At 35.0% G+C, this 144,179-nt stretch overlaps 5 protein-coding genes and 1 long non-coding RNA gene across 10 annotated transcripts in view; 3 read left to right on the plus strand and 3 right to left on the minus strand.

The window, feature by feature from the left end:
- Positions 1–13,123: 13,123 nt before the first annotated feature.
- Positions 13,124–28,365, minus strand: LOC123542349 (uncharacterized). The gene is made up of 6 exons (XM_045328157.2): positions 28,164–28,365; positions 19,526–19,970; positions 19,190–19,261; positions 18,549–18,888; positions 17,308–17,391; positions 13,124–16,733 (listed from the first exon to the last, which is right to left on the minus strand). The coding sequence occupies exons 2-6, from the start codon at positions 19,913–19,915 to the stop codon at positions 14,134–14,136; spliced, it is 3,486 nt and encodes a 1,161-aa protein (XP_045184092.2). The 5' UTR covers positions 19,916–19,970; positions 28,164–28,365; the 3' UTR covers positions 13,124–14,133.
- Positions 28,366–55,892: 27,527 nt separating this feature from the next.
- Positions 55,893–66,714, minus strand: LOC128557370 (uncharacterized). Its single transcript, XM_053544688.1, has 4 exons — positions 66,579–66,714; positions 57,034–57,180; positions 56,651–56,754; positions 55,893–55,956 (listed from the first exon to the last, which is right to left on the minus strand). The coding sequence occupies exons 1-4, from the start codon at positions 66,585–66,587 to the stop codon at positions 55,893–55,895; spliced, it is 324 nt and encodes a 107-aa protein (XP_053400663.1). The 5' UTR covers positions 66,588–66,714.
- A 2,572-nt stretch (positions 66,715–69,286) lies between these two features.
- Positions 69,287–96,423, plus strand: LOC123541809 (mRNA export factor-like). 5 transcript variants are annotated; one of them, XM_053543981.1, is made up of 2 exons: positions 69,287–69,382; positions 93,939–96,423. In XM_053543981.1, exon 2 carries the CDS (start codon positions 94,006–94,008, stop codon positions 95,128–95,130), a length of 1,125 nt encoding a protein of 374 aa, XP_053399956.1. In that variant the 5' UTR covers positions 69,287–69,382; positions 93,939–94,005; the 3' UTR covers positions 95,131–96,423. The 5 variants fall into 5 exon arrangements, with proteins under 5 accessions (XP_053399956.1, XP_053399957.1, XP_053399960.1 ...); XM_053543982.1 differs by having other exon boundaries at positions 69,372–69,508; XM_053543985.1 differs by lacking the exon at positions 69,287–69,382 and adding an exon at positions 69,827–69,843.
- Positions 86,490–91,006, minus strand: LOC123552060 (uncharacterized). The gene is made up of 3 exons (XR_008371065.1): positions 90,557–91,006; positions 88,910–89,014; positions 86,490–88,317 (listed from the first exon to the last, which is right to left on the minus strand). It is a non-coding gene; the product is annotated as an uncharacterized LOC123552060 (long non-coding RNA).
- An 11,609-nt stretch (positions 96,424–108,032) lies between the features above and the next one.
- On the plus strand, positions 108,033–120,667 carry LOC123543168 (signal peptidase complex subunit 3-like). Its single transcript, XM_045329260.2, has 5 exons — positions 108,033–108,213; positions 110,177–110,250; positions 111,872–111,948; positions 114,083–114,198; positions 115,091–120,667. Exons 1-5 carry the CDS (start codon positions 108,071–108,073, stop codon positions 115,221–115,223), a joined length of 543 nt encoding a protein of 180 aa, XP_045185195.1. The 5' UTR covers positions 108,033–108,070; the 3' UTR covers positions 115,224–120,667.
- Positions 120,668–125,954: 5,287 nt separating this feature from the next.
- The window catches only part of LOC123543787 (heat shock 70 kDa protein 12A-like), a 21,010-nt gene continuing 2,785 nt past the window's right edge, over positions 125,955–144,179 (plus strand). Inside the window, exons 1-5 of the mRNA XM_053543987.1 lie at positions 125,955–126,104; positions 127,280–127,594; positions 128,355–128,573; positions 129,756–129,891; positions 135,073–144,179. The exon at positions 135,073–144,179 is cut by the window's right edge and continues 2,785 nt beyond it. Of these exons, the coding sequence (XP_053399962.1) occupies positions 127,289–127,594; positions 128,355–128,573; positions 129,756–129,891; positions 135,073–136,124 (1,713 nt within the window). The 5' untranslated portion in view covers positions 125,955–126,104; positions 127,280–127,288 and the 3' untranslated portion in view covers positions 136,125–144,179. The remainder of the gene's footprint in view (positions 126,105–127,279; positions 127,595–128,354; positions 128,574–129,755; positions 129,892–135,072) is intronic.

Raw genomic sequence — 144,179 nt, forward strand, 5'->3', positions numbered from 1 at the left:
TGATAACACAATGAACAGAGCATTAGATATGGGAGGTAATGAAATAATCAACCTAGAAAATCCAGATAAATCCGGTGATGTAGTTCCAAGACGGTTTGTGTTTAAAAAAAATCAAAGTGTAATAGAAGACTATAATCTTGAAGATAACAAAAGCTTTAAAAAGACACTAGAAGAAAAAGTAAAGAATATTGAAGAATTAGAAAAAGATTTTAAAAACAATTCATTATTAATAGTTCAATTACAAGGTAAACTTGAAGAAGAAATGAAAGCTATGGTTGATTCTATTAAAGAACTTGAAGAGAAATCTGATTTGACAGATAGTCAGATAAAAGAAGTATTCAGAACCCATTTTGAAAGCTTATACAATCAAGTTCAGGAAATAAATAATACTATGATTAAACATGAAGAACTAAGAGACAAGATTATTGAAGCCGAGAAAAAGTTACAAAATATATGTATCAGTTAGAAGTCAGAACAGAAATAAATAAACTAAATACTGACTTTACAAAAAAGCATCAAGATTTGTTGGATACATTTTCAAATAAATTTGCAGAATATAAATCTGAACTGGAAAAGGCAGCTTCACAAAGAGGTGACGACCATGACACAGCATTAGATAACCTTAAAAAAGAGATTAATTCTAAAATAGAAAATTTAAAGAAACAACTTATGATCTTGATTAGTACTGTTGACACACGTCACAATTTAAAGTACGCGGAATTAAGTACACTTACAGAAATAATACAAAAAGAAATTAACGAATTTAATGCTAAAATTGAAAAAAATAAAACTGTACTGGACTTTGTAGTTGAAAAATCAGTTAAACAAGGAGAATCAATTACTGCTAATACTGAAGCAATTTCCACTAATGCCGAAGAAATTACAAAAGTAAAAAATGTTGTTTTTTTTTAAAACAAGAAACACGATTAGCTAGAAGAAAAATACTGTTGACAATTTGTCTGCTTCTGAAGTTGCTACAACAAAACGAGTTGATGATTTAGCTGAAGTAATTCTTAAACTTAATGAAAATTATAAAACAATAGAAGAAGAACAAGAAAAAGTAAGACGTGAAGTGTTTCTTTTTGCACATTACAGTAGCAAACAACAATATATTATTCAAGATAAACAGTTACAACAGTCATTACATACCCATGATTTATTTGCATTATTTGGAATACGAGTTAATAAGATTACAGATTATAAAAGTTTTATTGAAAAAGATAAAAATGGATATAAATTTGAAATACAACAAGATGGGGATTATACAATTGAAATAAATATTATCATTGATCACTCGGATCACTCTGATGAAGTAGATCGTTTTATTTTTGAGTGGGAAAATGATCACACAGGCGGACATGAGATTATATCACCTGAGGCTAAAAATACAACACTGGTTTTTAAGAAAAAAATTGAAATCAATTTTAGCAAAGGAGTTACGTTTAGAATTTATCCGGGATCGTTACCATCTAATTTTAATAATCAATTTACTATAGAACCAGGAAGTTATGTCAGATTCATTCTAGTTAATTAATTACTGTGTTTTTTATATAATGGGAATATTTAATAATATAAATGAAAAAGTAAATAAAATAAAACGGCAAATTATAAGAAAACCTCCATTGTTTTTAACATCTGCAACAACAGATGATGCTGGATTATTTCAATGGAAAGTTTTAAATGCTAGTCCTGGTTTAGTTCAAAATGGTAATAATGTAACAATCAAACAAAATTGCATTTTAATTATTCTTATAGATGCAATTAAATTAGATAAAGGAGAATCTAAATTGGGATTAAAAAACAAAGAAAATAAAGCTCTTCAAAGATATTATGCAAAAAATAACAGAAAAAATAAATCTATTTCTATTAATTATGCTAATAAATTTAAAATGAATGATGTAATTTATATAGATGGATTAAACGTTATGAATATTGAATTAACAATTTATGGTTCTGTAATTTAATGATAAGCTAATGTATCAATACCATTATCAAGAATATATCTTTTATCATCATAACATGATAAAGACGTTTTATTTATAACATAACTGGAAAAATTATGCTTTTCAGAACGAATAGCTTTAAAGGTGTGATTACTTTGAGTTGAATTAAATAAGGTATCTTTGTAATTTTTATGAACTATTGTTTTCTTTACAACATGTTTTTTAATTCCTTTACATTTTTTAATATTATTTTCGTTTTCTAATAAATATGAATACATTTTACTTCTTAATCCAAATTCAACAATGGGAATGCCGACAGCTTCATCTTTGAATTTTCCAATTACTTTTTTGTTGTAATCAAAATCAAACTTTGAATTTGGGTTGTAATCACTATTATCAAACAGTTCTGAATCTTTATAAAAATCCTTATATGTATCTTTGGTTTTTATTTCATAACATAATGAATCTGAGTCAGTGAATAAAAGCTTTGCCGAACCTTTATACTTTTCCTTAATGTAATTATAATGAAAATCATACATTAAATATTTTGATAAATCTAAAATACACATTCCAACATAACAAGGTCTATTTAATAATAAACTTTCTTTTATTTTATGAATACCAAACAAATTCTTATTAAACATTGTTTAACTAACAAATGAAGGTTTTGCTATATATTTTAATAAACGATTTTCATCATGTGTTAAATTAATATTGATTCTTTTGCGTTAATTCTCCATCGTCTTACCGAATACACTGTTGTTTATGTGTTTAAAAAAGTCTTTTTCAAATGAATTTTTTGCTTTAGATCTTAATTGAGTATTAAAATCAATATATTCTTTTAACCAAGGACTTTCGTCAAAAGTTAAAAATCTATGTATTTTTGTTACTTTTAATCCTAATTGTGCATAAAGTTCAAGGTTTTTAAAATGGACAACATAGTTTTGTTTTTTCATTAATGTTGGAACTTATTTTTTTACATTACTTTTTCCTATTTCAAATTTTGTTTTAATATTTTTATTATAATTTGAAAGCCATTGATCTGGTATTTTAATTTTCTCAGGAGCTAAGGGATAATCATTGTGAAGATCATGTAATTCTTTTGGATATTCAAGATCACATTGAATTGTAAAGTTAGTTTTATCTTTTGCAATTAATTTCTTATATTGTTTTTCGGTGACCCATTTAAAATGTCCAGAGGGTACAGGTCGACACATAGCCAAACCGTAGAGGTTATTAGCATCTAAGTACATCATATATTTATTGTTTGCTTTGCTGTAACGATTAGCTATATAACTTATTCCTCCTCTCAGTCCCTTTTCAATAAAAAGATACATATCAATATCTGTTATTAAATGCAGATTTATTCCAGTCATTTTTAACATTGCATCCTAAGCTAAACCAGGACTACGAAAATAATGACAAGGGTCAAGATTATAATATTCCAAACATAGTTTTCTAAAATTTTCAAAAACATCAGCTTAAAGTAATACGTCAGTTTTTAAATATAAATCATGATATTCTCCCATTGTTTTTATTTTAAATTTATTCCAAACATTTTTAACATGCTCATATTCATTGTCAGATATATGGGTTTCGTTTAAAATTGAATAAAACTCCTTTTTAGGAGGTTATTCTGTTTCTTTGAATTTTTCAAATGAATCCATGTAATCATATGGATAAATACCTTTTGTTTTTAATAATTCAACGTTATCACTATCAAATTCTTGAGATGTGTACTTAAATTCTGGAAAATTTTTTACTAAGTTATCCAATGATTGAGACATAAAGTGAAAACTATCTATGAAAATCAAATCACTTACCGTAAATGCCATATATCTTTCCATATTGTTAGGAATTACATTAATTTCTTTTTTGAATTTTCCTATTTGTTGCATAATAAAATGACCATCATAACCTCTTAAATTATGGAAAATAACAAGAATTTTGTGTGTTAGTCTAAAATTAATATTACAGTCTTGATGAGCACTTCCTCTAAATTTTCCTGTTATATGGCAATGGTCTCGTACTGGAATGTCAGTTTTCTTATATTCTTTTCCACAAATATGACAAAACTTTTGTTTTTTAAATAAAGCTTCATCTTTTTTTAGACATTATTAATTCTTTGTTAAAGTTTTCATTAAATATTTTCTTACAATACTCTTCTTCCTCAAGCATTTTTTCAATAAATTTATAAACTGCATTAGGATCTCTGTAAACTTGTGTTGGTGTAGTATATTTATTATCATAACAAACAACTTTATAACCGTAACCACAATCTATATGTTTTTAGCTCACCATGAGACAAGTGACTACAGTTGTATTTTTCTGATCAAATCGCATTCGCGTACTGTCGCCGTCGTACTTGTAACTGTCTTACTGTCGTCCTGGCCTGTCTAACTTAGCTTGAAGCGATAGAGGCTGTATTTTTCAATTGACTTCATGAATTTTGGTCAGAATGATTGCCTTGATGAAATTAGGCGAGTTTTGAAATGGTCATTCGGGTCAAAAACTAGGTCACTAGTCAAATCAAAGAAACCTTGTGTATGCGAAAGAGGCGTATTTTTCAATTGATTTCATAATTTTGGTCGAATGATTTCCTTGATGAAATCAGGCCGAGTTGAAATGGGTCATCTCGAGTCAAAATAGGTCACTAGTCAAATCAAAACAAAACTTGTGTATGCGATAGAGGCGAGTATTTTTCAAGTGATCTTTATGAATTTTGTGTCAAATGATAACCTTGATGAATCTCTACCGATTAATGAAAAATGGTTCATTTGGGTCAAATAACAGGTCACTAGTCATTCACTTAAAACTTGGTATCTCAATAGTGTATTTTTCAATTGAACTCTATAGATTTTGGTCAGAATGATTACCTTGATGGAATTAGAACCAAGTTTCTGAAAATTTATTAATCCTTCCATCTGGGTCAAAAACTAGTCACTAGTCAAAATCATGTAAAAACTTGTGTATGCAATAAGCTGTTTTTCAACTGACTCTCATGAAGTTAGCCAGAATGATTACCTTGATAAAATCTAGGCCGATTCAAAAATGGTCATCTGGGTGTCAAAAACTAGTCACTAGGTCAAATCGAAGAAAAACATTGTGTATGCAATAGAGGATGTATTTTTCAATTGATCTTCATGAAATTTGGTCAGAGTGATTGCCTTGATGAAATCTAGGTCGATTTTGAATATGGGTTTATCTGAGGTCAAAAACTAGGTCACTAGGTCAAATCAAAGAAAAACCTTGTGTATGCGATAGAGGCTGTATTTTTCAATTGATCTTCATGAATTTTGGTCAGAATGATTTCCTTGATGAAATCTAGGCCGAGTTTGAAAATGGGTCATCTCGGGTCAAAAACTAGGGCACTAGGTCAAATCAAAGAAAAACCTTGTGTATGCGATAGAGGCGGTATTTTTCAATTGATCTTTAATGAATTTTGGTCAGAATGATTACCTTGATGAAATCTAGGCCGAGTTCGAAAATGGGTCATCTGGGATCAAAAACTAGTCACTAGGTCATATCACGTAAAAACCTTGTGTATGCAATAGAGGCTGTATTTTTCAATTGATCTTCATGAATTTTGGTCAGAATGATTACCTTGATGAAATTTAGACCAAGTTCGAAAATGGGTCATCTGGGGTCAAAAACTAGGTCACTAGGTCGAATCAAAGAAAAACCTTGTGTATGCAATAGAGGCTGTATTTTTCAACTGATCTTCATGAAATTTAGCCAGAATGATTACCTTGATAAAATCTAGGCCGAGTTCAAAAATGGGTCATCTGGGGTCAAAAACTAGGTCACTAGGTCAAATCGAAGAAAAACATTGTGTATGCAATAGAGGATGTATTTTTCAATTGATCTTCATGAAATTTGGTCAGAGTGATTGCCTTGATGAAATCTAGGTCGATTTTGAATATGGGTTATCTGAGGTCAAAAACTAGGTCACTAGGTCAAATTAAAGAAAAATCTTGTATATGCGATAGAGACTGTTTTTTTCAATTGATTTTTATGAAATTTGGTCAGGTTGATTGCCTTAATGAAGTCTAGGTCGAATTTGAATATGGGTCATCTGAGGTCAAAAACTAGGTCACTTGGTCAAATCAAAGAAAAAACTTCTGTATGTGATAGAGGCTGTATTTTTCAGTTGATCTTCATGAATTTTGGTCAGAATGATTGCCTTGATAAAATCTAGGTCGAGTTTGAACAGGGGTCATCTAGGGTCAAAAACTAGGTCATATCTAAGAAAATGCTTGTTTTATCGCAAGAGACCAATTTTTTGGTCCAATCTTAATGAAAATTGGTCAGAATATTTGTTTCCATGAAATCACTAGGTCAAACGTGTTTTACACTGTTATGGAGTGTTTCTTAGGTGAGCGACCTAGGGCCATCTTGGCCCTCTTGTTGATATGGTTCAGTAAATGAAGATTCAGGTGACGGTAAAGCAGTTGATATTTTTTCAGTTATTGATTCAAAATCAGCATAAATTACAAAAGGTACTGCTAAGCCTTTATGATTATTTTTAAAATGTATTTTACTTCCCTCTTTTGGCAATTTTACAGCTTGAACACCATTAATAGCTAAACAATTTGGAATATGTTCATTTTTTTTTTCTTGAGAAAAATTTTGTAAACATGATTTGCAAAAATGTTTTTTATTTTTACATTTTGTTTTTTTTAAACATTAATCTATTAAAGTCTTTAATCCAAACATAATGTGTTATTTTATCATTATTAATTAGCAACATGTCACAGTGTTCTTCATACTGATATTTTGAAATGTACAATGGATAAACATTATTATCTTCATAACCAAATATATTAAATGAAATATCATTTTGAGTTTCTATTTTAGGTATTTGATTTATTGTAACAGGAAACTTTATTCCTTTATAATTGAGTTCTTCTATGTGTTTTTATATTTTGAAACTCTATAAGGGTTTTCTTTAACAGGAAATTTGTAAGCCAAATGGCAACATCTAAAACATTCATTATCATCATTCTTTATATTTATTAATCCTTTCCTCGGATGTTGTAATGGTTTTGGTAATTCTAAATAACTTGAAGCAGCTAATGGATTATATTTATATCTATTTATATAATGAGCATCATCTGACTCTATTCTCCAGCCACTTCCTTCTGAAATCCAATTACCAATCCTGTCTATTATTTCATCAAAAATTTGGCGTAAAGTGTTTTTTATTTCGTTTGTATTAATAGTTTTTAAAGCCCTTAATTGAAAATAAGCTGATTTATATATTGCATCTGTTTTACTCATTTTCACAAAAGTTATTTTTAAAACAACATTTATTTTTTTTATATACCTTTTAAGGTTTTAAGTTCAGATTCAAGAATACCAAATGAGTCTTCTATATTTAAATATAATTGATTTTTTGGATCTTGTCTATATGTAATTTTAATTTCAAATTTCTTAAAATATTGCTTTGTAGACTTCTCAATTTCTCTAACAGCCATCTATATATTATATTTAGAAAAAAAATCGCTAAGTTAAAAAAAAAAGTTTAAGAAGAAATAAAATATTTAAATTTATATCTTTTTCTGTTAATTTTTTGATATTCCACTTTTTACTCTGTTTTTCCCTTCACAGAACATTTTTATTAACCCAGAATTAATATCAAGGTCTTTAAATGCTGCGTAAGTGCTTCTATATATTTTTTCTTCATTAGTATCACAATCGGTTGCAATAACTTTTTTAGGATTGTTTCGATGATTATTTGGTCTGGGGCAATCACATAATCTTACATTATTTTCCTCTTTTAACATTAAACAACCACAATCCCATTCAAATAAATTCTTTTTTAAAAGATAAGGATCTATAATATTTTGTAATTTATCAATCACATGTCTTTTATAATCATCGCTAACTATTTGATCAAGTTTTGATTTAATAACGTTTCTTCTTTTTAGTACTTTTTATATAATTTTTTTATCTTCATTCATTATTTCTCCTAAAGTACTAGATAATTTTGGCATAATCATTCTATCTACCTTACTATTAACTATCTATATAATATACTTATAGAAAAAAAAATCTTTAAAAAAACGCACGTAAAGAAATAAATTCAGCAATCTAAATTTAATACAACTATTCTTCTTTTTTATTTTTATATCCGTTAAGCTTAAATTCCTTCATATGCATTTCAAGAGGCATTGAATAGTCTTTTTCTTTCTGCATTTCTAACAGTATTATAAAAATATCTTCAATAACTTTATTCTCATCTTTACTTACTTTTCCAATCCGTGCTTTTGTTATTAGTTGTTTTATCTTTTTATGATGTGACTTTAAAATATCTTTCTTGTCTTCAACCTTTAAACCTTTAATAAATATTGTAATTACTGCTGGAACAGCGCCAGCAAATGCCACAAATATAGGAATAGCAGGAACAAGTACTACTGCAGTCGAGCAACCAAAAATACCTGCTGTAATTTGTAATCCTGTATTTACTCTTCCACAAAATTTATAACTTTTTCTATAAGCAGCAGCAAGTTTAGTTAAGTGATCTATTAATTGATCTATTGTTTCTATTCCATTAGAAATTAGATTTTTATTACTCATTTATATAATATACTTTTTAAATTAAATTTCTTCCAATTCACTAAATGGTAGCCAGCTATTAAATTTTTCATTATAACCTTTCCATTTTACTAAAGCTTGTTTTTTCTTATAGTCTCGTCTAATAACTTTTTCTATTCTAAAAACCTCTTGTTTAGTAGGTAAAATTTCTTGCTCATAAAATGAACCCTGAATTATTTCATTATTCACATCTTTAATAGTGTATGTTCTGGGATTTGTGTTATTACTTCCATAAATTATAAATATTTCCTCTGTCCAGTTTGGTGTATATCCTTTTTCAAAATGTCGTTTAAGTTTGCTTAAGCGAACTCGGTCACTAATTTTAAACTTTGGTTTACTCTTTGGTATCTTTAAATTACCATATAAATTAAAGTAGACAGTACCTTTATTTAAGTTTTTACTGGCTTCAGTCAGTGTCATTTTTATACTATAATGTTTTCTTTTGTTATATTTGTCAACCATATCCTGCAAATTATCTAAATAAGTGTAAGTATTATTTGCTGTAAAATATTTCCACATTATTCTTTTTAAACTTCTATTAAATCTTTCAGTTACTACAGCTTTTCCTTCATTAAATGTATGATACATGTTAATCTTATTTTTATTCAAAAATGATTCAAACTGTTTATTATAAAATTCTTTTCCTTCATCTACCCATAAATTTGTAGGTGTTCTACCTTCAGATATTATTTTTTCAAGTGCTTCAGTAACAGATTCTCCAGTTTTATTCTTTAATGGAATAACCCAAGCATATTTGCTGAATATATCAATAACGGTTAACAAGTACTTTGCACCTTTATTATATTTTGAAAAAGCTTGCGTATCAACTAAATCAGCAGACCAAGTATCATCAATATCATTAACTATCACTCTTCGTTTCATAAATTTTCGTTTAATTGGTTTATATAATTCTTCTGCTAATTCATCACTCCGTGTTATTTCGGGGGTCTTTTTGAGTGAGCTTTTAGCTCCCAAGGACTTACGTCCAAGTAAATACTCTACCCCCTTTTCCCGTTTTTTGACTTTTTTCCAAGTGAGCTTCCAGCTCCCGGGGACTTACGTCCAAGCTCAAGTTTGTATTTCGTTTTAATTGCTGGTTTTACAACAAAATGTTTTGCAATCTTTTCTCCAAATGTACCTTTTTTTACACCACTGTCGTAGCAAAAGTCATGTGTCTTGCATACTGCGTCCAGTTCATTAACAGGAGGTCCATTATCTAAAGAATTTCCTTGCCCACAATAGTTATATCCTGGGAGTGTTAAACCTTTCTTACGTAATAAAGGTAACATTGCTTTATGAATATCTAAATTACCCCCTGTACTTTTAACAAATTTTGATTTCATTCTTCCACAAGATGAACAGGTAGCCATTATCATGTTTTTTTGCTGTAACATAATGAGGATTTATATTATCAGTAAATTTTCTTTCTTTCAAACAGTAAATTTTATTCTGTAAACTCATCTATATCATATGTATTTAAAACGTTTTATTTTTTTACCGGGTTCAAAACCTGCTGGTTTTTTAATTGGTCAGATTGGTCAGCATTGGTCACTTTGAACCAAGGGTGAGGGTCAAAATGGGGTCAAACTGTTTTAATAGCCTTAAACCTCTAACTACTGATATCCAGACATGAATTAAGATCATCAATAAATGAATTTAGATATCTCAAATACTGAATAAATAGTGATATGGCAACACATAGATATTTTTTAATAATGATTTTAGGATGTCATAAAATACCTTTAGTGATATCTTAATATCTTATTATATTTAGTGACATCATTTAAATACACTATATTTTAAGATACATATATGTGCTCGCAGAGTATTTTTTATGTTTTCCTGCCGAAAAAGTAAATGGTTTTAAATGTTTTCGATCTGGCTCGTTTCAATGATTCTTAAAGTCTATTAGTGCTTCATGCTGGTACCAAACGCAAGATAAAACTGATGGTTGTAAAATGATCCCTTCTTCGAAGTTTTGATGTTCGCTTTTTATCTTTGGTACAATTAACTCTGTTGTCTTCTAAGAATTACTAAAACAAATGTCTTACATACTGTTTCTTTTCTTAGAGGGTTAAATTCTTTATGTTAGTTACATATTGATTCTTGTAATACATGTTCTTCTTATTTTATCACATGGCTTGACTTTGGCTAAGATTTAGAACATATTTAAAGACATCACAACATGCTTCAATATTACTACAAAATGCATCTAATGTCAAAAAATGAATGTAGGATATTACAAACTAGTAAAAAAAAAGCAAAACAGCAGCCCATGTAGAAGAATTTTATGACCTTTAGAATAGCATTTTTTCTGATATTCGAGCCAACTGAATTTGATAATTTCATGGTAACAAGGCTGATCAGATTTGCATCCCTTTAACCAAAAATTGTCGCCATAAGGTTTCAGCAAGAGGAAACGTGTTTCGTTTCCTATTATAGTATAAGCGATTTCGATGGCCCCAATGCTTAATACTGCACTGCTGATATAGAACATGAAACCTGTATCATTTTCCAGCTAAAACATTGGTAAATTAATGTATGCAGACGTTGAACTAGAAGATGCTTTTGCAGAAAAGCGTAGTAATAAGTAAGAAGACAATTGGGAACAGAAGAAAAAGTCTTAAGAGACACCGATGTTAGCTGAAATAGGGGTCACTTACTTTCCCAAGAAGTTTCAACATTCTGTACCTAGTGGTTCTCAAGTTATTGATTGGAAACGGGTTCCCATGTTCTGCCCCCTTGACCTTATGTCGAGTGACCCCAAAAGAAATAAAGGTCATCTACTTTGCATGTCCAATCATCCTATGAAGTTTCAACATTCTGGGCCAACCGGTTCTCAAGTTATTGATCGGAAAGTGTTTTCTATGTTTAGGCCACTGTGACCTTGACCTTCGCTCAAGTGACCCCAAAATCAAAAGTAGTCATCTACTCTGTAAGTCCTATCACCCTATGAAGTTTGAAGATTCTTGGTCAAATGGTTCTCAAGTTACTGATCGGAAACTGTTTTAAATTTCAACTCCAGGCCCCTTGATCGAGTGACCCAAAAAATCATTAGAGGCATCTAATCTACATTTCCAATCATCCTATGAAGTTTGAACATTCAGGGTCAAGTGGTTCACAAGTTATTGATCAGAAACGATTTATCATGTTCAGGCCCCTGTGACCTTGACCTTTGATCGAGTAGGAACCTCTCCCTCCCCCCCCCCCCTAAAAAACAAAATAGGGATCCCCTATTACCCAATAAAGTTTGATGGTTCTAGGTCAAACGGTTCTTCAGTTATTGATCGAAAATGAAGAGTGACGGGTAGATGGCCCCTGTGACCTTGACCTTTGATGAATTGACCACAAAAATAATACGGTCGTCTGCTCTGTAAGTCCTATCATCATTTTAAGTTTGAAGGTTTCTGGGTCAAATGGTTCTCAAGTTATTGATCGGAAATTGATTTCCGTGTTAAGGCCCCTATGACCGTGACCGTTGATGGAGTGACCCCAAAAAACAATAGGGGTCGTCTACTCTACAAGCCCTGCTGTCCTATGAATTTTGAAGGTTCTAGGTCAAATGGTTTTCCAGTTATTGATGACGGACTGATGGACAGGGCAAAAATCATGTGTCTCCTCCAGTGTGTGTGGGGGGGAGGGGGGGGGGGGGGGGGATGGGGACATAAAATACATCCCTTTGAAGTGCTCTCAAAGGCATCCTTCTCTTGAAATCTGTGCTCGGCATACTGGTGGTCAATTAAGAAATGGAACTATTTTTCGGTGTTCATGCGAATGAATGACAGAATAGGATCGGCAAATCCATGAATCGCGCTAGCGATTCGTGTTTAGCTTGCCGATCCTGTTCTGTCGTTCCTTTCGCATGAACACCGAAAAAAGTTTCATTTCTTATATTTACAATATATTTCCTTTCCATTGGAAACAAGATAATATCATATATTGCATACATTTTGTTGCATTTAACATTAAAATCAGCTTCCCGGCCATTTTGTTTACCAGACGGAACAACTGCAACGTCATCTAAGGAACGTTCTCCCTGATTACACGCGGATGTCGTCAAAACGGCGGTCGGTTATTACTAAACAGTGATGACGTATCTTTCGCGCCTTTCCTTTTGCTGTTCATATTAAATGAACGTCAAAATTTTCAGTCGAAAAGAATAGGGCGAATGTAAATTATTCTGACTTTAAAATCGCCGCAGATGTTTACTTTTTTATTAATTCTTTTTAAAGTATACACTTATTCGAATCCCACGAGTATTTTAGTTTCTTGCGTTCCATATCAACGGGATTTTTAACCTGTTTGACCAGTCAATATATAATTTTTCAAACGTAAGTGTAAAATTCTGAACGTCTTCAGGTATTTTGATACAAAGAATTACATATTGAAAAGGCTGCTGCGTTACAATTTCAGCAGCCTGGCGAAGTTTTAATACAAATGTCACTTTGAACCTTTTTATTATTTCCCTCTCAGGGTTCAAATTTAGACAAGCATACAAGCTAAATGCTAGTGGAATTTTGAAATAGCTAGTGGGTTTGAAATGTACTAGCTAATTTCAGCTAGTCAATAATATAACAAGCAAATGTCTTCAGAGCTTTAATAAAGTTTGTTTTGAAGGTACACATTTTTCTTCATGAAAGGAATGTATCATTTATGTTTATATGTTATTGTTCAACAAAAATGGCACAAGCTATTTTAAGCTAATAGAAAATATTTTTGTTTGTGACTGGCTACTAACAGAGATCAATCAGTAAGTTTTGGCCAGTAAAATATTAATAAAGTAATTAAATATTATTAACTTTAGCCGGTAGCTTTTCATTTTAGCTAGTGATCAAAATGGGCACTAGCTAATTTCAGCTAGTACAAACTATTGTTAAATTTGACCCCTGCCTCTACTTCATATGACGCTGACTGTGCTACTGAAATCATTTACGCTAACAGCTATATCTTGTTTTAGACTTTACCAATCTACCTTGGTTGCGTAACCAACGTAGCTTGGTAACGACTTTGGAATTAGGTTGTTACCAGTCTACCTTGGTTGCGTAACTAAGGTAGATTGGTAACAACCTAATTCTAAATTCTTAAACAAGATTGGTAACAACCTAATTCTAAAGTCTAAAACAAAATATAGCTGTTAGCGTAAAAGATTTCAGTAGCACACTCAGCGTCATATGAAGTAGAAAACATTAATTTTGTTTAAATTGAAAGAAATAAAAAGTATTCTTAAGAGGAGATACACATTCTTTCAAATGAATGGCAATAAAAACAAGAATATATATTTGTTAATTAAACCACCAAAGGAATGTATGAAAACAGATGATGAAATTGAACTGAGATGTATTTCAGCATGAACCGTATGGTCAATAAATAAATGATGATTTGGATGCAAGAATAATTTTGTCATATTATCTTGGTAATAATTATAATCTTCGAAATGTCATTCTGAAAACACAGGCCTGTTAATATCGCCTGGACCTTTAATCAGTGTACTTTGCCAACCCCGCTAGGTTTAGTTTTAATGAATGCATTTATAAACTACACTATCAGTCCGAGTCCATTCATTTTGAGTAAATTGTTGTACTCGACATTCAACTTAAGTTGTCTGAAACGCAAACCCGTACTGGTTGAACTGATTGATGTGATCAAACGTGACTACGAAATTCTCTGATGTTTTTATATATCTTTTAACGTCTTCAAATTCTGTTTCCGGTGTTATATTACAACCTCGCATATCTACTGCCACTGACTGTGGAAGTTTTTCCACGATCTTAACTAGATTACGTAATGATGAACCAGACAGTGTTACCTCACGCAAGTAAACATCTTCGATATTAACCATTTCAGGTGACAGTAACAGTGACCTTTCACCTAGGTTGATATTCCAGAAATAAACGCGCTTCACTTGAACTAACAATGGTAATATCTGCAACATTGTTTCAATGTCAACGGGAGAATCTAGATAACCACATTCAAATCTGTGAAGTTTACTTGCTGTTGGCAGCTCTCTCAGGAATGACGTCACCAGACCGGGTTGAGATAATAGTTCTAAACCACATTCCTCTAAAGACGACACATTCACTTTTAATTGTGACACAGGTATAGTGCCCAATGCTAACGCCCTTAGATCGGAATGCTGGGAAAAGTCCAAGTTAATATCTCCGCAGGAAACATGGTGGGTGACACAGGATAAGTTGTACAATCTAATCTCCACCATTGATTTTCTGTTTATTATATAATTTAAAAACTCCTTCAGCACATCGTGGTCCATCTTGAAATAAGCGATATAAATTGCTCGTAAATGAGAAATACTTTGAAATGTTTTAGGTAGTTCGCTAGAACAAGAACTAAGTTCGTCAATAAAGTTAATACCTTGCCATGTACCTGATAAAACAGTTACACATTCTGCAGTCGTGCTAGTCAACAACCGGGTAATTTCCGCTTCTTTATATTCCCCTTCATAGTATATTTTCTTGATGTTGACGACGTCATTGAGGCTGAACCCGTCAGTCACTTCACGTAAACTAGGAACACCTGTTCTGATATATATTGACGCGAAATTGATTTTATTGTGTTTTGCCAACCGTTCTAAATATGAAAAGTGATTTTCTTGTTGAGAATCCTCGTCAATGATGAAATCCTGGAGACAAAGAGAAGTACTGCCCGTGTTTTCTTTCAGACATGAAATGTACATGTTTTGTATGTCTTTCAGAGGATCAACGTACCTATTATCGTAATCTGTCATGGATCTATATCTTCGCGTTATTTGATCTTTGCTGATTACAGACATCAACTCGCGTGATATTGAAGACATGATTTCTGCATTCATTCCGCTTATAAAAACAAACACTTTCGACATATCAAGAATATTTTGTACACCGTTGAATCTTTGTAACACGAATTGTTTGAGATCATTTTCATTTTGGCAGCTAATGTACAGTGCACAGAAATATTCCTGCATTGTTTTGTGGGAAAACGAAACTTTAAAACTTTGTTTGGTTAACCTTTCTTGTTTACTTTGTGTTAATATTCCTGAGAGAAGACACAATTTCAAATAATCTGTCTTTAAATACCGTTTAGCCGTTGACTCACTAAACACCAGCGTGATTTCACGTTTATCACTGAATAATGTTTCAAATGCCAATTGTCCTAAAGCTTTTAGAAGTGTATAGTATTTCTTACAATGTACATGTTTACTGAAGCATTGTGGGATATCATTTTGGTGAGGTTCGCTCGCCTGTTGCATGACTGGATATTTTTTAAACGTTCGTTTCAGGAGCAGTTCAACTATTTGACAGTATAGCTTACATTTAGATCTTCCTAGATCTATTCCATCGCACCATAAACACAAAAGATACATCAGTAGGAGCGGAACAGTTTCCAAATCTGAAATACCTTTATGTTCTACAGCGGAATTGAAGTCCTGAATGTGTTTTTCTTTGTCTGTTTCGCCACTCAGACGTGAGATCACATTTTCCTTTAACTCTTTAGCAGACGTTTTGTTAAGTCCTACAAGTTCCAGCCTTTGCTCTATTTGACTTGAACTGAGACTGATAACACTCAACTTCCACGGTCTAGTTGTTGTGAGGATTGTGCATTCCCTAGCTTTCCTGTGTGGAATGTCACTATGTCCTTTCTTACAGGCAGACGTTGTGTGTATCCACTCGTCTAAACCGTCCAGAATTACTAAGCATGTTTCCTTAGAAAGAATAGTTTCTATGTTGCTTACAGTTACAGAAGTGTGTGCCAGCCGTGGAATTAATTGTTTCACGATCATCTCATCAATGTCGCATTCCTCAGAACAATCGCGTAATGACAACAAGAACACAAATGTGAACTCTGACATTGCTTGAATATCTTCCTCTTTAAAGTATTTTTGTTCACTTTTGATATGCTTTTTGGCTTGGCACCACGTCAAAACAAGTCGCTTACTAAATGCAGTTTTCCCGATCCCAGCATCTGCAGTAAGGTAAATTTCACGACACTTTTTGTTTTTCTTGTAGAACACATCACGCAAAGAGATGACATCTGACTTGATTTCGTTGCCACCTCCAAACGAACGCTGGATTTCCACTGAATTTATGTCTGGCATGACATAAAACTTAAGTAGAGGCGTGTCTTGTTCTTCTATCAAAGGTGATAGAGGCAAGGTATGGTTCTGCTGTCTGTAGAGAACTATCAAATCTTCTCTCAGGTCTAAAATATATATATAAAAACATCCTTCAAAATACTACCACATGTGTTTCAAATTATTTCATTCTCGTAACGGCATATTTGTTTTCTAGAAGAGCAAATTTAAAGAGTGAAACACCTGATGAAGTATATATGGACTGCAGTGTTTACTTTATAAAGTTATGCAACATTCACACTTCTTAACAAGAAGCTCATTATCGTTTATTTGAGAAATAATATATAGAAAAACCGTGTGTTAATGTTATTAAAATACGAAAAGAGGAAAACGCCTGAGTGAATTATTCTGCCGATGCAAAACATAATTTAAGTATTTTTCTATATATTATTTCGTTTCTAATGTGTCCTTTATCTAAAACAATAGAAAAATAGAGTAGCACTCTTTCATCGCAACAAAAACATTGACCTCATCGCACGTTAACGTGACGTCATTTAAGCGTAAGCGTGTTTTAGCATATTAGAATAGATTGTATAATAATATCAACTTCAAAGAAAGAACAAGAAATTGTAAAATCATGAACAAAGGTCGAGTATGTCAGGTCAGCATCTATGGTGACTAACTAGACAAATGTTACATTACCTTTCTTTATTCGGGGCATACGTATCTTCGTGTATAATGTTTGAAATATGCTCGGCTGATCCTTTGCTACACCGTCTGATTCATCTGAAAGAATGTTATTCGACTTATCTATCTTAAAATGTTACGCATTTACGCATAGAAATCATATAATACAAACCGAAATTCTTGATACTAGTAATTTCCAGGCGAGTACCGATTATATGTATATGACTTGCTGTTTTGAGATTTCAAAGATGATTTAAATTTAGATATAGTATAACACCGTTTAATAAAATTAATTCCAGTATGATCCTTTTTAATGAAACTAAGACAAATATTGATATATTTTCAGTGGAAATCATGACAACAAGAGAGCCATGATTGATCCTTACTGTTTGATCTTGAATATGTATTCGTAGAAGGTATTAATTGTGCTAGAAGAGGGAAATGTTTCCAGTTGCAACTGATTTCATTGTAACTTACGATAACACAGTTTGATTTCTACACACTTCTCCACAAGATGTTTTATACTGTAAGATGCAGCAATTCTTTGAAACGCGCACCTCCACGTATAATTTGTGAGTGTTGATTACTAAGTGTTAAATTAGGATTTAATAATATGACACGATTTTACGGAAAATGCTTCTTTGCTGTTTGATACAAACTTAAACGTTAAACATGTCAGCAACCAAGTTTGACAATATCTCTTCTACATTCTTACGGTACGCAGTAGTGCCTAATCATGTTTCTGAACGACACATTACGAAACTTTCTACAAAGATAGGAGGAATAAAACAATTACGAACGATATGATCATTCTTAGTTTATATGTAGAATTATGTCAACTATAACAAACGAAAAAGAAGGTTTTGATCCGCCACGTGTAGCATGTTAACGATTATATATGACTCTAGCAGTTTCTGTACAAATTCGAAAACGTCATAGCAATGTTAACAAAAGATAATAGGTAAGGGTAGATTTCTCGGAAGCAAAGGGCACCAAAAACACAGCCTCAGAGTCACGCATTTGCAAAGTAGGCCCACAACAAAAAGAAGCTGTAATGGAAAAATATTTAAGACGGGTTGCTTCAAAAATCTAACAATTACATATAAATTTATGCCAAATATAGATAGAGGGGGTGGAAGTGGTAAGGGGTAAAAAAGGGGGTAGGGTGGGGGAGGAAGTTGAAGGGGAAAGAAGAACAAGGATGAATATACAAAGGGAAGCCAACATTTAAGAAAAGCTAATGGTAAATTACCCACCTGTTTTCCTTTGCCTTTTCGATTCTTCTTTGATTTTTTTATGTGCAGCTGCAATATCTCCCTTAAGTACTTCAATACTGTCCTTAACTTCTTCAACATTTCCTTTAACTTCTTCAACATTTCCCTTAACTTCTTCAACATTTCCCTTAACATATTCAATCTCTTTCTTTACAATCTGCACTTCCATTTCTAGGTTTTTCTCCATTAGTTGCAACTTCTCTATTTCTTCTTTTAGTTTTTCTTCAGCCTCTGGATCTAAAGGGTTGTTTTTATACTCGTCAAGCTTTTGTTGAAGATTATGAATTGGATTCGGAACAGAGGCATTGAGTCTGAGAAGTACCTGTGGGATGCAATTGATACATGTTTTAGCATTCAACCACCTATACGACTGCATTCATTTTAATTCTCCGGTATCCTTATAAAAGTAATCATAAGGATCAGACATGAATTTCTCAGTACTCTTTCACAGTAGACATTTCTTTAAAAATACACCAGACCGGAGCATTGACATGCAGAATGAGACTTCGCTAATATTTGTAAAACAGGAAATTGTCAGTTACTACACAGTATAAATAAACAATGCAACCCTACCCTGTTTCATTTAAAGTTCGCAATAAGGCCGATCCAAAAAGTATAGATACCTGTTCGACTGCATTCCATTTGTTCTGAAATGTTGCCTGGGTTATTCCTGTAGTGCACGCTATATGCGCTATCTAAAAACAAAACATGCATTTTTAATTATTATATAAATTACTGTACGATTTCACTTGCTAAACATTTTATCATAGGCATGTATAGTTATATGCTATGTGTCATAATTGTATCGTCTAAACAAAAATTAAAAAGAAATGTATGCACAGTTTACACTTTAAATTGATATTCAGCATGTTTAAAGTTACCTTTCAATGTAAGATTTGAAAAAAAGTATTGAAACCATTTGCTATTAGAACTGGGTTAATATAGTGTACTAGACCTACCTCATTTCGTGTATTTCTAAGTCGGCATAAATCTGCCTCAAGGGAAGAGTCAGTTTGCTGTGGTGTTGCACTCCAGTTATATTTAGTGTTTAGCCCGAAACTTTTCAGGCTCCTCAGCAGGCATGTCGCAAGAGTTAAGTCAATGTCAGAGATAGCAGGAGGACGATTACCACCTTGTGGATACAGCAACTTGTACTGTGCCATCGTTATTATTTTCCTGGCCCTCAGAGTGTTTACTGAGGTCTTCTCCTGACTTAGAAACACATTAAACGGAACATTTGAGCTCTTCTGGTCAATTATATTCCTTACGACTGCAGTGCCTCCATCTATGATAAGAGTTTGAAGGCGAAAAAGATGAACCCGGTTTTGTGATGGCTGTGCTGTTGCCATATTTGGCACTTGCTTAAATTGTTTCTTTGTGGATGTCGCAACTAGTGATTCAAATCTGTCAAGGTAAGAACAAGGTAGTTAAAGAAGTTTTAATGAGTCAAATGCACGTAATTTATTTATTTATTTTGTTTGTTGGGTTTAACGTCGCACCGACACAATTATAGGTCATATGGCGACTTTTCAGCTTTGATGGTGGAGGAAGACCCTAGGCGCCCCTCCGTGCATTATTTCACCTTCCGTAAGCCAGCTGGATGGCGTACGTATATTAACATATGGCTACAATTGCCCAGCTTTGATAACACTACAACAAATATAAAACGTGATAGAGTGAGATGGATATGGATAAAATATTAGAAACTATTCATCTTGCATATAGTCAGTGCGAGACATGATGACGTCATTTTACTGCTACTTATTTTAATAATATATTTCTTATTTTATTAACAGACCGACGTCATCAAAAATAAACGGATAGAAATTGTTTATCAGACCACATCTAACAATCTGCCTTGAACTTTTCGAATATGATTCTTGTAATTAAATGTATCCCACCTAACTAGTTGCTACGTTACTAATTGTAGGCTTTCTGTACTTAGCAAAAGTAGTGTCTCTATTAGGTACTACACGTTTTTACAACACGTTTTTTCATCGGAAATGGTAATACACTGTAATTATTACTAGCATTGGATAACAATTAAACGGGAAATATTACTGCATTCATATATGATATGAACAATTTGACAAGCGTTGATTATGAATTCATTCTTAGCCCTTACCCTGCTAAATTTCTAAAATGGACTGGTCCATCATTCAATTTTGGCAGTACCATTTAATACATTTATTATTCAAAGGGGTGTTCACTGAAAATTTACTGACTGAATAGCGAACAGTGCAGACCATGATCAGACTGCACGGATGTGCAGGCTGACCTTGGTCTGCACTGGTCACAAAGGCAAAACCAATTGCCACCAGCAGGCTAAAGGTTAACAATGGCCGAAGATCAAGCTTAATTTGGAGGGAAAATATAAGCGTCAATAATAAAACCAGTAAACCAGTGACTGCCAAGAGAGAGCAATTGCAGGAACTGTCTGTTTACAGTTTGAGAGTTAGAAATACCATATAGTGCTTTCGATGCCATTTCTATAGATGGCAAGGTCTAACAAAACAATTGTTTGTTTCCGGTAATATGCTTAAAAAATAGGGTAGGTAGGTCGATATATTTTGGATTTTTTTTATTAAATTGGGACTTTTCGGAAATTAGTTTTATGTCAAAAATGAATACAAATAAGGGTTTTATGCCATTAGAGCATCAGTAAGTTGATTTCTAACATCACTGACCATGTTTAAAGCATAAAAAGTGCACTTTGCAACTTTTTTGTTTAAAAGTTGAAAAAAAAATTATCCATGGCCATAAAAACATTTAGGGTAGGCCAAAAATTTAGGTAGGTCGAGATACCGGAAACAAACAATTTTGTTAGGCTTTTTTCGTAACAATAGTGAAACTGGTATGAAAGATAATGAATAATAATTATTCATGCTGAAAATAGTGGCCAAATTCAACCAGCTATCGTGTCCGCTATATAAATAGATAAAATGTTTTTTCTTGCGCGTATGGTACTATAACAAGCATAATAAATTAAGGCGTCAATCTAGTAATTCATTTTCGGACTTTGGACAATCGCGGCCATATTTTGACCAATATAGATAATGTGAACTTTCTTTGGAGAGAGTTACGTAAGCAACATTTCTACGAGTTGTTTTCAAATTAGGATCTATGTTTAACTTAGATATACTGGGTTTTTTTTTCTATTCCCAGCTCAGATGCTATATTTTTGACGAATCGTAATCATTTTAACAAAAGTAAAGGGTTACACAAGAAAAATTCGTACGAAAGTAATTAAAATCAGGCAGACAGTTTCCAACAAAAAGGAAATTTAGTTCCACTAAATACAAATAGTGACTGGTGACCACGCACTCTGGAAACCATATGTTTGACAAATCATGATAATATGAACACTTTTAGCAGAAAATCGACAAACAACAGTCTTTTTCTGACAAAAAAAAAACAACAACAACACATTTTTGAAGTTTTCGCTGAACATATAGGGAAGTGACCACGCCCTCTTGCAGCCACGTTTTAACGGATCGGACAGACTTAAACACTCTTGTTGAAAGGACACCAAAGGGACATATGTGTGAGATTATTTTCAAACCGGGCCAGCTCAAGATATTTATTTGATCAAATCACTTATTCCAAATAGGATGTGAATGGCTTGTGGATGAATTCAAAGGAGAAACTTCCGAGAGCTATTGTTTGAATAATTGACCTACCACTTGCCTCCTTGAGAATGTTTATTGATTATTAGAATAGGTTTAAGAACGTATTTGTAAGAACCAGATCAAATGCATGATTCAAATGTGTGAGTAAGACCACCTCCGAAAAAGGTCACGAGTATAAAACCTGCAAAAGGCCACTGTATATGGCCTCTACCCGTTTAAATATAAGAAGTGATCACCAGTAAACAAAAGACACGTTTTCCCCGATGATGGCCATAATAAACGAACTGGACTGCATACAGTAAACGATTTGATTAAAAACTTAAAACCATCCACTGCAACACACGTGCGAATTATCATTCTAACACTTCTAAAGTTTTATATAAACAAAGAAGGATTTTACCGTGTATTGTCTTGTAGATTAAAACGCGTTTCGCACAATGACATACTTTTGGCTATTCCGGTTTACTTCCTAGTATTTAAAACGCATTTTATCAATGGGGAAGTTCACATGAAAGCTCTAGAGAAGGGTAGGCTGTTGTGTAAATTATACCTACTCCCACCAGTAAAGTGACCGACCAATCAAAAGTTGGGCCCTGGAAATATGTAAAACTTATTTTTCCCTGCACATTGAGCGCTGTGATGAAAAGCAAGGAACCACTAAACCCTACCACGCCGTGGTGTTTGCAGAGTTCAGCTCTTCATCAGGGAAGGTATGATTGATGTACTAACTTATACCGTTCAAATGGGTTATCGAGTATAGAGTCGGTCTCTACTCTACCCTAGAGCTTCCATGTGAACTAACCCAATGAAATCACGGGAAGTAAATACTGTAGCAATTACGTCGTCTGCATTGATGTGTATCGAAAATGAATAAATCACGAAACAGTTTTTTTATTCAAAGACGGAACGTATTTTTTTTTTCTTTTTTGCACATTCGTTATTATGAGGGGTGGAACGAAAAAGCCAAAAGAACACGTTGCGTAGCGCCAAGGGAAGTAATGCAACTATTTACGCCTAAAATGGATTCCAGATCTCCCATCCTGATGTTATTCGAACGTGTTAGTTAGTTTTGCGTGCTTTGTTGGCAAAAAAACACACGTTTTTTCCCGTTTATATGCGTCGTAATCAATCACTCAGGCCTTCCGCTTGAGTTCTTGAGTTTGTTACTGAACAGAACCTGAATAAACTGCATGTGTAATCTAGTTTGATCGCCTTCACTCATATATGCTAAGCATAAAAAAAAATATGAAAAATTAAAATTATTGAAAAAAAAAACAACAGAAGTCTACTGCTGTTTTTCCTTGGAAATTGAACTTTTATATAAATGCGCGAGCATGTGTGTGTGTATGTTTGTAGTTCATAGGCGGAAGTTTTAGCTACTTAATTATTTATAGCATCCTGTTTGTTTAAAATCACTCTCCGAAAAGGATATAAAATTCAGTTCCGTTCAAAATATTTATTACGGTCAAGTCACTTAATCGGAAGGTTATAATGTGAAGGTCATGATATTGACCGTTTAAAAGAGTAACATATCATGGACGGAAAATTTAATAGCGAACTTCCGAGAGCTTCCGAATGCTTTTGTTAAAATCGTTATTGGTCTTCTTTTCTTTTTGAGAATTGTTATTATAATAAATGATTGAAGAAAATTTTTATTAGCTTCAAATGAAAATAGGTGTGTATACATCAAAGATTTACGTACATAATGAAACAGTTAATAGCAATATACGTATGAAAGGTTCATCAGGCTATAGATAATTCAGACTAAGAATGATTCTAAGATTCCCTGACTAAATGACTTTTATTCCCTCATTCGTGCCATTTGTACCGACAATTGTTAAATAGTCATTCCGGATGTGGGTCTATACTGTATAGATCGGAAACAATAGCTATGTGCAAAGTTTTGTAAGCCTTAGTATTAAAGTATGGTGGCTGATTTCTGCCATTTCGTGTGTTCGTGTCGGCGAGGCGAAATGTCGAAGTAACGAAAACACAAAAGGTCGAAATAATGCTTATTTGTCGTGTGTTCGCCTTTCGAGTTTCGAGGCGAATACACGAAGTAACGAAACATTGAAGACGAAATAACAAAATTTCAGAGGCGAACAAACGAACTTTTGTATTAATCACTTTTTCGTATCGGCGGGTATTAAAACTTCGTCATTTCGCCTTCAATGTTTCGTTACTTCGTGTATTCGCCTCGGAAGGCGAAAGGCGAACACACTAAAATTGAGCTGTTTTCGACCTTTCGTTACTTCGACCCGCCGACACGAACACGTGTAGGGTCTGCTTTAATACACTATAATAATGGCGCAAAATGCGGCGTAATGTATATATTAATTTAATACTAGAACTGAAATACTTGAAGAGTGACATATTTTATTGCATATGAAACATTTTCTATCATAAATTGAGAAGATTTTTGTATAAATGGTAAAACACATTATCTAGATAGCATTCAAAGTTCAAGTCGGCGTAATGATATGCCCCGTAAGACTGACAGAAGCTTAATGTATGTACAAATTTAATACTAGTGATAAAATATCTACACAATGACATCGTTTATGGAATATAAATCATTTTCTTTCGTTTTAGGACAAATATTATTTTATAAATTGTAAAACACATTATTTAGATAGCATATTCATATGTGTAATTGTTATGCGCATGCCTACCGGTAGGCGAATACACGAAAGGACTAAATTGCACATTTGTCGTGTGTTCGTGAGGCGGGTCGAAGTAACGAAAGGTCGAAAACTGCTTATTTCTCGTGTGTTCGCCTCGAATATCGAAAGGCGAACACACGATAAATAACCGTTTTCGACCTTTCGTGTTTTCGTGTCTTCGACATTTCGACCCGCCGACACGAACATATATGCATTATTTCGACCTTTCGTGTTTTCGATACTTCGACATTTCGCCTCGCCGACACGAACACACGGAATGGCAGAAATCAGCCACCATATTAAAGAAACATCTCATTAACATTTAACTTCACAAGCCAGTCTTTCATACGTTAGTTTCTTTTTTCATGGGAGACGGTATATCACTCGCTATACCTCATGTAGTGCTTATGCCCTGCATTTACTGTTATACATGTCTGCTACGCTCAATTAAAGATCGCTGCAGTGCATTCGAAGTTAAGAGTCAATAAAAAAAAAAGAACATGACATATACAACTTAAAATGTGTGTTATGTTATGCCTCATTTATACTTGTTATGGCATGTTTTACTTCAATAGGAGACAATTCCATAGAATTAAATGTATAAACGTACCAAATGTTTTAATTTGTGTTAACAAAATTGAACAGAGAATAATTAAAATGCCGTTTTTCTAGCATTATGCTGCTGCAAATAAAATTCAGTATTTTAATGGTGAAAATAAAGTTATAACAATAAATAAATTAAACTTTGATAGCACATGATATAGTGTTTCCGCATTGAAGTTTGATTCTAGTGTTTCCGAATTGAAGTTTGATTTCTTAAATATAAATGTTGTAGTAGGAAATGTAAGGTTATGTACATGTTATGTTGGGGTTTATTACACATTCTAATATGCGTGTTTCTGTTAAAACACGCTTACGCTAAAATAACGTCACGTTAACGTGCGATGATGTTTTTGTTGCGACCAAGAAAGAGCGCTACTATATTTCATCTACTACTTTAGATTACGGGCAATAAGAATCGAAATAATGTACAGCAAAATCGTGTTTTACTAAATCAATACACTCAAAATCGGTTATACCTCGCCAGAATAATTCATTCGGGCTACGCCATCGTGAAATTATTCCGCGGACTTATAGCTTCTTTCCATGTATTAATAACGTCAAAATACGCATTTCTTAAAAGTCCTTTTATTTAAGAAATAATTTATAGCAAAAGAGTGCTTTAACACTAATTATGCACGATGGGCGGTTATACGTCGGGCGTAATAATTGCACGAGAGCGCAGCCCGAAATTATTTGTACGACGTATTACCGCCCGAGTGTATAAATAGTGTTAAACACTCTTTTGCTATAAATTATTTCGATTCTAATATGCCCTTAATCTAAAACAGTACATAAAATATAGAAGCGCTCTTTTTTGGTCGTAACAAAAACCTTTACGTCACTCACGTTAACGTGACGTCATTCTAGCGTGAGTGTTTTAACAGAGACAAGCATATTAGAATGTACACTAAAATGTCGCAAATCGTTCTTTAATTACGATGCTAATGACGTACACTTGTTATTGTTTTGTGTATAAATGACGGCATAACGACTGTGTGTTTGTTGAAGATCTGCCAACTTAAAAATCGACTAGGCCTACTGTTTAAATTGTAGTGTCATAGCTCATATTTTAACTAAAGTACTGTATGGTATCAAAACACATCTCGCATACTATGATCATACATTTACTATCTACTGTTTTATTGCCTTACTGATTCATATCCATAGAGGCTATAAAACATTAGAAGTTTTTATATAAATGGTACAATTTTATTGTAACGAGCCAAAATTTGCTTCTTCTTCATTGTAGTGTCCAAAACCTTTTGAAATGATCCTCTTCAAAACAAATTTTCTTAACTGCATCACTTAGTCATAACATTCTTATTCAAAAAATAGGATCAATAAAAGTTCATATATAAGCTCAATTCATATATAGGATACATTTTTAATAAATTGAAAGAAACAGATAGGCTAGGTTTCTCACTTGATTCAGATAATATAAAAGGATCGAAAAAACAATATTTAAAATCCTACACTAAGGGTGACTGTATTTAATACCAAGACAATAATTCAGATAAAGCAAATATCTACAATACTCTAAGATAATACCACGACAATCATCCAGACGAAGCAGTGGATCATAAATTGTTTCAAATGGTTTGTGGAAAGAAGCACTAAAAAGGTGTACGATATATGGTTGTCCAAACATCCTCATACATCCCCTCTCCCCTCTCATTTAGCTCAATAGGGAGAGCATAGATCTACGGATTGCGGGGTCGTGAGTTCGATCCTCGGATGAGGCGTATGTTCTTCGTGAGGATTTGATAAAAGACACTGTGTCTGAAATCATTCGACCTTCACCTCTGACTTATGTGGGGAAGTTGGCAGACAGGTTTGTACTGGAACAGAATCCAGGAGTACTGGTTAGGTTAACATCCCCGTTACATAACTGAAATACTGTTGAAAAAACGGCGTGAAACACAAAAAAAAAGAAACAAACACTCCCCTCCCCTTCGTAACACCCGAACCAAAACTTTCCAATTAGGGCACTAATAAAACTTCTTTGTTGCCTGCCACCGGCCTGTCTATTAATTCCGGGATAAAAGAGGGGAATCAAATCGTTTGTATTGCAAAATGATGTCAAATGTGTAAAATTCAGCTATAATTTTGTTGTGTTTAATTGGCTTTTTATTCCTTTAATCACTTTGAATATTGCATATTATAGTAAAGAAATCAGTAAAGCGTTAGATCTTGATAGATCTAGACTAAGTAAGAAGTGTTACTTTCATGACATTAACTGACAAATAATTTGACCACAAAGTATCTAAAACCAGCTCTAAATTTCTTATTTTGCAAATAAACTGCAGAAAATATGAGCCGCGCCATGAGAAAACCAACATAGTGGCTTTGCGACCAGCATGGATCCAGATCCGCGCAGTCTGGTCAGGATCCATGCTGTTCGCTTTCAAAGCCTATTGGAATTAGAGATACTGTTAGCGAACAGCATGGATCCTGACCAGACTGCGCGGATGCGCAGGCTGGTCTGGACCCATGCTGGTCGCAAAGCCACTATGTTGGTTTTCTCATGGCACGGCTCATATGTATTTTGTAGACAAATAAAACCCTCTTGCCAGAAGAGTTTTTTTACTTCATCATGTAACACACATACAAGTAGTCGGCTAAACCCATTTCACAACTGCGTTTACCGAAGCAGTAGATATTAACTTTTGATAAGAAAATGAATACATTAAGTTTAAACTTACGGTTTATATCCGCATTATATAACATGAATCTTTCTCCTCGAATACATTAACTTTACATCTTTTTACTGTCTTAGTTTAATTCCAACAAAATGTATACATTTAAAGTTTTTTTGTAACTTAGCCATTCCTGATGAGTACATTATATATATGTATTATATCTAGATCCATCGACTTAGCCTGTTACACTGTGCAGATCAATTAAAAGTCAATGAATAAATACGGAAGTATACTAATTAAAACATCTGAGCACAGGGGGCTGATATAACATAAAATGAATTAATATGCCAATCAAAATGTAACAATACCAAAAATGTTCAGTTCACAATGATCACATTGCAATCTCTTGCGGACTCTCACGGTCTTCTGAGATGCTCTTGAGTCTCCCACCAAACTAAGAGGCCTGTACTGGTTCTTCCCAGTAAAGATGTCTTCGCGTGTATCGGTGCTATACACAGGGCAAAGGGCTAGGCTAAGTTAGCCGGACAGGCCTGTATCTAAAAAGGGTTTCTGTCTATCTCACTCTGTCCCTCTGATCAGGTCGCTCTGTTTCTGTAAAAGCAGAGGATGAATTTCGCGCCCTGTGTGGTTGCGTTTGCTATATGAAAAGCGCCTCTGAACGTATTTATAATAAAAAGGGCCCTATGAATCGGGTATCATAATAATAGTAATAAAAGCACGTGTTTACTATTATTCAGGTTCGTGTCATGCGGTGACATTAGTGTTGAAAACTTTTAAAAAAAAATGTTTTAAAAATGTTTAAAAATGGTTGTATATGTAAAAACTCGAACTTTGTCAATAATTTTAAAAGAACAAAAAGAATTTACATGCTGTCATTATAAAAATGTTTTATTTCTTACTAAACATTGATAAGATCTTGCAGTGTCAAACTAATTGCTATTATACGTCTGTCAATAGACTTATTGGATTTTATTATATAATCTTAATATCTGTTTATGAGATAATAATCTTTTGACACGCAAGGACAGAGGTCCCTGGTCGCGTGAAATCACGTGAAATCTCACAAGATATCGCGGTATGCGAGATTTGTTGCTAGAGGACATGTATGTTTCCTGCAATATCATTGGTTAATTTTATTGTTGTCATGAAAATCATAAAAAGTCAATGATAACGATGGACAGAAGATTTTTACCTACGAAATAAGAAGGACATACTTCTGTGTTTCATGTCGAGATATCCGACTAGATAATTAGAAAGTTTTGATTACTGTAATTGTGTTCTTAGAAATTATTGTTGTTATGTGGACATCCATATATTGTTGTTGAAAACTGAATAAAAGAAGAAACAGAATCTGGATTTTGCTAATTCCTCAATTAAGCGGACTCGAAACAATAAATAATAAATATTCGAAAAACAGAATTTGAGCTAAAAAATATTCCCCAAAGAAATTTCACGTAACACGCGCAGCGTTACACTTGGTGGAGAATCCGGGTACAAGGAGCTTCTATGTTCACTTGACTTTCTTGGTACCATCATAGAAGCGAGTGCATCTACACGTAAAATATTGGAACTTGTGAATTCACAAAATAGACGGATTTAATTTTATTTGAAAAGATGAATATTTGTGGACGTAAACCGGACTTCCGAGAACAAAACAAATGGATATACTGGAACAACAATGCCAAAAACTGTGTAACTTGTACGCGATGTGGACTTACACACAAATATGAGAAGTGCCGCGCGCTTTCCGCTATGTGTAATAAATGTTTGAAACAAGGACATTTCGCTAGAACCTGCTCGGCAAAAAGAGTGCGAAATGCCATCACAAAATCAGCAAGACAGCAAGTACGAGACAGGCTACGAATGACAGAATTTGTGAACCGAAAACTAATGGAATTGGCATTTCCATTCCATGAGGAAGACGACATGTTCTTCATAAGTTGTATTACGAATACATCCCTGCTTAAACGTAATGGGTCGAGAAAACGACAATGTAATGCTCTGAACGCAAGCATACTTGCTAAACAAACGCAGGAGGAACTGGACAAAGTAAGAAATTCCCTTAACGAGATCAACCGAGAAAAGGAGGTACTCATCACTGAAAATGAAAAGCTGAGGAATGCTGCGACTGAGATGGAGTCCAGTGTAGAAGCGCTGAAATTGGAACTGGCGTCTCAACAAAACGAGTCTCAGAAAGAAGACATCGAGGCGGTCAGACAATCATATAAGAAACAAGATGAGAATTTAGAGACACTCCTTCTCTGGTTACATGAAGATACAGGAAATCGCTTCATAGGATCGGCCAGTGAACAACTTATGCAATACTTTTACAATTATATATCTGCAAGACGGAATCACGAAGAACAGTTGAAGAAATTGACAGAAACTGTATCCGAGTTGGCACAGAATATGAACGGTGTAAATGACCGAAACTGTAATCCAAACAGTGGTAGAAATACTGGCAAACAATGGAATTACAATAAAAGAGGACGTGGTTATTTTAGGAGATAACAAATAGTGATAGTTAGTGCGTCGACTAAAATTACAAAGACAGGAATTTATAGTTCAAATTTATAAAAAAAAAATCTTCCTTTTTGATAGCGGTGTTAAGATAAAAAAAAAAAAGGAAAAAAAAACCCTGACAATTTCTAAAAATATTATGATAAACATACGTATATATTTCATTTCACGGGAGTGAAAAAAATAGACGCGGGGGTGATGTCATGCGGTGACATTAGTGTTGAAAACTTTAAAAAAAAAATGTTTTAAAAATGTTTAAAAATGGTTGTATATGTAAAAACTCGAACTTTGTCAATAATTTTAAAAGAACAAAAAGAATTTACATGCTGTCATTATAAAAATGTTTTATTTCTTACTAAACATTGATAAGATCTTGCAGTGTCAAACTAATTGCTATTATACGTCTGTCAATAGACTTATTGGATTTTATTATATAATCTTAATATCTGTTTATGAGATAATAATCTTTTGACACGCAAGGACAGAGGTCCCTGGTCGCGTGAAATCACGTGAAATCTCACAAGATATCGCGGTATGCGAGATTTGTTGCTAGAGGACATGTATGTTTCCTGCAATATCATTGGTTAATTTTATTGTTGTCATGAAAATCATAAAATGTCAATGATAACGATGGACAGAAGATTTTTACCTACGAAATAAGAAGGACATACTTCTGTGTTTCATGTCGAGATATCCGACTAGATAATTAGAAAGTTTTGATTACTGTAATTGTGTTCTTAGAAATTATTGTTGTTATGTGGACATCCATATATTGTTGTTGAAAACTGAATAAAAGAAGAAACAGAATCTGGATTTTGCTAATTCCTCAATTAAGCGGACTCGAAACAATAAATAATAAATATTCGAAAAACAGAATTTGAGCTAAAAAATATTCCCCAAAGAAATTTCACGTAACACGCGCAGCGTTACACTCGCCCCAACCCAACCGTAAACTTGGCCAATTCTGACTTATTTTTCAAATAAACATGAGGAATACTGTTGACATCGCAATTGTAATGTGTTTGAATTAAGAATAAAGAAGGCACTGTGTTTAATGTGGGGTTTATTTTTAACTAAAACTGATTTAGAAACATTGCTATACTTGAGGAACTACAGTTTAATCTACTAGATCCGTAACAGGGGTTTTCTTGAAATTCGGAAATTATATTGCATGTTATACTTGGGAAATAGATTTTAGTTTTGCATGCTTTGTTGGCAAATAAAACACGGTTCTGAGTTGAGATGCGCCGCATCTGAACGAATACTGATGCAGACCTGACCTAAGCTAAATACAACAATTTATGAATATATCATATAAAGTAGATACAACAATGATTTATTGTCACATTAATAAAGTTTTTATGTTACCACCAGTAAAACCGCACAGCGTCTCAGCAAAGACAAACTTTTCACACGAAATAAATTCCAAAGTAATTTAAAGCTGAAATTAAGTATAATACCCTGTTCGATTAAACAAATATATTCTACAAAAATGCGTGAAACAGTTACAAAAATCAATTTTATCAAACATTCCCAAACCTAGCCCAAATTTAATTTTCTTATCAACATTTAGATATTTATGGAAAACGTAAATTATTTTCCTTGAAGATCAAAACAATTAATACGACCTTATCCTTTGATCAATATCGCTTCGTTTTACAGTCTCAAACAATACAAGTTATATTATCTTTTCTGCTGTTTAGAGCCTTTTTGTTTCTTGGTTAGAAGTGAGAATGAATATATTGTGTTAAATGTTGGTCATTTTAAAATGATTTATCAATTCAACTCATCTGAAGGATGAGAAAAACATATTTCTTTTGCACAGATAATGTATGCTCTTCAATGTGACACATGGGGGTATGCGAAACATTATGAGGCAAATCGCCATGTTGTTAAATTTTGAGACAGCCTGTACATGTGTTGGTAGTCCAGGTAACGAGAAACATATAAACATGTCACTTAAATATAGCTGTATTTTATATTTTTTAAGTTTTCCCTTCACTTTCAGTTTTAAAATTGATAATGTACTTGTTTTTTTTATCATTTTCATCACATGGATATTCTCAGTAATTATAAACATAATGTAATTATTTCTGTTGATATTTTCTACGATTATACTGTGTACAAGAATAACATTGAAAAGGATCCAATTAACAGGACCAGATATGTTCAAGGACGCAGCCTTCTCTACCTGTAGCCTTCTAAATTTCTAAGATGGACTGGTCTATTATTCAATTTGGGCAGTACCATTTATTATTCGAAGGGGTGTTCATTGAAAATTTACTGACCGGATAGCGAACAGTGCAGACCATGATCAGCATGCACTGAAAGGACGCATAGAGCTTACGGCGCATAGAGCTTTGCGTCAAGCCGTGACGCACAGAGATAACATAAGCTCTATGCGTCAAAAAATTGCGAATAGAGCTTTCGTGACACATTAATTGTCTTTTAAATCTAACTTAAGTCTAATTTATTTTGTGGATAGACGAGGGTTGGGATTGTGGTGTTATATCACATTTATATGTGTGGGAATGTATAAGAGTAATTTGTAGATTCTGAACAGTTTGATGATAGTTACTTTAAACACTTCTGTTATTTTCCATAGCTCTATTCGGTTTCAAAAATTGTCAGCTTATTGATAATTTAATTAAATAACTCTAATAGATTTCACTGAGTGGTCTGGGACGTAATACCCCATGTGCGCAACTTCACATGCTGATAAATATTTCTGTAATGTTTCATGACCGAAGATGGTATAGATTTTGCTGAGCATAAATATAGTTTTTTTTTTCAATAAATCAAGGGACACAACTCCGCTTTCATTGAGTGGTCTGGGACGTCATACCTAAAGTGGAATAGTCAAGGGCCATAACTTTTTTCCCTGGGCAGAGCCGGACGAAAAAATGCAGGTGCACAAATTTACATGCTGATGTATATTCCTGTAATGTTGCATGACCGTAGGTGGAATACTCTTTGCTGAGCGCATATCACAAAGTTTCTGGACATACGGACATCCGGACGCACGTACGGGCGGATGGACTGATCGACAAGAGCAAATCTAAGTGTCCCCAAATCGGGGCATAAAAAAAAATCTAAGGCTTTCTCAGGAGAGATACTAGTACCCATTCCAAACCCCACCTAAGCCGGAAGTGGACTACGATGCCAAGTTAACTTCTCCCGAATGTGGATACATTTAAAGGCACAGATTTAGCGTAATCTGAATTATCTTCTAGCTTCACGCCTTAAATTGCCACCATCGCTGTCATATTATTCTTTAGTCATGATCTTGGAGGCATGACTGTGTTACCGTTAGGGTTGGCACAGCATGTATGGCTACTGAATCTCATGGCTTTGAACCTATATCCGCCAGTCCTTTTAGATAAAGACAGGACAGAAAACTCACTAAGACCCTTTATTTATAAAGACATCACTATGACACTATGATCAAACACTGGCACATTTATGTCTATATCTTTTTACTGATCGAACTGACAATTGTCTTCGAGGGGGTCGAAGTCGTGCCCCCTTGAATGAAAGTCCAGTGTTCCACTGCTTTTTATCAGTACGCTGTAACGGTAATATCCTTAGTTATCTTGTATGTAGCAAACGCTGGGTTGACAGTGGGGCAGGGCAATCATGTGCCTAGTCCCTCTTTCCTGCGGGCCTGTAATATTCGCATATACTTGTGTTATCGAAAAGAGCTCTGGACATACAGACGGGCGGACATAGCGATGCTCCCCGATTCCTTTCAATGAGATCATTCATGTCATATTACTCAGGCATAATTTCACATAGCGCATCATCATCCATAAGTAAGCTCTATACGTGACGATCATGCCTTTTCGACGCATAGAGCTTATCTTGCATGTACGCTCTTTGCGTCACGGCTTAACGCATAGAGCTGACATGTAAGCTTTATGCGCTGTGAGCTGTATGCGTCCTAACAATGCGCTAATGTGCAGGCACTGGTCGCTAAGGCAGAATCATTTGCCGGCAGCAGGCTAAAGGTTAATGTAACACGACACGACACTGCAGGTTGCATAGATTAAGATAGTCAGTAGTGTTTGCTATTACACCACAGGTTGCATAAATAAAAAATACAGCAGTTTTTGCTAACACACACAGTTTTATTTACGAGATGAAATACACTGAGACAATAGCCAGGTATATTAAATACATTTAAGCCTCTTAAACAATTACGTCACACGCCACACTTTTAAATTATTTATTCTTATTAGTCAAACGTTGTACATTTATTTCATTAACTTGCAACTTCAACGAACTCCAAACCATCCGTATCTTTCTCTCAAACTCGATATCCTCTATTAATAAAAGTCTTCTACAGTGATCCTCTGCCTCTCTATAAAACATTTTCATTCTTCCCACAAGTCCTTATATTCTGTTAAGGTGATTCTGCACGTTCGATTATTATTTTTTCAACAATTTAGAATTTGATTAAATGCTGAATTTTCCAAGCTTCAGAATATATTCAGAAAATTCGAAAATAAAAAAGATAGAGTCGTGTGCTTGATTATTTGCAAGATTTATTTGAAAAATCTGGATCTCACACAAGTTTTCATAATGGGCGTCGGTGGGAAAATAACAAATCTGATAATATTTTTGCGGATAGAAATTTTTCTACAACGTAGATTTTACTGAAATTTCTTGCATATAAACACATGGTCTCTAATACGCTGAAATAAAATGCATAGGCCAATGTGCTTGATTGTTTTTTTTTTTTTTTTTGAAATATTTGCCTATGATTAAGGAGATCGGTACTTTACATGCTGATTTAAAGACCTAGACATTGTTTGTAACTATTTAACGTGTTACACATTTAAATATTATATTCTTCACTAGAATGATAGTAACGTTGCTGTTTTTATTAATTTTTGGATGCCACTAAATCATAAAACGATTTTCATTTCCGTATATCGGGTCTTGTCTTTATGTTGTCTTGTCTTTATGATACGTTATCTGGATAAATGACGTTACGCCGTTAGTTCCGGTTTATCAAACTTGCAGAACTACCTTAATCTCATCCAGCTCCATTTCTGAACTCCTCACTCTCTCTGGTCTAGAACTCCTTCATTTCGTTCTTCTTGTTCTAACAATTTTTCTGAATATTAATACCATTTTGCAGAAATGCATCACAATAATATATTTAAAGTATTTCAAAATTTGCATTGCAATTTCAAAACTGAATAGTGCGGTGTGTCCGCAAGACACTAATGCCCCCACTTCCTTTGACTAGACAACTATATGTTACTTGTTGATAATCCGAGACTAAATAAACTTTAACATTACCTAGGGTTGGGGTTGTGAGTTACCAGCGGGGGGGGGGGGGGGGGGGGGAGAGAGAGAAGGGTTTGGATACCACAAAACATCCCCAAGAAACACAAGATAAAAGAAACTGAAAGTGTAAGACACTGTTTCATTTCTTTTTAGGGGCGGGATGGGGATAAGATTAAGAAGCCGAAAGTGGGGATGAAGTAAGTCCCAAATAAAACGCAAGATGTGCAACTGCTGAACAAAATTCATGTAAAGTTTCATGGCTCAAAGTCAAATACTTTTTAAGATATATGCGACACAAAATGTTAAACTTTAAATGCATATTTTTGACTACGTCAAAAGCCATAACTATAATTTGGCAGAGTGAAATTCAATTGAAACCCCAAGAACGGAACTTCACATCCTGAATAACAATCCCCTAAGATTACAATGCATCTATGTTAAATACTTCTTGAAATAAACGCGACACAAATGTTCGAGCCATTTATACATATCTTTACCCAGTCAGAAGTCATAATTTAGGTCTGGTTGAGTGAAATCCACCAAAAACAAGCACACATGCACAACTTCACACACTGAATAACAATCCTATGATGTTTCGTGGCTCCAGGTCAAACACTTTTTGAAACTTGAACGGACAGACATCCGTCGGACATCGGACGATCGGAAGGACGTACAGACAAGGGTAATTCTAAATGAGCCTCCACCAAAGAAAGAAAACCAATGGTAGGGCACAAACCTGTCAATCATGTCAACCAAAACATTCATCATGTACACATATAACCATAAACAACAAATAAATGTGCAATCACTATAGTTCGTCACTGATCCTTGAGTCTGACCTTTATACGAGTTTATTTTCAGGGTTTTCATATATTCGGACTGACTTCATCATGAATAGAAGTGTTTACAAAATGCCATATTTATTGAGAGGGCAGATGGTATTTGTAAAATGTCTGCGCAGCACAGCAGGCCAGGTCTCGGATCTACACAAAATAGGTTAGAATCCAGTGCTGAACTTTTTCAGTCAACATTTTCATTTCAATAGTTGCCATTTACATAATTTGCGTTTTTGTTTTCCAGTTGCTTTGATTTATGTGAATTTCTAACAAACTTTTAATTAGATACAGTGCTAAAACAATCTTCAAAATGCTTTTCCTCTCTTCGGTGCAAAATGAATATACATATTTTATCATTTACTACATTTTTATCTCGCAGAAGACACGCCAAACGAATTTATGCCGAGATGACTGTAATACATTTTTTGTTATTTTCTGTAAAAGATCTACTTTGCACGAGGATGATGTACACGGTGAACAGAAAACATACGTAACTCATTTGTTAAAAATATTGTAAAATATACGAGAGTGATTCAAACAACGGACCGATATAGCTAGTGTCCGTCTTGTCTTATTACACCCATGTATTTCAGACGACGTATTTTAACTAATTTCATTTTTATTATACATGTGTAAGACTTCTGACTAATCTAACACAAGGTAGGATGCTCCCCGAAGCAAATATCCAGAAAGGTAATTCAAACATAGGGTCATAGAGTTATGGTTCTTAGTTACTGCACTTCCTCTCGAACACCTTAATGAATGTCTTAAGTATAAAGTCAATCCTATATATAGTTCTCAAGTTATTCTCCAGACAATATTTTATACATAAGGGAGATAATAAAAATAGGGTAATCTAGAGTTATTGTTCACATGTGCTGCGCTCCTCAATGCGTTCTATAGGAAATTAAAATTTGAAGAAGGTATTTCTTATAGTTCAAAAGAGATGCTCCGGCAAAGTTAGTAACACAAAGGGAGATGATTAAAAAAATGAGACCAGCTAGAGTCATGGTTCTTAGTTACTGCACTTCCTCCCACTAACCTCTATAAATGTGTGAAGGATTGAGTCAGTCATTTACATTTTAAGTAAAACACTGTTAAAGTTTTCACAAATAAAGGGAGATAATTAAAAAAAAAACAGGGTAAGCTAAAGCTATTGTTCTTTGACACTGTACTCCCTCTCACTGATTTCTATTAATATGTAAAGTATTAACATAATCCCTCATATAATTTTCAAGTTATGCTCTGGACAATTTTTTTCACATAAGGGGAGATAATTCAAAAATGGGGTCAGCTAGAGTTATGGTTATTCAACATTGCAACTCCTCTAACTGACCTCTATCTATATGTAAAGTATCAAGTCAATCCCTTTTATTGTTTCCGACTTAGGCTTCCTACAAGCTTTTTACATAAAGGAAGATAATTCAAAAAAGGATAGGCTGGAGTTATATGTCCTACCTACTACACTTTCATTCAATGATCTCTATAATTGTGTGAAATATCAAGTCATTCCTCCTTATGCTTTTAAAGTTGTGCTCCGGACAAACTTTTTTCACATAAGGGGAGATAATTCAAAAAATGGGGTCGGCTAGAGTTATGGTTCTTTGACACTGCACTTTCTCTCACTGACCTCTATCAATATAAAGTATCAAGCTAATCCCTTTCATAGTTTTGGACTTAGGCTCCGGACAAGGTCTTTTTTTTTAAAGGGATATAATTCAAAAACGGGTCCATCCAGAGTTATGGTTCCTTATCACTGCACTTCCTCTCAATGAGCTCTATCATTGTGTGAAGTTACAACTTGGTATCTTCATTACATTTTAAGAACTTTACGCGCCGGACAAGACGTGTGGCAGACGGACAGACGGACGGACGGACAAGGTGGCGACTATATGCTCCCCATTTCGGGGTGCATAAAAACATCTATATAACCAAGAAGAGTCGTGGCTCAATACACAGTGACGAACTATATATATGTGTGTAGTAATTCAAACAATTTCAATGATTCTATGAATGTCCACTTTGATTTTCTAACTACTTGCCTTCTTTTACTTAAATATGATTAGGAAAAAGCCATATTGTCAAACGTAGGACACATGACATCTTCACCTCTTTCACTTTTATTCACATAGTGAACCTAAGAAATATGATGCAAATGAGTTTACATACGCACGGATTTTTTTCTTTTTTCTTTTTTTTTTTCTTTTTACATTTTGCAATTTTATTACAAAACGGGTTGCGATGTTCATTTCACATTGTAATTAACACTCCAACCCGTTTTGCAATAATTATTACAATTTGCAACTTTATTACAACACGGGTAACAGCGCTTTGCTGGTATATTGTGATGGTGGTTGGTCCGTATAAATATAGTAATAATAATCTAAAATGCGAACAAGTGTCCTCACGGATCTCAAGTATATAAAAGTAAGCTGTTCTGAATTAACTATATCCCTTAAATGCACAATATTTCTATAAATGCATTGTGTCCTTGTGATCCATTTAATCTTCAGAGAGGGAATATATACAGTAGCTTCTCTTGTCTCAATTTGTTAAGGGGACACTGACTTTTTCAGTACATGAAATGTAAACAGTTTCTACTGTTATAAGTGCACAAACGAATGCTCAATAAAAAGATTAAAAAAAAAAACTCAAATAAGAAAGTTATTGTTGAATTACAAACGATTCATTGTGAACATTCAAAGTCAACAATTAATAGTTTTGTGTGAAAATAATAGAACTTTACCTTGTCCAAACATTTCTCATTATCCTACAGATTCTAATTTAAAGAAAAATGTGAAATAAGTTCACTATCTTTCTTTTCTTTTATCATACCGTAATCTAAAACACAGTATTTAGTTTATATACAAAGTAGTCCATATGAAAAGATATTGTGGTCAAGGAAGGCCACATTCAAAAACTAAAAGAGTATATTCCCCTTAATACAATAAAAGATTATGGTTACAGAAGTCGAGTTGATTGCAATAAGGGCCTATAGAAATGATTCCATTATTAATTTTCAACATGGTATTCACGAAATACAATGCACTTAAATATCAAAACACATTCAACAAAAATTTGAAAATGTATTATCTTTCAGATCTATAAAATGTGGTATGAAATTTGGTTGAGTGGTCAAATCAACGTGCAAAATAACTTTCAAATCACATAATACAAAGCAGGAATGTCAATAGTCAAAACTCGACAAAAATACAATTATCTTCACTTTTATGCCATTTAAAATGTGTCCTTGAATTTTCCACCATACTTTTCATTACTCTGTTTCCACGTGTTGCACGAGACTGCTGTCAGTCACGTAAAACATCGAGATCAGACAAGTTGTAAATGCAATACCATCAAAATGTAATCAATTGATAATGCAGTTCAAGGAAAACTTTATCTCAAAATGTTATGAACAAGTAGAATGTTGTATTAACGACACTTACACTGATCTGAGTAGCAGTCAGTTTATATGTGACTTTATTAATTCATTTTGTATTTGTTATTCTTGTCAAAAACTATAATACCCCCGCTCGTGTTGAAATAATGCACGGAGGCGGAGGGGCACCTGGGGTCTTCCTCCACCATCAAAGCTGGAAAGTCGCCATATGACCTATAATTGTGTCGGTGCGACGTTAAATCAAACAAAATAAAATAAACAAAAACTATAACGGAAGTACCTCACAACTGAAAGCGGAAATGATTTTGTTTCGGAAAAAAGTCCGATGCAAGTAATATTTTTTTGATAAAGGTCCATAGAATTTAATAATGTTCAGATATTGAAGACACATTTTCTGAATAGGATTCATTATTTGATAAGAAATGATAAACATGGAGAGCTTTTTAAAAACAATGTACACGTGCTGACACTTCTGTTGTCTCCCGTTGTATGATTAGAGTTACCGTTCGTCCAGCGCAGTAATACTGTTTGCAGTGTATCGCCGAGAAGTCGTGGGAAAATTAAAAACTATTTAAATAAACTGAAATTAACCACTTTTTCAAGATCAGTTTCAATTGATCGACGTTATGCATTTAACCCACCAGACCAGTGTAGCATCTTATATACCTGTACCAAGGTATTCATTTCGTAGAATGTCATGTTATGCCCATGCAATGCTAATCCCACTCTGATTTGTTTTGTTTACTTTTTTATCATTGAGAAAAATGGCGTCGATTCCGAGTTGAAATGACTGGGCGTTAAATGTTTACCTGTTTAAGCAAACCTGGTACGATAGAAAGGAAAACTCAAAAGTACATACCTGGGCAATATACATACAGAGGGAGTTTCTCTCAGAGGAAGTACTACCTGAGCATCTGTACAGTCAAAGAGAAAATTACCCACACAGGTAGTACTACATGAGTATCTATATATACCTAGGCAATATACAGACAGAGGGAGTTGCTCACACAGAGGAAGTACTACCTGAGCATCTATACAGTCAGAGAGAAAATTACCCACGCAGGTAGTACTACATGAGTATCTATATATACCTAGGCAATATACAGACAGAGGGAGATACTCGCACAGGAAGTACTACCTGGGCACTATACAAGCAATGAGAAATTTATTCACTTAGGTAGTATTTTCTATTAAAACAGTTCGATCTTAGAAATACATGTTGTTGTACACCATAACCCATTTAAGCTTCACTAAACTCAAAACTTTGAAGAAGTGTAGGATAACTGCTGGGAGTTGGTGGTTCAATAACGACATATCTCAGTTGTTCCACACGTGTGTCAGTCAGATTCTTCGTCTTTATAATCTTGTCGTTAACGAGAACCTGAAATAGATGTCAAGAGAGATAAAAACAAACAAATTCAGTGAATTTGTATCCCCTGTCGAACAGCATAAAGGTTTTACCTTTATTAAGACATTACAGAGTTTGAGATTTCAACCTTCGCCTTCCCCTTCAACGTCTCTTGCGAAGTTAACGTATGAAGTTGAAGTTCGATTAAAATTCCTTGAGATTTCAAACTTTAGAATGAACCTTACTTCTTTTAATCCGCCCATTCAATTTATCCGTAATTATGATCGTTTTTTTCGTGCATTTTGATATCAATTGTCCGAAAGGGCAGGACTTTTACAAGAGGTTTTAAAAAAGAAAATTAAATAAAAACATTTCAATTAATATAATCATCGCATGGATATTAGTGCGATTACGATAAAAAAAAACGAAACAATGTGAACAATGTAAAAACTCGTTGGTGTTGCTCGAACATTTAGGTTTTATGTAAAATGATGTCAGTATACAATGCACGATTGTAAATCATACATGAGAGGGAATAAAAATGACAAGAGCTGTCCGTAAGATAACGCGTTCGATTTTTCTCAGTGCTTTTTGCCAGTAAAAAAACTCCAAGTTAGAAAGGGACATAACTCTGTCAAAATTCAAACCAGAGTTATGGGAATTGTGTCTCCTGGTGTAGACTTTGATAGTAAATAACTATTTTGAGTTTCAAGTCAAAAGCTTTAATAGAAACAGAGATATTTGACTTTATCAAAAAATTTAACAAAATATTCTAAGTTAAAAGGGGCATAATTCTGTCAAAATTCAAATCAGAGTTATGGGGATTGTTCCTCCTGGTGTAGACTTTGATAGGTAATAACTATTTTAAGTTTCAAGTCAATAGCTTTGATAGTAACAGAGATACTTGACTTTATCAAAAACTTTAACCAACGCCGACGCCGACGCCGACGCCAACACCGGGGCGAGTGCAATAGCACTACTTTTTCTTCGAAAAGTCGAGCTAATAATCATATTAACGTATTCTATTGTTGATGGTGTTCTTGAAAGATAATACAGTTATTACTAACTTTTACAAATGCATTTCTCGATATACTTTGAAGTTAAGTTAAATATATGCCATAAAGCAAACACAAAAGGCATGACCATAAAATATAAAGGACAGATTCATCCGTCATGCTGTTGACTAGTGTTTCATAGTTTTTCTTAAAGGTTTTTTTTTCACTTTGAACTGGTACTTTGTACATCTAATTCCTTAAAAGACGCGTTTTACTTGTAGACTCTCATAAACAATGTATCTGATGAAAATCTAACCTTTTAAAAGAGTATGTTGATAACATAAGCCAATATACACAATTTATGAATACATTTAACAAGCGAAACAAATGTAAGATACTCTCGTGATATCATACGTTTTGGCATCATCACACTCTTTGACTCTGTATGATGCCAAACTCTCACACAGCACAATATAATCGTGCCAAGTCACCAATTGTCTAGCGAAACAGACAAGAAATGTTTGGTGGAGACGAAAATTGTCGCACAAAATAACATGTGGGCATATACACGTATTTGTTTGAATATACTATTTCATAAGTAAAGCATAAGCAGATCCAGGAATTTTGGTTAGAGGGACACCACACTTAAAGAGGGGGTCACCCATTTAAGAGTGTGTGTGTGTGGGGGTGGGGGGGGGGGGGGTCACACCGAGTTTCAAGACCGATTTTCTTTGTAAAATGTAAGAATCAAAGGGGGGTATTGACCCACAATGCCCCTCTGCCAGGCTCTGGGTCCGTGCATGTAAAGAATTGAGTTATCCCATACGGCTAACAGGAAACTTCTCGCATCATGATATCATAGATCTGAAATTGTCTGATACTTCAGAAGAATTTTCCGTCTTACTAGTACCATTTTATGTTCATAATTAAAACGCAATTGTCGTATTAAGTGTCCGACAGAAACGGATTGATTTTATTTGGAAGTGAAAATAAAATATTCCACCAAATGATAATCGCGCATTATTATTCATTTTTCAAGTAAAATGACTGTCATGCCATGTGCCTCCATCCAGATTTTAGTCTTTGATCCCGAGTATGTGGACAGAGTAGATATAAAAAGACTGAAGTTTTGACTTTCGTGATATCACATCTTCGGCCGTTCAAAACTTCACTTCATACGACAAAAAGGCCCATCTGGTATAATCGATACCGCCTGGGGACACAAATATGCCGTAGAAGTTAAAGTTTAAACAAAATCTCAAAGTTTCTCAAAATCAGTTGATAACTTCATACTTCCAGGTTCAATTCAGTGTATTTAGTTAAAATCATTAGCCATACAAAACTTCATTATTCTTATACTTATTGATAGTGTTTCGCATCAAATTTAGTCTAATTATACATATGGATAATCAAATAACTTAATAAGCAGAAATCCTGAAACTAAGCTTTTTATTTCACATAGTAATAAAGAGAAGTCTTAGGCTTACTTGATGTTACATGGAAAACTTTAGTAGCAACGTCTGATATAAATAAAATACACGCATATCGGTGACGTTTTACCCCAAATATATATGAGAGACGTTGAAGGGGAAGGCGAAGGTCGAAATCTCAAACTCTCTATTCTCTCATCATTTGAATTTTGTGCTCTGAAAGGAAAAACTAAAACCATGGCCTTCATGCAAGATTCCTTAATTCTAAAGTTTGGTGTCAATACCCTTTTCCTTACTTACTGAGCAGAAAAATATCTCAAATTTCAATAAAGCATGGAAATGTTAACTGCTAAAGGGAAATGCGAGACATATTGCTTTAAGGACGAGATTTATGGCCCTTTGTACTTATGTTAAGTGAAGTACGTTATGTTTTTGATCACAAAATTAAACGTGTTTTAGATTTTCATTCATGTTGTTATTGTTTTTCTCTTATTTGGTAGAATAGTTTACACTCTAACATTTAGCATTTACGTGTATATTACAAAAGTCTGGTGATGATGTTATATGAAAAGTTTGCAAGAAAGAGAGTGATAAAAACGTTTCGATTTCTAGCAGATATATCCGAAACATTTTATCTGTCTATGTCTGACAAGCGAAAATTTGAAAAATTTTACATTTTGTAATGCCTTCCTATAAGTTATTTAGCTACTTACCTGAATGGAGTTTTCTTGAGCGACAAACGAGAGCTTACATTCAGTCGATGCGAGAAATCCGTCCTGGTCATAAACATAATCGTCAAACCCACTATAGGTTTCAGCAAAGTACACCTTTACACCGGCGTCTTTAATGCTGAAGTGGTAAAACAAACAAAATCCTTACTATTGCATACATTTAAACTGTTTTACGGGGAAAAGTGGCCTTAATAATGAGATGGTCTTAATTAAGTGGTGGTCATAATCCGGGATTCTACTGTCAAGGCTATGTAAAATAAATGACCAAATGGGCGGGTGGTAGAGGACCACTTTGCTACCTACACTTCAGGGCTTGAGGTTTTAGACAGGAAGATTTTTAAAGTTTTTCTTATGTAAACTCGTGACCTAGGGCTGGCCAATTTTAATCCAGAGGCATGATTATTGAACAAATTTGGTACAGGATAATTTACAAAAATACTTGTAAAATATCTTAGCTTAAAGCTTGAAGTTATCGATAAAATGATGTTTTTTTCTAACGTAAATCTACGAAAAACAAGTAAATAACACGGCGGGGCCAATTTTGACTCCAGAGGCATGATTTGAACAGATCTAGTAGAGGACTACTACACAACGCTAAATGCAATATAACTAATCTCAGGGCATTACAGTCTTAAATATTTTCCTACGTAAGTTCAAGTAAAACAAGTAAACCCTACGGCGGTGTCAAATTTCATTCAATGAACTTGGAATAGGGTCACTGGATAATGCTACATACCAAATATCTAAGCTCTAGGTCTCGTAGTATTTGAGCTACATTTATGACATTTTTCACTGACCCACATTTAAGTCAATGTAACCCATTAGAAAACTTCAATAGAACTATAAAACTTTTATAAAGGAACAGGTAGTAAGCGTAATCCCTAGCAGTGTTAATAGGCTTTATAGAGTATTGACCTTGTCCCATATGACCTACTTTTAAACTACGAAAAAAAATAGACATTCTAACAAGTTTCATTTCGAGACTAAAGCTATTAACCTGATTGGACTTAGGTTTTAGTGTTTACCACACAAATGGCAGCTACCCTGCTCCGAACTTTATAAAAAAAAATGTACAAAGATTGTTGACAAGATTTCATAAACTATAATGATAGAGTGGTCCTTTCTCGCTTGCTTGACACAGATTTAATTATATCCAAAATGATCAAGTGCGGTACACACTATTTAACTCGAAAACATGAGAAAATATTTTCCACTAATTCTGATAACAAAAACAAAACAAAAAAAAAACAAAAAACAAAAAAAAAAAAAAAAAAAATATCTACTGTCAAACCCGTATTAATCAGTCAATCATGGATATATGGATATAAAGCAATTTGGCCGCGATACCTTTCCACATCAGTTATAACAAATTCTGAGTTCTGACAATTCTTACATCAAAATTGGTAATGCACAGCATCCAGTCAACTTTAAGAGTAATCACCCCAAAATCGGACACGATACATTTATGTACTGACAATACATTTCTGTTAATATGAGCCAGATCCCTTGAAAACTGTAGGAGGAGTTTATCCGGACAAGATTTATATTAGCATCGCATAATATACAATATTCTATAAAATATCAATGGGTCATAACTCCTGAACTTGGCATGTACATTCATGTTCACTGTCAGGATACTGGTTATATGACCCAGGGAAGTGCCTACGCCTTTAGTATCTTGAACAATGGTTTGGGTCCAATCGCTAAGGTGACTATGTCTTAGACTAGCTGACAAACGATGTAGAATGTCCTTTGTTAAAACGTAGTGCTGGTGAGACCAAATATCTCATATATAGAATTTTCCTCTGGCTAACTTGCCTAAATGATTCGTGTACCGATGATTCGTAAATGATTTTAATTATGAGCTACACAATTTCAGGGATAAGGCAAATCACTAAATGTTTCAAACTAACGATTTTCAATTAGCTCAAACTCCTATAGACTGGAGACTCTATACTTGACTGGTCTTTTTGTTGAAGTTCCCGTCAGACAATGTCTTTGAATCAACAATATACGAGTCCTATCGCATAGATTGCTCGGCCTCTGTCCTCTCAACTCTATATGAATGCCCTGACTCCTGGATGCTCAGCGCCTATATGCTATCATATGTAGCATTCAACTACCATATAAATATATCCCCGATGCCTTGGCTTTACTTCGCCAGTAACGCTGAACCGTCTATAAGCTGGAACTCTTCTGCTATCTCAGTAGATTACCAAACTCTGGGTCTCTGTCTCAGCTTCCCGATGCTCAGCCTATATATGCTATCGTATATAGCATTCAACTACCCTTAAGGTAAAACTCCTATGCGCTGGCCCTAAAGCTCGAAACCTTATTGAAATTCTGCAACTCTTCTTTAGTCTATAAACTTCCAAAGTCTTCTTTTTAATAATTTATCCGCCCTGACATGGTAACTGCAATAGTCTCCTTATCAAGGTACTTGGATAAATTATTAGTTGAATTCTCGATGTGTCTTCTTCAACCGCTGGATACCGAATGAGCTCTCTGTCATCCATCTACCTATTTATACCTCAGCAGACGTGCTATTTTAGAACTTGTTTCTGATTGGTCCAAATTTAAACATAACATTTTACAACGAGTACTTGCTCTATCAAATATCTGGTTCCCTTTAACTTTTGTATATAACATAATGTGCGAAGCTGGGACCCAGCTATCCATATAATGAACCCAAATAAGCCACAAATGACCCAAATTCTATTATTAACAGCAATTCAACTATAACTATAGCAATGATAGCATGGAAAGGGAGTCAAGCACTATCTGTGCTGAATGTGTTACGTTATCAATATATTAAACATACAAATTATTCTGACAATAGCCCCCTTCTCAAGAAAACACTCAGTTTTTCAAAAACTTAAGGAATAACTGCAATGGTCTCCTTATCAAGGTACTGGGATAAATTATTAGTTGAATCCTCGATGTGTCTTCTTCAACCGCTGGATACCGAATGAGCTCTCTGTCATCCATCTACCTATTTATACCTCAGCAGACGTGGTATTTGATCGCGGCCGATGAGGCCGCGATCATATTGAATAGGACAAGTATTTGCACGCTGGGGAAAATATTTCATGATGGATCTGTCAATTCTTTACTTTATGGGTGAAACAGGTCTCATAAGCGTAAATACGACTAGCTTCTACTGATTATAAAAACATACCGTACGATTTGTTGTGAATTAACTGTTGTTGTACTTTTAGTAGTTCAACCGCCACCCTTGTTTAAGAGCAACATTTAAAAAACACGTTTTCTTCATCCTCAAGTAATAAGTAAGTAGACTCGCCCAGTTTAATCAATCTAGACGCATAATCTAACTATACGAGCGTCTATTTCACCCGATTTACATTCGGAACATTTTCACGCGTTTCGGGCTTTATCGTATGCTTAACATGGGATTTTTGAACCGTCCAAGATGTTGGAAATGTTTGTCTCATTGTTTATTTTTTTTAATAAAACTGTTACTGCTTTCATTGTTTACCACTTTTTTTCCACCCTTGCCCGAAAAAACAGTAATGAGTTTGTACACTGATCAGACAATTGTGCTCTGTTGAAATTTAACCAAACACAAGTTTACCTGCATAAACAGAAAGCATGATATGTCACCATGCGCGGATCCAGAGTGGGGGTACCGGGGGTCCGGACACCCTCTGGAAAATCTTTAAAAAAGGAAAGAAGACAAGAAGGAAAGAAAATGTTTTTTCGAAAAAGGCAACATTAGGACTGCATGTAAAGTATATGCGGCTGCTGCTACATACGACCCCGACATAATTCATATTATTTATCTAAAAGAAACTAAGAATTTTACCTTCAAGAAAGCTTGATTTTATCATTTTCCCAAATTTAACAGGTTAGTCCATAAAACTGTCCCAGAATGCAAAAAATAAACTGCTAAATTTCAAAATGTCCAGGGGGGGTGGGGGGCAAGGGGATCGGCCCCCCCCCCCCCCCCCCTCTGAGAAAATTGGCTGTGTCCGTGCATGGTCACTATACCTGTCCAGTACTGGACATTACGGTAAACGCTTCTTTCCTGCACAAATGACAATTTCGCAACTTCTGTCCGGTTTGTACAAATTTCTAGCCGCGATAAACCATTTGACTTGTTTTAGAACTTGTTTCTGACTGGTCCAAATTTAAACATAACGTTTTACAACGAGTACTTGCTCTATCAAATATCTGGTTCCCTTTAACTTTTGTATATAACATAATGTGCGAAGCTGGGACCCAGCTATCCATATAATGAACCCAAATAAGCCACAAATGACCCAAATTCTATTATTAACAGCAATTCAACTATAACTATAGCAATGATAGCATGGAAAGGGAGTCAAGCACTATCTGTGCTGAATGTGTTACGTTATCAATATATTAAACATACAAATTATTCTGACAATAGCCCCCTTCTCAAGAAAACACTCAGTTTTTCAAAAACTTAAGGAATAATTTGTGTACAAAATCTCCTTTTCTTTTTATTATTTCTCGATTTTTTACAAATCATGTATCACTGCTATCATTAACATACATTCAGTAATATACTGATTGAATTAGTATCAAAGATCAAATATCTCTAAAAGACTCAACATAATATATATGATTTCAAGAATATTATACAACGATCATCTCCTGACTTTTCTTTACTATCATCATGAATGATATTCATTTGTTTCTCTGATCGTCAGAGTATTTGTCTTGTTTTCTGTTGGCATAATAATTGTTATCACCAAAACCTCCTTTTACACGATAACTTCTGTCAGACCTACGTATAAACCCTTCACCGAGATCTTTTCTCATGCCATTTTGTCTCCATGACTTCTTATGCTCAGATTTATTTGGGCCATGGTCTTTATAACCCCTATCATCTCGTCTGTTATGCCAGCGTGATCCACTGTTCATATACTTAATAGATGACCTCTCATGATACCGGTTCAATCCTCTATCATCACAATTGTATGACTCCGGTATGTCATCAGAATGTCTCCAGTTTCTTTCTGTTCTATCATGATACCTATATTCTTGCAAACCATGTCTACCGTTAATATTCTTTGATGCCAGGTCAGTCTTTACTTTCTGGCATACATCACATGCCCGGCAAAACCTTGTTACTTCATTTGTTATACCAGGCCAGTGAAAACTCGTTCGTATTTTATCAAGTGTCTCTTTAGCTGATAAGTGTCCCCTGGCTATTGACTTATGAGCAAATGTCATAACACTTCTCCTGAACTGGGTTGGGACTACTATCTGTTTAACAACTCTTCCGTTTTTCTCCTCGAAGATTCTATATAATACGTTTTTCCTCATTTCATAATGAAACCTGAAACCTCTTTTTGTTTTCAGTTTCGCCTTATCTTTAGCATAAGTCCAAAGTTTCTTTAATGTCTCATCATCTTTCTGAGCGTTTTTCATTTGCTCGGCATTAAAGGTTTGCTCCTTGACTTTGCAAACCTCAAACGGTTCCGTAATTTCTACATTTACTGCATGCTGGGTTTCCGTCATCCCAGTGGCAGCAATATCTTCACAGGATGAAGACTGTCTTTCATCTCGGGCTTTCCAATTTATATCAGGCCTATCTGAAACTCCTTTTATATTACCAATTATCAAATCGCATATCATGTTCGGCACAACCATTGCCTCAATTTCACCTGTAAAATATGATGTATCAACCTGTATCTTTGCTGCAGGAACTGTCCTTGAACGTCCATCGATCGCAACCATAAGATATGTCTTATCCAACATTTGATATTCTGATACGTGATCTTTCCTGACAGCTGCCAATTCACACCCTGTATCTCTCAAAACTTGAACTTCTTTCTTCAATATCAAGTTCCTTTCACCGTTTGTTGAATCAATGGTACAGGTGCTTGCTATAAACGAAATGGACTTTCCATGTGCTAACATAAGTCGTCCATATTCTATGCAGTATTTCAACCATTCGTCATCTAATGATATTGCTATAACTGAGGCTGCAACTTTTCTGTCATCCGACTGTCTGTCTTTCTGCGCTTGGTCTTCCTTTCTCAAGTCTGTGGGTGTAGACGCTTGCATCCCATGCCTATTTCTCTGTCTTTCCTCATAGGATCCCCTACTAGCTAAAGCTGCACCGCTTACTTTCCTCTTGGATAGATCTCTGCATTCTCGTGCTATATGACCTTCCTTGTTACATATGAAACATATGGGCTTCTTAAAAGCTGGCTTTTCTCTTTGTGTAGGCTGAGACACTGGCTGAACCTCGGTCGAAGGCTGTAGCTCCTTGCTGCATGACAAATTACATCTATTCATCCTGTTAGTTGTGATAGAGCCGCCATGAGCTTCAATATATTGTTCTGCCAACTGTGTAATCTCAGCTCTCGACTTTGCAACTCTTTCTTTTAAGAATAAAGCAAGGTCCTTGGAACAAGTTTGGATGAACTGTTCTCTGATCATAAGGTCTTTCAGCATTTCAAACGTATTGTCAACTTCTGCCATCTCTGTCCATCGACTGAAATACCTGTCCAGCCTTGCCATGAACTGAAAAACAGTTTCACCACGCTCTGGCTTGCATTCCCTGAACTTCAATCTAAAACCTTCCTCTGTCAACTGATAACGTTTCAGAACTGCTTTCTTCAATGCAGGATAGTCATTGGCTTGGTCTGGAGGCATGCTTGTATATACGTCCAGGCCTTTTCCTGTAAGTAATGAGCTGAGGCTGACAGCCCATGTCTCTTCTTTCCATCCCTGGCTTTTTGCAAACCGTTCAAATCGATCGAGGTATGCATCCATATCACCTTTACTTTCCTCGAACTTTGGTAGCCTTGGCCGCAATGTTTTACTGCTCAAATGCTCAGTACCTTTATCAGCTCCCAAAGCTCCGGCATCAGCCTTTATTTTAAGCATCTCCAACTCCTGTTCCTTCAAAGCTCGTTCTTCCCTCAAACGTTCAATCTAAAACAATCTTTTCTTCTCAGCCTGTTCTTCCTCATAATGCCGTAACTTCTCGGCCTGCTCAAGCTCAAACAATCGTTTCTTCTCAGCTTCTTGAGCCTCAGACCTCCGCCTGTCTTCATCTCGTTTATGTCTCTCTTCTTCCCGTCTCAACATACGTTCCTCACGTTCAGTATACTCCTTCTCTTTCCTATCCACAAACTCTATGAGCTCTGAACCTGAGAGACCCATACGTTCACCCATCTCAACCCATTTATCGTAGTTCATCTTTAAGCTTTAGCCTGGAACTAACTCTAAAATTCAACTATATGTGACTCAGACTACCTTCAGTCACAGCGCCTTCTGGTACACCAACAAAACGTTAAAACCACTAGTCTCTGTACCTCCTTAGATATAGATCCCGGACGAGCCCCCAAATTGTCAGGATACTGGTTATATGACCCAGGGAAGTGCCTACGCCTTTAGTATCTTGAACAATGGTTTGGGTCCAATCGCTAAGGTGACTATGTCTTAGACTAGCTGACAAACGATGTAGAATGTCCTTTGTTAAAACGTAGAGCTGGTGAGACCAAATATCTCATATATAGATTTTCCTCTGGCTAACTTGCCTAAATGATTCGTGTACCAATGATTCGTAAATGATTTTAATTATGAGCTAGACAATTTCAGGGATCAGGCAAATCACTAAATGTTTCAAACTAACGATTTTCAGTTAGCTCAAACTCCTATAGACTGGAGACTCTATACTTGACTGGTCTTTTTGTTGAAGTTCCCGTCAGACAATGTCTTTGAATCAACAATATACGAGTCCTATCGCATAGATTGCTCGGCCTCTGTCCTCTCAACTCTATATGAATGTCCTGACTCCTGGATGCTCAGCGCCTATATGCTATCATATGTAGCATTCAACTACCATATAGGTATATCCCCGATGCCTTGGCTGTACTTCGCCAATAACGCTGAACCGTCTATCAGCTGGAACTCTCCTACTATCTCAGTAGATTACCAAACTCTGGGTCTCTGTCTCAGCTTCCCGATGCTCAGCCTATATATGCTATCGTATATAGCATTCAACTACCCTTAAGGTAAAACTCCTATGCGCTGGCCCTATAGCTCGAAACCTTATTGAAATTCTGCAACTCTTCTTTAGTCTATAAACTTCCAAAGTCTTCTATTTAATAATTTATCCGCCCTGACATGGTAACTGCAATAGTCTCCTTATCAAGGTACTTGGATAAATTATTAGTTGAATTCTCGATGTGTCTTCTTCAACCGCTGGATACCGAATGAGCTCTCTGTCATCCATCTACCTATTTATACCTCAGCAGACGTGCTATTTTAGAACTTGTTTCTGATTGGTCCAAATTTAAACATAACATTTTACAACGAGTACTTGCTCTATCAAATATCTGGTTCCCTTTAACTTTTGTATATGACATAATGTGCGAAGCTGGGACCCAGCTATCCATATAATGAACCCAAATCAGCCACAAATGACCCAAATTCTATTATTAACAGTAATTCAACAATAATTATAGCAATGATAGCATGGAAAGGGAGTCAAGCACTATCTGTGCTGAATGTGTTACGTTATCAATATATTAAACATACAAATTATTCTGACATTCACTACGATCTGATAAACTTTGTTAATTTGGACCAAATCCCTTGAAAATTGTAAGAGACTATAACTAGGTGAAGATTTCGGAAAGGGCGGGCGGACGAACGGCTGGATGGGCGGGTTGAAGGACCAGCCGAAAAATATATGCTCCCGCACCCATCCTACACCCCGAAGAATTCATGAATGATATCCGAAATAATATTTATTACATTTATGATTCTTAAAAAAACATAGGCAAAGGTGGGAGCGGAGAAACCCCTTAATAAGACTAGTTCACAACTTCGTAATAATTACAAGAGAAGTGAAATAACGACATCCTTTCATAACTAAATGTAAAACGGTTCCAGTCGAATATCTGATTTACCACATGATTGAAAAATTAAAGGCTTATACTGCCTTTGTTTAGACTGGCCGCCACATTTTCCGTTATGAATATGAAACATTAATTCTTGTTAAATCCTATTTCTGATTATTACTTTCTTTAACAATTGTCAAAAGCGTTGAATATAGCTGAGTATACTAGAACGTTTATTTGAATCTATTGTTTTATATTACGTCCCTTTAAGATTCTAAATATAACATTTAATCAGCAATATTAAATCTATTGCTTTTCTAACAATGTAATTACGCATAACATCTATTTGGAAAGCTGTTTAATGTGTTTTAAGAAAAAACTTTAAAGCATTATGGGCCTTTAAGTGCACAGTTAAATATATGTCCTGTCTAAAAATTCTAAACATACATACATTTTAACAATGCATTGACATGGGAGACTTTTAACAAGGAAAAATACATGCATTAAAGGAGGAAGATATTCAGAGTAACGCTTTTAATGCATACTTTCACACACACACACACACACACACACACACACACACACACACACACACACAAAACAACAACAACAACAACAACAACAACAAACAGAAAAATGGTCGCTTTGCCCCAAGAGAACTCAGTCAGTAATTGTATTAGTTCTATTCTGTTAGATTATTAAATGAACAAGCAAATTCGATGAACTGGTATCCCCCGCCGAAAGGGTTTGTGGTCAGGAATGGTAAAAAAAAATATATCCGGCAAAAAGTTAAGGATGTTACTAAGAAGCAAATAATTTCATTTGTCAAAATCAATTTAACAGAAAATGAATGCTATTTTTTGGTGTGGGGGGGGGGGGGGGGGGCAGCGTGGGTGACTGGGTGAGGGTACAAAACATTGATTATTGTCATTGATCATCGATGTTGATTATAAATATTAAAATATTGATGGAAAATGAAAAAAAAATGGGAGGAGGGGGTGATGACTGGGTGGAGGAGTGAGGTTGGGGAACAGTACGACTTTGCATGTTGATAAATATTCATGGAAGGTTTGAAAAAAAAAATAATAAAAAGGAAATACTTTTTTTATTTTTTATTTTTTGGGGGGGGGGGGGGGGGGGGGGGGGGGGAGGGGGTGTGACGAAGGCAAGGTGGTGACCAGGTGTGGGTACACAACTTCACATGTTTATAATAAATGTTCATGGAAAAGAATGAAAGAAGTTTTATGAAATTCTACGAATTGGTTGGTTTGTTATGTACAAATCTGTAGATTTTCAAACAATTAAAGGGCAATAACTCAAAGGAAAATTGACCAATTGAAAAAAAAATGACAGACATCATCGAAGTATGTTGGTTCATATTTATTTTAAGTTTCATGAAATTCTACCAGCTTGTTACTGAGAAATGGCTGCAGACGTGAATTTTTCATTAAATCAAGGGCAATAACTCTAAGGGAAATTGACCAATCCAAAATAAAACTTGATGGGCATCATTGCAGTATGTTGGTTCATATTTATTTCAAGTTTCATGAAATTCTACCTGCTAGTTACTGAGAACGGCTGCGGACAGACATTTTTGGGCATTTTTCATTAAATCAAGGGCAATAACTCTAAGGGAAATTGACCAATCAAAAAACAAATTTGACGGGCATCATTGCAGTATGTTGGTTCATGTTTATTTCAAGTTTCATGAAATTCTACCTGCTAGTTACTGAGAAATGGCTGCGGACGGACGCACGCACGCACGCATGCACGGACGTGACGGACGGACAACGCCATTTCAATACCCTCCTCCCGATTTCATCGGCGGGGTATAATAACAGACGGGTGTACGTATTCAAATTAATTTAACAACATTTTGCCGTCTATGCCTACTTCCTATATCGATTTGAAAATAAAATTGGCAATGGTGGACAAACAATTGAAACTCGATCACTCGAACTAGCTAATCTAAAAATTCCGGCTACTAGTATTTCGGAAACATTTGTAAGTCCCGTCCCATAAACAGGTGCACAAAATATCATATTAAGTCGAAGGAAAACGTTCGATTACTTGGAATTCGGACTACCGAGTTTCAGTTGTATTAAATAAGCCTTAGACTGCTAAATTCCTAAAATGGACTGGTCCATCATTCAATTTGGGCAATACCATTTATTAATTGAATGGGTGTTCAGGGAAAATTTATTGACTGAATAGCGAACAGTGCAGACCATGATTAGCCTGGATGTGCAGGCTAATCTTGGTCTGCACTGGTCGCAAAGGCAAAACAACTCGCCGCCAGGAGGCTAAAGGTTAAATAAGCCTTAGACCTCTTAAACTTCTACAGGTGAAAACACTTACAAATACTTACTATATATAGAACCATGAGGGATAGGCGGTTACGTTTCCCACTGCATCGATTAACTTGATAATCCTACAGTTGAGAGATACAGAAAGATTATAAGTATACGATTATCTGAGCAAGCTACAGAACTGTAGTCTGACTACTTATTCTTGGATTAAAGGTTCGAATATACGTAGCAGCAATATTCTGACCAATTTCATTTGGTCCTTTGCTATGACATGACTCGAATACTGGTTTGATCTTGGTCTGCACTGGTCGCAAAGGCATTATCACTTGCCGCCAGCAAGCTAACGGTTAAGTGTTATCGCTTAATGTGTTAAAATGGTAAACAGATGATAAAATAACGTGGTTAGTGTATAATAATAATGATGCAGGTTACCATTAAAATTTTTATTTAATGTTTCGTTTCCAGCATTATAGCTTTCGATATCTCCAATGAAAAATTAATGACTTTGGCCATTTAATGATTTACTGTCTGAAAATACTGAAACCCTCCACCTCCCGCACACAAAGCGGACGCTCTACCACTAGGCTATACATTTGATCAGATGTTTCTACATTTAAAGATAAAGTTATTACCCAACGATAATAGACTTCAGCGAAAGATGAACGTAGTTTATCTTTCGTAAAACTTGTATTTAAATTTAGAATCAAGCTACTAGTATGTCTTCTTATGATTATTCGTTACGCTGTAGTGTTGCATTTATGTCAATATTAACCCGAAATTCTCCACTCTTCTTTTCTATGTGAGGCAGCATCTTACCCGCTCCATGATTCCTGCGGCCATTTGAGACGCATATCTATTCTTGCTCCTGCATTCATAATGCCAGGGATATACATCACTGCTCTCCCTGTAGCAATTTCAACCTGAAATTATAAATACGCAAATGTATACGCGGGCTCCCAAATAACCTCTTTCGAAAGACCTTATATTTTTTCAAGCACAGGTGGAATATGCCATGCCCCAGACTCATTAGGTATTTCAAGTTGACGGAATAATATCTCAATAAGTTTATTTCGAGAATAATCGCCCTTTTCTACGCGCATTTAGTATAACCCCGAATTTAAAGGTAAATCAATATCTTTGTTTAACGTGAAAATGACAACTTTACATTCTTTATTTAATAAGAAATATGATAAATATACCGGTGGCTGAAAATTTCTTTGTACGTTTATTAGCCTAAAATATCCATAGCCACTTTCCATTTTCTGGTTCCTCAACAAAGACATTGAAAACAAGGGCTCGCAGTCATTTGTCGCATCAGATATACGTCCACCATCAGCATACTCGCTCTAAATACAATAAGTATGTATGATAAGACATACGTGCATCAACATACTCACACTGAATACACTAAGTATACGTCCACCAAAATACTCGCCTTAAATACAATAAGAATGTATGATTAGATATATGTCTACAAACATCCTCACCATGAATTCAATAATTTAGAAAACGTCCATCAACATACTCTTCCTGAATACAATAAGTATGTAAAATAAGACATATGTCTACCAACATACCCTACCTGAATACCATAAATATATACGATTATATATACGTCAACCCACATACCCTGAATACAGTAAGTATGTAAGATTAGACATATGTCTACCAAAATACTCACTCTGAAAACAGTATGTAAGATTAGACATGCGTCCACCAACATACTCGATCTGAATACAATAAGTATGTAAGATTAGACATATGTCTACCAAAATACGAACTCTGAAAACAGTAAGTATGTAAGATTAGATATGCGTCCACCAACATACTCGATCTGAATACAATAAGTATGTAAGACTGGATATACGTCCGCCAACGAACCCACCCTGAATGTAATAAGTTTGTACGAAAAGAAATGCATCTACCAATATACTCTTCCTGAATACAATAAGTATGTAAGATTAGACATATATCTACCAAAATAATCATTCTGAAAACAGTAAGAATATAAGATTAGATATGTAAACATATATACCCACTCTAAATACAATATATATGTAAAATTAAACATTATAATCTACCAAAATACTCGCTCTGTATATAATAAGTATATAAAATTAGACATATGTCTACCAAAATACTCGCCCTGTATACAGTAAGTATTTGAGATTAGACAAACGTCTACCAACAAACTCGCTCTGTATACAATAAGTATGTAAAATTAGACATACGTCTACCAAAATACTCATCCAGAAAAGTCAAGTATTTATTATTAGAATTATGTCCCCTGAGTACCATATGTATTACGACTAGATATGCGTCCACCAACACACTGACCTGAACACAATAAATATGTAACATTAGACATACATTTACCAAAGTATTCACTGTGAAAACAATAAGTATGTAAGACTGGACATACGTCCACAAACATACTCTCCATGAATACAGTAAATATGTACGATTAGATATGCGTCCAACAACATACTCATCCCGTGTACAATAAGTATTTAAGTTAAGATATACGTCCGCCAACATACCCTAAATACAATAAGTATGTAACATTTGACATAATAAAGCATAGCACAAATGCCTACGTCGATCCCATAAGGAATTTTTATCGGCAAAAACGATCAGCAATAACAAAACCATCATAAGTGACAGATTTAGTTACATTTGACATGTTTTATAAAAAAAATGTCGAGAGTGGTGATTAACCTTATATGGTAACAATGGCTGTTGCTCGTGAACACCATGTTTTACATTTTTCGCGAAAGAACGCCATAGTTTACATTTTCACTCGTGGAAACGCCACTCCTGAATATACTGCATACGGTGTTTGCTTAAAAAGTATTTCCAGCTTACATGTAAAACAAACAAATTTTGTTTTTATTTCATGCATTTTCTATGGTTTTAACAAAATTATACCCAATTTACCAATGCAACGTCACGTGCATTGCGTCATGACGGCATAATGCTATTACATCAAAATATCTATGTTGAAGAACAAAGTAAAATAGATATGTGGTGTTTCTAGAATCCTTTTACATTTGAATACCTCCGAGTTGTACTGTATTGAGAAATGAGTAATTCAATAAAACTATTCTACAAGTTTATTTACTAAGGCACTACAAGTGGTCATATCGCATGCATGTATTCAACTAACATATAATGGTATCAGAGGAGGAGCTGCTATCACTTGATTGACATTGTATTTAACAACACTACAATTTCTCCCGGCCAAGATTTGAAATTAGCCAGAATAAAATATTGTTTATACTAAGCAAATTCTCCAACAGCAGTGTCATTGTTTCCAAACATTAACTGAGATTACAAGTGTTTGTCTTCACGGGTGTATGTTTAGATAACGAGAGTTTTATTTGTAGCAATGATATGCTCCTAATTGCTTTATCATCTTATCTCAACGTTAATGTGCAATGGCTGATTTAAAGATTGGTTCCGATAGCAATTACTGTCTACACGTGTTCATAAATTACTTTAATGTTTCTAAGATTGTGAATGAGACTGGCATTTCATTCAAGTAAATAAATTATAAGCCCGATGATACAAAATGAATTTGCAATGAAGGTCAGATATATTATTCTAAAACAATAATGTAAATCCAGTAACAAAACAGTGTAAGCCTATGAATGGTATGTATTATTTCAATGCACCTGTTGCATGTATAATTCATGGTGAATTACATTTTATTGTTAAATCCTTTTACATCTCTTTGGATTTTTTTTTCACAACGTTACATATTTAAATGGAAGATTATTGATTAGCACTTTTAAATTCCAATTTTGAATGCAGCTTTTAAATGATAGATTATTGATTAACACGTTTAAATTCCAATTTCGAATGCAGCTTTTTGAGTCAGCTTTGAATTATAGCGGATTATTATGCCGCTATTTATTACTTTGACACACATAATCTTTTAAGTAATCCGGTGTTTTTTTCTGTCTTTGTGCATGTGGTAATACGGTATCGCCAGAGTCGTTGCCTTGGTGTGATGGGGTTTCGTGCCTGGTTTTCTTCTCGAATTGTGATGATACGGTCGTATCATGGTTAGCGTTGGTTTTCTCGTTGTTTAGCTCATTTTTCGACTTTCCGACACGTTTAAAGAATGAAGAAGTTCGAGTTATTTGTTTGTCCTCGCGTTCGGCGGTTACCATTGACCCTTTTGTCTTGATTACCTTTAGGGTATTGGATCGTACGGGGTCGAAAATTTGTTGTGTTTGTCTTGTTTTACCAACACACTGTCACCAATTTTAATTTCAGTTTTTTCTCGTGTTTCTCCGTGTATCAGCATAGTCTTTCATTTTCTGCTTTGATTGTCTGTCATTTTCTCTTGCGTTTTTGTGTTGTTTCTTTTTTATTTCTTTTGCCTTTGTAAGAATGGAATTTTAATGTTTATGGGTCTTCCATAAAATAGGTCAGAGGGTGTTTCGGATGTCGTTCCGTGCGGTGTCGATCTGTAATTTCTCAGAAAAACATACATATCTTTTTTTCCAATCAGAATGATGGACATGGGAAGCTCTGATTGTTTTGCCTATTGTTTTCATGAAGCGTTCACATTCAGCATTTGCCTGCGGCCACAGCGGAGTTATTTTCTTGTGTTTGAAACCCATATGCTTAGCAAAATCTTTGAACTGGTGTGAATTCATGGGACTTCCGTTGTCTGACTTTAACACTTCTGGAATCCCTGCTTCTGAGAAAATTTTGTCTAGCACAGGAATCACTGTGTTGCCTGTGATTGAATTAAGTACTTCAACGAACGGGAAACGTGAGTATTCATCCATTAACACAAGTCAATACTTTCCATCCGGAAATGGTCCACAAAAGTCCAAGCTAACTACCTGAAACGCGTATTTTGGCATTTCACTCATTTGCAGCGGTTCTTGAGTCTTTTTATTTGTTGCTGCTAGACACGGAATGCAACTTTTGCATTTTGCTTCTACTAATTGATCCATTCCTGGAAAATACACTTTCTCTCTTAATAATTGTTTGGTTTTAACAATTCCCTGATGACCCTCATGAGCTAATGATATCACTTTATCTTGTAATTGCCTAGGGATAACAATCCTGGATTCATGCAGCAGAATTTCACCATTTTGAAGATTTACTACCGACAGCTCGTTTTTGCAGCGTGACAGGGTATCAATGATTTTGTTTTTGCTTGAGTTATTCCAGTTTCCAGATTTGACATATTTAATGGCCATTTGGAGGTCAACGTCCTCGGATGTTGCTTGAATTATTTCATTCATGTTCATGGCTACAGGGACATCATGATATGCCAGGAAATTAACATATTCCTCTGCCAGGCATGTTCTAATCTCTGGCCTGGCCTGGCCCGGCCTGGCCTGGCCTGGCCTGGCCCGATGAGTCCAATTTCCGACTGAGCCGGGCCAGGCCAGGCCAGGCCGGGCCAGGCCGGGCCAGGCCATAGATTTCAATTTCGTGAAAGTGATTTGTATAGCATCTTTAAAATCTGACTTTTGGAATAAGTTTGGATATTTCAGACATTATATAAATACATTTTGAACTCCCACTCTGTAAAATTATACACCTGGGAATAAGCCTGTAGCTAACATAACTATTATGTCTAATTTAAAGGTGATGCCTGATTAATTGTTATGACTATTATCAGGGGATCTCCACCTCAATTGACCCTTGACTGGTGGTTTGGTTTTCCCCAAATTGAATAACCTAACTAATTTTATTATTTTGTCTATTGAGGATTATTTAGTATTGTTCGAAATTATTGAACTAGCACTCAAGAATATATTTTGTATGCTTCCGTAAAAGAAAAAAATTGTGCCCAAACATAAATAAAAATATAAATATTGAAAACCAAATAAAATATAAACATTTCTTTACTGCCAGGTCGTACATGCAGATAAAGCTGTGCTGACAAAACGTTCAGCTACCAATCTCGGGACTGTAAGTTCGAAACACCTGTTTGACCATTTTCATTATCATTTTTTTTAAACTTCCTCTGTAAACTTAGAATGCAGGAAAATTATCACTTATCGTGATTTATTGTTCATTTATTGAAGAAAATACACAAGTATTTGACATTCTTCTACATACAAGTTATTACCATAAAATGTTGTAAGAATAAAACCAGTATCAATAAAATGACATTATATTGATTGAATGAAAACAATCTGAATTGAAATCGAACCCACGGTAACATGTGTGAAAGTCGGAGAACTTATCACTACGCCACTGTGCCATTGGTAAACTTTGCTTGTTATTTTGGTCAATTTAGATATTTTCAGGTTACAAATATGATGTAAAATAAAGAGTGGCACCTGTCAATACTAACGGACAACAACTTTCAATTTCTAAAATAATGCTACCTCCGTTCTAGAACCTGGGATAGTATGGTGCGGGGAAGCGATATATAAATTTTGTAGTTTAGGTTATACACATGCTGAATATTTTTGTAAGATTGTTTTTATATTGATCTAAGTATGTGGGAAAAAAAATCATACAAAGTCTTGTGAAACTGGCTCAAGAGCATCTTTTAGCATGAAATATATCACTTAGAAATAACATAAACACAATGCACCATTATTTTTTTTTGTGCAAGAAAAATATCAGTAATCTAAAATGCCAACACCCTGACAATGAGTTAGAGGTCCCACAATTAATGAATATTATTTTCATTACTCTTCCATAAATTGAACATCAGCTTAACTAAACCAAACACATTAAAAGTTCAACTGAACAGTTAAAAGGTCAGCTAGGGATAGTAGGGACATAACCTGTAATTACAATCCCAAAGAGATGTGTTATGTAAATATTCAGTTATATTGCAGCAGGTAAACTTATCAATGAAATTAGCCATTAATTTTAAAACCAAGTGTTAAAGTTGACTTTAAATAATTTGATTACAGAAAAAATGGGACGTTATCATTTAGTTACACCATTTTCTTCAGTGCAAATCTGTATTTCAAATAAGATGAATGACGGCTAATTAATGATTCTCCAGAGGACTGGTTGACATGCAGCAAGTAAAACAATGCAGGTTAATACTGCCTGCTATTGTAATTGTATATTTAGATTTTATGCCATTCATTTCTCTATGTATAATAAAATCTGGCCTGGCCTGGCCTGGCCTGGCCTGGCCCGGCCCAGTCAAAAATAGAGCTCATCGGGCCAGGCCAGGCTAGGCCAGGCCGGGCCAGGCCAGGCCAGAGATTAGAACATGCCTCTCTGCCACACTTGTTTGTTTGTGTTTATCTGTGTCTGGGTGACTGCTCAAGAAATCCGACATGTTCGAATCTCCACTTTTATGTATGACGTTAAAGTCGTATGATAATAGTCGCATTCTCCAGCGTTCAAGTCTTGCTGATCCAATTTTTGACTTTGGATTATTGTAGATATTTTCAATGAATTTCGCATCAGTGATCACATTAAACTTATGTCCATATAAGTATATATGCCAATGTTCTACACTCCAAACTAGTGCTAAATTCTCTCTTTCTTGCTGAGAATATGAATTTCTTTCAACGTCTGTCAATGATCTGCTTGCATAGCACACAACTTTTCCTTCTTGTAGCATTATTGCGGCTATTCCAACGGGACTTGCATCTGTGATGATTTGTGTTTCCTTATTAGGATCAAAGTAGGTCATGACAGTATCACTGCTGAGAATCGATTTCAGCTTAAGGAATGCTTCTTCTTGTTCATTTTGCCATGTCCATTTTGCGTTTTTCTTTATCAGGCGTCTTAGAGGCTCTGCAATTGTGCTGTAATTTTGAATGAAGCGCGACACATAATTTGTCATAGCTAAAAAGCTTCTCACCTCTGGCACATTCTTGGGTGGTAGTGTGTTCTTGATGGTTTCGACCTTCTTTGGGTCTGCCGACATGCCGTCTTCACCAAATACATATCCAAAGAACTCTAATTTGTTCTGGTTGATTTCACATTTCTTTTTATTTAGCGTAATGTTCATTTGCTGTAGTCACTTTAAGACTGCTTCAAGCCTTCTGTCATGCTCTGTTTGGTTTCTAGCATATACGATTATGTCATCCGAAATATTTTTCACACCACCTAATCCCTCAAATCCCGTACTTAAAGCGTTTTGGAAAATTTCCGCCGCACTATTTATACCAAAGCTTAGGCGTTTGTATCTTCTCAGTCCAGTATGTGTGGTGAATGTCGTAATGTTTCGTGATTGTTCTGATAGTTCCAGCTGGTGATATCCCTGATTCAAGTCTAATTTAGAGTACACTTTAGCACCGCTTAAGTCCACGATCATATCACCAATAGTAGGAATTATATGTCTTGTGCGTTTTATTGCTTGATTAGGCAATTTCATGTCAACACAAATCCTTATTTGGTTTGTTTTGCTTTTGGGCTTCGGAGCCACCACTATCGGTGATACCCAATCTGTCGGACCATCTACTTTCTGAATGATATCTAACTCTTAAGCCTTTGGAGCTCATCTTCAACTTGTTTTCTCAGGTGAAAGGGTATGCGTCTGTGCGGCTGGGTGACAGGTTGAACATTTTTGTCAACATACAACTTTACTTCAGTGTCTTTCATTTTTCCAATACCCTTGAAGACAGATCCATATTTATCGCAAAGTTCATCGACCTTATTCTTTGGTATTTCAGGAATAACCTGGAGATCAACAGATGTCAAATAAGATAACAAGTTGCCACTTTTACCTTTGCCACATATACTGGAGCTGTTGTGATCTTGTGTTTGGTTTCAATTGTAGCCTGGAACTTTCCTATAAGTCCACTTTATTAGCACCATAAGCATATACTTTCGTGTCTACCTTACTGAGAGTCACTTTGTTTTTTAGCTTGCTGTATGTCCTTTCATCAATTACATTTATAGACGACCCTGTGTCTATCAATGCCTTGACAGACTGACCGTTTATTTGGATGGTCAAATTAGGTCTTGATGACTGCAACGAATTCACTGATAATCCAAATATGCTATTTTCATTTTCACTTTCGCTTCTATTTTCACTTTCAGTTTCGCTTTGAGAGCTTTCACCATCCATTCTGTTTACGTTTTTCCTACGATTCCTCTGCTTGGACCTGCACACTTTTTCAAAATGACCTTTCTTTTTGCAGTATGTGCACGTCTTTCCATCCTCCGGACATTTTCCTGATTGATGTGGGTATTCGTATCCACAATATTTGCATGTTGCCTTCTTTCTGGTCGGATAAGAGTTGTGTTTTGTTGATGCTGACTTGTGTTTCGATTTCATGACATTCGCTGCATCTTTCTTTGAATTGTTCTCAATTTCGGACGCTTGTAGATCCGATAGTTCCTGGGCACGTGCTTCCTTTATTAAATTGTCCAACGTGAGATCATCTCGTAAAGCCTTCCTACGTAACCGTGTGGAGGTACAACCTTGAATGATTTGTGATTTAATTTCTTTGTCTGTGTCAGGAAATTCGCAATTCCTGCTTAATGCCCTCAATCGCGTGTGAAAACGGCCTACGTTTTCTCTCGAGTCCTGTTTTGCCTGTCGAAATTTGAAGATTTCGTACTCGGTGCACTTTTTTGGTGCGAAATATTCAGTCAGTTTTGTTTTTGCGGTTTCATAATCGTCCCCGGTGTCTTGCAATGTATCAAATATGTCGTTGACGTCTTCCCCTGCATAGTGAAGAAATAATGCACGTTGTCGCGTTTTGTCTTTGATATTCATTCCAATCATAAGATTTTCAAAACGGTTTGTCCATTTTTTCCACCTTGTGTCTATGCCAGGCTCGTTTACACTAAATGCGGGAAAAACTGGTAATCCTTGTGCCATATTTATTGTCAAAATACCAGTGTTATTGATAAATGACAGTTATTGTAACAAAGGTGTCCAAAAGTGTTCTAAACTTTTAAGTTCCTGCTTATATGTTTTAACATAAATTCCAGCGTTTTTTTAAGTACACTTTTTATTTCAATTTATTGAAAGTCAACTTTTTTTATCCTCGTCGCCATTGTACTGTATTGAGAAATGAGTAATTCAATAAAACTATTCTACAAGTTTATTTACTAAGGCACTACAAGTGGTCATATCGCATGCATGTATTCAACTAACATATAATGGTATCAGAGAGACATCCTTCTGCTAGGGAGCTAGTGGGAGGAGCTGCTATCTCTTGATTGACATTGTATTTAACAACACTACACGAGTGTATATACTTAAATTAGTAGATGTATATCTTTTTGAAGATCTATATTTTGGAAAAAAAATTCTGTTATTCATAATAAGAGGTTTATACACAGGTTGGCTTTGCCTTCTTGTCATAACGGCACAACTAGTGTGATAGTTGCCCGCGAGCCATTATGACACTAAGTGTGCCATTATGGCTAGAAGGCACACACCAGCCGTTTATTGACCTTTTCATTATATACTTTCGCTTCATATTTATCTAGATGTTTTCATTTTACATATTTTCCACAAATTAATAAGCAACATTTATTTTGTTTTTATCATCAACAATACCATCATTATTTGACAATTGATCTGAAAATGATTCAGCACCATTTCACTCACCCTCTCCCCCCACCCCCCACCCCCCCTCCCCACCCCACCCCACAATAATGCTATATGAGTGCGTCAATGACAGTCGTAATTGCCGTTTTCAACGGCTTTTTTATACTATTTTAGTATTCATATTACGGTGTATAATAATTCAGTTTAATATACATTTTATCTTAAAATACCACATAGATCTACCATTTTCATATGCAGGATATATAAGTAATACCGTACCTGACGCATAACCCTTTCTGCACATTGCCTTAACTGGTGGTGCGGACGAAGCACTTTAAAACGTCCATACGTGATGTTGTTCCCAGATGCTAATGGAATTATTTTTGAAAGAAAGATAAAAACTAGTACCAAAACAAGTTCTACATCCATGACTTTATCTTGTATCTCCAGACTTTAAATTGCGACTGAATCAAGACTGTTTACAAAAAGTCGAGTAGCTATGGAGACAATAGACTTACATGTATAATTAAATGGTTTCAATGACTTAAAAGAAAATAGAACCGAACATGAACAATCGTGAAATATCGGGCATTTCCGTATCCTCTGTATAACGATAAAGGCCGAGGTGATCAGGTGGGAAACATACCACGTAGAAGATTAAAAGGAACACTTAAAACAGTTTTGAAGATTTTCTTGAAAGCAAACAAATATCGATTATGAAATACTAACGTCATACGGCTATGCATTTTTCATAATGTATAAGTATGTAACAACGGAAAACATTGATTTTTGTGTTTCCCTGCTAAGATTAAGAAAAGTATATGTCAACGATTCTTCTTCTTGAGTTACATGTTACAAGAAACTTAAACTGAAGATTTTAGATATTGGAAATATGTCGATTGCAAACGCGTACGGGTACGGCTACGTGTAGCAAGAACTTGTTTGTTCTATGTCACCAACTTGGGCATGCCATCCCAAATCTATAAATATTTGCACGTTATTTAAATCAAACTTAGAACTCGGTGAGACCATCATGTTTAATTTTGACGTAGCAGGTGGTTCGCGTGGTGTTTTTGCGTTTAATTTTTAATAAATGGATAGTAGCCTGGTTTGTAAATCCTAAAATAAATTTTGGTCGAACCTTGAAAATTGCACTAGAAACCAAAGGTAACAATTTGGTAAAGAACTATACCAGGTACGGAACAGTCGAATCAGTCCATCATGGCAACCAAGGTAAACTGTTATACATGAAGTAATTTGAATTGATCATGTTCAGCAACGTATAAAAATCTAATCGTCCTTACTAACTTCCTAATAAGTAAGACAATAAAAGTATGTAAAACTTAAAGGTGGCTTTAGTACAGGAAATATTAAAAAAGTTACTTTATGAATACTTTGTCTGTAAAGGGTTAAGTCATCTAAAATCTAAGTACGAGGGTCATTCTCAAATAATAACAATCGTGTACTTCCGTAGAAGTTTGACAGGCAAGAAACTGGCGTTTTAAAAGGATGATACAAAAATGACCCCTTAAAAATCCTGCAAAGTTATATCGAAAACTATCGTGCCGTTTCGGAAATATTTAGTTTTGTATCAGATGTAATACACTAAGCAAAATACATGTAGCTATGCCGAAAAGCGAGAAAAGTCTTAAATTAGAGCGTACATTAAGTTCTTTAGAAATACCTGCAAGGTAGATACTAATTAAGTGAACTGTAAGTCTGCAGTATTAGAAAAAAATACTGTGTAAAGGTGGATACGTAAATTTAAAAATGGTCAGGCAGTCTTTAAAGGCCGGGCTAGTCCTATCAGGCCCGAAACAGCAAAGATATCAAATAACATTTTTGTCTTTGTATTCTGGACATGCTAAAGATTTTACTACCTAAGTGACCTTTATGTAAAGCAAAGAACTATAAAAAATATTTTTATAGCTCTTTATGTAACGTTAGTACTCTGTGTAAGTCTGACAAGTATGTTTATATTCAAACTTATTCATAGACGCTAACAATACCCGACATGGGCGACTCCTCTAGAATGTTGTTAGTGATTTTAGTGGCAGAATAATGCAAGATACAGAAAATACTCCGATTCCAAAAGCTTTCCTGGCCCTTTAGCGTGCGAGGTGGTTTACAATGTTGGTAAAGTTAAGTTAAAGGATCTAGGATCGATCACTAGTTTTGTTATGAAATAGCGTCCCCATTGAGCCACTGGGCCCGTTCTTAAAATATGCAGTTCAATGCGAATCTTTATATGGGAAAAGTTAAGTTTCCATTTTGGGAAATTTTAACTTCAAACAATTTCAATGAAAAAAAAGAAATATAAAACAAGAGCTCCGTAAAGCAGGATAATACACGCCAAAAAAATCTAGATCTGGGGAGGACGAAATAAGATTTAAACCTCGGTGCGTGAGCATTCATCTATTTTCGGAAGTAAAGATTACAATAAACGATTCTTTGGGAAAATAATTATTACTTCGTGAATCAAAACATACAAGTTGAACTAAATTTTGGAACCACCATTTGCGGTAGCCATTGTTGACTGTTAACATCCTGGGTTATTTTTGTCGAATGGGAAAACCGACGAAAATACGTACTATACTTTTAATTTTACGTTCTAAAATAGGTTTCAGCACTCCATGAAAATTATCAAACTGTGCAGGTTGATTGTTGAGCTTTTTCTATCAGATTAATTTAAGCAAATACAGCAATAAGTTAACACGTAGAGGCGTAAAATCTCATTGTGTACTTATTTCATGCGAACTGCAAAACAAAGAGCTATATATAGAAATAAATGTATTTTATACTTCTTTGTCCAAAAGCATAGCTTAAAAATGTGACCCATATGTGTGTGTGTGTGTGTGTGCGTGTGTTATTTTTTAAAAGACAGACTTGAAAGAGTATCGGTCGCAATGAATGTAGTCGATGCTATATGTATCAGAATGCGCAAAGTCCATTTCGCGAAATGGACTCCATTTCGCTCTTATTGTTTACGGAGATTGGCGGAAGGAAGAGAGATAACGCATACGGAAACCGGTGTCTATTTTTAGATTTATTTTGTACTGGACTGGAAAAATTAAAAAAAGAAAGTACGTATGATGACACATACTTTGCTTAATTTTAGATTTAAACTGAGTTATTATTTGAAGTAAGAAGCAGTACAGCATTCGACACTATCGTTTGCATGAAATGTGGTGCATCGCTTTAGGTTAAAGGTCAGTAATTCAAATCCTTCTTTGTTTCATATAAAAAACGACAACTTCAAGTCGTCTTTACGTATCTTTAGAGGACATCACTTTTTCCTACACCTATTTTTCATGAAAGTTCTATCACAAGTTAACGAAAAAATGAAAAGAAAATAGGGGGTTATGTAGTTCCTAGTGAAATGCCAGTCAGTTGTGGTCTGCTACCCTAAAAATGGCGCATATTTACTCTCGTCCGCGCAATAAACACCTACTTCCGGTTTCGATCTGCAAATTTTGCCATGTGGGGTGTATGAACATGAAAACCGTCTCATTTCATGCCGAATGTCTTCTAGTAGTGAAAAACGGTGATTAAAGCACTCGTTCTTCACGAATTTGCGCAAAAAATGGGAAAATTAGGATCTATTTATTATGGACTTCTTTCGACACCACGGAAGCACATTTTCGACCGAATTACTGACCTTATTCCTTTAGTTTATGAAATTGGTTTTTTGACCAGATTTCGCGACCCGAAGTCAAGAAACCAAAAGTAGAATATTCCATTACGATTTGTTTCATTCTAAACTGTTTGATTATGATGATGACAGTTGGGTACATACTTGAAACACTCTCGAGTCAACAGTAACTATAGGTTGTGTTGCATAAGAAGGTAGCGGGGTGGCGAAATCTGATTTTGACTTGATTGTCCGTTTTGTCAATTGCTATTTTTTACTTGTCCGTATGATAGTTTTATAGTACATTCTGGTCAAATTACACTTGTCCATACAAGCTTTAGGACAACTTGGGCAATACGGACAATTGAATTTGCCGCCCCTGAAGAGGCAGGGCTTTTTCTAGGGTTTTTGGAAGGAAGTGTCTAGCCGTCCGGTAACCGTGTTTGTATGCAAATCCGTTGATGTTCTATTTTTAGAAATGATAAACCACTGATCGTCGAATGTCCATGTTATATTGTAAAAAGTGATGTTTTTCTAACGGCCTTAACTAATTCTTAAAAGACAAATCTATATCTCTTTTTTGAAGAATGGAAAGCTTATATAACAAGCAATTCATTAATTAATTTTGATTGTTTAAAAAAAAATTCTAACATGACTCGGTTTGATGTCCAGTTAAACAAAGAAGGAATTCAAGCTCTGTATATTCCAGGGGTTTTTTTTACGACTGGGGGAAGAGGCCCCAGCCTGTCACTGGGGGAAGAAAATAGCGCGCGACGAGCAGTTTTGGGGAATTTTTTCACTCAGGGGGGAATTTACAATTATGCATAATAAACACTTTAAACTATGTTTTTATTACATATTCTTGCAACTTTTAGCAACTATACACACTGTCACTTAGCAATAGATGGACTTGCACTAATGTTCACTTATCATTGTAACAAGGTGGGTGGGGAGAGTTGAAATGCTCAAATCATTGAATATTTAAAGGTCACATGCTTTTATTCACAAAAAATGCTTTAAAATAAGAGTTGCTTTTGCAAGAGTCATCATATTATTATTAAATGCATACTTTTGTTGGCTTTTTATTTCAATTGTACTAGAAAATCTTGTAAGAAAGGATTAAAAAGTCCGAAAATCACGATCGCGAAAACGTGTGACAAATAATGAAAAAACGAAAGCAAACATTAAAAATTCTTGATAAAATACCCGTTTTAAATTTCATCTTTTCACCAGAACTATTCCATACTTATAATATCTGATTACTTAAAACATTTATATTTTATTTGGCTCTAGCAAAATACCTCGGCAAAGATAATAAATTTGCGTAACGGCCGACCGGCTTATTTAATCGAATCAAGCACATAAAATAATTACTTTAAATTAACAACACATATTACACAATACAGCATAAGCTGTTACCGCTAATTAACAAGGGGTACAAACACAATAATCTGACGCTGCATTGTTTATCAATCATCTATATTACCTACTGATGATAACCACGTGTCAGTCGGCGCGTGGCGTGATTGACATCTGTCAGTAGCTAATTAACATACGACGCTCCGCCTACTGTCATACTTACGCTGGTGTCGACAAACAGTATGAAGTTCACTGGGATTTTGATTGACAAGGGGCAGAGCTTTCGAACTCGTTACGCATCAAAGAGTATTACCGCGAGACAAGCAGACGCCCACGGCATATTATGTGCGGGTCAGATACGAGTTTTTATCGATTTTCGCTGGTCAAAACCGGAACCTCGGGTCCACTGAACGCTCTTCAAACATTTTTCTACTATTTCTAAAGGTTTCCACACCCATTGAAAATTGTGAAAGACCGTCTGCAGTTGTGAACGGGTCCGATATTCGGTCGGGAAAATCGCTGGGAGTAATCTCCATTGCTTTGTTTACGATTTTGGAGGGGGGAATTTCGGACGTAGGGGAATTTCGACTGCGGTAGGGGAAATCCTTGGCTGTGGGGGAAATCCTCGGCTGGGGGACGAGGCCGATATTCGGCCTCTGCTATAGAATAAAAAAAACCCCTGTATTCTGCGATAAACAACTGTTGACTTGCGGACTGGTAAGAGAGCATTATGACCTCAAATTTCCGCATGACGTCCAATACAATACTCCTCTGGTAAAAGAAGTCCAGCATAATTTTTATTCAAATATGTCAATGAGCATGTCAGAATGAAAACAATCGTTCAGATGCTTCAGTATTTAACCACTCGGGCTAACGCCCTCGTGGTTCAATTCCTACACATCTGAACTCTGAACCGTGGTAAATCAGACGATAAACCACTCGAAGGCCTTGGTTATAAAATTTGTTAAGTATTATTTCGAAATAAAATGGATTAATTATGAACGCTTAACTACTGTTTTTCTAAAAGTTATGAACATCACACTGCCACTATTGAAATTAAATGCCACTTAAAACAGTTATTCATTGAAAAAATATTTGAATACTAAAATATGAAAATTGTATGTATTTCAAAACTGTTTTAATTTTGAAAATCCAGTGAATAAGTTGTTAAAAGTTAAAAATTCCAATCCCAAGGCCATAAAAGCCACCAGATGAACAGATTTTAATGAGTGGTGTTACTAAGGCAATCTCGCCATTATTGATTTCGGCAAACTTTCGTTTTATCAGCTGAATAATGCCGTGATTTATTGTAAATCTTTAGTATGTATTCACACAAAATTTTGTTTGCAGATAAGTAGACGATATCTTAAATAAATAACATTAAAACTATATAAAATGTTATGGTCCCGTTGTCTGTCCGTCTGTTAGCAATTTCATGTCTGCTCTGTAACTCTTGAATCCCTTGAAGGATTTCATAGAAACTTGACACAAATGTTCACCACACCAAAACGACATGCAGAGCGCATGTTTTGGATGTCTCATTTCAAGATCAAGGTCACACTTAGGGGTCAAAGGTTATATGAGTGTGTTTCGTGTCCGCTCTGTAACCCTTGAACTGCTTGAAGGATTTCAAAGAAACTTGGTACAAATGTTCACCACAGTGAGGCGACGTGCAGCGCATGTTTTGGATGACTTGCTTCAAGGTCAAGGTCACACTTAGGGGTCAAAGGTCATATATGACTTTGCTTTGTGTATATTGCTATGCATTGCAGAGCTTTTGTTTTTATTTGGCAGATCCCTTTTTGTTCTCTCACAATAATTTTTTGGAATAACTTCCCTTTTTTGTTACTATAAATAGCTTATTTTGAAACTTTTTTTATTATTGGCAGTAGGGAAAAACCGAGACCACTTTTCTGTGGTACATCATGATGGCACATCCAATTTTTAGATGTATTTTGACATAACTTTACCTGGTCAGAATTTTGTTGTGGACTTTAAAATTATTTTTTTTTTTGGAATTTCTTCTTTTTGTTGTTCTGCCCTTTGGGCTTCAACAGTCAGGTTCTTCAAATTTTGCTCCCATCCTCTGATGTAGCCCTTTGGGAGTATTTTGCCCCGCTTGGTGGCGCTCTTGTTTTCCATGTTATGTCAGGTCTTAACGCTGAACTGAAATACCGTATAGGACAAAAATCGCTTCAGATTTGAATTTTGATCCGAAGGTTTTTTAACAACTTTCTAGCAAAAATAACTGCACTGGTCCACTGCCTAAATCCAGACACTTCTGGTGGATTTTTGACGATAACTTTGCATTATGAAACCACATGTGCATAAAATTTTAACTGTATAATTTTAGGTTCTTTATAAATCTCTATGCAAAACAACAAAATTGTATATTGCTGATTTCATCATAAAAATGTCATCCGACTTTGGGCCTGTAAAAGCTGTCAAAATCGACCTTCAGAGTGCTTAAATATTCGGACACTATTTGGGTATGAAATGCAACGAATAAGTGCACTCAAAAATAACAATGAACATGACATTGTTTGTAACAAAGCAGTCAATTCCAGTCCTGTAAATACATACAGACATCTCCTTTGGATGGAAGTTTTATTACCTGTTAATCACGTGATCATGTGGACTAGTTTCTAATTTAATATATAACTGCCAAATATAACAATAATATACCGTAATACGCAATAAAATATATCTGAGCGAAAATTAATGTTTACAATTATTCTTACATACATGCAGATTCTGCCGCTGTCGTTAACTATGCAGATCACTATAATGACGCTGCGCCGATTTTATCTAATGAATTGCTTCCCTTGTCTGCAAAATGCTGGCATTAAATTCTTCTCATTTGAATTAATTATGTTATATAACAGAAATCGTTTAAATCTTTTAAATAAATACTGAGGATATTACTATTAGAGAATTCTAAAACATGTTTTTACATCAGTTTCGATCAACTAAGAAAAAAGTAATCTGCAGAAGAATATTTTTCTTATTATATCAGTACATCGTCACACCTCAAATAACTGGCACGTGCTGTATGATTCCATCCCCCACGACACACAATGTTTACTTTTAGCGGTGCAGATATATGAAAGTAATTTTCTATGGAAATACTTACATTCATACACTGTTGTTGAAAACTGGTCATCAAAGCTTTCGTTTGCGTCAATCCTGTTCATTCCAGTAAAAAATCTCGATCGTAAAGCATTTTTTTAATGGTGTCCGAATTATTAAGCAACGTCCGGATTTAGGCACTGGACCAGTAACTTTCACATTGAGTGTGAAGAAAAATCATAAATGTGCATTATGGCAGTAATAAAAAGTAATAGTTTACCTTATTTGTTATTAATTATCTGATAAATAAATCCAGTATGCTGTCCGTTGAAAATTTTGAATAGTGGCACAGTAATAGCCGAAGGTGTTTTAGTACATGTCGATTTGTGGGAATATGAGCCGCCGTGAGAAAAATATTGAGAAATATAGAGACCTATACCACATTGTAGATTGAAGTGAGGGTATCTTAATTTCTCATGTATCTCTTTCCAGACACGAGACTGGAAAAAGTTATGACGTCATAAATATGGCGGCTAAAAAGAAAATAAGAAAGGCAGAAAATGTTTGACTGCTGAATAATTACAGGTGAAAACGTCTTTGAAAACTATGTTATGATTGAAAAAAATGATATATTTAGTGAAGGTTGTTTATTCTAGCAGGTAAAACACTTTTATGAAAAATAAGATGGAATTAATTATGCTTAAAATGAAAAAATATCCATAAATATCAGCAGATGACGAAAATGACTAAATAACGATATTAAGTGAGCAAATTTCTGTTAAATGGCGCGATTAAAAATAGAAATAGTCTGATACTATATCACGTCCATAGTCAAATAACATAATTATATGTACCCTTGTTATCTGTATGAGTGTGTCATATCAGCTTAACGCCCCTACAATGTGGTCAGAACGCAAAATCAATAGAAAAAATCTATTGCATTCATGTGCAATCTTAAAAAGGTTGTTTCTAATGATATAACAGCCATAAAACGTAAATTATTTTATAGTGCAGATTCTCCTATTAAAATTGATAAATCCAATTAATACATACTTCCCCGTAAACCTGAAGGAAAGACATCTACGAAAGGAATCATCAGAAGATTTCTCTTTATACGTTTTAGTCCAGCATACTAGGTGGTCTATGATGTCATCGTCGTTTAACGCCTACAGTATGTTTACGTTTTATATAAGGAAATTTATAGTACTTTAACCTACACCTTGAGTCCTTCTAATTAACAGGATTTGGCCACTAATCACATCCCTGAAGTTTGTATTAATTTTTCAAATTTCGCATAGATGATCAGCAAGATTATGATGGATTTCTTAATTGCATATACAATCACATTAAACTTGTTTCATAAATAATTTAACTTCTTTTACATTTACCAATACTAGTTTATTTTATCGTATAACTTCATGTCTAACTGACATTTTACCCCGCGTGAAACGATATTGCGACAAAGTCTGGAAAAAAAACATTCCTAGAAAAATTAAAATCCAACAATTACAAGGTGTGCTGTTAGTTGTTTCATATAATTTCTTAACTCTTTATACCCATTTACCTAATAATCTAATGAATGACAAAGGAACTGCTTAAATAAACTGCATGTTTTTGTGCATTTAACTTCAGTTTAGCCTTTTCTCTTTTTTAAATTGCTTTTCTTTTCATGTGAGTTTCTGAAGCAGTTTGTTAAATCCTCTCCTTATTGAACAACATTGATGTCTGGTTATGGAATGTTTTTTTTTGAGATGTAATAAGTAATCTGTGAGAACTATTTCTACCTAGCTTGTCACAGATATTTCTCGTATGATTTAGGAAACGTTATACGCAGTTAGGTGTGGTTACTATATCAACCAAAATTACGCATTCTTGATGATGTTTTCAAGTACGGACAATCAGTTGTTGCCCGAATAGTTGACATTTTTATGCCAGGAAGGTGTAGTAATTAAATGTAGACCACCAGACTGCATCGCTTGGTATTGTCATACATATCTCCATATTTAAGATTGATTAAAGTACACTGATTTACTAAAGCTTTTATTCTATGGGGTGGGGAATGTTCCCCATACAATCTTTTGAAATATATCAGACCAGGTAAGTATCTGTTACTAGATGCGTGGTTTGTCGCACAATACAAATGTAGTTGTAGGTCATGTTGTCTGTCGGTTATATGCAATGTTTAATAAATACTTTTTCCTTTACCTTGATTTGATTGTCATATCTTTGCAAGAGCAGCTTTCAAGAATTCAGTGAACATTATCAATATGTCATTTTGCAGATATACCGCTATTAATATCAACTGCGATAATATTCTACTAAATGTCAGTATCGTAATTCAGTGTGTGTGTTTACGTTTAATAGCAATTTAGAACACTTCTTCATTTTTGTTTTTCACATAACGTGCCTTTAGTTTCCCTTTCGTGAATAAGACATTCAGCAGTCAAGGGCTTAATTTTATGTATACTGTTCTATCACATTGGAATACGGTGGGGATATAGGGTGTGAGCATTGTTGCCAAAATACTGTTTTAAGCTTACCAGCGTTGTTTTATAACTGACCGTTCCAAGGGGTTGCCGCACTGCGTTCTTTTCCTTTATTTTACCTTTTTGAGCTTTCTGTCTATATGCTTTACCTTGTTCATGCATTTATCATGTTTTAAACTATACATCCATTGCTACAGTGTTACATATCGGATCTTTTGAGAAATACTTTCAATTGCAAAGAAGGAATGATGAATAAAAAGACAATGAAATGACTACCCCATGCCCCTGATGCCCTTCCCTCTGCAATTAGCTGAACGTAATTGCGGAAAGTCAATACTAAACTCAGAACGTTTTAAATGTAGGGGTAATGAATAATACTGTTTGTAGATAGCTTTGTTATCGCTGGGCTGAAGACGAATTAAGTAGAACACTTTCAGTATTGATGTCAAGTCTTAATGAATATAATTAACCAGTAATTCAGAGTAATTAAGGAGCCTATCATGAATTTAACACTTGCATTAATAAAAAAACCCTGTTAAACTTCTACTGGCATAATAGTCTTGATCATGTTTAAATCTAGTCAAAAATGAACTTGCAAACAATGCATGTAATTTGCACATAACCTTATAAATTGTAGAGCATAGACAACTATTTGTGCTGACATTGATTTGTACTGCATTTCAAATTCCTTTCCTTCTAGGTACTTATTAAAAGCAGATATTGGTAACATATATTCCCTTATTGTATGTTATATTTCTTGTAACGTTCAGAAATAAACTTATTTCAAATTCAACATCATAACAATAGTCAAAAATAGTTAATATCAACAGGTAGAAACGACGTGTAAAAATGCATTGTAAATTAAGTGGGTGTGGTATAAATTAAACAGTTAAAATAAATTGAATATATTATTTCCTGAGAAAGTGTAAATATATATATTATAATTTGAAATGTCCCATTGGCTTGTTTAATGACATGATATTCGATATTATAAGCAATTTTACTGATTTTTTTTCAGAAATTATTCAGCAGTATTATTTTCTTAACTGGCCGCCATATTGATGACATCATTTCCGGACCCAGTCGCGGTCCCTAGAGGCATACAGACACTAAATAGCCTGAGCACCTACGAAAAAATGGTAGTCGCATAATGGCGGATTCAAATAGTTCTCAGTTTTTTTTGCTGTAAGAAGGATTTTTCCTTGAAATCATTGCTATATATTGGTTGAAATCATATTGCATGCCTATACTTGACATACTGGTAGCATTTGCATGTTGAAAAAAGACTCCAAACTGATTTAACATGTGAAATTTATTCATACACCCCTACCCTAAATTGTGATTGTCATTTCAGTGTAAAAATTACGGTGTGTCCGTTTGACCAGAAATATTTTTCTTGCATCAAACATGACCCCTACTTTTCTTTGGATATTTTTACAGTATAAATGTTGCTCTGCAAGAAAATGTAAGTTAAAGAAATTTAAAATGGGTCTAGGTGTGTATTGCAGCATTGTGAAAACTTGTCATTTTATATAGAATATATAGTGGTGGGTATTTAGTGTGTTATAACCTAGAAGAGATACATACATATTGTTTTTTACTTAGACCAAGGAATAATTTGGTATATGTGGCTATATTTCTCAACTACCCGGTACTTTCGAGCGGGATTACAAATGACTATTTCAGATGTTTGCATGTTAGAATCATTTTTAGCTCGACTATTCGAAGAATAAGTAGAGCTATCCTACTCACCACGGCGTCGGCGTCACACCCTGGTTAAGTTTTTCGTACCAGTCCATATTTTGACAAAGTCTTTTGAGATAAAGCTTTGAAACTTTCAACACTTGTTTACCATCACCATGTCCAGTTATAGGCAAGAGTACATAACTCTGTCAAGCATTTTGACTGAATTATGGCCCCTTTTGACTTAGAAATCTTCGTTAAGTTTTTCGTACCAGTTCATATTTTGACAAAGTCTTTTGAGATAAAGCTTTGAAACTTTCAACACTTGTTTACCATCACCATGTTCAGTTGTAGGCAAGAGTACATAACTCCATCAAGCATTTTGGTTGAATTATGGCCCCTTTTTGACTTAGAAATCTTGGTTATGTTTTTCGTACCAGTCCACATTTTGACAAAGTCTTTTGAGATAAAGCTTTGAAACTTTCAACACTTGTTTACCATCACAATGTCCAGTTGTAGGCAAGAATACATAACTCCATCAAGCATTTTGACTGAATTATGGCCCCTTTTGACTTAGAAATCTTGGTTAAGTTTTTCGTACCAGTTTATATTTTGTGTAAAGTGTTTGACATATGGCTTTGAAACTTTTATATCTTGTTCAGTATAATAGTCTCTATCAATAGGCAAGAGTACGTAACTCTCTCATCTTTTTTTGCTGAATTATGGCCCTTTTTGAACTTGGAAATTGGTTCTGTTTTGTAAATGTCCATGTTTTGTCAAGACTATTTGACATATGGCTTTTAAACTTTAAACACTTGTTTATCATTATGATTTCCATCTGTAGGCAAGAGTACATAACTCTGACAATTATTTTGACTGAATTATGGCCCTTTTTGGACTTTGAAATTTGTTCAGTTTTTCTTACAAGTCAGCGTTTTGTCAAAACTGTTTGAACTGTGGCTTTGAAACTTTTAACACTAGTTTATCAACATGATTTCCATCTGTAGACAAGAGTACATAACTCTGTCAACTATTTTGACTGAATTATGGCCCTTTTTGGACTTAGAAATTAGTTAAATTTTTCATATAAGTCCATGTTTTGCCTAACATATAACTTAACATATTTGCTATCATGGTCACACATTGCCATTTAGTGCAAGACTAATCGAAATCCACAAATACAGGAACATTTTTTGTTTAATCCATTTTTTTGTTTAGTCTGAAAATCTATGGAAATATTTTGACCCCATTCTTCAATCAATTCTTCGAATAGTCGAGCGTGCTGTCATCCGACAGCTCTTGTATGAATGAAAGTTACCCTTTTTCTATCTCATACAGAGAAACTACAAAATGTCAATATTTCATTCAATCTACAGATAATTAGACATTTAAAACTTATAAGGATACAAAACGAAAATACACAATTACGGTGAAAATAAATCAAAATTACAATGAAAATATTTGGCGGGAAATACTTTTTCGTCTACCGCCGATCAAATTTAATTTTTACTTTCAATTTAAAAACAAGATGGTGGCATGCCAAATGAAAACATCGATGTCAGGTAAATTAAGCGACATTTCATGGATAATGATGGATTGTAAATTATTTTAACCTTGCAGAATTGAAGCAAAGGTATTTTTATATTCATCTAGGTACAAAGTTTACCGACTTTATAATGTTTTAGAAATCGAATTTATGCAACACTTCCTTCATACTTACCGTTTAGATGTCCAAAAAGGCTTTGATAGTAAAAATGTAGAATGTCAGAATATTAAATGTTGAAAGTCAAATGACAACTTTTTCACGTCTAATTATTTGGACTAAGGCAGTGCCTAGAGAACCAAAATTGGTTCTCTAGACAGCGAACTTATTTGTCCAGAACCGGTTCTGTAGCCAAAGTACCGTGCATAGGCTAGGGAACCAGAATTTTATTTCTATGCATACTGTAAAGTTACCGAAATTCACTTTCTTCCTTTTGGCTTTTTAGCTCACCTAAGCACAAAGTGCTCAAAGGTGAGCTTTTGTGATCGCCCTGTGTCCATCGTCGTCGGTGTCGTCAACAGTTTGACTGTTAACACTCTAGAGGTCACAATTTTGGCCCAATCGTAATGAAACTTGTTCAGAATGTTACTCTCAATAAAATCTTGGACGAGTTTGATATTGGGTTATCTGGGGTCAAAAACTAGGTCACCAGGTCAAATCAAAGGAAAAGCTTGTTAACACTCTAGAGGTCACAATTTTGGCCCAATCTTTATGAAACTTGGTCAGAATGTTACCCTCAATAAAATCTTGGACAATTTTGATATTGGGTCAACTGAGGTCAAAAACTAGGTCACCAGGTCAAATCAAAGGAAAAGCTCCTTAACACTGTAGAGGCCACATTTAAGACTGTATCTTCATGAAACTTTGTCAGAATGTTGATCTTGATGATCTCAAGGTCCAGTCTGAATCTGGTTCATGTAGGATCAAAAACTAGGTCACCAGGTCAAATCAAAGGAAAAAATAGTTAACACTGTAGAGGCCACATTTATGACCATATCATAATGAAACTTGGTCAGAATGTTAATCTTGATGATCTATAGGTCACAATCAAATCTGGGTCAGGTGGGGTCAAAAACTAGGTCACTAGGTCAGATCAAAGGAAAAGCTTGTTAACACTCTAGAGGCCACATTTATGACTATGTCTTCATGAATCTTAGTCAGAATATTAATCTTGTTGATCTTTAGGTCAAGTTCAAATCTGGCTCATGTGGGGTCAAAAACTAGGTCATCGAGTCAAATCAAAGGAAAAGCTAGTTAACACTTTAAAGGCCACATTAATGTCCATATCTTAATGAAACTTGGTCAGAATGTTAATCTTGTTGATCTTTAGGTCAATAGGTCAGGTGAGCGATACCTTCATGGCCCTCTTGTTTCTTTTGGTTAGTATCATGCATGTTATTATCTTAATTAAAGAAACAAAATGGATAATTTACATCTTGAATTTATTTGCAAATGAAATTATTAAATAAGATTTAAGAAATATTCACCAAAATTTTTCACATATACCAGCATTTACTCCATTGTTTACAGGTTTTTTTTCCCTAAGAAAGTGAAGCTGATAGTCGGCATCTTTACCTCGGAAAATTTTTCCACACAAAATCAATTTTCCCCAATCTATCTCCAATTTTTAGCTCACCTGAGCAATGCAATGCTCAATGCTCAGGTGAGTTTTTGTGATCGCTCAATGTCCGGCGTCTGTCGTCTGTCAACATTTAGCTTGTGTATGCGATAGAGGCTGTATTTTTCAACTGATCTTCATGAATTTTTGTCAGAATGATAACCTTGATGAAATCTAGGCCGAGTTCGAAAATGGGTCATCTGGGGTCAAAACCTAGGTCACTAGGTCAAATCAAAGAAAAACCTTGTGTATGCGATAGAGGCTTTATTTTTCAATTTATCTTCATGAATTTTGGTCAGAATAATTACCTTCATGAAATCTAGGGTGAGTTCGAAAATGGGGCATATGGGGTCAAAAACTAGGTCATTAGGTCAAATCAAAGAAAAACCTTGTGTATGGGATAGAGGCTGTATTTTTCAATTTATCTTCATGAATTTTGGTCAGAATGATAACCTTGATGAAATCTAGGCCGAGTTCGAAAATGGGTCATCTGGGGTCAAAAACTAGGTCACTAGGTCAAATCAAAGAAAAACCTTGTGAATGCGATAGAGGCTGTATTTTTCAATTGATCTTCATGAATTTTGGTCAGAATAATTACCTTGATGAAATCTAGGGCGAGTTCGAAAATGGGGCATCTGGGGTCAAAAACTAGGTCAGTAGGTCAAATCAAAGAAAAACCTTGTGTATGCGATAGAGGCTGTATTTTTAGCTCGACTATTCGAAGAATAGTCTAGCTATTCTACTCACCCTGGCGTCGGCGTCGGCGTCACACCTTGGTTAAGTTTTTGCATGCAAGTACATACAGCTATCAATTAAAGGAATATAGCTTTGAAACTTATTTATTCTTTTTCTAGGTCAATTACCAACCTCACTGGGTCAAGTTCCATAACTCTAACATGTATTTTGAGCAAATTATGCCCCCTTTTGGACTTAGAAAATTCTGGTTAAAGTTTTACATGCAAGTTACTATCTCCAAAACTAATGCAGATATTGAATTGAAACTTCACATGTGTCTTCGGGGTTATAAAACTAGTTGATAGCACCAAGTCCCATAACTCTGACTTTCATTTTGGCCAAATTATGCCCCCTTTTGGACTTAGAAAATTTTGGTTAAAGTTTTGCGTGCAAGTACATACAGCTATTACTAAAAGGCATATAGATTTGAAACTTATGTTTTCTTTTTCTAGATCAATTACCTACCTCACTGGGCCAAGTCCCATAACTCTGACATGTATTTTGGCCAAATTATGCCCCCTTTTGGACTTAGAAAATTCTGGTTAAAGTTTTGCGTGCAAGTACATACAGCTATTACTAAAAGGCAAATAGATTTGAAACTTATTTTTTTCTTTTTCTAGATCAATTACCTACCTCACTGGGTCAAGTCCTATAACTCTGACATGTATTTTGAGCAAATTATGCCCCCTTTTGGACTTAGAAAATCCTGGTTAAAGTTTTACATGCAAGTTACTATCTCCAAAACTAATGCAGATATTAAATTGAAACTTCACATGTGTCTTCGGGGTTATAAAACTAGTTGATAGCAGCAAGTCCCATAACTCTGACTTTCATTTTGGCCAAATTATGCCCCCTTTTGGACTTAGAATATTCTGGTTAAAGTTTTGCGTGCAAGTACATACAGCTATTTCTAAAAGGCATATAGATTTGAAACTTATTTTTTCTTTTTCTAGATCAATTACCAACCTCACTGGGTCAAAACCCATAACTCTGACATGTATTTTGAGCAAATTATGCCCCCTTTTAGACTTAGAAAATTTTGGTTGAAGTTTTACATGCAAGTTATTATCTCCAAAACTAATGCAGATATTGAATTGAAACTTCACATGTGTCTTCGGGCTTATAAAACTAGTTGATAGCAGCAAGTCCCATAACTCTGACCTTCATTTTGGCCAAATTATGCCCCCTTTTGGACTTGGAAAATTCTGGTTAAAGTTTTGCGTGCAAGTACATACAGCTATTACTAAAAGGCATATAGATTTGAAACTTATTTTTTCTTTTTCTAGATCAATTACTAACCTCACTGGATCAAGTTCCATAACTCTGGCATGTATTTTGGGCAAATTATGCCCCCTTTTGGACTTTGAAAATTCTGGTTAAATGTTTTACATGCGAGTTTCTATCTCTAAAACTAATGCAGATATTGAATTGAAACTTCACATGTGCCTTAGGGGTGATAAAACTAGTTGATAGCAGCAAGTCCCATAACTGATATGCATTTTGGTCAAATTATTCCCCCTTTTGAACTTAAAACTCTTTTGATATTTAACCTTTTTAGGTAATATTTTCCTGCCTCTGGGACAATATTTCGCATAGTCGAGCTTGGCTGTCTTACGGACAGCTCTTGTTCAATTTATCTTCATGAATTTTAGTCAGAATAATTACCTTGATGAAATCTAGGCCGAGTTCGAAAATGGGTCATCTGGGGTAAAAAACTAGCTCACTAGGTCAAATCAAAGAAAAACCTTGTGTATGCGATAGAGGCTGTATTTTTCAACTGATCTTTACAAATTTTGGTCAGAATGATTGCCTTGATGAAATATAGGTCAAGTCCGAATATGGGTCATCTGGGATCAAAAATTAGGTCACTAGGTCGAATCAAAGAATAACCTTGTGTATGCGATAGATGTTGTATTTTTCAATTGATCTTCATGAAATTTCATCAGAATGATTGCATTGATAAAATCTAGGTCAAGTTTGAATATGAGTCATCTGAGTTCAAAAAGTAGGTCATTAGGTCAAATCAAAGAAAAACCTTGTGTAAGCGATAGAGGCTATATTTTTCAGTTGATTTTCTTGAAATTAACTTATTAAGTCAGAATGATTGCCTTGATGAAATCTAGGTCAAGTTTGAATATGGGTCATCTGGGGTCAAAAAGTAGGTCACTAGGTCAAATCAAAGGAAAACCTTGTGTATGCGATAGAGGCTGTATTTTTCAACTGATCTTCATGAAATTTGGTCAGAATAATTGCCTAGATGAAATCTAGGTCAAGTTTGATTATGGGTCATCTGGGGTCAAAAAGTAGGTCACTAGGTTAAATCAAAGAAAAACCTCGTGTATATGATAGAGGTTGTATTTTTCAACTGATGAAATTTTGTCAGAATGATAGCCTTGATGAAATCTAGGTCAAGTTCGAATATGAGTCATCTGGGTTCAAAAGCTAGGTCACTAGGTCATATTAAGGCAAAACCTTGTGTATGCAATAGGGGCTGCATTTTACACTGAATTTTCATAAAATTTAGTCAGAATGGTTGCCTTGATAAAATCTAGGTCAATTTCGAATATGGGTTGTCTGGGGTCAAAACTAGGTCACTAGGTCAAATCAAAGAAAAACCTTGTGTATGCAATAGAGGCTGTATTTTTCAATTGATCTCATGAAATTTGGTCAGAATGATAGCCTTGATGAAATCTAGGTCAAGTTCGAATATGGGTCATCTGGGGTCAAAAACTAGGTCACTAGGTCAAATCAAAGAAAATGCTTGTTTATACTCAAGGTTTTTGCTCCAATTTTTATGATAATTGGTCAGAATATTTTTTTCCATGAAATCACTAGTCAAACATGTTTACACTGTTATGGTGTGTTATTGTGTGTTTCTCAGGTGAGCGACCTAGGGCCACCTTGGCCCTCTTGTTACGGTTCAGGGATCAAATTTAGCGGTCACTAACTCACGAAATTAGAGTAAGAATAAAAAATGTGAGTAGGAAATCATGGCACTTGAATATTTTCGTGATAACGTTTGAAAATCGTCAAATTCGCCCAAACTGTCCTTTGCTCTTTAAAAGCTCCTTTGGGGTAGTTATGTTACCGATAATCACATGACCGCTTGTAGACCCTTGTCGCTGTTATACAAATGTAATTATTTTGATATCTAAGTAAGTGTCTAGACAATATTTGTTTCTGTTTTGATCAGTGAATGGAGAGGAAAATTACAAGTTTCTTTTGGCGAAAAAGGCCAAAGGAGACCTAAAATGCTAGCGGCACATTACAGACAGTGACCTGAAAGAACTTAAAACTTTCGTGTCAACCCAAAAGTCCAAAGAATCATCGACTTCGAGTACTTTGGTTGGTAACTTCCAAACCCAGAAAGTCAACCATGAAAAACTTGGAAACGGAGCTGAACATTTAACTTTTATATGAAACCAAACAACAGAAAAAATTAATACATTGTTTAGCATGAAAAACAGCCTTTAAATAATTGAAGGTGAAACACACCATGTTGCTAGTGGAAAAAAAGGCACTAGCAAAAAATGGGAAAAAAGTTAAATTTGATCCCTAAAACAGGATTACTTAAAATACAAATTGCTTAAAATAGTCTAATGATTTACGTACAGTATAAAAACAGTATTACATGATGTATATAGTATTGTGAATTTCCCCAAATTGGCCTCTTTCATGTGATTTGACCAGTGCCTGGAGCGTCTTACACATCTACTAGGAAAACCTCTGGTTTACATTTTTTTTCCAAGCAAAAATAGGTGAAGAACACCATGGGGTTTTAAAAAAAACTTATCTCAACAATTTATTGTCATTTTGTTTAAACTATTTTACAAGACTTAGTGCCAGTTCTCAACAATTTATTGTCATTTTGTTCAAACTATTTTACAAGTGCCAGTTGTCATTTTGTTCAAACTATTTTACAAGTGCCAGTTGTCATTTTGTTCAAACTATTTTACAAGTGCCAGTTCTATAGAACTGGCACTTGTAAAATAGTTTGAACAAAATGACAATAAATTGTTGAGATAATTTAAGTCTTTTTAAAACCCCATGTTCCTATCTCAAGGTCAAGGTCACAGTTTGAGGTCAAAGGTCAAATTGAAGCCTGGAGCAGTTTTATTTCATGCATGGTGGGATTTTGATGTAACTTGGCATAAATGTTCACCATTATGAGATGGAGTGTTATGCGCAAGAACCAGCTCCCTAGGTCTAAGGTCAAGGTCACACTTGACAGCTGGCAGCTGGACATTCTTCCCGTGGGCATACTTGTCTATCAATAACTGGAGAACCATTTGACCTAGAACCTGCAAACTTCATGGGGTGATAGGGTTTACAGAGTAGATGACCTCTTATATTTTTGGGGTTACTCGATCAAAGGTCAAGGTCACAGTGGCCTGAACATGGAAAGCTGTTTCTGATCATTAACTTGACAACCACTTGACCCAGAATGTTGAAACTTAATAAGATGATTGGATATGTAGAAGAGATGATCCCTATTGATTTTTGGGCCCCTTGATCAAAGTTTAAGGTCACAGGGGCCAGAAATTAGAAAACTGTTTCTGATCAATAACTTGAAAACCATTTGACCCAGAACCTTCAAACTTTATAGGGTTGTTGAACTTACAGAGTGGATGACCCCTATTTGTTTTGGGATCACTTGAGCAAAGGTCAAGGTCTCAGGTGCCTGAAAATAGAAAACTCTTTCCGATCCATAACTTGAGAACCACTAGGCCCAGAATGTTGAAACTTCTTGGGATGATTGGACATGCCGAGTAGATGATCCCAGTTGCAGCCAACCATCGTTGTCTCTTGGACTTTTGCTCCTGTCCCCTACCCGGGTGAAATAGTTCCAGGGTTTACCATGGAATTCCATGAGAAAAAAAAGCCTGGAGTATTCGGACTAAGTTTCCAGCCTTTTCCAACCTAACCAAATTATCAATGCGGAAAATTTGAAAAAGCCAAGGCAGGAATATGTACCATGATATACCAGCATCCCTGGAAAATATACCATGGTAAAATCTGGAACATCTTCCAGGCTGCCAGGAATAAAATTCCTGTTTTTCCATGAACCTGGAGTATTCGGACAGTTTTTTAACCAAAGTCTGGAAAAGCCTGGAACATTTTCCAGCATAGCCTGGATTAGGCTGGAAAATGTTCCAGGTTTTACCATGGTAAATTTTCCAGGGAATGCTGGAGAATGAGTCTGGTATAACCTGGAAAATATTCCAGCCTAGTTCTATAGGCCCTGAAATAGCAAAAAGTTATACCCCATATGATTATATCCTAAATGAAAATGCTGTGTGCAGCAGGTTGTAGGTTTGATTCACATTCTTGGACAAAGGATGATCACAAATGAGCTCCCCTAAGCAGTGCATGTCCATAGGTGTGGCTAAAATTAAAAACTAAAAATTTCATCTAGGACTTCTTAACTTTATAAAACACACCAATAATCATTAATTTTACAGGTTACACATATAAAACAACAAGGTGCTGAAGTATTGCAAGGCAATACATGGTCCCCTACCGGTTTCTGTGCCACTGATTTTGGATGCAATGTAATTGTAGTTGTATCTACCCGTCAAGATTGTTCACTTGTGAAAGTTTGAAGAAAATCCTTTCAGTAATGTTGCGCCCTCGTGATATAATTCCTTCGCATCTGAACTCCAAATAATGATTTATTCAGTGACAAATCACTGAATGAGATAATATTATTTCTTGAATAATTTTCGCAATTACATCTTCAGTACAGTGTAAAATATGTCATTATTTTCAACTTAATGTCACTGCTGGTCCAGAAATTTTCTGTCAGTGTTTGCCACCACCAATGTAGATTGCCTCAGTTTTTCACTAACCACCACAAAGCCATCATTTGCCACCATTTGCTCCACTGCTATGACCTGTTGAAATAATGAATCACTAGATATTAAACCATTAAAGCAGTTTCTTCATTAGTATTGTCCATAGTTCATAGTTTCAAAACAAAATTAATATCTTACATGGTATTCAAAGTTAGTGCATCTTTATGATACAGGCAACGCTGCAGATTTAAGCAAGTAAAAACATTACTTGTTGCATTTTCACGAAGCTTTATTTCTCAATTTGATTTCAAATGTTGGTAGAATAAGGTTCCAATGAAGGCAGACAGATATTTTCAGTGTTTTTGGGTTAGTGATTAATAGGTTGGACTTATGCATTGCTCTTATTGTATAAATAGTAACAAGTTTTATTTCTACCAGTTACCTGCACTGACATCCCAAGTTGTGTTGACTGCCAAGTGATTACTTAATTTGGTACTTTTTAACCATTATATATAATAATATTGGTCTGGACTTGATACAAGGGGAATAATTATAAAACCTGCTAAGAGTCCTGCGAGAAATCGGTTGATACATTCAGTCATGTTTGGGGAAAATTGTCAATTGACCTAGAACTATGGTAGTGTGTGTACTGGTATATTACTATAGTAATATATAATGCCAGTATACTTACATGTCTTTGAACTGTTGGATGGAGCCTTTGAACACAATACATTGGGTCACATGTCTCAATTCATTCATGTGTGCTGATACTTTATATTCACATATGATGCTTTACCTGAAAAATAGATTTAATTCAACACTTAGATGTCCATAATTTTTTCATAGTTTATTATTGGGTATAATGATCTAAAATTGAAATTGTACATTGTGATGAATAATGAGGCCAAAAAATGTCTCTGATGCATTCATCAGTTGACAGTACTGTTTATACTTTTTTATGCTTCATAGTAGTTGGAGAAGTTATTTATATATTATGTAATTTAGCATGTAACAATACGTAAAAGGTGTTATACAAGTATAAATAACTGCTCATTAAACAAATTTTGCATAAGATTATGTAAAACAATTTTTAAATTTTGCCACACATTTAAAATTACAAATTATGAATAATATATGCATTATTCACTGCACCTCGTAATAAAAAAAAGTTACTTGAAAGTAAATAAAATATGCCTTTGCAAATTTTGTAATAAAAATGATGTGTATATGTATTAGCCTTTTATTCAATGTCATGGAAAGTTTGATATATTTTCCATAAGTTAAAGTATGATAAGCTCAAATAATCTCCCTGAACATTGCAAATATAATATATGTCAATATTCTGTAAGACTCCTAAAGGGAAAACCTAAATCTTTACATTTAACCTTGAACATAGAAATTTTATTTACTTGTACATTCCAGTTTATTTTGTTGAAGTGGGTAAATATTAGACAAAGACTATCATAAGTAGGTGGACTAGACTAGACTAGCCGCAAGACTGATAATAAAGAACTTGTCACAAAATTGAAAAAAATGTGATTTTTAAAAATTTATGTTATTGTGACAAATGCCAGTCTAATTTACAGAATTTAATATTATCATATGATATTGGACCTTAGATAATTATAGACTTGCTCTAATCACAATTCTAAAAATAAAAAGTTATAATAGACTTGGACTTAAGACATGCAATTATTCCCATTATTAAAGATGCTACTTTTTTTTGCTGAAAATTTGAAAAGCATATTGATATTGAAAAGAATTAGACTAAGTGATAAATGTAGTTTTACAATAAAAGTACCTATAAATAACAAAAAGCTGCTTAATATGTGTATTTTTGCTAAATTTTCGATATAATGTTCTGCTGTTTCAATAAAGGGTATAATGATCTATAATAATAACTAAATTATCCATAAACATTTCTTCCTGTTAAAAAATAATTTTCATATAATAACAGGTAAAAAACATTGATTTAAACCAAATATTCCCTGAATATACTCTGTAATATTATAGTCAGCAGTCTGGTAGCATTGTTTACTCAGTAGTGCCACCTGTGGAGATACCTCTACTGGCCTTTTTTTTTTTGCTCCATTTTGATATTTTCATTTAAAAAGAATATCCAATTTTCCTTCTTATAAATTAAAAGCATGATAAATTAGAGATTGCAGCTGCATAATAGTTGCAGTGGAACAAAATGACATGAAGTAAAAATATTTTGTTGCATTACACAGTGAAAACTAAACCACCTGCTTCCTGTTAGAATCCATTGTTCTAGTTTTGACATTGTTAAAGGTAATCTAGATTACTGTTTGAAAATAAAACAAATTTATGAACTCACCTGGTGCATTCTGTTAATTATTGTTAACTTCCAAGATGAAATAAGCTGCACATAGTAAAATATTTAGGGAAACACTCTCCCAAATATTTACTCTATTCTGCTCTCTGTCAAAGAACTTCCTGTGTAGATTTGAAATTTTGATATTCTTGGGCAAATGTGCCATTTACAGTCAGCTAATGAAGGTAATGATACATCTATGATGTTAAAATATTTTTGTACTAGAGGAAGATTTTATTCCATTCAATCACATACTCATAAATTTTGAAGATTACTCTGATATAAAACAGAAAAAACTATGGATTACTTTTTGTGGTACATGTACAGCCCCCAGAAGTAGTTCCCTGACTTTATTTTCATTGGTTGATCTCTTGTTATGAGTTTCTAAATATAAAGCATGTGCCAGATCTTATCAGTCTGCATGAGATAATCTCCTGTAGTGAGACAAGCAATATACATACACTAGTAGATTAATAGACCCAAATGATTTATCACTTATCTAGGAATCCCTTTGCCAGGTAACTTTTAATGAATTGGTGAAAAGAATTGTACTATTTCATGCAATTTCTGTTGCTGCAGCTGTTGTTTTCTAGGAGAAAAAAAGCATGATATTTCAATAAATTTTAATATTAGTTTAAAATTTCAAGGATGTGATTTTTCCTTTTTCAGCTGATTTCCTCTTTCTGGACAGAAAAATTTGAAAAAAAAATTGTCAGATTATATATAACTAACCCCATCCTCTAAAAATGGCAGCTTTGCTACTGAGTAAAAGTTAAGAGAATATCACCTGTATATCATATATTGTTCCATATGACTTATATACTTACATGTACACTTGTACAGTTTTCTCTGTATGATCAATTCAGACATTCTCAACATAAAATGTATAAAAAATTGTTAAAGATATTTTTTTTGTCATATTTTATTGTCTTATTTATATTGTGCATGCTACAGACAAATTGATAGTTTTGGTATTTAGTGTGACATGCCCTTATATAGACATATATAGAAAAAATAAATGTTGATATTTAGATTCTTTGTTTCATGTCATTTAATTTGAATACCAATATGTTAAAATAAAAATAAATCATCATCAAATAATGGTTTTTATAGATTTTTTCAATGTTTCTCAACTTAGAATTTTTTACTGCATCCCACCTTACAACTGGCATGAAATTTTCTAAGTCCAGCTTTAACAGAAAAAGCTTTCGCAAGCTTGCAACTAAAAAAGCTTGCGCAAGCTTGCAAAGCTATCGCAAGCTTGCAGAATTCTGTATGTTAATACACGCACGCTTGCGTAAGCTTTCTGCAAGCTTGCAATAGTCATGATCAGCCTTTACCACCCTGGACTGAAAAAGAAGCATTTTAAATTTATTCCTCAGTTATTTTGATTAAAAAATAACTAAGTTCTTTCCATGGTGGTCTGTAAAATTTCAAAGTTTTTTCCATATTTTTCCAGCCTTAAAAATTACTAAGTTCCACTTTCCATGTTGCCATGTAATCATTTCCAGAGGTTTCCAGCCATTTACCTCTGTTGTCCAGCCTCTTTCCATCATAGTCCAGCCTATGCTGGAAAAGGCTGGAAATAAAATTTCACATTACATGGAAATTATACCACATTTCATGTAACAGAATATGGAAAAGTCATCATTTACCAGGGATTTCCATGGATTACCATGTAATACCAGGTATTTCCAGCATCATTTCCAGGGTGAACCTGGAAAATGTACAGCCGGGTATTGACTTCTTGCCTATTGCTTCTATGCATTGGGGAGACATGTGCTTTTCTACAAAAGCATCTTCTAGTTTAAAGCTGATTAGATATGTTTTTCATGAATTTTGTTGAAAATGCAGGGTTTTTTTCCGGCCGTTTTTATAGCCGTTATTCGGCTATATTCCCAATGCCAAAAAGTATGTATTTTTCCCAAAATGAGTGCAAAAATTCCCAACCTACATTCTGAAAAAAATTTCATCAAAATTGCACAAAAAATGACCAAATTATGGACAATTTTGTAATGGAAGTATGTTAAAGAGGTTCTACAATGTGAAACAAGTGTATGAGAAAGTGCTTAAACACATCCTTACTATATCCTACGGGACTAAATATTTCCCAATTTGGAACATTTACACGTCAAAATTCCCAACTTAAGGGGTATAGGCTATGTTCCCAAAGTAGCCAGAAAAAACCCTGAAATGCATATATTTTTAATTCAGTTAAGTTCATAGATATACAAAATGTTGATCTTGATATTCAAAAGTAACCATGTGCTCTAGGCATAACTTCTTTTCATAGACTTACTTCAATTAAATATTTTATTTTATGCATACTGATATAATAATTCTGTTCAAGTGAGTTACAGTTGCAGGGTTTTCACTAGCCCCAAAAAAGGTGGTAAATTTACCACTTTTCGAGGTCCATGTCCCCCTTTTCTTAGCAAAGGGGGGCATGAGTTTTCCCCAAAAAACAATTTTCCAAATTAATTAAAAGTTAATTTCAATCAATTTAAACTATTAAAAGTCCAAAAGAATATCAAAGTATTCAAGCAAATCCAAACATGTCCCCCAAAATAGTCTCTTTTTTCCAGAAAAATAAATTTGGGGGGACATGATGTCCCTCAAAATAAATTTCCTAGGGAAAACCCTGAGTTGTGAATGAATTTATTCAACTAAAGTACAATAAGAAAACAAATGTCAACCAGTTTATGGTTTATATGCATAATTCACAATTAAAAAAGGAAATATGTATGGGCCTAACAGGAATATTAAGTGTAACTATGTATTTCATCGTATAGTATGGCCCCTTGGTAGATTTATACAGGTATAAGATCATAGTTACACAATTTAAAAGTTCAAATATCGCATTGAATAAGATACGTTTTGTAAGATATTTAAAACTAAGCAAACAATTTCTAAAACTAACATGTGACTTACATTCACATAATATTGAATAACATAGATAAAAAAAGATACGAATAGATAGTTTTTATAAAAGTGATAAAGTTATTTTTATGTTTAGTTCTGCTTCACAAATTATTCTCCGCTGATCTTATACCTAGGATAACCCATGAAAGTAGCTTGGAGAGCACTTATTTCCAATGGGGTCCTCGACTTATTACGGCACGGATTAAGTTATATGTTCAGTTTTCAGCAAAGAACTATAATTTAATTTCATAGCTCTTTGGTTTCAGACAGGACTCCTAGACTTTGGTAGTTATACTACAAGCTTGCCGTTTGTAGCAGAATATAATTATGTATCCCTGGGCTGTGTTAGAAAGTTATTTTTCAGTGTATTAAAGATGTTCTTATTTTGATAATGTCTGAGGTCTATGAAGCTTTATAATAATTGTTCTAATCTGCTAATAAATTGTTCTAATTTTTATTTCAGGCATTCATTGCATCCTAGAGAACAGTTTCAGCAACATACCAGAAGTGCTACAAGTATCTGAGAAAACATGAGTTTCTTTGGTTCAACATCGTCAACGTTTGGAAACACGAGCAGTGGAGCAGGAATGTTTGGGACAACCACTAACACAAATTATAATGCTATGAAGGATATTGAGGTTACCTCTCCACCAGACGACAGTGTGAGCTGCCTAAAGTTCAGCCCAGAGTCTATGATGCAATCGACCTACTTGGTAGCCGGTAGTTGGGATAACAACGTACGTTGTTGGGAGGTGCAGCAATCGGGGACCATTGTCCTGAAGGCCCAACAGACCCACACTGGGCCAGTACTTGATGCTGATTGGAGCGACGACGGTACTAAAGTGTTCACTGCATCCTGCGATAAAACGGCCAAAATGTGGGACTTGAACAGTAATCAGTTTGTACAAATAGCTCAGCATGATGCTCCAGTTAAAACTGTGCATTATGTGAAAGCTCCAAACTATACATGCGTTATGACCGGAAGCTGGGATAAAACTCTCAAGTTTTGGGATACAAGACAACCAACCCCTATCATGAACATAGCGCTGCCGGAAAGATGTTACTGCGCTGATGTGAAATACCCAATGGCGGTTGTCGGCACAGCAGGCAGAGGTCTGATCATATACCAACTGGAGAACCAGCCGCAGGAGTTCAGAAAGTTTGAATCTCCGCTGAAGTACCAGCATCGCTGCGTTAGTATCTTTATGGACAAGAAGACAAACCAGCCAACAGGATTCGCACTTGGCAGTATTGAAGGACGAGTTGCAATACATTATGTAAATCCAACAAATCCGAAAGACAATTTCACTTTTAAATGCCACAGAGCAAATGGTACCACTTCCAACAACATGCAAGATATATATGCTGTGAATGACATCTCTTTTCACCCTGTACATGGTACCCTGGCTACTACGGGCTCTGACGGAAGGTTTAGCTTTTGGGACAAGGATGCCAGAATTAAACTGAAGACCTCTGAGCAATTTGACCAACCACTCACTGCTTGCAACTTTAACCCGCAAGGCAACATCTTTGCATATGCAACCAGTTACGATTGGTCTAAAGGCCACGAGGGTTTCGACCCACAGAAGATGAAGCCACATATTTTCTTGAGGAGGTGCTTTGATGAACTTAAACCTTCTACCAAAAAATCATAAGTGTAACGAAAGGTGTTATATAGGACAAAACGTTTGAGGAGATGCTTTGAAGAACTGAAACCTACAAAAATGATAAACCTAAGAAAAATGTAGTGCTCATAGAACAAAATTCTCAAGGACGTACTTTGACGAACTACTCAAACTTAAAAAATTGTCAGCAGAAGAAAGATGTAACATAGAACAAAACTCATGCAGATGTTCTTTGTCAAAAACATTCTAATAAAATCATAACAGCAAGGAAGATTATATACTAAGTAATAAAGAACAACACAATGAAATAAAAATATAATCTACTAGAAAGGCAACAAAACTACAAAATAAGAAAAACAAGATTTGCAACAAAATTGTGAAGTAAAAAACAAAATAAAGGCAAAATCACTGTGAAATAGGAAACAAATTAAAGGCAAAATTACTGTGAAATCAGAAACAAATTAAAGGCAAAATCACTGTGAATTAAGAAACAAAATAAAGGCAAATTCACTGTGAAATAAGGAACAAAATAAAGGCAAATTCACTGCGAAATTAAGAAACAAAATAAAGGCAAATTCACTGCGAAATTAAGAAACAAAATAAAGGCAAATTCACTGTGAAATAAGAAACACAAGAAAGGCAACAAAACCATGAAATAATGTACAGAAGATTGGCAGGAAATCACTAGAATGCCAACACAACTATGAAATAAGAAATACAAAATAGCAAATAAGTTATGAAATAAGAAACACAAGAATGGCAGAACCACTATGAAACAAAACTTCGGAGTAAGAAACACAAACTTGAAAGAAAGACTTTAAAGAGAATATATAGAACAAGACTATGAACTAGGAAACACCATTATCAGTGAAAAACAGTTACTGTTTGGTAAATCAGCAGATGAATCCTACATAATCTGACTGTCAGAATTTCATAAAATACAACTCCACAGCATGTTAAACATACTGAAGCAGCAAATTAAAAAAAAACAATGAATATTTGGATACTAAGTACTATAATAACATTAAGATGTTTATTAAGAAAACAACAGAAACTTGTGAAATGACTGTCTGTTGTACAAAATGTATATAGTGACCTTAAAAAAAGAGACACTGAGAATTAAAACTTGCCTTTGATAAGCGTATAGAAGCTAAAGGTGTATATAGAAACATATTAACTGTCCATTGAGAATGGTGTGGAAATAAGTTTATAATTTGTTATTCGTTCTGGTGTTATAATGTTGTATTTTCAGTGTTTTGTGCTATGGCTTTTGTACTACCGTCACTAAAGTAATTTGGAATAAATTAGTTTATAGTTTGAGAATTGCCATATTTCTTAAGTGTAACAGTATAGAAGTCATATGGCTTGAGCAATCTTTATGAAACTTGTACAAAATGTTCGTAGCCACAAAATCTCAATTGAGTTTAGTAATGTGCAGGATTGTTTAAGTGAAACCAGTTATTGGCCCTTAATTAGTCAAAATTGTCTGATTTTACATCGTTTAAGTTCATAAATGTTGTAAAATTGTAAGGAAGCTTTTGCAGGGATCACTTTTTGCCGCGATATTCTCGCATTATTTTGGCGAAAATCGCATAAATTTTGCTCAAATGCGCTTAAAAATCGCATCCGCGTGGCCGTAGATCTTTTGCCGAAATTGCAACTTTTCACTGAAATGTGGTCTTGACGTTACTTAATTTTCGTATGACGTTCATTTAGGCGCTTGATTTTCGCTTTTATCTCCATAGAGCGTCCGATGATTATGACTACCAGACAAAAATAATCTGTTTTCGCGATGTTTCAAAATACCATTGAATTTAGGTCAAAGGGAAATAACTAACAGGGCGTTTGATTGGTTGAAAAAGTATATGGTATTCCGAGACAAATATTTAAGATGTAAAGTGGTCTCTCATTGGTGAAATATCTGTTGAATATGTTTGAAAACTGTTTTATTTCTTAAATTGAAGTCCTAAGCCATGATTAATGGAGGAAAAAATATTTGAAGTGTATTTTGTTTGAAAATTTTGCTAGTTTTAGTGATTTGGTATTTTCATGAAATGTAAACAAAAATTCACTGCCGGACTGGGGGTTACTGACTTGCGGGTGAAAAAAGTGCACAAAAATGATGGTCAACATATATATTTCTGGCTGTTTTCTTTTAGGTCTTGAATAGTTCTTTCACCCTGGGTAGGTGGCATCAAAAGTTTAAATGTTAGGAAAGAGCTATAACCCAAAACATTACAATGTAAGTCTATGGGAAAACTGTTACTTCCCTTTGACCTGAAACAGAAATTTAAGCATTTGGAAGGACAAACTTTCTGCCTTCATTCGCGCGGACGAATAGCGATGAGAATAACAAGATGGTGGAGAAACCCCCGCTGAAGTTCCTTCGTAAAAAACGCTGAACGCCCGAATTTCCAAACGAAATGGTTGAGGGTAGGGTCATAAGTAAGTTTGACTTTAACATTGTTTTGACCTAATGGAAGTGTATCAAGTCTAGAAAGATTAAAACATAACTGAACTTCAACTTTGACAAAGCAGCTTTGAAGTAAAATCTTAGGGGAATAATGCATGTGGACCCAAGACTTGGTTACAACTTTCATCAACCTATTCAGCAATTCCTGGCACTGAAGTTTAGAGTTATAAAAGGTGTCTCTGAAAGGATATGTTTTGTTTATTTACAAGATAATTGTTCTTACAAATAAACAGATGTTTGTTTTTCAGTGTAATAAAAGCTGTCTGCCAATGTAAAATCCCATTATAAAAAGAAAAAATCCCATTCATTTTGTCAAAAATCTCATTGATTCAAGGCAAATGGGAATTAATCTCATAATAGTATCTGCCAAAAGTGATCCCTGCTTTTGGTGTGGTCACACTAAACCGGAATCCACCTAAAAACCAGAATACACTGGAATGCACTTTCTATAACTGGAGTATTTTGTTGAAGGAAATACGGTTGTATGTTCATGCAAATTCATTCACAAATGCGCAAAATTTTCGTGCTCTCGTCAAATTTCAATTCCGTATAAAATGTTCTGCACTTATATATTTTAATTTCCTTTAAAGTTTAAATGCACTTTCTCTTTATCTCTGTAATTACTGTATGGATTTGTTAAAAACTTAAAATAGTTATTCATCATCATCACTCACATCATATGGCACACGGGCCATAACTCTCACACCAATATATTATGAATTATCCCCCCTTTTTACTTAAAATTTCAGGTTAAAAGTTTTGATGTACTTTCACTTTATCTCTGTTGTTATTACTATATGGATTTCATTCAAACTTAAAATAGTTGTTCCATCTTATCACCCACATCATATGACTTAAAATCCATAACTCTGGTACCAATATTTCATGAATTATGCCCCTTTATACTTAGAATTTCAGGTTAAAGTTTTGATGCGCTTTCACTCTATCTCAGATATTACTACATGGATTTGATTCAGACTTAAAATAGTTATTCAACATCATCATTCACATCATATGACACAAGGGCCATAACTCTTGCACCAATATTTTATGAATTATCCCCCCTTTTTAGTTAGAATACAGGTTAAAGTTTTGATGCACGTTCACTCTATCTCGGGTATTGCTTAATGGATTTGATTCAAACTTATAATAGTTGTTCCACCTTATCACCCACATCATATGACACAAGGTCCATAACTCTGGTACCAATATTTCATGAATTATTCCCCCCTTTACTTAGAATTTCAGGATAAAGTTTTAATGCACTTTCACTCTATTTTAGTCATTCCTAAATGGATTTGATTCAGACTTAAAATAGTTACTCAACATCATCACTCACATCATATAACACAATGGCCATAACCCTTGCACTAATATTTCATGAATTATCCCCCTTTTTTAGCTCACCTGTCACAAAGTGATAAGGTGAGCTTTTGTGATCGCGCAGCGTCCGTCGTCCGTCCGTGCGTCCGTTAGTGCGTAAACTTTCGCTTGTGACCACTCTAGAGGTCACATTTTTCATGGGATCTTTATGAAAATTGATCAGAATGTTCACCTTGATGATATCTAGGTCAAGTTCGAAACTGGGTCACGTGCGGTCAAAAACTAGGTCAGTAGGTCTAAAAATAGAAAAACCATGTGACCTCTCTAGAGGCCATATATTTCACAAGATCTTCATGAAAATTGGTCAGAATGTTCATCTTGATGATATCTAGGTCAAGTTCGAAACCGGGTCACGTGCCATCAAAAACTAGGTCAGTAGGTCAAATAATAGAAAAACCTTGTGACCTCTCTAGAGGTCATACTTTTCATGGGATCTGTATGAAAGTTGGTCTGAATGTTTATCTTGATGATATATAGGTCAAGTTTGAAACTGGGTCAACTGCGATCAAAAACTAGGTCAGTAGGTCTTAAAATAGAAAAACCTTGTGACCTCTCTAGAGGCCATACTCTTGAATGGATCTTCATGAAAATTGGTCAGAATGTTCATCTTGATGATATCTAGGTCAGGTTTGAAACTGGGTCACGTGCCATCTAAAACTAGGTCAGTAGGTCAAATAATAAAAAAAACCTTGTGACCTCTCTAGAGGCCATACTTTTCATGGGATCTGTATGAAAGTTGGTCTGAATGTTCATTTTGATGATATCTAGTTCAAGTTTGAAACTGGGTCAACTGCATTCAAAAACTAGGTCAGTAGGTCAAATAATAAAAAAGTCTTTTGACCTCTCTAGCGGCCATATTTTTCAATGGATCTTCATGAAAATTGGTCAGAATTTTTATCTTGATGATATCTAGGTCAAGTTCAAAACTAGGTCACATGAGCTCAAAAACTAGGTCACTATGTCAAATAATAGAAAAAACGACGTCAAACCCAAAACTGGGTCATGTGGGAACAGGTGAGCGATTCAGGACCATCATGGTCCTCTTGTACTTAAAATTTCAGGTTTTGATGCATTTTCACAATTTCTCAGTTATTACTAAATGGATTTAATTCAAACTTGAAGTTGTTATTCCACATCATCACCGAATTCATATGATACAAGGTGCAAAAATCACTCTTGTACCAATATTTCATGATTTATCCACCTTTTTGCTTAGAATTATACTTATTTACAGTTTTGATACACTTTATCTTTATCTCTCTTATTACTTAATAGACTTAAGCTTTTGTCCAATAGCTTCATTCTTATTGAAGTCATTAAACACTCCAGTGACAGCTCCAGCTTCCTCAGATGTGCCCAGTTTCACTATCCAGCATCGAAATAGTCTAGGGCGCTGTCTTCTGTGACAGCTCTTGTTAGCTCATCTAAGCCCAAAGTGCTCAAGGTGAGCTATTGTGATCACGCTGTACCCGTCATTGTGCTTTGTCAACAATATGGCTGTTAACACTCTAGAATTCACTATTTTAGCCCATCTTAATGAAACTTGGTCAGAATATTACCCTCAATAAAATCTCTGACAAGTTCATTACTGGGTTATTTGGAGTAAAAAACTAGGTCACTATGTCAATTAATAGGAAAACCTTGTTAATACTAGAGGGCACATATTTTACCTCACGTTTACGAAACTTTATATAATATAAAATAGAAATATTTATCTCTGTCAAATCTAGGACAAGGTCAAAACTGAGTTACAGAAACTAGATTTAGTTCAAATCATAGAAATCATAGAAATATCTTGTTGACACCCTAGAGGCCAAATTTTCTATTTTATTTTCTTAAAACTTTGGTAAGATGTTTGTCTATATCATGTAATATAGGTCAAATTTAAAACTGGGTTAACAGAGCTCAAAAACTAGAACACTAGGTTAAATCGTAGAAAAAAAATTAGGAAGACCCTAGAGACCACATTTTGTGTTAGATGTTCTTGAAACTTTGTCTCTGTAAAATATAAATAAAATATAAGTGATTAGATGAGATCAAAAACTAGGTCAAATTATTGGAAAACCTTGTTTGAACTCTAGTGACCACATTTTCTGTTTGATCTTCTTATAATTTTGTCATGATTTTTATGCCCCCCAAAGGAAGGCATATTAAATGTACACCATAATGAGACGATGTGTCATGTGAAGACTAAGACCCCTAGCTCCAGGGTCAAGGTCACACTTAGCGGTCAAAGGTTAACAGGGTCTGTTTCATGTCTGGTTCATAACTCTTCCACCCATGAAGTGATTTTGAAATAACTTTGCATAAATGTTTACAATAATGAGACGACATGTCATGCATAAGACCCAGATCCCTAGCTCTAAGTTCAAGGTTACACTTAGAGGTTAAAGGTTAACATGGTCTGTTTCTTGTCCTGTCCATAACTCTGCCATTGATGAAAGGATTTTAAAATTACTTTGCAAAAATGTTCCCTATATTCAGATGATCTGTCATGCGCAAGACTCAGCCCTAGCTCCAAGGTCAAGGTCACACTTAGAAGTCAAAGGTGTTCTTTTCTAGTCCATTACTCTGCCATTTATCAAGGGATTTGAAAATAATTTGACACAAATGTTAACCATATTGAGAAGGTGTGTCAAGCTTATAACCCAAGTCTTTTGTGTCAAGGTCACAAAATGATGTGTGATTTTTTTTTTGCACAGACAACTGTAGCATTCTTGGGCATGCATCGGGGGCATTTGTCACCAATAGTGACAGTTTTTGTTGTCTCTATAAAATCTAGATTCAGTTCAAAACTAGGTTATATGAGGTTAAAAACCAGGTGTTAAGGTCAAATCATGGAAAGACCTTGTTAACACCCTAGAGGCTACATTTAACTTGATCATCATAAATCTTTGCCAGAATGTTTGTCTATATGAAATGTAGGTCAACTTAAAAACTTGTAACCAGGGTTCTTGAACTCTGTGACTAGGTTGAATCATAGAAAAACCTTGTTAACGCTCAAGAGGTCACATTTTCTATTTGATTTTCATAAAGCTTTGTAAGAATGTTTGTCTCTATGAAATCTAGGTCCAGTTAGATATTGGATTACCTAGGTCAAAAACTGTGACATGGTCAAATTATAGGAAGAAATTGTTAACTTTCAAACAGCCACATTTTCTACCAGATCTTCAATCCACTTGGTAGGGATGTTTGTCTGTTTTAAATTTAGGATTTATTTGTAATTGGATTACTTGAGGAAAAATCTAGGTCAAAACCTCAAATTAAAGAACATTAGAGGCCACTTTTTAGATGGACTATTCTATTGGACTCACCCTTGGGTTGACCTCCTGGTTTGGTTAAGTTTTTGTATGTAAGCAAGTTTCTGAGTACCCACTAATGGTAATAGATTAAACCTTCACACACTTTTTCACTTTTGATGATCTGACTTGCATTGCACTGCACTGGTTCCATAACAGTTACTCTATTTTACATTTTTACAAAATAATGCTCCTTTTTTCCACTTAATAATGGGAATAGATTCAATCGTTGAAACTTTATACACTTGTCCGAGCTTGCATGCATTTTACAGATTCCATAACTTTGTTTTTGCACTTTTTTACAAAATGTTGCACCTTTTTAGACATTAATATTCATTGTATTCATTCAAATGACAAAGCTGTTGAATAGTTGAGCAATGCTTTCCTGTGAAAGCTCTTGTCAGAATACTTTCCTGTATAAAATACAGGTCAAATTTAGAAGTGGGATACTTGAGGTCGATAACTATGTCACTAGGTCAAATGGTTGAAAAACTTTTCAATGGTATACCCATAGACATAAAACAGGGTCAAAATGTTAGTCTCTATGAAATTTAGGCCAAATTAGATACTTGGATATCTGGGTTAAGAACAAAGTCAGGTAAGCAATACAGGGCTTCAGGGTTCTCTTGTTAACAATAACGGTTTTTACTAGTATTTTTTTCAACTGGTATTCTACATGCATTAGTTTACAACAAAGAGCATAATAAAATACCATTTCAGTTAGTTCCACCATAAAAATATTTAATGGCAGCTAGGAAAACCTGAAAACAAACTATGAAACTGCAGGAAATATTGCTGAAAAAAGCTTAAAAAAGGGTTACTATAATAGTACCATATGGGTTGCTGTATTCAGCTCGAGTTGATTTTGCCACTTGTCAGGAGCAAAACTCGTAACCATTGAAGTGATTTTGTGAATCTTCACACAACGTCAGTAAAAGCAAGTGCAGTGCAATAATCACAACTCAATGTTGATTACTTTTAAGCTTGACTATTCAAAAGAAGTGAGAGCTACTCTACTGACATGGGCAATGACACCTTTGCAAGTTATGGCCCTTTTTCAGATTAGAATATTTGTTTTCTGTTTAGCATGTAACAGACTAATTATCAAGTTGTATCCCAGTAACAGCTACATAAACTGGATTGAAACTTCACAGTCTCACCTTTGTAAATTATGGTATTTTAAGCTACCTGAACCAAGGTTCAGGGTTGGCTATCAGTATGGGTGCATCGTCCACAATTTACATAACACTCAGAAAGTGCTGGTTAGAATTATCCCAGATTTGGTCTGAAGCATCCTGGTAAGGTCCTCTCGCGCAAATTGTTCAAATGGGCCACTGTAGCTAAAAATAGAAAACCTTTAAACAATTTGTCATGAACTGCTTAATGGATCTTCATCAAACTTTGTTTATTGCATCATTGTAAGGTCCTTGCTCAACTTTATTCAAACTAGGGCACTAAGTCCCATTTAGAGGCCTCTAGGACTAAAACAAAGGAATACCTTTAAATGACTTCTGATAGATGGCTTGATGGATACCCATCAAACTTGGTGTGTAGCATCATATAAGTTCCTCTGCCATGTTTGTTCAACTTTTGAGCCTTGTAGAGGCTAACAACTAACAAAAGGAATGCCTTTGAACAACTCAAAAGCCATTAGATAGACATTCATCAAACTGGGGATGTAGCATTATGAAGTCCACTCCAAAATGTGTTTTAATGGGGATGCTTGTCCCCTTTTAGGGATCGTTAGAGCTAAAAATAGAAGTATCTTTGAATACCATCTTCTCACGAAGATCTCATGAGGTCTTTGGCCTATGCAATATGCTTGAATACTTGATTCATAGTAATGTCATGCAGCATTTTTATAGACACGTGGTTTTATTTGACATTTATCGCGGATTTTTGAAATAGCGATTTTTTAAGACCCAAGATCCTATCAACGGTCCCATATATAGCACTTTCTGTAGCTTAAAGGAGGACAAAATGACATCATACAGTTAACCCTTACCATGCTAAATTTCTATAATGGACTGGTCCATCTTCTAATTTGGGCAGTACCATTTATCAATTGACGGATCTGCAGGCTGATCTTGGTCTGCTCTGGTCGCAAAGGCAGAATTCTTTGCCGCCAGCAGGCTAAGGGTTAAATATCACAGTGTTTGACAATATACCACATGAAAGACTCCTCCGAAAACTAGATCAATATGGAGTAGGATAAAACACTAAGGGATGCATTCCTCGTTGGTCAACAGTCGGCCGTTTCGGTGGAAGTAAATCAGAACCAGTAGATGTCGTGTCAAGAATCTAGGGCACAGTCATTAGACACCTCTTCGATGCCTTTATCAATGGCATCTCTAGTAAATGATCCCAAACCAAGTTTTGTTGACGGCAGTCTGCCTATAGTTAAGTCTTGGAAAGCTAAATCTAACAGATTAGTTTCAGTCCAACAATTTAAAGTGCATACTAACATCGCATCATCAAGCCAGACTTGCTACTTTATGGTCTCACTATGGAAATGGAGAAAGGCAACAAATATATGTGAGCACACGCACAAACATTCTCCGATGGGACCGACAAGTACAGATTTTGTTTGTTTGTTTTTGGGTTTAACGCCGTTTTCAACAGTATTTCAATTACTAGTATACAGTATAACGGCGGGTAGTTAACCTAGAACCAGTGTTCCTGGATTCTGTACCAGTGCAAACCTGTTTTTCCGCAAGTAACTGCCAACTTCCCCACATGAATCAGAGGTGGAGGACGAATGATTTCAGACACAATGTCTTTTATCAAATGACAAATCGTCACGGAGAACTCACGGCCCCGCGATCCGTAGATCGGCGCTCTCCCTATTAAGGTTTCTACATGTATAGAATGTCAATGGCAAGAAGAACAGGGCACTTAGAGATCTGTATTTTCAGAGAATGCATACTTCCAGTGAAAGTAGATACATACACTGCCATGCTTAGATTCCTAATTGATGTTTTATGCCTCGACAATATGTGACCCAACAAGCCATGAGTAGATCAAACGTTCAAGTGTCCCAACTCGGAGCAGCCATTTACGTCTCCAATGACTGCCACAGCAAAACACTAGGATACTAGTATGTCACCAAATTTATAAAGGACATTCACTGGGGTCGCTGGAAGAACGGAGGAAACAAAGCAGGATATCGATGCTCTTTTGAATCAAACATGTCATTTCTATCGGCAAATACCTGAAGATCAGTGACAGCAGTACAAGAGGTACCCACAATTCCTTTCAAAACCGAACACCTTTAACATCCGTTAGAGACTGGAACATATACTTTTCCTCAGAGTTGTAACAGCTGTCTCCCTGAATGAGTTTAATTCATTCCTCCATATGTGATCTGTCTCGAGTCACTTTTTAGGCAGTTAGTTTTTATAGTTTTAACATCTTTTAAATCGCAAGTAGCCATTTTGATATGTTGAGTGTCATCACAATGCCACCTCCTCAAACGATCTACGAAGATCCAGGCTCAGTATTTCACCGAAAACAATATAGCAAAACAAATTACTGCACTAAAATGCATGCAACTTTTCGCAAATGTATTAAGATACAGAGCAAATTATGTAGTTAAAAGCAGCAAGTATGAATTTCAAACTAAAATTAAGTTATGTAAGGTCGGCACACAGTGAAGCTCATAAAACATCACATACTAAAATACATATGAACTACTGTAACCTAGTGTTCTTTCAATTTTTTCTGTAACAAATCAAGGCTTTATCTTCATTTCTCATCAAGGAACGGGCTTATTTCTAATGTTGATAAAATCTGCCGCCTAACCCTTTTGTATTATTACACTTTTACAAATTTACCAAATGTATTACTGTAACTCACATATGTCTTTTTAATTGTGCATTGATATACCGTTGGTTCGCTGTTGTATATACGTCTAAATGTTCATGTCTTTCCACTTTTTCTATTCCATTGCTTGTGCTGTGTAGCGTCTGTAAAAAGTCTCTCAGAGCTGTTGTATTTCGATCTCTTCAGCACGCGACACGACATTTATGTTGTGTTAGTGTACTGTTATTTTAGTTAGTGTAAAAGCAACATTTGTATGTAAAAAATGTAAATTTCGGGAAAATGTTAAATATTTTCAACACGGGAAAATATATTTTTTACGTAGACGCATTGGTTTGAGAGGGCTAAGACGCTTTCCTATGGAGCTGAAGGCCCCGGTTTCGATTCCTGACTACTCCCATTGCGGTGTGTCCTTGGACAAGGCACTTTATCACGATTGCCTCAGTCAACTCAGACCAGCTTTAATGGGTACCAGCAAATTGCTGGGGGTAAGGTATAATTAGTTTATCTATTCTTAAAATAGTGTGCTCAAAAGCTAAATACAGAGCCTGTGTTCATTGTTTCAGTGCGACGCTAAGTAAAATTTACCTTTACTTTTTAACTTAACCTTTACCCGGTTATGGATGCGATGGGAACAATATGAAACGTACAGATAAAACAACTAAATCCAGATATTTACTAAAAATGACTCATTTTGTGTCAGTTGTATACAAACTAGCTGTCATATCAAAATCAGCTGTTTTACTTTCAAATAACATTTTATATATTTGTAATTTGAAGTGACTCGAGCTATTCGTGTACACTACGTTTAGTTTAGTTTAGTTTTATTGAAAGCCAATGCCCTTATGGCCATCTGACATAAGCATAACATATCAAACAACATGGCATATTAAACAAGATATATTTATGCTTGACAATGTACGAGGAGGACGAGAAATGCTATTAAGTTAGTGGACCTGCAATGACAATCGGCGAACTACAAACTCTCCGCACACGATCTCAGTAGAGTCAGTACTCTCCGGTTTTAATGGAAAGGCATGTGAACATTAAGCAACTTCTACATCCAAAGAATGCCGAGCCGCCCAAGGAAAACACAAAGTCACTCGAATAATGCCAAGTGTGATTACGGGTCTATCACCTCAAAACTTTCAAAATTTTTAAAACTAGACATTATATTTTTACAAAAGACTGCCGTCGCTCTATTCTCACAATTCATAAGTTTGGAAAATTTATCAGCATTAGGATGTTTTAAGTAACTAGTCGTCTAAATATTTTTCTAACATTATTAAGTAAGTGCATATTGAAGAGATAATGAAATTCATCACCTTTATACAATTTAATTAACAAAACTGACAAATTCTTTGTTCTCTAGCAATATTATAAAATCCTTTTTACTACAGGTAATTTATGATTCATGTGAATTTACATAGTGCGACGGCTAGATCAGTTGGCCCAAGTTTGAAGTATTTCTCAAATACAAAGTCTTGCTTATACATTCTGTAATTGAAACATTTACTAGAAGTATTAACGACAGGCGCTAGACACATAATCTAATATTTTACTTAATAGGCCTATATATATGTATATAAGATATCTTATATACATATATATAGGCCTATTAAGTAAAGTTTTAGATCATGGTCTGGCACCTGTGGTATATTAACAATACTCTTCTAGTTTTATATAAACTGGTCGTTTTGAGCCTAGAATTAACAATCATTTTAAAGGAGCTAAACGATGGAGTTTTCTGTTCAAACCAATAATTAGACATACCCAATTATCTCGAACAAAGGATATCTAACTAAAATTGATATTCAATCTTTCATACAAAAACGACAAAAGGTACGACACGGATCACGGGTTCTGATTACGGGTTTTAGTTCTTGCCAGTATTGACTGGTATTCATTCTAAAGAAAAAGAAATATCTTTAATCGAAAACTCATTTATTTAAATGGTCCATTCCAGGACACGTTTACTTCCTGTTTAAAACGAAACATGAATACGGTTTTGGCAAGATTAAACACAATTTTTGCCTTCACGCTGAGCGTGATGGCAGGATTGACTTTTCTGTGCTTTTTATCAACCTATTTCAATGATCACCAGGCAGTTGTTGCGATAAACACCGGGAAAGTTATCGTGTAAGTTGTAAATTAAGGCCCAACATATGGGTCGCCGGCTTTTGCAGTTTCGGGTTGAGATAAAAAAATAAAATAAAAAAATAAAACACGTTGAATTCCTTCAGGCTTAAATTATTCCCATTTCACCATTCAATCCTTTTCAAATTACTGTTCATATATACCCCTGGTGTTTTTCAATAATTTAATTTATTGCTGAGCGGTTCTCGTATCGGGTGGCCTCGGTAGCTCATTTGGTAGAGCGTTGGCACGGTAAGCCAAAGGTCTGAGGTTCGAGTCCTGGTCGAGGCTGCACATTTTTCCTGAAACTGTTACATTTGGGGGCTCGTCCGGGATGCTCACCCTTGGAGCCCATGCAGGGCGAAGCAGTTTGGCTGGGGTGTGCATCTGAATTCGGTTAACAGTCTGCGGCAGACATTGGCCAGGAGTGCCAATGTCTCGCTATAAGAGGGAAGGTGCATAGCGGTTCTCGTATCGGGTGGCCTCGGTAGCTCATTTGGTAGAGCGTTGGCACGGTAAGCCAAAGGTCCGAGGTTCGAGTCCTGGTCGAGGCTGCACATTTTTCCTGAGACTGTTACACTGCAATCAACATCAGATCTGAGAATCCCCTTTGAAACGTGCCCCCTGTTTGTAGCATCATCTGGCGCATGTGCAGTGAAAAATCTTAATTTGATTTCTAAAATAGTGTATATTTATTTCTAAAGTCACTATATGTTCATTGTAAATATACTTCGTTATACCCAAGTGGCAACTGGCAGGTACTCAAAAATGCAGTTCTCTGATTGGTCAGTTAGAACATCTCTAATAATGATTTCTGTCAGGGCTCTTGTTTGGCAAACTTTGGGGCTGAATATCGGGCCCCATTCCCCCCTCAAAATAGTATGTTTTTTCCCCCTATTTCAATAACATTCTCCCTTGACAAAAAAAAAATGGCAAGATGACAGAGGGATGACATCAACCGGCATCGAGTATGTCCCGATTGCTGCAGTTTTGGAAAAAATATACACTTGCGTCTAAATTAAGCATCTTTTTCGGCATTCTGATTGGCTCTTGGTCTCGGTCTTGTGTGATTTTGCACACTGTAACTCTAAGAATAGAAACCGGAAATGTAAACAATTCTCACCAACTTTTGGACAAATTTATTGTTGGAACTTTGGTCACCAACAAATGGAAGTTAGTCCCTTGGTAAAAACAAAAATCAAAAGAAGAGAGAGAGATCATGAGTACGATTCAAAATGAGTCGGATCATTTCAAGAGTCTAGATTTTCTGAATTCACCTGGCTTTGCATGGGCAATGTTTCGGCATGGCGTTTTTGTTATACATTTGTACTAAATCGGTTGAAGGTTACCTAGCCTTGCGGATGCGACATTAGCCTTGTATGCAGACAGAAGTGTTGATAGCTTTTGTTTTGTCACAGTGTAATACACTGTATTATGTTTGCTTTTGTTTCTACCTATAGATCATAAAAACACTTGCCCAAAATAAAAACAGTTATTGGCAGTTTAAAGCAGCCTGTTTTAATCTTGAAAATCTGGACAAGTGAATTTTGACTGTGGGCAAGAGGATTTTTATGTCTCACTTGTCCACATGGACTGTGAAAAATATTGGGATTTCACACCCCTGCAGAATGTTTGTATTTCTATTATTAACTTGTCCATCATCCAATTCGGACAGTACCATAACTGTTAAAAAGGGTGCTTACCAAAAAGATGGCTGAATAGCGAACAGTGCAGATCATGATCAGATTGCATGGATGTGCAAGCTGATCATGATCTACACTGGTCGCAAAGGCAGAATCAGTCCTATCCAGCATGATAAGGGTTAATAAATATTCCTCTTTTATGAAATGTGTAACCCCAAGAGGATTTGATAAGGGAATAATATGTGGTATTTATATTCAAAATTTTATGTATTTGCTAAAAATTTCAAATTGATTTAAACTTTGATTTCATATTTGTGTTTCAGAAAAAATGTTCCTGACTACAGTGCCTCAAGAGAGAAAAATGATCTTGGATTTGTGGTCTTTGATCTACAGACAGATATCCTTTCAGATTTGATTATATGAAATGGGAGTCTTTCCACATAAAGTTCTGTTTAACAGTTTATGTAGACAAGTAAAGGGCCTGAATAGCAGTTTCAGTTGCCTTTTTCCCTAGAAAATACTGCAAAAATGATAGCTATTTGTTGAAAAATCTTGTTAAAGCACCATTCTGTGTATCTAGAATTAATATTTATTTGCCAATGACATGTTTTGAAAGTGTAGAATGCAAATATTCTTCTCACTTACATTTTGAGCAGTCAGCTAACCTAACTAGTGTTCCTCGATTCTATACCAGTATTCCTTGCTCTCCGCAAGTAAATGACAAGGTTGGAACATTTATACTCCGTCAATTATCATGTACCCTTTGCTTATGGAAAGTTATATGCCAATTTTATGTATGAGTAGTAAAATGTGTTTTCCACCTTTCGAACAGAAACACAACAGAAAATCTTAGCATCGTAATAATTGCAAAGTAGATTTAAAAAAAGATACATAAAAGGTTAATGCTAGTGGCTTTTTTTTTCTGTTTTGAAGGACTGGTTGATCCTCTTAGAGTTTTTGATTTAATTACGTAAAAAAAAGAAACTTTTTTTTTGAGGGATTTGGTCAAAAAATTGTGAGAAAACATATAATTACTTTCTGGAGATTGGAAGTGTCCCAAAAGACACTGAACACTGATAATGATCAGGGAGGTACTTGTGCATATTTATTATTGTTTAACCTTACTTTGCTTATGGTATTAAGGGGAAATAGGACAGTTGCTTGGGTTTTTTATATAGGCAAAGAAGGAAAAAATTTAACTAGCAGGGAGAATTTTCTTAAACTTTGCATGATTATAGAGCATCATATTAGAAACAAATTTATGAAAAAAAAATTGGGGGTCCCGGTGCTACTTTTTGAGTTATCTGCCCCTGAATGTGAGTTTTTTGCTCTTAGGTCATTTTCAAGGGCAGATAACTCAAGGTAATGGTTAGTTACACTTTATTTGATTTCAGATTAGTGTTTATTACTTTATTTCATGCAACTGTACAAAATTTGCAGGAATTCTAGGTGACGGATTTTATTCTATAGTCGCTTAGCAAACAAATAGAAAATTTCTTCCAATTATGCCCCTTTTTTCAAGAAAAAAGCAGTATGTTAACTCATTGAAACACAGCAAAAATTCTGTTTGATAGAATGGTTTAAAACTTTGCATAATGACTGGTAATGTAATAACAAAAAGTAATGTGAAATGAAATAAGGTATCTGTTTGCTAGATTTTGAGTTATCTGCCCTTGAAAATAACCTAAAAGAGCAAATATCTCGCATTCAGGCGCAGATAACTCAAAAAGTAGCACCGGGACCCCCAGATTTTTTTTTCATAAATTTGTTTCTAACAGGGTGCTCCATGATCATGCAAAGTTTAAGAAAATTCTCCCCGCTAGTTAAAATTTTTTCCTTCTTTGCCTATGTAAAAAGCCCACACAACTGTGGCATTTCCCCTTAATATGATGTAAGCTTACTTAAATGTTTCTGGATTCCTTGTCCTGAATAAACCAATACTGCTGTCATCTATAAAGGAGATTCGATCAAACCCGCAACCACATTTCGCAAATCATTTGATCCTTAACCATTGATACATTTGTCAGATATATTCAACTGGAACGTAAAGCAGCTGTTCCTGTATCTGACAGCAGAGTATGCAACTGAGGACCACGTAATTATTCATTTGTCTACTTGTTTTGAGATAAATTTTTATATATTTAAATTTGCATGAATGAATGTTGGCAAGATCTTGATGGATTAAAAAGATTACACAAAATTTTCTGCTCAGGAAGTTAATGAGTAAGAAATTTAAACTAGGGTCGGGTAGGAAGTTTGCAAGTTTCAGTGCATTCTGTCGGATCTCTCTCGGCTTGTATTAACAATGTTGATAAAAATCAAAATCAAGTCTGCATTCCCTTGTTGTACAGTCAGCAGGAGCTGTGATTATTGAAGAGAAAAACAAAGTCAGTCTCCCCGTAATTTAATAAACTTAGTAAATTTCTACCAAGAAATGGATGAAAATAGACTTGACCCATGAGTGTTTATGCAATATCCAGACCCCTAATTGGAACATACAAAAAATCTTTTTACTCCAGTAAAAGAATGATAGCCTCAATAGCCTAGTGGTAGAGTGTCCACGTTCAAGTGCAGGAGGTCGTGGGTTTGATCCCCGGCTGCGTCATACCAAAGACGTGAAAAATGGTACCAGTTTATATAAGCTTATATAAGTTGCAGAACTTGCTTCACAATCAAGCAAAAAATAAATTAGTATTAAAAAAAGAATGAACTATGTCAGAATTTACTTTCTGTAATCTGAATATCAATATATAATTCACCGGAATTTGACAGGGTAGATCATTATGTCTCCCCCCCCCCCCCCTCTGGGGGAGACATATTGTTTTTGCCCTGTCCATTCGTCCGCCTGTCCGTCCGTATGTCACACTTCATTTCCGGGCAATAACTGGAGAACCATTTGACCTAGAACCTTCAAACTTCATAGTGTTGTAGGGCTGCTGGAGTAGATGACCCCTATTGTTTTTGGGGTCACTCCGTCAAAGGTCAAGGTCACAGGGGCCTGAACATTGAAAACCATTTCCGATCAATATTTAGAGAACCACTTGACCCAGAATGTTGAAACTTCATAGGATGATTGGTCATGAAGAGTAGATGACCCCTATTGATTTTGGGGTCACTTCGTCAAAGGTCAAGGTCACAGGGGCCTGAACATTGAAAACCATTTCCGATCAATATTTAGAGAACCACTTGACCCAGAATGTTGAAACTTCATAGGATGATTGATCATGCAGAGTAGATGACCCCTAACGATTTTGGGGTCACTCTGTTAAAGGTCAAGGTCACAGGGGCCCAAACATTGAAAACCATTTTCGGTCAGTAACTTGAGAACCACTTGACCCAGAATGATGAAACTTCATAGGATGATTGGTCATGCAGAGTAGATGACCCCTAACGATTTTAGGGTCACTCTGTTAAAGGTCAAGGTCACAGGGGCCCGAACATTGAAAACCATTTCCGGTCAGTAACTTGAGAACCACTTGACCCAGAATGATGAAACTTCATAGGATGATTGGTCATGCAGAGTAGATGACCCCAAACAATTTTAGGGTCACTCTGTTAAAGGTCAAGGTCACAGGGGCCTTAACATGGAAAACCATTCCTAATCAATAACTTGAGAACCTCTCAACCCAGAATGTTGAAAATTCATAGGATGATTGTTCATGCACAGTAAATGACCCCTTTTGTTTTTAGGGTCACTCTGTTAAAGGTCAAGGTCACAGTGGCCTGAACATTGATAACCAGTTCCGATCAATAACTTGACAACCACTTGACCCAGAATGTTGAAACTTCATAGGATGATTGAACATGCAGAGTAGATGACCCCTATTGATTTTGGGGTCAGTCTATTAAAGGTCAAGGTCACAGTGGCCTGTTCATGTAAAATCATTTTTTGGAAATAACTTGAGAACCACTTGACCTACAATGTTGAAACTTAATAGGATGATTGGACATGCAGAGTAGATGACTCCTATTTATTTTGAGGTCACTTGATCAAAGGTCAAGGTCACAGGAGCCTGAACAGTAACTTGAGAACCACCAGGCCAAGAGTGTTGAAATTTAGCGGGATGACTGGACATGCCAAGTAGATGATCCCTATTGCAGCCAACCATCAGTGTCTCTTTGACTTTCGCTCCTGAACCCTATTGACTTCTTGCCTATAGGACTTTGCATTGGGGGAGACATGCGCTTTTTTACAAAAGCATTTTCTAGTTTTATTTTTCTGTTTTCAGACATTGAATCAAGTTGTTATATGGGACAAGATTATACGACGTGGGGAGAATTCAATTCTAGATTATAGAAAAGCTAACACGAAATATTACTTTTGGGACTTTGGAAATGGACTCAGGTATGTTATTGTTTTTGTAAAAAACTTATAGTATGGTGTTCAGCTTCTGTTAGGGCTATCACCTCCAGTCTTACTCTGGCTGTGCATGAAATCTCGATATTTGAAGAGCAAGATCGCAATGTCAAAGCGCAAAACAAGATAACCTTCTGTAAAATCAGAAATTTTAGGGAGGAATTTGTTTTCTCTAATTTCATGTTTCATGTTATTTCTTGAAAATTAGTCATTACAAAACTCTTCGAACAATTCACAGCATGTGAGAATTATTATTAGACTATATTTTGCAAAATTTTGGTCATGTGAAAATATCTGATATTACTGTACCTATTACTAGGATATAACGTAATAATGTTTTTTGAAAGGTACAGATATCAATGGAAAGTAAAGAAATACTGTCAAAAAATATGAATTGATTTTAAAAAAAATGTTCTGGAAAGATTCAGGAGCTTTTAGGTGTTGTAGTTAACATTCTGACTTACATGAATCAGACAAATGAGCCGTGCCACGAGAAAACCAACAGTGGGTTTGCGACCAGCATGGATCCAGACCAGCCTGCGCATCCGCGGATGTGCAGGCTGGTCTGGATCCATGCTAGTCGCAAAGCCACTATGTTGGTTTTCCCATGGCACGGCTCAAATGTTATAATTTGCTGTTATGTTTATTGTGTTGAATGTTGATTTATTTCTTACTCTAGGACATTTACATTTGAGGAAACAAAATTTTTGTTTTGACTTCGTTTTGTTTTGTCAGTACAGAGATTCTTTTGATTTTAAAGTTTTTCAGGCTTGTTAACCTTCAATATTGACTTGTAATTTTGGGACAAATCTTTTTTATTACTAACTGTTTTAAGTGAGCTAATTAGAAATTGATGTTTTCTAAATTTTGTATATTTCAGGGCCAATAAAAATGTGACCTTGACATTGTCATGGAATGTGATACCCAATGCTGGCACTCTGCCAAAGATTCAAGGTCAAGGTCATCATAGATTCGAATTTCCAGAAGAGTACAGTCCAAATAGATTCCAGTGATTAAAGCTTTAGGATAGACATAGACTTTTTATAGGATATTATTTAATTGATAAAATCAAAATTGGTGGAGGAATTGGAAAGAAGAGTTGGCCGAGGTACATGGAAGAAATAAAGACACTCTGGAAAAAGGCATCTGAGTAGTATCTTTGGTGCTTTATTTGCTTCTATGTTTTGTAACCACTGTCCTCTAAGGGCTAGAAAATTGCAGCAAATAAACTGGCTTACTTGGGGTAATAAAAGCCTGTGTGTTGACTTGTTAGTTTATTCGGGTTTGACACTGACCAGATTGTGCTTGTGTCCAGTCTGTAGGAACCAGTAACATGCCGGTATCCGTTGATTTCATTTGCTGACTCACTTGTTACACAAGGGAGGATAGTCGTATTTCACAACATCAACTACGGTGGATGGTTTGATATTTGAAGTAGGCCCACTCTTTACGAGTACATTGTGTACAAAGTGCTGAAGAAGTGTTTTGATATAAATTTGTTGCATTAATTTAAAACCTGATGATAAAGCAAAATGTTTTTAATTTCATTTTCCTTTAAAAAAAATAGCAGTTGGCCTGTGTTTTACAAATAGTAAAATGCAGGGCCCTACCTTTGTGCTATGGTTGGAGGTCAGTGGTTACATAACACAGATGCATAAGCAGTATAATCAGTTGGGGAAAGCGAAAGAGAAATATGAAAGAAATGGCATTCATTGAAGAAGTACTGTTTACAGAGAGTTTAAGAGTTTGCACCATCTTGTACTTGCTGTTCCACCATACCTTTTTAATCATGGTAATCTAAAATCGTTATTAACTTACGGGAAGAATTGATCTAAACTACAATTTCATGTTAATATTATTCCTCTTTTTCACAGTTAGCTTCATTAAACTTTACAGAACTTGTTGAAAATTTATACAATGCATATTCAGGATGCCATAGGAACATGTATAGTGCTATGTTATACAGCAAGATGTCATTCCATTTCAAACTGTAACTGTATTTTAAAAACATCTATGTCATTTAGTGCCTACCAAATACAGTGAGTAATGTTTACACTGAATCAATTTTATTTTAAATGCCATTCTCTTCCTCATCAGTTCTAATTCAGTTAGGTTATCTTTGTATTCTTATTGAGTATTGAATCTTTTTTGTGTGACTAGTCCAAGGAAACTACTTCAAAGAATTTCAGTTTCCATGTTTAACTTAGGTCTATTGAAAGACATTTAAATTGCCTTGTGTCTCAGGATGATAAAAATGTGCAGCCAGAACATAGCTCAAAGCTAAGGCCTCGGAATTCTGTTCCAGTGCTCTACTGACAGAGCTACCGAGCAGCTTTTATCTCCAGTCATAGATTGAGATGCGTGTATATTTTGTATTATATAGGTACAGTATTTACATTCTTATTGTAACAGTGCTGGATGCGAGTGTCAGATGTGTTTTTGCATACTGTAAAATCAGACATTTTTGCAAGTGATTTACGGTACTTTCCCTATATTTTCTATCTTCATTTTAATGAAAGTAAATACTTGTGAAAAGTGCTATTATTGTTATGAAAACTTCTGTCACAAGTTGACCATATCATTGATTTTCTACCAGCCTTACCCAGCTTAATTTCTGTAATGAACTTGTCTATCTGTCAATTTCGACAGTACCATTAACTGTTAAAAGGGGTGTTTACAAAAACGATACTGACCGAATGCAGTGCAGACTGCATGGATGTGCAGTCTGATCATGATCTACATTGGTCGCAAAGGCAGAATCAATCATATCCAGCATGATAAGGGTTAAATAAGTGAACTTTTCGCTTTGCAAAAATATCTGATTTTTCCAGTTTTAGATTTCTCAGCTTTTGACACTAGTTTGCAAAGAACCTGCAGTTTCTAAGCGTGACTGGTGTTGCATGTATATCATACATATAATAGTATCTTTATAATTTATATGTACAAAGTCAGTTAATTACAAATTGTGTATTTAACTTATATTGTATAGAAGAAGGTGAGTTTGTATGTTGTATATTTAAGTATAGCATTAAAACATAGAGATATAATTGAAACTCGATAACTTGAACTCGCTTACCTCAGTATTCTGGGTATCTCGAAGACATTTTCAAGTCTCATTCCGAAAACGTGCACAAGGTATCATTTTAAGTCTAATTGCCATTATTTCGTAGTAAAGTGCACAATCCTTTAGAAGTCGAGATACCGAGTTTCCACTGTATTTGCATTTCTACGGCCTTGAAAAAGAATGTTTATGATCTAATTCACTTATCTTTTTTCACTGGTATAAAACCTTTGCCATTCAAATAGATGTCTTCAGAAAATCATTGCAAATGTTGTATGTAATCCGCTATTGTGATATATGATAGGTTCCACTTTTCAGTGTATGTGTATGTTTAATAAATTCTTGTACAATTTAACCTGTGTTAACAGCACCTCTCAGGAGTGAATATCTCCCTCCAAAGCCAGGCCTTTGAAGTTCTAAGTACATTAACCTCTATATGAGTAATGATCCTTTTACATTAAACATATTTCAGTGTTTCCTTGTAGGGTTACTATGGGGAGGTTGTACAGTATGTAATACTGGGAATATGCATCTACTAAAATGGTAGGATAAATTTTTCAAACTGCTCACCCCATGTATTTGACAAAACAGCAAAAGTAGGTTTTACAAGTGTTTTATGAACACAGGAGACATTTAGTGAAATATATAATAATCCTACAGGTATGCACACATGTACAGGGGCATCATTGGGCAGCGGACTTCTAATCACTTGCCCTGTACATATGTGGGTTAAGCTGAGGGTATAAAATTCTTAATGAGAGGAAGCCATCCAGCTGGCTTGCGGTAGGCCGGTGGTTGTACCCAGGTGCCCACCCATGCCAGAAAAATACCTGGAGTAACAGTCTTCCTCTAAAGCTGGAAAAGTCATGACATGACATAATTGTGTTGGTATGTTATTTAACTCAATCAAAAAATGCATACATGTACAATTATCAAAACTCGGCCTCGCATTTATGACTTGTTAGCTGTCAGTCACAATGTATATATGAGCCGTGCCATGAGAAAACCAACATAGTGGGTTTGCGACCAGCATGGATACAAACCAGCTGTCTGGTCAGGATCCATGCTGTTCACTTTCAAAGCCTACTGCAATTAGAGAAACTGTTAGCGAACAGCATGGATCCTGGCCAGATGCGCAGGCTGGTCTGGATCCATGCTCGTCGCAAACCCACTATGTTGGTTTTCTCGTGGCGCGGCTCATATAATTGTTTTGAATTCATATAAACACTATTTCATTTAACTACTGTGCAACATTTCTAGAGCGATACTGCTTTGAAGACAAAAATGTTTTTGTTCAACAGAGTTTGTTTGTCTAAAGAGATTTTTTTTAAATGTTACAAGGCAAGAAAATATCTGCCCTTAGAGTGTGATAGTAGCTCCTTGGAGGTGTCTTTATTAGAAGTTACTGTAAAATAAATTTTTTTCATGGGCACAAAGTTTCATGGTTTTGGCAAAATATTTCTTTGGGATATGGATTAGTGGATTCCAACTTATGAACATAAAATTTACGGCAATATACTTATTTATTAAAATTAAATTTTACGGATTGACTCAACCACAAAATCTATGAAAAGTAGGCCCCCTTAGATATTAATGATTTCACAGTATACAGAACCAGTATATTTGACAGCATTATTGAATGTTCAAGGGCATAAGAAAAAACTTATATAAGATTTCCAAAGTGATTTGCATGTAACAGCTGATACTGAAAATTGTAAATATATTGTAAAACAGTACTGTTGCGCAATGTTTTAGTAGGAATACACTTGGTGCTGTTTTTTACTGCAAGTAGTTTAGTTATTAGTAGTAAAGCAGTTTTGTAGTGTGACTATTTGTTAACACTCTTGTTAGATGATGAACCCGTGAAACAATAGTAATAAGAGTGAGGGGGGAGTGATTCAAGGTCCGTAATCTTAAAGGCTCAGCCACGGTGAAAAGCGTTGTTTGTTTGCTCACAGCAAGACTATATTTCATAATAAATATCATTAATTTTGTGCTTCATCACATGTGTACAAATTTCAGCTGCAGTTATTTAAGAAAGTTATGATCCTTTGCTCTTATGTAGGGTGATAGATGGATATGACCTTTTTATGTTGTAAAATCCAACTCATACACTCACACCTTTCATATAAAAGTTTTTTGATAGAGATGTAGTCAAATGATGAATGATTTACGTTAGTATTGTAATTAGATGTTCAGTAATGTAATGTAGATTAGATTTATTCTTGAAGCAAATATAGGCCAGCCACAGAAAGCAGCCTTTCCATTGGTCAGTTTCAAAACTGCTCAGAAGCAAGTTTCCACCAATTAGATATAACGGTAGGAGTTTTAAGACTGGTAAGAATGCAGGGCTTTGTCAGTGGAAGATTTGTATGTTTTTGTATCAAAAGCTTTATACTTTAAGAAATGATATGAGACAATTTCCCTATGAATATCTATTCATTTTTGGTAAATTTTATTATCTAGCAAAGAAGTCTTGGTGTAGAACTATTGTAAGCAAATTTATTATAGTATTTTGTCAGAAAAATCTGTTTTTCCAAAAACATTTATGGCAATAAACTTATTGTTTGTATGTAAGGTGATTATGCTGGATATTACCTGTGATTAATATTCTAATTGTTTTATACTGTATGGGATTATTGTGGATTTGGTAATTTTCGCATCACTTTTTCTTTGCGATTTGAAAATATAACACCTAGGTTTATTCGCATGTTAAGAATTGGTTTCTGCTTTAATGCTTCTTAATTGTCTCGAGAGCTTTGAAATCCCCTGTCACTGATTGCAAATATTGGCAAAAATAAAACCCTCACGAATATTATCCAATCTACAGTTTAAGGTAGCGGACCGGTAATGACATTTTGTAAATTATATATTCTCCATATGCGAGTTCGGCAGTCTACGGGAGGTTGCAGATAGTTGTGTGTGCATTTAGCTACATATACGTGGGATGAATGCCGAATTACATATTGTGAGTATTTTATCGTACTGAAATTGCCAAGTGTCATTACAGATCCACTGTCTTAATGTGAATGAAATAATGAATGATTATAATTTATATGTTAGCTTTCTAAATATCTGATGTACCGGCTGAATTGTACATTGATATGTGAAGGATGAAAGAGTTAATAATGATTGCTTTTAATCATGAATTGTGTGTCTGACTATGATGTAAGCATTCTCATAAATTAACAGATATTTTTCCTTATAGTCATATTGTTATTATTGGTGGAATTTGTTTCATAAATCTTTTTCTTCTTCTCTTTTTAATCGAATGAATTACACAAGCTTTTAAATGTTACTTGGTGAATGGATTTAATGGTAATAAATTTTGTATTTATTTTATTACCTTATTATATATACTGTTCTATTGTTGTAAAGTAAAGTGTAAAAAGTGTGTATCTTTTTGTGTTGTTTTTAGATTTTGTCTCGTGTTGGAATAGGTTTGAGATTTTCAAAATCTGTTGTTAAGTATTTTAAAGTGCATGAAATTTTGTTCGACGTTTATTTAACATGTGACAGAAATACATGAAAAAAAACCCCCACTAAATATAGAATATATTGTATACGAGGGGTGTTCAATAAATACGCGGAAATGTGGTCTCATTTCTTCATGTATCATCAAAAATGAATGAAACTGCTATATAATGTAGATTAGGGAATACTGAGTTTTGTTTTCTTTGGATAAATAATAAGTAAATATTAATCCCCATTGCAATGTCATGTGACGTCATCCGGCCCAATTTTGTCTCCTTTTCTATACTACATGCGCTAAAACATTACTTGCCACTGGCGTATTTTTCAAGCTACCTTTTCTTTAATTGGGTAAATATAAATATAAGTGTAAGCGCAACGCTAATAACGTCAAACTATAAATGTGACATCATTAAAATGTTTGGCAGGCATATTGTGTTGGTCATCGCTTGAAAGTCAGTGTTGAACGGAGTCATGAGATAACACTTTGTGTTTTGAATCGAAAATCAAGGAAAGAGACAAATGCTTTACTGCTAAGTGTTTAATGGACAGTGCCCAGAAGAAAACAAAAGTTTATTAGTGGAACGGGACGTTTAAAAGTGGTCAGGAGAATATCGCTGACGACTCGTGGTACAGACATGAAACATGACGTTCAGTTACGTTTATCAATTAAAGAGATTCTTGATACGGCATCACAGTTCAGTGTCCCATTTCATGAATATGACAGGAATATCATATGGACAGTATTTATTTATTGGTAGGAAGGTGTAGAAAATGCATTTAATTACGATAAACATTGAACCAGTGGTAATCACGAGTTGTATCGATTAATTTTTTGCGATATGACAGCGTCTTAATGACGTTGGCTGCTTTTTAGGAAAAGACGTTGCCTAGGAGACGATAAATAAACATTGTACATGTCCTGATATCTGTAATTTAAAGGGAATTCCTATAGTTTTTTATGCGCATCTTTCTGCGCAGCCGACACTTTCTATGGAAAACTGAACTGAAGTCAACATTTGTTGAAACATGTTACAGACAATCTTAAATATGAGGAATTTTGAATGAAATAACATTTTTATAAGTTATATCAGTAATCAAATGTTGATACTGGTTTATGTTGTATTGACAAGTATCATGCCTGACAGGTATCTTGCTATTTTTGTGGTTGTGTTTTCACATCGCATTTTAGAACAAAGACAGTGTTGTTCATATAATGTAAGATAATTGACTTAGTACTGATAAGACAATATCACCTTTCAGATTATTTAGTATTCAATTATAGAAAGAATTAAGAATTTAAAAAAAAAAATTAACTTTTAGCAGACATACATGTAATCAATTTGACCAGGTTCGCGCCATTTCCGTCCGAACAGTGTTGTATTCTAGCGGTCTTAACATAAAATTTAGCCTGGTGACCCATACATTTTTAGCCATTTTTATGCTGACAATACAATTATCTATACACAAGAAGAAAAAGAAAAAATTCTATGAAAGAGTTTTTTCAAAATTTAAAAAAAATATTCTTCACTATGGGTATTTTCATCGAAAAAAGTTCACAAAAGTAAATATGAAACAATATTTTTGTTCATTTGTACCCATTATTGTAAGGTTAGAGTATTACAAATATGACTATGATATCAAATAAGTATATAATAAAATCTGTAAAAAGAAAAAACCGTATTGTGCTGCCTGGGTGTATATTTTGGTTGGTATTTATAAAAAAGCAGAACATTATGAAAATGTTGAAAAATCGCTGGCAGTTTCAGCAACAGTGGGTGTGTTCAAAACAATTTTTCACAAAAACAAGCCTGGTGACCTATTGTTTTTATTTGTTCATTGTTTTCAGCACAAATTTTCCTATCATATATGTGAATTTAAAAAAATTCTATGAAAGGAAAAAAACTATAGGAATTCTCTTTAAATATTCGCATTTATTATGCCCCCCTTCAAAGAAGGAGGGGTATATTGTTTTGCAGATGTCGGCCTGTCGGTGGGTATGTAGATCAATGCGTTTCCGGATGATAACTCAAGAACGCTTGGGCTTAGGATCATGAAAGTTGATAGGTTGGTTGGTCATAACTAGCAGATGAACCCTATTGATTTTGAGGTCAGTAGGCCAAAGGTCAAGGTCACAGTGACCCAGAACAGTTAAACGGTTTCCGGATGATAACTCGAGAATGCTTGGGCCTAGGATCATGAAAGTTGATAGGGTGGTTGGTCATAACCCGCAGATGACCCCTATTAATTTTAAGATCAGTAGGTCAATGCTCAAGGTCACAGTGACCCAGAATAGTTCAACGGTTTCTGGATGATAACTCAAGAACGCTTGGGCCAAGGATCATGAAAGCTGATAGGGAGGTTGGTCATGACCAGCAAATGACCCCTATTGATTTTGAGATCAGTAGGTTAAAGGTCAAGGTCACAGTGACCCAGAACAGTTGAACGGTTTCTGGATGACAACTCAAGAATGCTTGGGCCTAGGATCATGAAAGTTGATAGGGAGGTTGGTCATGACCAGCAAATGACCCCTATTGATTTTGAGATTAGTAGGTTAAAGGTCAAGGTCATAGTGACCCAGAACAGTTAAACGGTTTCTGGATGATAACTCAAGAACGCTTGGGCTTAGGATCATGAAAGTTGATAGGGAGGTTGGTCATGACCAGCAAATGACCCTATTGATTTTGAGATCAGTAGGTCAAAGGTCAAGGTCACAGTGACCCTGAACAGTTAAACAGTTTCTGGATGATAACTCAAGAACGCTTGGGCCTAGGATCATGAAAGTTAATAGGGAGGTTGGTCATGACCAGCAGATGAACCCTATTGATTTTGAGGTTAGTAGGTCAAAGGTCAAGGTCACAGTGACTAGGAACAGTTAAACGGTTTCCGGATGATAACTCAAGAACACTTGAGCCTAGGATCACGAAAGTTAATAGGGAGGTTGGTCATGACCAGCAGGCGGCCCCTATTGATTTTGACAGTAGGTCAAAGGTCAAGGTCACAGCGACCTGGAACAGTTAAAATGTGTCCGGACGATAACTTGGGAATGCTTGGGCCTAGGATCACAAAACTTAATACGGAGGTTTATCATGACCAGCAGATGACCCCTATTCATTTTGAGGTCAATAGGTCAAAGGTCAAGGTCACTTTGACCTATAACAGTAGAACTTTTGTGCACAGTGACTAAATAATTTCTGTTCCTTGTGCAATTACTGAATGCATCAAGGGGGATTTCGTGTTCTACGAGCTCTTGTTATGTTTATATCCGTCATATTTTCAAATTTCAGCAAAATAGGACCAGAAATAAAGAAATGAAAGCACATTTCCGCGCATTTATTGAACACCCTTCGTATATAGTAACTTAAGAGAAGCTTCTTATACCCCCTTCTAAGAAGAAGAGATATATTGTTTTGCTCATGCTTGTCTGGCCATTTGCTAGACCATCAGTATACCATTTGGTTTCTGATTAATAACGTGAGAACAGTTTGGCCTACAGATAGCAAACTTCATAGGATGATTGCCTATTATCAGTAGATCACTTGTATTGTTTTAAGGGACTTTAGGTCAAAGGTCAAGGCCAAAGTCAATAAGACTGAAAAAATATCTGATTAATAAATAAATGAATAACACTTGTGCCTTCAAACATACATGATGATTGCCTGTGATCAGTAAATGACACCCCTTGTTTTTTAGCGTAGTGACAGGGTGAGCATTTGTGATCGCCCGTCGTCCGTCCATCCGTCCACAATTTCTTGTGAACACGATAGAGACCACATTTTGCAAGCAATTTAATCAAACTTGCACACAACTTGTATTGGCATAATATCTCGGTTCCTTTTGAAAACTGGCCAGATCCCATCCTGGGTTCCAGAGTTATGGCCATTTAAAGGGCCAAAATGTGCTATTTTGGGCTTGTGAACATGATAGAGACCACATTTTGCAACTAGCTTTAATTAAACTTGCACACAACGTGTACTGGCATAATATCTCGGTTTCTTTCGAAAACTAGCCAGATCCCATCATGGATTCCAGAGTTATGGCCCCTTAAAGGGCCAAAATTTGCTATTTTTTGCTTGTGAACACGATAGAGACCACATTTTGCTATCAACTTTAATCAAACTTGCACACAACTTGTATTGGCATACTACCTTGGTTCTTTCGAAAACTGGCCAGATCCCTTCATGGGTTCCAGAGTTATGACCCCTTAAAGGGCCAAACTTTGCTATTTTGGCTTGTGAACACGATAGAGGCCACATTTTGCAACCACCTTTAATTAAACTATCATGTATTGAGACATCGGCAATGAGCATTGAGATACACTGCAAATAGCTATAAGGCATAAACATACTAAATATCTGGTCTCTTTTATTCTTTATGAAATTGAGTATCTTGCAATGGCTGCAGCACACTAGAACTCATTTTAAATGTCAGGAACTTTTTTTTCTCTTAAAGTTCTGTCAAACAAGCACACTGTTAAATCAGATAAAAATTGAGACCCTTAATTGTAATGCTGGTGTATGACCTAAGTTTCAGTGGCAAATTCTGTAATGCTACTAATTTATGAAGAAAATGCTGCGTAAATGTCAAGCATAGATCTTTCATGCGATTTCGTCCAAAAATGCAACAAAATTAAGGGAAATAGTTCTACAGAGCAACAAATACTAACCGCCATTATGCGATACTATTTTCTTTTCGCGCATTTCTATTCAGCGACTGTATAAGGGGGCGGTTTCCCCGTGGAAATTTTGGATTATAGCTATAAAATGAAGGCTTCTGAGACATGTTGGGAGTACCCAAATATCGCTAATTAGGACACAGGAAGAGAACGAGGCAAATAACACCTCACTGCAGACATCGTTTTGGTCTAACCCCTAATATTGTTCAACCTCTTGGGGATTAGATACGGGAGGGGGTACTAACTGAGATGCATTTTTTGGCCTATCCTTTTAGTAGTACATGTATAAGTAATTTCTCGGCTGACTGCCTCCTTGGATCCGGGCCTGGAGACAAGTAAGCTATTAAGCTGTGACATAATGGGTAGATCAGGTTTACACTAGTAAAAGATATTGCGGCACATACATACCATGGTACGAACAAAACCAAATCATAAAACCATTTTATATCAGCTATCACTTTTGTTTTGAAGAAATTATATATCTTTGTCGTTGTGAAGAAAATATCCGATGTGTGCAATTTATTTCGAAGTATTTAAAATATTAGCGGGGTTTATTCACAAATTAGTTTTACACATCTGTAACTATCTAACCGTATAACCTGATTAGAGTTTTCAGATAATTCAATCAGGAAGTTGATTCCTTATTTGGCAAGGATTTGCGTGTCAGTTCAAACGGACAAATCCAAGGTTAGTAGCATTTCTGTCATATAATACATTTAATACAGTATCGCAAGTATTACCAGTTTTACTTTTTGTCATGGGGTTGAAGTCATATACGTCTAGATGTTGACAAATACTGCACTTGCATAACTATTTCATTTTTTGAAAACGAAAGTAGAGCTACTGTTTCAATTTCTAATTTTGCTTTAACATAAAAGTTTCTTGTAAGATGCATTTTTTCTTCCAAACATACATATATAGCGAGGAACTTTACTTATGTATGCCTTTGCCGGACAAAATGCTTAGAGTATAAATGATAACATCGGCACAATATATCATTCAGACTTGATCGAATTATAATTTTGAAAAGATTCTGTTAAAGACAAAGAACTCTGTTATGAGGTAAAGACGTGTGCATAGTGGTGGCATTTACCGTTAGTTTTTCACCATAAGCAATAACGCGGTCTATTCATTTTCGTCAAAACTTGATATAAAAGAAACAACGCGGACATGATTTTTATTTGATTACAATAAGCGGGTCTGTACATGCTATAAAATATTATCTATTGACTGTTGAAGTGTCAATCTTTACAAATTTGAATTTCAGAGAATTGAACCAGGAAGTATCTATTTTTCAAACCTTGTATTTACATTGAAGTTTGAAATATTTGTACCCGGTTGAATATGTTTATCTTCATACCGCGGCACTTACGTCTTTCTTAATTTGCAGCACAACATAATTGAAAAAAAATAATTAAACTTAATTGCATTTTTGATTTATTTCTTTAAAAACTATCAAAATTCATCTTCCATAAAGTATCGTTCAATTTACATTCGTTAGGTAATACTGTCAGATTTATACAACCACTCGGACCTCCGTGGCTGAGTGGTTAAGGTCGCTGACATCAGTTCTTTTGGCCTTCTCCGCTGTAGTTTCGAGCTTGGGGTGTAGAATTCTTTCATGTGAGGAAGTCATTCAGCTGGCTTATGGAAGGTCGGTTACAGACATGAAATAATGTGATCTTCCATTTACCGCGGAAAAGCAAGATATCGCCATATGACCTATATTTGTGTCGGTGTGACGTTAATCCAAACAAAAAATAGAAATTATGATCGTCAACGAAACTGTGACTATGAAAATTTTCTTTTATGCATAATTCTATTCGTATTGTGATTTAAATAATATTTCTCTGATAAAACAGGTACAATTCATGGCACAATCAAAACTTTCCAGTCATCTTCTTGTGGCTGCCTTCGACTTCGGAACTACATATAGTGGATATGCGTTTTCTTTCCGCGACGATCCACTTAAAGTACAAACTAATCAGGGATGGAATGCAGGGTCAGAGAAACTGATCTCCCTCAAGACACCGACGTGTGTTCTACTGAATGATAAAGGGGAGTTTCACGCATTTGGGTTTGAAGCAGAGAATAAATATGCCAGTCTTGCTGAAGACGACGAACACCATGGATGGATGCTTTTCAGAAGATTTAAAATGTTGCTGCACAACAATCAGGTATTTCAGTAATTTTTATGTCTAAATGAGTTTACTTATAGATTTTCAGAGAAAAAATCATTCGTATTATCAAGCATTTTCAGTAAGCAGGTGCATTTGAAATATGTCCAGAACACAAATTTCAGTGTCTTCAAATTGCTTAAAAAAGTAACATATGAACTGTTAATAAAAATCTTAAGTCGTTTGAACATTATTGAAATCGTTATTTTTATACGAAATGAAACTTTGCACCCATAAATTTATTTTATCGCTCAGGAAATATCCATTGTTTTGTCAAATCATTCTGTTATGCATAAGATGTTGCAAAGTATAGTGTTTTCATTGACACATATATTGTTTTCTGTGATTTAGAAAATATTCAGCTGGCCAGTTAATGTTAAAATCACACAGACTCTGAGTTTTTAATGATATCCGACGTAAATCCACTCAGCAATAATTTTCATAAACTTTGCAGAATATAACATGTTTGTCTAATTAATCAACCTTGCATATTTACTATTCTTCAGAGACATGCTTTTCGCTAGTACAATATAAATGTTTGAAATTAAATGAGCAGCAAGCATTTAAATAATATGGCTCTGTAAGCTACAACCCCGTCGTGACGGATCGGATTGAAAGATCAGTCGCGTAGCAAATTATTCTATTTAAGTATATAATTATGTTCAAATTATTACATACACACTAGATTTCTGTTCTCGTTCTTTATCAGAACACTATGGAATTAGCATTTCATTACTATCAAGAATTCTTTTTAATACAGGAACTTTCAAGGAAAACACTTGTTGATGATATAAATGGGAAAAGCAAGCCAGCAATGACAATATTTTCAATGTCCATCAATTATCTGAGAGATCATCTACTAAAAGAACTCAATAATCGAACAACCGGCATCGAGGAAACCGACATCCAGTATGTGATTACAGTTCCAGCTATTTGGAATGATAATGCTAAGCAGTTTATGCGGGAAGCTGCAGAACAGGTAACACATATATTCAGTCGTTTACTTATAAGGAATTCACTTTTTAAATTAATATGTAAAGGAGTATGAATGAGTATGCTGAAAGACTTACCAACTTGTGTATCTAACTTAAACAAAATGAGATCCTAAATAAACCCATTAAGAAATATGTTTCCAGTTTTAAAATGCATTTTTCCGACAGGTAATTGGTATTTACATGGGAACTGAGGAGCATCACTTGTCGCAAATTTGTTTTTGTATTCTTATGAGATGGATTTTCCATTGAGTCTTTACCCGGATATGCAGTTAGACCTTGATACTATATTTTAGTCACAGTATCCTAAAGATATTTTTAATAGATATGAATTATTCGTTTTAGCCACATTTTTCGATACTTATTATCTATGGAAGTTTCAGTTAAATTTAACATAAGTTTTGTAAATGTCCACCATTTATATCGGGATGTATCTCATACAACAACTTCTGGGATATATAATTAAGAATTAAATGCTATTTTGTGCGTATATACGGGTATAATAGATAATAGGTAAGGGTAGATTCTTGGAAGCACAGAGCACTACAAACACAGCCTCATGCAGAGCCACGCATTTGCAACTAGGCCCACAACAAAAAGAAGCTGTAACGGAAACACATTATAGACGGGTTGCTTTAAAAATCCAACACGTACATTTTAATTTTATGCAAAATATAGAAAAAGGGGGACGACGTCCCAACGTAATTTAAATATAAGAATTGAATGCTATATTTTGAACAATTATATGGTTATAAACCACATTTGGGCTTCTTGCGAATCCATGAATCGCGCTAGGGATTCTTGGATGATTTGAAAGAAGTTCCAACATGGTTTATAACTATAAAATTGTTCAAAATATAGCATTCAATTCTTATATCTACATTTTTTACAGTAGCTTGATACAAATATAAGTGGTATGCTTTTAATGAGTACCAGAAAATCAAATTAAAATATCAGGATATCGATCTTTTCAATATCTGAATAGAAAACATCCAAAAAGACCAGCCCGCAACATTGTAATTCACCTTCCGATGAAAATACAGTTCCTGGTTTTTATTTAAAATACCGTTAAATCCAATGAAGAAAAAACCCATTTAGTCGTGTCCGTTCAATTTTGACATATAGTCACATATTTAGCAGTCTCGTATAATTGCTTCCTTTTGTTTTAGGCTGATATTGACACATCCCGTCTGAAACTTGCATGGGAACCAGAGGCGGCTTCTATTTGGTGTCAGATAATTAAAACAGAGGCCAAGTGCGCTCTGTCAGGAGACGGAACAAAGTACATGGTTGTAGATTTAGGAGGTAAGACTGAACATGACTAGGCCTGGTAGAATTCTACTGATTTGCAGTATATTAATATGAGCTTTATAATAAACTGCATTGATGTTTATACGAGCACACTGCCACTACACTATTTCAGAATCTTAACTCTTAACTTTCGGGGTGAAACTAATTCCAACATAACCTTTCTGATGTGGAATAAGTAATTTGTAAGGTGAAATAAAACAAGATGGACTTAAAAATATCATGGCACAATTTTGTGATATTGCATCTGGAATTCTGAAGTAACATCTAAAACGTATGACCGATATTGTGGACAAGCAATATGCTGTAATTGTCTACTTCTGGTATACTATAGTACATCAATGTTTGCTGTGAACATAAAATAAAGATAATTTAAGATCTCTAGCAAGTGAGTGGAGGCTATAATTATGAATGTCACCTTCTTTGTTAATAAGCGTCAGGTTCAACGATTTTGCTTAGAGACCATGAAATATGCATTTCTTCCACAGTGTGGGGAATCACACGATCAAAATAATTTCTTAACTAAAGTGATATTTTGAAGAACAAACTGTGAATGAAATCTTGGTAAATTTAGAAAACATCTATGCTGCTGTAAGATTTTAGATTTATAACAAAATTTGCTTCAATATTACTAGTATCTAATATCATTCTTAAATTTATTTTAGTTTAGTGATTATTTGATAACGTGATAACAGATTCTTCAGTGTACTAGGCGACTTCAAATATGACAAAGAATGAAAAAGATATGATCCAATCCAATTTCAGTAATGGCAGAAAATGTGTCCAATTTGAAACATAACCTATTACCAGCCGCGGCCTTAAACTGTGCGTTAAAGTTATTATGGTACCAATGTCTGTCATTCTTTGATAACTCCACCCTGAATATTTTACTAGATAACTAGCACGGCAAGGGCTTGAAAGCAGACGACTATGCTGCTTCTGTATGGTGTTCCATGTATAAACTAATCATCTGGCCAAATGGAACTCTACCACAAACTATCGTTACAAGTTAAAGCATACCAAAAGTTTCTTCTAGTGCACATCTAATTAAATATATAATGATCATCTTGTAAAATTTTGGTTGCAATGTCTGTTTTATACTGCCAAAAATGTCAAGTAGGTATTTACGCTAGTTATTATTTAACATAAATTGTTAAATCCAACAACAAATTAAATCTGTTACCACTTTCAGTTGAGTAAATACGGCAATAAGACATTGACCCGGTCAATCTGTTATGATTCGATGCGTGAATTTGTTACACATAATTAGAGGGTTGCAATGGGGTTTGTTTTCACATATTAACCATGCATTTGAAGATAACGATAATATTTAGTTGTTTACATGTAAATTTGTTTGTACATATGTTATGTTCTTCAAGAATGGAGGAAATAAAAGAATCAGTCAACCATCCTCGGGTTTAGTAATATGTAATCCATGGACGCGTTCAGTCAGAGAGTCGCCTCAATCAGGAAAGAATAGTTTTAACGTCAGAGGTTATTTCTAAGGTCACGGAGTTTGACTGGCCAGCTTGTAATGACAGCAGCTTTCGATATCAGTAGCTCAGTCAAGTGTGACTAACCAAACTATAATATTCCTTCTCAAGAGAAGGAATAATAACAGCATTTTGACTTGTGTATATACTGACTCCTGCTTGGGTTCATATACAGCATATACTCCTCAATAAGCTATAAGCGTACAATAAGGGTACCCGATGTTTGGTAATTTATCATAGAGAGACATATACGTTAAGGCATATGATTACAAAAGGTACGACTTGAAAAGCACAAACATGCTTGTGTAAAAAACATAAAAATCAAAACTAAAAGCTTCAATAAGCATTAATTTGCTTTCAGCTTAATCCTTGTCATTTTTGTTGTGTTCAAGATGTTTTCATGTAGCTGTATATAGACGAATTAAATATGTTTAAACCAAAACTAAAAGTGTGTAGACAATGTCTTTGCTGTAGGCAGGATACACAGAGAAACACCGTAAAGGGCTTCAAGAATACAGGTAAAGGGCAAACATCAAATCAGTTCAGTTATGTTTGTGATCTGCATATAACTAAGACCATCCACAATCAAAACGGAAAGCGTGTCACCCACGTGTAAAGGGGTTGAGCTCAAAACATGTGTATCTCAAGGTCAGGAATAAGATAATATGTATTTTAAGGGGATTCGTAAGAAACAAACATATTCAAAATGTTTTTTTTTTTAGATTAGTAGGGTTTTTGAGTCGGCTAAACGCTGTCAAGCGTTTGACGAGTCCTTGCTATCGCCCGATTTCTCATTCTTAAATGGCCTCACAACACAGCGAAGTGATGTAGTTCCATTAGATTGCCTCTAATTTCAAAGAGTTCATTGATCGAATGAAGTTCATTTATGTCAATCCTATTTGCTATGACCAATATACGATGTAATCTGTCATATTTATGACTTGTAATTGTGCAATACTCGAATAAAGCCACGTATTTTCTTCCGCGGTAACTCATTAAGCATAAACACGCATAACGATTCTGCGGGATTTGGTAATACATTTGCGCATATGATTATGGTGACGAATTTTATGCCCTTTTGTCACAAAATAGCAAATATGATGTTCACAAATTCAAATAAAAACTGCATATTAACTTATTAGCCAAATTATCCATTTGTTACCCTGTCCGTTTAAAAAAATAATCTTTAAAATCATTGCGCAAATAACAAATTTATTTCGCTGTGCATTTTATGAATTGCGCAGGCTTACAAAGCTTGCGTAACATCCAGCGAAAGACAAAATATAGTTCCAGAACATACTGCTAGTATTTTATTGAGTGGGTACCTCTGAAAGCATTTGAATATCTCTTATCAAAGAGTTTACCACATCGATGAAATTAAATTATGACAGCTTCATTTTAAATGACCCGAATAAGATATGTGCAGTACATTAATTCTTCCGCGAGACTTCGCGGATGAATCCAAACTACATTCTGGACACTTGTCGGCGAACACGCGTGACCTGTTTATAACAACGCTTCTACGACTTTGCGTGGGTTGAATTTTGCAGTCAGTAAACGGATAAATTATCGGAAGAAGAAGCTCTTACTGGTTTGTTTAGTTACTACTGATATTAAAAATGATTTTATTTCTTATTTTTCGAGAAATAAACAAATCGGCGAAACATTAAATTGTATTTTCTTGTAGTTTTTGAAATCGAAAGTAGATCGTCTATGTTTGGCTGCTTTGACGAAACGAAACAACGTTTTTATGAAAAGATTTAAATAAAAGGTAATTTAACCGTAAACTTCAATGTCAGATACTGCCAATTGCTGCTAAATGTCTTCGTATCATCACAATTTGTAAAATATATTGTTGAAACTGGAGAAAAGTGTAATCGTATCCGGATATAATATTTTGGGTAAATATCGAGCTGTGTTATGAAATTTTAACATTCAAGTAAAATACATGATAAATATTATTGTAACAGAAATGATTCTAGAATTTATTTTTATTACACCTACATATAATCTATATCAGACTCATATTCTAGTCCTGAGGCATGATCTGAAAGTAAAAAGATGAAGTGACAGTCATACTTTGGATATTGTAATACTAGAAAGAATCTAGGTAATATTTAGAGATTGAAACAGAAGATTTTCAGTTAAAATCGCACCAAAGGCTGTATCAAGGGTTTACATATTCAAAAATTTCTTGTGGTAATACCCCAAACCCTACTTGCAGGAGGGGGTATCCTCCCACACCCTTCCCCCATATTGCCACTTTACAGTTTGATACATTTGCCCTTTTACCACCTGCCGCAATGCCCATTTCAAAATCTGACTGCAATTTAAAGCGGAAAGAAACACCCCTCCCCACACCCACCCTGCTACCGACCACGTAAAAATGACTCAAACATTTTTCTGCCCAGTCTGGGCCTGTCTGTCTACATAAATCAAAATGGATAATTGAAAGTGGATGGACTTCGGGATAACAGACATGATTTTTAAGGGGTTAACAATTCTGAAATAGAATAAATGATAGTTTTAACTAAAAAAGAACTGCATTTATTAATATCGGTTACACTATATATTGACACTCAGCAACATTTACATACATGTATCTCTAAACGCAAAAGTAAGTACACTTTAAACTGACATCACTTATAATATGATTGAACAATACCTAACATATGACAAGGCTATCGCCAGGCCCATTATAATATCTGTAAAATATCAGTTCTTTCGTCCATCCGTTACAAATTGTATGTGGCAATCCGCGCTGTAAAATTTTGATATTATAAATTGTCATATTCAAATTTTATCATGTGCGAATATATACCAGCCGATAATTGCCTCTTTTGGCAATGCCGGAGGCAAATGTTTACTGGAAAAATATATAAAGTCATGGGCAGTATCTTAGTGTCAGCTGTCAAATTGTAGTTTGTACTTTCAACATTTTTATTTCTGCGAACCACTCTTCAATTTTAGAGAAATATATTGGGTCTAAATACTTGTATAATGTCAATCAAAGTTTTACTAGGCATCGACCGAATGTTCATTTCATTTATTGTAACAAAATCTCTCTTTAGTTGGGGAAAAAAACTAAAAACAAACTGAAACTGGTAGACTATACTGTCAGTACATCAATCATTAGCCGACTCAGGCCCTTCAAGCTTTTGATTGATAATATTAGTATTTAGTAAATTCATAAGCGGTCACGCAAATTCCTTATAAAATATTTCTTGGGCTGCTTTATTTTGTAATAATGTAATGCATGCATGTGAAAAGGATACTTATTTAATAATTAATTTCATTTAAGATAAACACACAATACTTTTTTTGAATTAAGATCTAAAGCGACTTATTTTTGTACTTGTAGCATGTGTAAATGTTGAGTTCTGCTCAACCCGGGGCTAGAGGGCGTGGACGGTAGCATGCATTTCAACTACCGTCCATGAACAGGCTCAATGAAACCGAGCCTGCAACATTTTTTGTCGTGTTGAGCGACCCTTGGAGTTTCCAAAAAAAATCACCTTATTTACAGAGTTTGGCTTGAGGCTTTATTGTCTAAATTGCATATTATAAAACCTCGATACATTTTGTATAACTTTATATTGGAATTAGGTTTTGACATTATTTCTAGTAATATAATCTGCCTAATATGCTTATTTCCAAGCTCTTAAAAACCCTTTCTAATTTCAAGGTGGCACAGCTGATATATCTGTCCACGAGAAGTGTGCAGACGGAACTTTAAAAGAATTGCACAAGACTAGTGGTGGCCCATGGGGTGGTATGTATGTCGACCAAAATTACTTCAAATGGTTAGAGTCATTTTATGGCCAGAGAGCACTTGAAAGATTAAAACTTGAAGATATGACAGATTTCTTTGATCTCCTCCGAGAATTTGAAACGAAGAAAAGGTCGGTTACGTCAGATTCAAAAGAAATGGTTAATTTTCGAATAGCTGCAAGCTTAAAAGAAATGTCGGAGGAAGAGGAAAACACCACTTTACAGGATAGACTTGCGGCTCTAAGCTTGCAAGAGAAAGTATCTGTTAAAAGAGACAGAATGAGAATTGATCCGTCAATCGTTAGAAGTTGGTTTCATGAACCGATTGATAATGTCATACAACACATGAACGAAATACTTGCTGAGCCGCAGATGAGACAAGTAACTTCAATTCTTTTAGTAGGCGGATTTGGGGAAAGTACTTATGTTCAAGGCAAAATTAGAAAGGCGTTTGCAGAGAAGCGAGTTATAGTACCTGAAGAAGCGGGGTTAGCGGTTCTAAAAGGGGCTGTAAGGTTTGGTCATGAGCCAGATATTGTTTCTGCCAGAGTGATGAGTTACACGTATGGAATTGCAAGGACAAAGCGTTTTGATCCATCGAAACATCTGTTATCCAAAAAAGTATTCGTAAATGGTAAAGAAAAAGTCACAGATATTTTTGATATCTTTGTAAGTTCAGGCGAAACCATAAAACCAGGGCAAGTCGTTACACAGAGATACACACCAAATAACTTTGAAAGAACTACTCTGTGCATCTATTGTTCAACAGATCCCCACCCAGAATATGTTACAGACGCCACCTGTAAAAAGCTTGGTCAACTCCAGGTTAAACATGAAGAAGGTGAAGCACTTCAGGACAAGAAATTCATAGTTTCACTGGTATTTGGAGACACCGAGATCATTGTAAAAGCCATAACAACAAAAACATGCAAAGATTTCTACACGACTATAGACTGTTTAACTTGAGTCAATTGTTTTAGAATAAGTACACTTCTAATTAGTAATCATACACTAGTTTTGAATTAATGAACAATGTAAAACCAGCTCTTCCTTTAGACTTCGAAAGGTCGAAAATTTAGAATTGATTATAGTGTTTATTATTTCACAATGTTTGGCAACAAGATAATTTTAAACCTATTACACTCACCTAACTAGGTATGACAGGTCAAAGATTAGCATAGTCAATGTTTAGGGAAAGAAGAATTTCAGATATCTTAGGACAAGTTATTGACTGAAAACAAAATGACTATCTAAATATTATGAGGAAAATTATATACTTGTAGTTGTAACGTGGGAATAGAAAACAAAATAGTGCCACGGTGGTCATGTTAGAAAAACATATCTGCCATATGCTTTTCTTTAGAGTGAGTGTTTCTGCAGTAAAATTTTAATTACGTATTTTGAATTGATTTTTTTTCACATTTTGCAGAATTTCCTTTCAGTCATCGTTTAGCAATCGTTTTGTCGTTGTTTTCTAGGTCACCTAAAGGCTCAGGGTGAGCTATTATGATCGCTCACAGTCCGGCGTCCGTCCGTCCGTCCGTCCGTCGTCCGGGTCAGTCCAAACTTTCCTTTAAACAACATCTCCTCCTAAACCACCAAGCCAATTTTGATGAAACTTCACAGAGAATTGAATTCCATACAGAACTCTGGTTGCCACGGCAACTGAAAGGAAAAACTTTAAAAATATTCTTGTCCAAAACCACAGGTCATAGGACTTTAATATTTGGCAGGTATCATCATCTAGTGGTCCTCTACAAGGATTATTCAAATTATCCTCCTAGGGTCAAATATGGCCCCGCCCTGGGGGTCACATGGTTTACATTGACTTATATAGGGAAAACATTGAAAATCTTCTTGTCCGAAACCACAAAGCGTAGAGCCTCAATATTTGGCATGTAACATCATCTAATGGTTGTCTATGAAGTTTGTTCAAATTATGCCCCTGGGGTGAAAAGAGGCCCCGCCCCGGGGGGTCCCAAATTTTACAAAGAGTTATATAGGAAAAAAACTTTAAAAATCTTCTTCTCTGAAACCACAAGATCTAGGCCTTTGATATTAGGCATGTAGCATTGCCTTGTGGTCCTCTACGAAGACTATTCAAATTATTATCCTGGAGTGAAAAGAGGCCCTGCCCCGGGGATCCCAAGTTACTGACCGTTCCAAGGCGGTGCCCCTATTTTCAACTGGTTGTTTTGTCTGTCTTGTATTGTCTGTTGCGTTTGTTTACTTGTATGTTGTAAGTATGTCCTCCTCTTCACCCCCTCCCCCACTATTACCACCTCCTTTCCCTTGCATTTACGCTACTTTTTGCATCCCCTCCCCCTTTACTTTGAGTAAGTTTTCATGGTTCCCCTTTGTTTTGGCAGCCGGAAACCTAACACGGTACACGATTGATTTTTCCTACTTGTGTGGGTGCGTTTGTATGCTTATGAGTCTGTAACGGTGCCCTACTGTTATTCTTATGTGTTGCTTGTTCGTTTTTCTATGTTATTCAGTTAGTCGTGGTTGTATGTTTATCTTTGGTACATGAGTGTCTGCGCTATTGTGGTTTACGTTGTAGTGTGACTGTTATTAACGAACGTGGCATTCCCTTTGTATATTAGTCCTTGTTCAACTTTCCACTTCGGGTTCCTTCCCCCCCCCCCCCCCCCCCCACCCCGCCACCAACCCCCGGCCCAATTTTGCCCCTTACCATTTCCTTCCCCTCCATCTATATTTAACATAAATTAATATGTACTTGTTGGATGTTTGAAGCAACCCGTCTGAAATATTTTCCATTACAGCTTCTTTTTGTTGTGGGCCTACTATGCAAATGCGTGGCTCTGGGACTGTGTTTTAGTGCTCTGTGCTTCCGAGAAATCTACCCTTACCTATTATCTTACATAGACTTGTATAGGAAAAAACTTTAAAAGTCTTCTTATCTGAAACTGCAATGCCTAGGCTTTTGATATTTGTTTTTTTTATATTGCCTAGTGGTCCTCTACCAAGATTATTCAAATTATGACCCTGGGGTGAAAAGAGGCCCCCACCCAGGGGTCCCAAGTTTTACATAGATTTATTTAAGAAAAAACTTTAAAAATCTTGTCTGAAACCACAAGACCTAGGCCTTTGATATTTGGTATGTAGCATTGCCTTATGGTCCTCTACCAAGAGAGTTCAAATTACTACCCTAGGATGAAAAGAGGCCCTGCCCTGGGGGTCCCAAGTTTTACAAAGACGTATATAGGAAAAAAATTAAAAAATCTTCTTGTCTGAAAGTTTAAGGCTTAAGCCTTTGATGTTTGGTATGTAGCATTGCCTATAGGTTCTCTAACAAAATTATGCCCCTGGGGTGAAGAGAGGCCCCGCCCCGGGGGTAATTTATATGAGTTATATAGGAAAAAATACTTTAACAATTATCTGGACTTTAATATTTGGCATGTTTCCTAGACTGTTTAATTATAATCACCTGATGACCCCAAGTAATTAGGGGTCACTTGACTGTGACATTGACCTACTGACCTACTTTTTTTATACCCCCACAAAACGAAGTTTAGCGGGGAGGGTATATAGGAGTGAGCTTGGCGGTCGGTCAGTCGGTAGGTCTGTTGGTTTTCGGATGATAACTCAAGAAAGGCTTGACCAATTTAATTTTTGGTACACAGGTGTAACATCAGAAAATACAGGTCAAGTTTTACTTTGAAGTCAGTAGGTCAAAGGTCAAGGTCACAATGACTTTGAACAGTTAAACGGTTTCCGGATGATAAATTGAGAATGCTTGGGTCTAGGATAATGAAAATTGATAGGGAGGTTGGTTATGACTAGCACATGACCTCTATTGATTTTGAGATCAGTAGGTCACAGGTCAAGGTCACAATGACCCGGAACATTTAAACAGTTTTCGGACAATAACTTGAAAATGCTTGGGACTAGGATCAGGAAACTTAATCTGGAGGTTAGTCATGTCAAGCAGATGACCCATATTGATTTTAAGTTCCAAAGATCAAAGGTCATTTAAACCTTTTACGGACAATAACTTGAGAACGCTTGGGCGGAGGATCATAAAACTTCATAGGGAGGTTGATCATGACTAGCAGATGACCTCTATTGATCTTGTGATCAGTAGATCAAAGGTCAAGCAAGTTCGGCTTTGACATTGGCTTAGTTCTGTGACAAGGCCATATTGTTGGGGTATAATTCGTCACTCCTGTGACAACTCTAGTTGTTTTTTAAGATACAGCCTTGAAATTTGGATGACATATCGTCACCTTAGTGCAGTAAGTCAATAAGTCCTTCTTTAAATCAATGCAGTTATCCACTTTTTGCACTGAGGTGACGATATACAGTTTTGCACACCGATCTTAACAGCATAGAAATTTAGACCACGTCAATAACTCTCGATAAAGATTTCAATACTCATCTTTAATGTTCTTAGCCCTGACCTACTGACCTACTTTCTTGTTTTTGAAAAAGCTACAGCAAAAAGATTTGGACCACATGTATAATGTTTGATACAGATTTCAATACTCATCTTGAATAGTCTTAATCGTGACCTTCTGACCTACCTACTTCTTGCTTTTGAAGATACAGCATGGAAATTTAGACTACATGTTGAACGTTTGATACAGATTTCAATACTCATCTTGAATATTATTAACCCTGATCTACTGACTTACTTTCTTGTTTTTGAAGCTACAGCAAAGAGATTTGGACCACCTGTATAATTTTTAACAGATTTCAGTACTTATCTTGAAGCATCTTTACCATGACTTTCTCACCTATTTTTTGTTTTTGTTTTTGTTTTTGAAGCATTAGCAAAGAAATTTGTTCAACCAAGCAATTAAACTCAGGTGAGCGATATAGGGCCATCATGGCCCCCCTTTTTTTTTTGTTTTTTGTTTTTGTTTTGTGTGTGGGTTTTTTTTTTCTGTTTTTGTTTGGTATACCGGTATTTTTGTTGTTGTTTTGTAATATAACTGAATGACTTTGTCTTTTAAAAGAGCTCTAAGTGTTTGTGCCTTTTTAAATGATAACAAATATTGATAAAAACAGTCTGATTCAGGTCTACATACATGTTGGTAACATGCAGGACAAAATTATGCGGATTCGAAACCACGTTCAATGAAATGATCCTCTTGGTATATTTGCATCTATATGATAACCTTTGCAATTTCTTCCGATATGATTTAAATGTTCTCTGATTCAATCTATATTAATAAATAGGCTGCCTGAGCGTATCCTCGATACTTCTTTCCTTACGAAATGGACCTAGTAGGTCCTTGATCCGTCAAATCTAGTTGTTCTACAATAAAGCTGGTATAATTAAAGTTCTAACCTATAATTTTGAAAACAGTAGAAAAATGCATGAAACGAAGGTGATTGTTTTGTAATGGTGGCTGATTTCTGCCATTTCGTGTGTTCGTGTCGGCGAGGCGAAATGTCGAAGTAACGAAAACACGAAAGGTTGAAATAATGCTTATTTGTTCGTGTCGGCGAGTCGAAATGCCGAAAACACGAAAGGTCAAAATCTGCTTATTTGTCATGTGTTCGCCTTTCGACTTTCGGGGCGACACGAAACATTGAAGGCGAAAAAACGAAAATCCAAGGGCAAACACACGAACTTTTGTATCACCTTTCGTGTCGGCGGGTATTAAAACTTTATGTTGTCGCTCTTCTTTTGTCGTGTCTTCGTGTATTCGCCTCGAAAGTCGGAAGGCGAACACACGACAAAAAAGCAATTTTCGACCTTTCGTGTCTTCGACCCGCCGACACGAACACACGACAAATGTGCACTTTCGTCCTTACGTGTATTCGTCTTCCGGTAGGCATGCGCATTAATTATTTAAATGGGCTTGGGCGTAGACTAATGAAACATGTAATCGCATAGGCGTAGGAGCAGGGGGGAGGGGGCAGCGGGGGCCGCCCCCCCCCCCCCCACCATCCAAAGCTAGGAGAAGGGGGCCCCCTCCAATATTTTGGAAAAGAGATATAACTTGCAGTCTAATATAACATTTACTTAGCATCATATAATTCTTTTCAACCTGATTTCTGATTTGCATTTGACCTTCTCTTGTATTCTGACTTGTCTCTTTCCGTAGTATGAGTACTGAAATCTGTATGTGCCACACCAAGGATTGTTTGATTACATTTTATAAAAATAATATATCATTGAGCGCAATCACTACAGTTCCGGTTTGAGCATCTGCAAAATCTGTGTAGGCCTAACTATCAAGCCCATTTACGCATGTAAACTCTATGTAGGCCTAAGTATTAAGCCTGTTTAAGCCATTTTATGTCGATTCGCCGTAAAACCCAACTCACTCACTACGCATGTAAACGTTATGTATTTCATTGTCCATTCAAGGGAAATGATATTTCCACAACTTTATATCACAATTAGACTTATTGATTGTATGTCCAGGGCTTCAACAGAAGAATGTAAAAAAATGGCACACTTAATTAGAACAATAGATAATATGACTGATTAGACAGATTAAGACAGTTCAGTGCCTATTCGTATGTGTATCATCAGAATAACTCAATGATTGCTTAAACATAGAGGCTGGGGGGAGGGGGGTGGCAATGGCCCATTTGGCACCTGTACAAGGCTTTGAGGCTTTGTCATGAATAATGCACCGGAGATACCTTGCCGCATCCCCCCCCCCCGGTCGGAAAGGTTTGCCCCCCCCCCCCCCCACCAAAGTTAAACTCGCTCCTACGCCCATGAATCGGTATATAAACATCCATGTTTGATTTATTTCATGTAACCTTTTAAGATGTTTTGGGAAAATCTCTCAGATATTTTTAACTAAGACACGACAGTAATTATTCAAAGTCAAATGCATATGTAATTAAAATTTCGAATACGTAAGAAAACTCTACAGCGTTAATCATACAGAAAATATCAACTACTTATGAAAGTTAGGTAACATTGATTAAACATTCTCAATATTTTATAGACTTTGCGTTCAACTTAGAAATTTAGTAAATGATATCGCGATTATTTTCATTAATTGCTAATATGCTTGAACACATATAAATACTGTGAGAATAAAAAAGAATGCCTATTATAATTATTTTTTAATTGAATGAATAACATTTCACGGCCCACCGAACAATCTATCTGTCTGTCTGTCTGTCTATCTGTCTTTAACAAATGCTGACTTTTTGCTATTATACGCATAATATTTCATATGCGAAAATGGTGCACGTTTAAAACATTTAATAATTACATCAGTTTTCAATATAACATGCTTAAATATCATACATATGAGTCTATTAACATATTATTTACGATAATTAAATAAAACATGTTGATTTATTGAATAATAAACAAACGCCGAGCTTTCTTGCTATGGTACCTCATATGCGAAAATAGCGTAAAAAGATTTTTTTTTTTCATGGCGCGTTACGACAGGTTAACATATAATATCTTCGTCATTTTTCGATATATCATGGCCAAGTATCGAACAAATAAGTCTATAAACATTATTTATGATATTTATGAAAAAACATGTTGATAAACTAAATAATAAACGAACGCCGAGCTTTTTTGCTACTTAACATCATAGGCGAAAATAGCGAAAAAAAGTTGTTTCATGGTGCGCTGTGAAAACATTTAATAACATCATCATTTTTCGATATATCATGGTCAAGTATCGTACATATGAGTCTATATACATTATTTATGATACTATTGCTTTAAAATGTTAATAAATTATATAATAAGCAAACGCCGAGCGTTTTTTGCTATTAAACATCAAATGTGAAAATAGCGGAAACATATTTTTATCATTGTGCGCATTGAAAACATTTAATAACTTCACCATTTTTCGATATATCAAGCTCAAATTTCGTATTTATTAGTCTATTAACCTTATTTACGATATGAAAAAACAAACATGTAAATGAATTGAAAAATAAACAAACGCCGAGCTTTTTTTGCTATTAAATATCAAATGTGAAATTAGCGGAAAAAAGATTTTTTCACTATGCGCATTGAAAACATTTAATAACTTCACCAATTTTCGATATATCAAGCTCATTTTTCGTATTTGTTACTCTATTAACATTATTTACGATATGAAAAAACAATCATGTAAATGAATTAAAAAATAAACAAACGCCGAACTTTTTTTGCTATTAAATATCAAATGTGAAAATAGCGGAAAAAGATTTTTTCATTGTGCGCATTGAAAACATTTAATAACTTCACCAATTTTCGATATATCAAGCTCATTTTTCGTATTTATTACTCTGTTAACCTTATTTACGATATGAAAAAATAATCATGTAAATGAATTAAGAAATAAACAAACGCTGAACTTTTTTTGCTATTAAATATCAAATGTGAAAATAGCGGAAAAAGATTTTTTCATTGTGCGCATTGAAAACATTTAATAACTTCACCAATTTTCGATATATCAAGCTCATATTTCGTATTTATTAGTCTATTAACCTTATTTCCGATATGAAAAAACAATCATGTAAATAAATTAAGAAATAAACAAATGCCGAGCTTTTTTTGCTATTAAAAGTGTTTTTTTGCAAAAAAAAAAGTGTTTTCCGCTATTTAGGCGTACTCCCTACATCATGCCATGTACCCGGATAATCTTAACTCTGTTCAGCGACCCTAACTCAGTGCCAACATGGCGGATGTAAAGCCGATACAACTTTGTTTTCTGTGTAATTACGATGTATAAAGGAATGTTTCTGTTGTTATATCTATCTCCATTGATCAAGTGTATATTTATTTCAAAATGTATCATGTTAAATATATCAATCTTTGTGTATTCAGGTGGAAAAACGACGAACAAGGCAACTTTTTCAATGAAAACTTTTACAAAAAATCTTAAAAAATACTTCTATGCTTTTGATGCCTCGACTATTTTGTTGTTTGAAAGCAAAGATATACTGCTTTATAGGCCCCTTTTAACACAATACATGTTCAAATGTACTGACAGCGAGAAAAGGGATAAAAAACCTAACTTTGATTTGATAAAAACCGAACTCAGTTTACATGAGGAATGGATAAAAACC

Source organism: Mercenaria mercenaria, chromosome 5 (assembly GCF_021730395.1).
Source record: "Mercenaria mercenaria strain notata chromosome 5, MADL_Memer_1, whole genome shotgun sequence".
Lineage (NCBI taxonomy): Eukaryota > Metazoa > Mollusca > Bivalvia > Venerida > Veneridae > Mercenaria > Mercenaria mercenaria.

What these genes read in the sequence shown, in the direction of transcription:
- LOC123543168 (XM_045329260.2), top strand. Translation starts at nt 108,071, where the DNA reads ATGAATACGGTTTTGGCAAGATTAAACACAATTTTTGCCTTCACGCTG. An exon ending in AACACCGGGAAAGTTATCGT is followed by an intron (nt 108,214 to 110,176) that starts GTAAGTTGTAAA and finishes TTTGTGTTTCAG; the next exon opens with AAAAAATGTTCCTGACTACA. An exon ending in GGTCTTTGATCTACAGACAG is followed by an intron (nt 110,251 to 111,871) that starts ATATCCTTTCAG and finishes AACCATTGATAC; the next exon opens with ATTTGTCAGATATATTCAAC.
- LOC128557370 (XM_053544688.1), bottom strand. An exon ending in AAAGAAATTTTCAGCCACCG is followed by an intron (nt 56,755 to 57,033) that starts GTATATTTATCA and finishes TTATAATTTCAG; the next exon opens with GTTGAAATTGCTACAGGGAG. An exon ending in CCGCAGGAATCATGGAGCGG is followed by an intron (nt 55,957 to 56,650) that starts GTAAGATGCTGC and finishes TCTCAACTGTAG; the next exon opens with GATTATCAAGTTAATCGATG.
- LOC123542349 (XM_045328157.2), bottom strand. Translation starts at nt 19,915, where the DNA reads ATGGCAACAGCACAGCCATCACAAAACCGGGTTCATCTTTTTCGCCTT. An exon ending in AATGGAATGCAGTCGAACAG is followed by an intron (nt 18,889 to 19,189) that starts GTATCTATACTT and finishes TGCATCCCACAG; the next exon opens with GTACTTCTCAGACTCAATGC. An exon ending in GAAAAGGCAAAGGAAAACAG is followed by an intron (nt 17,392 to 18,548) that starts GTGGGTAATTTA and finishes ACATTCTTTCAG; the next exon opens with ATGAATCAGACGGTGTAGCA.
- LOC123541809 (XM_053543981.1), top strand. Translation starts at nt 94,006, where the DNA reads ATGAGTTTCTTTGGTTCAACATCGTCAACGTTTGGAAACACGAGCAGT.